We start from the raw sequence: 137555 nt of genomic DNA on the forward strand, positions 1-137555 counted from the left end.
CTGTCATGAAGAAGCAGAAGTCTTCCTCCAAAGGACAGATGTAGCCCAAGTAGCAACAGTGGATTTCCTGAGGAAAACAATACAGTGTTCGCATTGACCTGTTGTACAGATTTAATCTCCATTGCCTTTTAGTACCTTCACTTAGATAGCAATATCAAAAATTGCCATTTGAAGCAAGAATTGCAATACTGATAACCCTGTGCAAGGCAAAGCATTTTGTGTTTGTTGACAAAACCTTGAAAACTGAAAGTAAATAATTTGTTTGCCTTAGTCCATGTGCTTGTAAACCTCTGCTTTACTAAAATGCAAAAAAAAAAAAAAAAGTACTGAGTCAGCACAGCAAATTTGGTGGCATATGGCAAGTTGCTGAGTCTCAGAAGGCTGAAATTCATCAATGTTCCTGAAGCATCAAAAGAAAATTCTGAATACCTCTACTCCTAACCTTCATCATGTGGAATTAAGGCATCACTTTTCTGCCACGGTAGCCTGGCTGTTGGACCTATTGCTGCTGTCTGCAGGCTCCATAAAAAAAACAGTAGGAAATGAGCAGTCTGTGCCAACTTTTGTGTTTCAGAGCAGGGTACAGTGACTGGTTTGGGCCCTGTTGTCATTACACACTAGTGGGGAAAAAATGCTGACAAAAAAGGTAGTTTGACAGGAGGCAGTTTTAGGCATGGACAGGCATTCTGTGTAAGCTGGACAGAGGCAAGACTCACACATGAACAGAAACTCTTCTTTTACTGTATCCAGGTTTCCCTTCAACACTTGTATGAATAATTCACAAAGCCATGAATGTTAAATTGGAAAAAAATCTATTCTGTTTAGTTTCTTGAAGAACCACCTCCTCTGCCTGGGACAGCAGGGAGGAAACATGCCTGTTAACCTGACAGCCTTCTCCCACTAATAGAGCTTCTGGCAAAGTCCTATCCTGAATGTACTGCAGTTCATCCTTTGCACAAATCCTGCACTCCCATCAACTGTTAATTGCAAAAACTGTTGACTTTAAAAAAAACCAAAAACAACCAACCACACAAAAAAACAACCAACCAACAAAAAACAACAAACAAAACAAAAAGCCACCAAAAACCCCATCAAACAGCTAGGTCTTCTTGCCAAGTGGCCTTTGTCTTCTATAAAGATACAGCTGTTATAAACCACTGATCACCTGTTTAATGAAAAAAATAGTTTCAAATTAATTCCATCAGCAGGTTTTCTTTGTTTGCTCTGTAGCCTACAAGAACATAACATTTCTCTGCCTCACTTTTACCAGTGAGCCTATTTTCTTAAGAGAGGAGGACTTTTTTCTTTGAAGCACCAGTACCATACTTACAGCATGGGTAAGACAGCATGATTCTACTGAAGACATGGGAAGAGTGCTTGTTTTAACAATTTTCCATGCTTTCTTTTTTTTGAAGGCCTATTTTACGTACAAAAGCTACACGTAGTCATGCTTTCTAGTGGAGTATATTCCTGTAAAAAGTGCAAACTATGAGAAAGAAACATCACATAAGACTATATCAGAGTTCATAAACTTGGAAGAAAACATTTTCATATATTCTTATTTCTCAGTTTATTTCACAAAGTACAATACATACAAAGAAAAAACTTCCGTTGAAATTATATGCTTCAAGTTTATCTAAACCAGGTGTTCCAAATGGATTAAAAAATTTTCGTTTGTTTTAACTTTCTGAGAAGTTATCAAACTTCTAATTTTTTGTTCTGTAAGCACTAATAATAATGTATTTTTATGTCTGTAGTAAGAATACATTTACATTTATTGTCATGCAATAAATATACATGGCTGTGTAATATAATGCATTATTTTAACAGGGGGGGTGGATTGAATCAAACACTGAGGAAAAGCACGTATAAAATTTTCATCAGTCTTACCACAATGCTTTTCTGAATGATTTCTTTTTACATTCCTTTGCTATACTGATTGTATCCCACTTAATTATCAGAGCCTAATGAGTTTTGGCAGTATGGAGCATGGTTGTAGACTTGGTTTCCAGGATGAGGGAAATATTGTTATACCGACTTCAGGAGGAGAGCCTTATGTGGCAGTCACACTTTCCCTTTGCTAAGTCATTGCACGTGTTACTGGCTTCTGGTAGGTCAGATCTAATAAAAAGTAGCTTTTCATTTGTCTCCTGTCACTGGAGCCAGGCAGCTTCAGAATATCAAACAGTATCATCTCATTTAAATACCTGTATTTTATTGGAAATAAATAGGGTCAGGGTAGTTATCCTAGAAGTCCCTTTTATCTTCTGCCATTGAGAAATGGCAGGTAGCCAGCAAACCACTCAGGGGAGTTCTGCACTCTCTCGTCTGTCTTCTGGCTACAGGCGTGTCATGGTTTCTCTCTACCACTGTATTTGCTGTAACTCACTGTAAAAATTGATACCCTTTATATGAGAAGTCAAATATTTTCCACTCATTTTGTATCTGGAAACCTAAGTGGAATTTTACCTACTGCTGTCGGGGACCTCTAATTCTTATTACACTGAAAATAAATACAAGTAGCCTGGCTTCTACCTACCCTCTAGGCCTAGCACTGTGTATTGATGGAGCTGCAGCCTCATGCATCATCTCCAGAAAGGATGAGGGCTCAAGCAGGGTGCACTTCATAAACACAGCACCTGGGTGTGCCCCACCTCAAAATATAGAACTTCCAGAATTTTGAAACTTAGGTTTCTACTACTTCAGCACTGCAGATACAATTAAAACCCTATTAAAAGCCCCAATCTTACTTTCTTCTTAGAAGAGGGAAAAGGCAAAGGACACCTAAGATAGACATTTACAGCATGTCCTTGTTTGAGCCAGGATTAAGCCACTTTTCCTTTCACTGATTTTTTTTTCCTTCAGTAAGCTTTCTTTTAACTAGTAGCAGAGTGTTCCAACTAAGACTGATAACAGTGGAATGTTTTTCTAACTGCTGAGTCTTTAAGGTCACACCTTCATTCTGCCGGCTCAGACACTGTGGGGAGATCTATGACCCCCCATAGGAGGCTGAATTAGTCAGACAGCAAAATTGGCCAGAGATATTCCATTCCATGTATCTACGTAAGCTCAGAGGAAGGTCAGAGATCACAGAAGACAACTTCCTTCCTTTTTTTTTCTTCCCTTCTCTCCCATCCATGGCCGGCATCCGGGGAGGACTCTGTCCATCCATCACCGTCGACCCCCAGGCTCAAGCTCTCCTGACCCTCATCACTCTCTGCTTTCTCCAGAAGCAGTCTGGAATTTTTCAGGACTGTCTGCAGCTCAGGGGAGTGCTGTGGGAGTTCCTGGGGGTGGGGGGAGGTGAGAGGCTTTTGCACCTATCTGAACATATTTGTATATAATTGTATGTATTTTCTCATATCATTAGTGTTAAATTAAAGCTGTGCAGTTTAGTTTTCAATCCAGCAAAGTCTCTCTCTTTTTTTTCTCTCTCCTTCCCTGCCTGGGTGGGAGAGGATCAAGAGCCTGAGTCAAATGGTGACACAGCAGCAAGCAGAAACAGAGGGGCTTTTAGCTGTAACAGCTAACAGGAAACACACTGCAGTGGAGATGACTGCAGGCCACAGAAACTGCACTGGTGTCCCACTCCCACACAGCCTTGAGTGTCTTGGAGATGCTTACACTGAGGTGAGAAACAAACTTTAATGCTGGAGGGGGGAAGGGGCAGGAGAGGGATCTTCTCTAATGCCATGGTCATATGAATAAATCCCAGAAACAAGTGTTCAGCATCCAGTGCTTTTCATTTGGATACCCTAAGCACAGGTTTTCTTGTCATTTGGCCTCCCATCTATAGCAGGATTTTACCATTTGGAGCATAACAGCTGAGATTCCCTGTTATTCTTGGAAACAGGACCTTGAGACCTTTCTAGCAAGGAGTACACTTGCACATTTTTCAGCAAGACATCTCAGTGCTTGTTCCTGCAAGCTATTAAATATGCTGGCCTTTATACAACAACTTATTTAAGTGCATAGTTAAAGCTTGACTCTGTAGCAGTAGAGGAGCATCAGAAGGCAATTCAGCAATGATCTGGCCTTCATCACCATAAAAGCATCTACACTCAACTGACCAAATCACCTAGAAACCTTCACTGCCGAGTTAATGTGGAATGGGTTTTGTGAGAATCTGAGTGTTTCTATGCATCACAGAAGGAGATGCAGACACCATCTTCAGAGCAAAAACGCTACAGACAAACCAGCAGATATGCAAGAATCCGCAGCATCAACACAAAGGGCATGACACAAGGATGCCACCTCCTTTTGCTGTTCACCACGATCTGAGGCCTGGCAGCCTGCCTTGGTACTGCACGTGGAGAGGAGAAACAGTGAAGAAAAGATACACCTGTATTACTGCAGAACTTCATGATCTCTTTAATGACTTAAACTTCCATTATAACATAATTACCACTTAAAATGCTATTGTACTTTTCTGTTCATGCCAGTATTTTAAGGAAAGACAAAACATGCTGATGTCCAGTAAACTGACTGGGTTTTTTTTTTTATTTTTTTTTTTTCTTAAGTGTTATTAAGGCTTGTACTTCCCAAAAGAGCATCAATAAGTTCTAGCCCTCATAGCAGTGTTAGATACACATACAGCGCTGCCACCTCCTGGTCCCACAGCAAGAGAGACCTGTCTCTGTTCGACAGCTGAAGCAGACTGTGCAGGACAGACTGTGCACTCACCAGATTCCCTTGGCACACGTACAATGCAAAGGGCAAGGGTGCAACGTGCAAAGAATAACTTAAAAGCCCAAATGTGTAAGGCAGCATCTAGACAGAAGTCAGCCTCAGCTCAAATACAACACATGTATTATTTGTATTGCTATTTTCATTTCTAATCCTTTTTAGGTGCATTTTATAAAAGTATATTAATAAAACACAAGACAAACAGCAGTTAATTGAAGTGTGACACAGTTTATTTTATTGAATGTGTATACATACTTACATCTTCTGCAAAGTTACAAATTATATGGGTAAAGGAGTCTGCCCATAGCCATATATGATAAGCATTTTTTTAAAAAAATCTGTTCTACAATTGATATGCACAGTATTTAATGTATAAACAAATGAATGTCTGTGGTGTAAAATAAGCTCTTTAAGAGATGTCTGTATGAATTTAAAAGGCAGTATTTAATAGCTATCCCATGTAAAAAGAAATATACCTTTCTATATTATCTAATAACCTGTTCCTTAAAAGTCAGATACGCAAAGATATAGTATTTTCCCCAATGTTATTCTATTCAATATCCACCATGTAGATATTAAATGTTTCACCACATGCATCTTTCGTATTGTCAGTACAAATACCGAGGGATATCAACTGATGTCAATAATCTGTAATTGCACACAAATCATGACTACTGATTAGTAAAGCAATTATCATTTTAAAAGAGTTCAAAAGAGCTCAATATACTGTAAAATTAGAAATCAGCCAATACCAAAGCCATTATGTAGAACATCATTGATTGGGTGTACTAAATGCTAGCCTTGATGACAATTGATCATGATGAACCCTGCTCACAAAGGAATCTGTACACTAATTGAGGAGCCATTGTTAAATAGAATAATAAATATAGGAGGAGGAGGGGAGAACAGAAATGGCTACAAAGCTAAGGTCCTTCCAATCTGTACAGCAACAATAAAAAAGCAAAGCTCTGGGAGAGTCCCTGTCTCTGCTATATGTCCTCTAACTTCTAAACCTACTTTTCCAAAACAAAATTAACCTTTGAATCCCCTCACGGGTCATCCCCGCAATCTGTGCCACAGCTGGGAAACACACTCAAAAGACCCTGAGCAACAGGTATTTCACCTCAGCACAAACATTTCCAAAAGCAGATGCTGCAGAGAAGCTAGAAAACCCAGAGGTTCCCTCCATAACACATCTATGACCTATTTCCATTGGCCTGCCTTGAAATCAGGCCTCAAACTGTGCACATAACCAAAATATATTCCTTGGAGTGCCTTGAGACTAAAAAAACACCACTACCAAAACACCAGGTGAAGAGCTGCCCAGGCTGCTTTCCTTCTGTCCAGGGCAGGCTGCACTGGAAGTTTGAGTAAAACACCAGATCTTCAAATTCAGCACCAGCTGCTCACTGTTCTCACTACAGCTCAAGGAAACACATGCTGGTAGAAAACAAGTTCAGAACATCTCCCTTTTTACTCTGAAAACACATTTTCTTCTGAAAGTGCCCACAATCCCACATGAGGAGTAAAGAGTACCAAGGTACTGAAGAAACTCATCCCAGCAAACCCAAGTGTCTACTGTCTTCAGGAGCATCCCAGGCTTGATGCCTCTACTGAATTTTAACATAAGTAAAATCTCAGAGGTTAGACCCATACCTGATTTTGAAGCAACTAAAGGACAGAAGTATTTCTAATTTAGGTTTGTCCCTGGGAAGATAAGACCTGGGGAAACCCCACACAGCAGAGGCCACTAAAACTTAGAACAAGCACTTTGCTGGTAAGTACACCATGGCCGAGAATAAAAGATCTGGTGTCTGGAGTATGCAGGGTTATTTCTATGTTTTTATTTCGTCTGCATTTCCAGGAAGTTATAACAGGGTCCTTCATCAGAGTTCAGGGCAAGAGCATGAAATGAAACGTTGAGAAGGCTGTGCAAGGCAGAGATGACACCACTAGATGGCAGCCTTCGCACACGTCTCATAGTTGGCGGCTGCGCTGTTACTGGAACATCTTAAAAAAGCAGCGAGTCAGGAGAAAAAGAGGTGTCTCCCAGAAACAGCTTACTGCAGTCCGGAGCAAGCCGTCCTCTGCCACAGTAGGAGAGCCCGAAGTAACTTTCCTCTGTACACATACTGCCAGTAGTCTCCCTAACTGGGTCACTAAGAGCTTTTTAAAAGGGCAGCTTCTACTATTACTTATCCATGACACCAAAATTTGGACTGACTGATCCACCAATTCATATACCCGTAGAAACTCAACCCAGAGATGATATGCCAGGCCACAGAAGAGGAGAGCTCAGTTCTGTGCTACTTCTGTGTCATGCAGCCTCAGGGCACTTACCCCATTAGCCCCTGCCTTGAATACTAGTTTTCTACACTCTCCAGGGCTAGGTAGTGTTGTCTCTGCGCACACTTTCTGCAAGGTGTATTTGTGCTCACCACAACGGGACCTCCATCTCCACTGAGGCCTCAGTCAATGAACTGCTGTCATGTAAACCTTATTAACTGCCCTGCAACTTGGGCAAAATAACACCTATTCATGTGTGCTTCAGTAGCAAAGTTCGGATCATGAAAGAAGCCAGATTCTTCCACGTGTGAGCTACTTAACAGGAAAGCAAATATTTCATACCAAAAAAATGGAAGTTATTTCCATCTCAGACTCCTTAAGTGTGCATACTCTATTTCTGGAGAGTGGGCTTGTCAGAGAGCAAATCAGTAGCCTTCACATCAAACAGTAACACAAGCAGGTGGTTGCCCAGAAATAATTACAACAGAAAATGAGGTGACGTCACAGGTTTGCTTTAATTTGTATAATACAAACCAGCACATAAAGGGATACAGCAAAAGCAGAAGACAGTATAATCAGGCTAACAACAGTTTTAAAAACTGTTTTTAGTGAACCTAAGTAGTTTTATTGCATATTCTTCTCACTCAGAGAATTTTACAAGTATATTGTAAGTCTTCCTATTACTAAAATGATATCCCTATTGAATACTTTATGGTTTCCCTGCTGTGACATATACAAAATATATTACAGAAACAGAAAATATGTCAGTTGTGGCATTAAAAAATTGTCCATTTTCTGGTGGAGACAAGTCACAGAAAAATTAAATTAAATAAATATAATTTAACAAACATTTCCCACAGATCCATTTTCTGTTACTATCTGGCAATATTTCTTCTGTTGTTCTTCCTTGAAAGACTCTTTCACTTTCTTCCTTTTCAGTCCCCCATCCCTGAAAGATACAGAAAAGAAACATCCTTGAGCTCACTTCAGGGTCTAGGCAGAAAACACAACAATATTTAGCCTATGTAGTCAAAGCAGTTTTCACTCTTTATGTGGGATTTTGCAATACAATGCTCAATGATCTGTACTGCCAAAACTTGCCACAAACACAATGCCTTTCCTTCAATTCATAATTTAGCAGGCAAATATTTTATTTTCACCAAATACTGCCTGGGGGCTAGAGACACCTGTCAGTTCCATTTCTCTTAGTCTATTTATTCTAGTACAACTGTTGAAGGAATAAAGTATTTTCTAACTCAGAGTCAGTAAGGGTGATGGACTACAGCTCAAGCAAAGGAAATCTGGAAGTTTTAAAATATTCCAGGCTAACATTTCAGAGTACAAAACACCCAAATATGTTTAAAATGCAACCTCAACGTTTTTGCTTCTTACCAAGGAAGCACAGACATTCCTGCTTGAGCAGCAATGACAGCTTTGACTCTGTTGGCAAAGTGAACAGGGTCTTCTTCTTCCTGAAAACAAAAACAAAAACAAAACACAAAAAACTTATAAATTATTTGCTTTACAACTTCAACATTTTCTTCACATCTCCCTTAAAGAGATATTTTTTTCAGAGAGCAGGCACTTGGGTTTATGCCAGGCCCACAAGCTAAATGTGACCTGCAGGACAGATCCAGTGAGTCATGGGGAATAACACCTGGTTTGCCACCACTTGGTGCTGAAAAAAACTAAGTGAGAAGCTCTGTGGTTTCTGGGGTGATCTCCAACATCATACAGTATGAGGTCACCAGTCCGTCCTGAGCAGGAGATGCAACTGCTCCCAGTACTTCAGTACCAGTCTGAAGCCAGGAACACACCAACAGGATCACCTTGGAGGACGTGGGGTGCCTTGAATAGGGTTGGGGCCTAGTGCATTCAGGATCAATGAATTATTGTGAGTTCACAGGAGTCAGCATGTCCGAACTGCAGAGAAGTGAAGATACAGGCACTACAGGAGCTTCCCTACCAAGACTAGGGTTGAGCAGAGACCAGGGTTGGCAGTACCAAACTATGTCAAGGCCTTTGCTCCAGCAATGTCCACTTTATGGACATCAGGTCAGTATTCAGAGGCAGCAGGTTAAAAGGCTGTGTGGTAAAGCTGCTGGGCAAAGGATTAGCTGGATATTACACACAGATGAGAAACAAAGAGGTGGGAGGAAGCTGTGCAGATAGAGGTAGAGGAGGGACACAGAAGGCAGAAGCACCCCAGTATGGAGTGAAGAGAAGGCCTGACTCAATGCATCACTTCTGAAGTAAAAAAGGGAGGTCTGTGCTAGGCTGAGAGGCAGGAATCCTTCAGCATAAAACCACATTTTAACATCTCATCACCGGGACCAGGAAAGCAAGACAGTTGCATAAAAGTAAAGAAGCTGTTTGGAAGCAACACGGAGCATAGCGCAGACATGTCTGAATATCCACAAGAGGATTTTTTACTTGAAGATAACTAACCCATGTAAATCCATGCTCACTTAATTTTGAGACTACAGTGTTGCTTTCTGGCCTTTGTTCATTAAGTTGTCAATAGAGATTTACAACATAACACCAACACACCGTGTGTAGTAATGCAGACATCCTCCCAGACATTTTACAAGCATTTTCAAAACATATGAAAACATAAGTACCTCTTTGACCATTGGAGGCAGGTACCACACGTTACAGACAATAGCCCAGCTAGTAATGACATTAAAAATGTAAGTGATCATGGAATGCTTTGTGCTGTTCCAGAACGCATCTGCAAAGCGGGGATCATACTGGAAGACAAGAAGAGTAAGTGAAAGGGCATGATCTGCTTACCTTAGTTTAAATCATATAAGCTGCCCTTTTTTAGCCCTGAAGCCACAGTTCAACTTTAAGTCAGGGGCAAATCTAATAATACCTCCTAAAAGCAGCAGTACATTCAGAGTAAATCTCCACATTTCAATATTTATTATGAGTTTACAACAGTTAACCTTTATGAGCAATGCAGGACCCCAAACTGACAGACACATTGAAACACATCACAACTAGAACCAGATAGATCCACTCAAAATGTAAGACTTGCCATCTACAGATATGCTAACTGCAAAGGATTCCTTGAAAATGCTCATACCACTTTTAACAATTCCCATAAGATTAGGCAACATTATAGTTCCAAAAAAAGCAACTAACATATCTAGAGCTAGGGTGACTTGGCTAAAGCTAATCAGAAGGTCTTGAAGTGCCAAATGCCTTTGTCCCCAGAGCACAAAAAAAACTAAGAGCCCTATGACAGAAAAAACAGGCAGAACACAGCATAGAAATTGCAACTGTGCTTTTCAGGTTGCTTCCAACCAGTTGTAAAGATATTAATGTTACTCAGTGTAACATTTCCCACATTCCATTGTACTGCAAGACATTGCACGCCATGAAAAGATTCCATTTTCTGAGGGCTTGTTTAGTATCTTGTTCACACAGAGCAAAACCCTTTGTAAGGCTTACACATGAACAGCTTCTCTGACATGAAAAGTTTCTGCAAATAATCCATGTTTGAAAAACTGCAGATACATTACCTTGATGGCTACTGGATGGATGGTCCCTCCTACCTCAAAACTTCCCTTTTTAAACATCATTACTGATGTGTTGTTTATACAGGTACCTGGCCAGAATTAAAACAGATTAAGAGTTTAATCCACTGTAAAATAAGTATTAGCAAATGAATCCTAAACAGTCTTAAGGAGACTTAAGCTGCTAAAGAAGAAAGCAAGCTTTAGTTGTGAAATAATCCAAGACCCTGTTCTCTTGTATTATGCTGTACACTAAAGCAAACAGACTGTCATAAAACTGTTGAAAAATATTAGAAGCTGACTTTCAGCACCTCACAAGAGCCAATTAATTCTACAGACCGAAAACAAACACCTCACTTGTAAAGACTGGGTATAATAAACTGTACTCACTGGCAAGAAGTGAGAAGAGCAATAAAATCAATATAGTTGTTTCCTACCTTCTGGGAAAATTAAAATGGGTAATTTGGCCTTATCTGCAATGTGTTCTCTAATTCTGTGGAGAGAAAATAAAATTTCAGTGTATACTTCATTTACATAGAAGACTCATATTTTGTCAAGAATTTAAACACCCATTACCTCTTGCATAGGACAAAAAAAGCCCTAGCCCAACTGCCTGTTGTCCATCAGTTGCCTCAGCCAGCATGTGCTAGTTTCAAGCCTCTTGCTAATTGCAAAAGTAGGTTTTCTACAAAACTGTGTACAGCTTTATTTCACCATTTTAACTCAATTAACAAGAAGCCAGAGAATGGTGGTACTTGATTAACAAGAAGCCAGAGAATGGTGGTACTTGGAGCATATAAAAATCACTTCATGTTTATCTTTTACAGGGTCCAGCTATAAACACAGTCAAGCTCTTCTTTTGACTGAAATATATTCTATATTTCAAGTTTCCATGCCTTCTAGGTTCATAACATCCGTTTTACATGCATCTAATGATTCTCTGCATCTAGTTAAGATATAGGTCTCTCTTTTACCACATTTGCTGCATCACTTAAAACCAAATGTATTACTACCAAGCAGATTACTGACACACAAAATCTGTTGTTTTCCAAGACACCTGTCTTTCCTATGACTCAAGAGCATGCAGTTCTTCTCCAGTCTGCATTAAAAAAAAAAACCCAAAACATCAGATACCAAAAAAAGAAAAGAAAAAGGCAGAACAGTCCAGCACAGAGGGACCTTTCCTATTTTTCTAGGGACAAACTGCCATCGATATTTACTTAACATTAGCTGTGTTGCACCTTATTTCACGAAGACTTAGGATGGCTAAGAACAGTCTCTGTTCTGAAAATGTAAGAACTGCCATAATGAGACAATCCTGTTCACATCCTTAAATCCAACATGCTGTCTCTGCCACAAATCAATACTGCAGGTCTGGAAAGCAGTATACACATTAAGGAAACAAAACATACTATACTTCTCCAAGATGTTCCTCCAGCTTCTAGCAGCGAGGTAGTACCTTGCTAATTATTATTTATCCCTCCTCACCCCCCATCAGTCTCCCATTATCCTGTATTCAGAGCAAATATATCCAGCTTCAATGCTCAGAGATGATAAAAAATGTACCAAGGAAAGGGATGATCTGGGAAGCAGATCACAGAATCACAGAATATTAGGGGTTGGGAGGGACCTTCAAAGACCAACCCCCCTGCCAGAGCAGTAAAGAAGTTCTTCCTCATGTTGAGGTGGAACTTCCTATGCTCAAGTTTGAATCCATTGCCCCTTATCCGATCACAGGGCACAAGTGAAAAGAGCTTGTCCCTGCCTTCTTGATGTCCAGCCCCCATGTATTTATAGACATTAATTAGATCCCCCCTCAGTCTTCTCCTCCCTAGACTGAAAAGCCCCAGGTCTCTCAGCCTTTCCTCGTAAGGCAGGTGTTCCAGTCCCTTAATCATGCTTGTAGCCTCCATTGGACCCTCTCAAGTAGATCCCTGATCCTCCTTGAACTGGGGTGCCCAGAACTGCACACAATACTCCAGGTGAGGTCTCACTATGGCTGAGTAGAGGGGGAGGAGAACCTCCCTCAATCTGCTGGAGACACTCCTCTTAATGCACCCCAAGATACTATTGGCCTTCTTGGCCACAAGGGCACGTTGTTGTCCTATGGATAAACTGTTGTCTACCAGGACTCCAAGGTTCTTCTCCACAGAGCTGCTCTCTAGCAGATCACCTCCTGGCCTGTACTGGTGCATTTTGTTGTTCCTTCCCAGGTGCAGGACTCTGTCAGGTGTGCTGACAGAACTTAGGTGTCTGTCTTGATGACTCAAATCATCAGCCTCAAAACTGAATGAACCAGCTTCTGCCTGTGGCAGACAGAGCAATAGTGGCAATGTGGAAATTCCCAGAAGCTACAGGTCAAATGATCAGAACTTCAGTAGATGATTGCCTACACCTGCACCTTCACTGATGAAGCAGTTCCAAACCTTATACTGATGACAACCTACAGCTGCTCACCAAAGAGAGATGCAGGGTAAGAACAATCTCAGTTCACACTTCACAATTACTCGACCTGATGGGACAATTAAGCAAACACCTTACTACCTTACTTTGTCCTCACCAGAAGACGGTCTTTCATTTCTGAGCGTTCAAACAAAACATGCTGACTGGTTTGCGTGCATAACTTTTGAATTAGTCCCAGAAACCCTCCATGTGCCTGGCCAACCTGCAAACCCAAAAGAAACTGGTTACTAATGCAAACACCCAGACACTTAATGATAACATTCTGAACACAGATGTATTAGTTTCTAAGCTGATTCACAAATGATACCAGTCCTCTCAGTCAGAGGTGTGCACACACCTGCCTATGTCTTATTTTGCAGTCCTGAACACAAGTTTGAATACTAAGTCCCGCTCTTTCTACCACTAAGTTTATCCTGTTACCCAACACTACATCTACAGATATCTCAACATTACCTATATTTACCAGCTCTCTTGTTCATACCAAGGAATAGCATCCATCACTGGCCAGGATCAGAACATCTAATGGAGATGTGTGGTTGGCTACACAGATGCCTCCTTTCTGTGGTCTGTTTTCCCTGCAGTGACAACCATTAAAGTAATTACTTATTGTTTATTCTCCAGACTACAGGCATCATCAGGTGACCCATTCTCCTGGTTTGAGCCAGGATGAAGTTCTCCGGCATCCAGGGAGGTTTCCGTCCATGGATGAAAGAGAAGGGAAGAAGAAGGTGGTCTACTGTGATCTCTGACCTTCCTCTGAGCTTACGTAGATATTTGGAATAGAATATCTCTGGCCAGTTTTGCTGTCTAACTCAGCCTCCTATGGGGGGTCATAGATCTCCCCATAGTGTCTGAGCCAGCAGAGTGAAGGTGCAACTTTGAAGACCCAGCAGTTAGAAAAACATTCCACCATTATCAGTCTTAGTTGGAACAGTCTGCTACTAGTTAAAAGAAAGCTTACTGAAGGGGGAAAAAAAAAAAAAAAAAAATCAGTAAAAGGAAAAGTGGCTTCATCCTGGCTCAAACCAGGACATCCATGCAGCAAGCATGCATCTACACCTGCGACTCAGTGACAAAGGCATTTTAGGCATACAGCACTTCTGCAGATCCATAGAAAGCAGAAGAACACAAAACATTTTAAAATACTAATATTACTATGATATGCATTAAAATTTATGTCAGTACAACACAGCAGATAACTCGTCTTTCCTTGTTCTTTCAAGAGTCTTTTCACATACCAGTAGTTTTGGCATTTCCCAGAAGTGGTTTCCTTTTAGCTAAAGAAAAATGTCTTCATTGGAGTAGGCATTTTAGCTGCATCATTACCTTTTATAGAGATATACATCAAAGGCTACTTGGACACTAAAACTCTAAAAGTAAAGGCACTAGAGCATTATTTTGATTGTTTTCTAAAGCAGAAAATGAAAAGTATTTCAGAAGACTCCATTAGATAAATCTTCACCACTAAGCAAGATATTACAAAAACTTACTGAAAATACCATTGACAACTTACTTTAGGAGAGATTGTGAATAATTAGTTACCAAACAAATTGGCTAATAGAACAGTCAAACATTTTATGGCCATACTCTTGCATGCAACTCTAAGATGTTCATGGCAAACATTGAGAAAAATACATTTAATCAAGAACATGGTGTTACTCCATCTTTGCATACCTTGCCAAAACACAACAGAAAACACAAAAGGGCACACAAACATCTTGACAGAGCCTAGATGGTCTAAACAGCTTCTTGGCTCACATTGCACCATCATAGAATATCTGTACAGCAATGAAGTAAGAAACCTGCTCTGAAACTTGAGACATTAGGTATTGTAAGAAATCAACATCAAACCGAGGAGAGCAGGACAGCACCACTCACCTGTTGTGGAAATGAACAGGACCACTCACACATCGGATCGCTAAAGTGGCACAAAGCATCTGAATCTGGTTGCTCAGAAAACATTTAACCCTAAAATAAATGAAGCCACACAAACATTTCCAGTTCTGTGCAGTCACTCATAAAACAATGTAATGTAAACTCCCCAAATTATTCCCAATAGCTGTTATTACAAAGACCATATTAAGATGACTCAATTGCATTAACAATGCCACACAGGAAGAACTTATTTGATACCAAAGATATTCTTGGTCCATTATTCTACTGTAATCTGTTCTAAACCCACCAGATTCAAAGCAGAGAATAGTCAGGGGTTTGATTTATAAATTTTCTCTGGAATTCATTAATATAAAAATATTTAACTAGCGAATCACATTCCAGGCTTTTTTTGCACAGACAGGACATAACTGTCTCACAGTTTCAGTAAGGACTTACTCAGGACAGATTATTTACTTGCCCTATTCTGACTCATATAGAACATACTATATATATTTTCTACTTGAAGGACATACTTCCACCATCTATCTGGCTTACATGGCATGCCCACTTTCAGATGCAATTTCCATACTCTCTCTCATAGTGGTCTATACATTTACAGCAGAGGGATCTTGATCCTCCAGACTCAAGCAGATCTTTATTCCAACACATTAAGTCAAATCCTCAAAGAAACAAAAAAGGAATTGAAAGAGCAGTCAGCAGAAACCTACCTGCCATTTGGAAACTGTCCCACTACTGTAGAGGCCAATACCAGCAAAAGGATGTCAAAAACAGCCAAGACGATACTAGAAAGCAAAATAATCTTAATTAAATGCTAAAAAGCAAAACTGGAAGAACAAGCAAGAAAATGCTTTTATTGTACCCTTTGCTTTTATGCACCCTTTGATCCATTTCACAATGCTTCCCTCCACCATTAATAACATCTAACTAGCAATACAAACAAACCAGTTAGGGCCAACAGGATTATATGAGAATGTTTTCACTCAATTAATCCTGCACGCCTTGATCTGAAGCTACCACATGATAATAAGGAAGTCATCATGTTCAAAGAAAACAGTGAGCAGTAGCTGGTGTTCTTTAATCCAGGGGAGATTTCTCAGTGCAAAACGGGACCTAGCATTTCATTTTTAAAAACCTATCCAGAAATCTATGTATGTATTTCCACCCCAAGCAGTAAGCTACCATGTAATCATTAAAATTAAACCTAATTCGTTACTAATAGCTGAGCAAAACCTAAACATATCTAAGTTAACAGACAGGCATATGCAGCTTAAGATGACAACAATTATGTAGAATAAGAAATTTTAAAAGCATATTATTTCCTGTCTGTTGTATAAAGGAATATGGAAAACTGATTCCAGCAAATTATAGTTGGCTCACCGAAAGGGCAACAGGAGACAATACCGAATTAGGATCCCAGTGATCCACACAACAGTCAGTTGCCAGCTGACATAGTGCAAGTTAGCATTTGTTCTGCTGAGAAGATTCCAGGACACAAGCTCCTCAGAGGAGAATCGTTGGGTGACTTCATCTTCTGCAACTGCCTCACACCCCTTCTTGGAGAAGTACATAACATCAGCAAGGTTGAAGCATCCTTGGTGCTGGCCAGCAATCTCCTCTTCCATGGAGGTTTCCTGTCTCTGGATAATCCCTGCATGAGGAGATGAGCCTTCCTTCCACACAGAGGAATTGTCAATATGGATTCCAAAAAGAGTGAATACACATGCTTTTTAGAAATAGCTGTCCTCCTATTCCAAGCACCATAACTGCATTGTTACACCTCATTTAGATACTGGCATTTAGTTCTACTGATAACTTCTCTAATCCTATGCCATGTAACACTACTAAATTTTTGAAAAAAGGAGAAAAGCAGTCAGAGCAAGCTGCAAATAAAAACTTGAGCACAACATCTACTTCATTGTCATTCAACAAATATATACAAACACCTAGAAATGTCAAGATTGCAGACCCCTCCTGGTGCCTTGACTGAAATTCAGACAATGTTTACATAGTAGTTGTTCTTGCTGCTGTTGGCTAGTTTTGCTTTTTCCCAGCTGTAACAAACCTTCCTTTGGTAATTTTTCTCAAGGCCTTCTCTCTTCCCCCATTCCTTCTGCATTAAGAATCACTTCATTACCAATAAATTTTGAAGAGTCTAGATTTTTTCCCAAAGGTATACACAGTGCAACGCAAATTCATTTTGTGGGAACAATGACATGTGGGAACATGTTCACACTACGTATCTGTGAAATTATGCCTCATAGGCCAGCCACACAGCAAGTCTCAGTGGTGTTTGCAGAGGTCACTCTGAGACCAGATTCTTATTTGGCTTGTTACAGTGACCAAAATTGCATTGATTCATGCTAGCTAACAGTTGGCTTTGTCTTTTTTTGTTTCTTTCTTTCTTTCTTGGGGTGGGGGATATTGAATTACATTAAATATATGTTATTCAAAATACATTTAATTTATCTTAAGCAATATATTGCCCTCAATCAGAATCACAAAAGTTTCCTCCAGCTGCTCTTCTGTATCCAGGAAATCATCAGACCTGAAATTCATTAACTGACAAACAAAAGAATCTATTTGAATTATGACTAAAAATAGCCATACAAGTAAAAAGAATATTATGAGAACTTAACCCAGTCCACTTTGAGTAAAAAAAAAGAAAGGAAAAATAGCTTGGAAGGAAAAAAAAAAAAAACAAAAAAACCACCACCACAACAAAAACCCCACGAACAAAAAAAACCCACACACCCCTACTCTCTCACATATTTTATCCCTGTGTCTAGAGAAGAGTGCAAATTGTAATTGTGATTCCTGGTATAGTGTAGCTCTTTTATTTGAGAAAACCTGGCATTTTGCATGCTAGGAGTTAGAAGCAAGAGAGAATCCACAGAGAGCAACGTCAAGGGCAAAGAATACTAATTTCTCCCAAGCTTGTAAAGAGAGAGCTGATGGAGTCAGAAAGTACAACACATTGATGAAAATGGGGACAGCTTCCCAAACACTTATCAGCAATGTCCTTCTACCCACATCTTTTATTCATAAAACTCATTCACAGATTATCTTACTTAAAACATACTTAAGGTCTCTTCTGTTGGTTTGTAACTTCAGCAGTTACTTGCCCAGCAAATTCCATTCGGCCATTCCAGTTTTCTTACTTAACATCAGATGCAATAGATATTTCAGTTTACTCTCTTATAAGAAACTTAATTATTTGCCTTTTTAGAAAACTAATAGTGCTGTATCACCTTCATTCAGGGATCTTACCAGTAGAGATTAGACTTTCAAGTGCCAGTGTCTTCTGCTTTTTTACTCCCTCCTCAATCTGCAGGGTGGCCCACTGTTCCCAAAACAAGAAAGACAGACATTGATGGTTTTCATTTTGTCTTTTCCAGGTATCCTGTAGTCACCTTAGGTGAACAGTCTGAGCCTCTTTTATTGAAGCCAGGCCTCAGATTTTCATTATTCAAATTCAGCCTGAATGCTGTCCTGCATGCCTCCTGTTTCATTCATTACATAGATTACCTTTTGCCATTTTCAGGAAAAACAGTTTTGGCATGAACTTCTTTTCAGGACACAGGCAGTCATTTGGTTGGTTGTTTTTTGTTTTTTTTTTTTTTTTCTGGGGCCTTTTGTTGCTTTGTCTTTGTTTCGTTGTTTTTCTTAAAACAAACCTTAAACCTCCCACAAATTACTGAGCTACTTAAGAGACTTTGTGAGATGCATAGGTCCAAAACTCTCTCTTCCCTAGCAAGCTTCAGTCAACATAATGATACAAAAATACTACCACTGACATTAGAGACATGCTGGAAAATATGTATCTAAAATGGATTTTAAAGAATAAAAGAGATTACCTCAGCTTGAGGGCATTCATACAGTTTTTGTTAAAAGAAGACAGAGGAGGGATTATTCAATATCCATCGTATTTTGAGAGTAGTAGTGTTGGTAATGAGCTTTCATCCTTCCCTGTCTTTACCTTTTTGAGCTCAACCAAGTTTCTTCTCCCTGTGAAGAGCAGCACAAACTCCTCCATTGACAAAATCAAATATATGTCTAATTTTTGAAGTTTTTATGCTTTTTAATGTTTTAATCATACCTCTATAGATATATAAATGGCAGCTCTTGCAAGGACTTACTTTCTGTATCTACATCAAGATATCTGTCCTAATGAAGGACACCAGATGCTTGTGTTCAGGCTCTACTCATTATTAAGGAATCAATGACCCAATCAGCTTGTGTTGTCACCTGCTATTAAGGCTTTCCACCTACAACAGGTAAGGATACATCCTTCTTCATGACAAACTCTTGCTAAAGTTTATTTCTCTCTTACTGACACATGCAGCCATTGAAGTCACCACAAAGCCTGATCTCAAATAATCTTCACATTACATGTTGCATGTGCCAACAGCTTCTTGCCATCCTTCAGTTTTGTGTGCTATCAGCTTCTTCTATAGCTATTGAAGTTTAAATCAATTATAAAAAAGAGACACTTTATCACATTGTAATTAGGATATTTTAGTTACCCTTAGTTTATTTTTTTTAACAGCCATCTTAAAAGGAAAAAAAAAGAGAAAGAAGAATGGGCAGTGTTGTAATATTTTAAACTCCATGCAAATCATCTGTTATAACATCATGGAAAAAAAAAAATTACCTTCTCTATACTTTCCAGTTATTCCCTAGTAAAGGTAAACTGGTACATCATCTGTTTCTCTTGCAATACATGGAGAGTCATTCAGAAGTGGAGAGACAGAGGATACCATGAAAACAGCAGCATACACACAGAGATATTAAAAAATATATGGCACAGGAAAAAGAACGTTGCAAAAGAGAGTAAAGGCAGGCATATGGCAAACTTAGCCTCTTTAGAATGAGGTCCTCACCCCTTCTCCAACATCCCTTAGGGTAGTTGTATGGCATGAAGATGGAAAAGAAAGAAAAAATCACCTAGCTTAACAAATAAAGCCCTTTGCCTTACTCTCCACTTTTCTGTCTACCACCCTTATCTCATTCATCATGGTCCTAGATGAACATGTGCCTGCCAGTTGGCAAGCACTGCCAGAAATGTGCTTGCTGGTACTGTCTTGAAGAATTTGGAATACCTCAAGGTTTTTGAATCCCAGGTAGAAAAACAGTGATAATCACTGCCCAAGGTGATTCACAAAAATGTGTTAACTGATTCAAATGAGCAAGGCAAGTCAAAGCCAAACAAAAATTTATAAAGTTGACTAGTAAAGCTAGAAAGGTTATTATATACTGTATCATAGCATAGATAAACAGTGAGACAAAGGTGGCAGCCCATAACTAAATGGTCAGCCAAAGCCAAAAAGGTGAGGGCAGCTTTCAGTAGGTTACACAAGACTTACCAGATTGGAAAAGAGCTAAGACTGTGATAAAGGTCTACACATTCTGGACTGGCACAGAGCAGGTGTGTAAGGCACAGTAATACATTTTCTCTTCTAATACAAGGACTGGGGAGCATTACATGAAAATGTTGAGCAGGGTGTATGAGCATGAAGAAGGTAATTCCACAAAATATCATTAAGACATGGAGGTCAGTGTTCAGGACATATGGACAGAGATCAACTGAAATAGGAGCAGTTACAAAAAAATCTAGATGAACACCATGGCAGACAAAACTCTCCTAACTCATCAATCAGCATGGGAGGCTGAAACACCAAGTAGCTGGGAGGGTATTCGTGGCAATACAACCATACAGTCACCTAGCTCTTAAGCTTTTAATCAAGCAACTGAGTTGACACCTGTCAAAGCCAGGCTGCCTGCCTGGGTCAAACACTGGACTGACCCAGCAGAGAAGTTCCTATGTTCTTCCACATTCAATAGCATTTGTATCTTAAATTTATTTTTAAAATATGAAACAAGACTTTGTGGTCATGTTTGTTTTGTACAATATTGAGACAAGGCAGTCATGCTGGTTTCTGTTGCAAAACAGTAATGAAAGGATGTCGTAAATACTGTACAAAAACACAGACGTTGCAACTAACACAATTTAAGTGTTAAATTGAGCAACTTCATTCCTAAATTTGCTAACCAAATGAGAACTCAGGTGCTGTGCTTTCCTCCCTCGTATTTTTTAAGTGATGAGGACACAACCAGTCCAAACATTCAGCAGGTGATCCCATCTGGAATACGGAAAACTTGACAACTTAGCTCCAACACTCCATTTTCTTGAGACTTCCTATAATTACGTTCTTCTTAGGGTGCCTAACACTTTATTATATTATGTTCTTCAAAATACATGAAAAGCTATACAACATGGAATGTTAATTTTATAAGATCTCACTACTTCTGCTTTTTCCTCCCTTTTCCTTTTCAATACAGCTTGGTGTGTTCAGTACTCAATTTTTCTGTATGCAATAATTTTTTTTGCATCTTTTCCTCTACATTCCCATCTTTTACTACCTCATCTCCCAAACCCTTTTTCTGATCACTCATTACACTCCTTTTTTTCAGTTCTCTGCTTGCCTTTGTTCTCATGTGTGACAAAGGCCTTGGGGCAATTACTCCATGTGAAGTCTCCCAGTACAATTACAAAGAGAAGGTCAGTAGGCTCTTAGTGTAAGCTAAAATCACCATAAAAGATCAAGCATTTATGACATTTACATCCAATAGTCCTTTCTGTCTGGCCTCATTTCCCCTTTCACATTCCAAACAAGAATCCAGGTCAAATGATCTGCATGTTATATTGCATGTGTGAAAGGATGTGCAAGCAGTGACACTTCACAACTGGATGGTGAAAAGCACTCACAAGTTTCCTGGCTGCTCTAGTGAGGCAGATGTGTGGGCCCACCTCTCAAGCATGTCAAGGTCCCTCTGGATGGCATCCCTTCCCTCCAGCTTGTAGGCCACATCACACACTTTGGTGTCGTCAGCAAACTTGCTGAGGGTGCACTTGATCCCACATGTCCATGTCACAAAGACAACACTAGTCCCAGTACCAATCCCTGAGGAACTCCACTTATCACTGTTCTCCATCCAGACATCAGGCCGTTGATCACAACTCTGAGTGTGACCATCCAGCCAACTCCTTATCCACTGAGTGGTTCATCCATCAAATCCATATCCTTCCAGTTTTGAGACCAGGACGTCATGCGAGACAGAGTCAAAGGCTTTGCACAAGTCCAGGTAGATTATGTTAGTTGCTCTTTCCTTGTCCACCAGCACTGTGACCCCATCATAAAAGGCCCCCAAATTAGTCAGACATGATCTGCCCTTGGTGAAGCCATGTTGGTTACCACCAACCACCTCCACATTCTACATGTGCTATACCAGAGCCTTCAGGAGGATCTGCTCCATGATTCTGCCAGGCACAGAGGTGAAACTGACTGGCCTGTAAGCTCCCTGCATCTTCTTTCCTTCCCTTTTTGAAAATGGGAGTTATATTTCCCTTTTCCAGTAAGTGGGAACTTCACCAGACTGCCATGGCTTTTCAAATGTAATGGAAAGCAGTGTTGCAACTTCATCTGTCAGCTTCTTTAGGAGCCACAGATGAACCTTGTCAGGTCCCATGGGCTTGTGCACTTTCAGGTTCTTTAGATGGTCTCAAACCTGCTCTTCTCCTACAGTGGGGGGATCTTCCTTATTCCAGTCCCTGCCTTTGCATTCTGTGACATGGACAGTATGGCCACAGACCTTACTGGGGAAGACTGAGGCAAAAAAGTCATTCAGTACCTCAGCCTTCTCCATATTCTGTGTGATGAGGTCTCCAGTTTCCTTCTGGAAAGGGCCCACATTTCCCCTATTCTGCCTCTTATCACTGATGTACCTGTAGAAACCCTTCTTATTAATCTTGATGTCCCTGGCAAAGTTTAACTCTGTCTGGACTTTAGCTTTCCTAACTTGACCTCTGGCTTCTTGGACAACTTCTTTGTATTTCTGCCAGGCTACCTGTTCCTGCTTCCACTCTCTGAAGACTTTTTTTTTTTTTTTTAATTAAGAGTGTTCAGGAGCTCTTTGTTCATCCATGCAGGTCTCCTGGCATTCCTGCCCACCTTCCTCTCTCTTGGGATTAATTGCTCCTGGGATCAGAGGAGGTAATCTTTGAATATTAATATATAAATATTGTAAGGATAAATGAATGGTAATAATAGTAATTGTGGGCTAACAGTGGATAAATTACTGTCTTGTAGATCTTTTACTATTATATTATATATTATTATTATAATATATATAAAAAACCCAACAAAACATGAAAACAAAGAAACCCAAAAATCCACAAACAAAAACAAGCACCCCCAAATTTTCAAACCTCAAATCTTGCTTTTGTAAAAATGTTCGTTTTGTTTCTAAAAAACAAGTGTCTAGATTCCTTAATGGAAAAGCAGGAAAGGGTATGAATTATTTCCATACATAGATGGCATCTTGCTCATTTGTTCTAGTCACTGTTCACACTGATAAAACACTTCAGTGAAGTCAAGAAATCAAAACTACTTATCTCATCATATGCCACCCTTACTCATTGCCTAGTAATAGAGCTGCCAACTTGGGCTTTATCCTAAAACCCCTAAAGCTTCCAGCAAATTCAGCAAGGGCTACATATCTGCTTTCTTTGAAAACACAACTTTGAAAAAATATATTTTGACTTTAAAGTCCTCGATTTCAGATTCTACTCTTATTTTTCACAAAATGACAAAACAGAGGATAAGAAAATGTTTTTCCTCTGCCTCCCATTTGTATAGTCACTTAAAGATATAAGAAGCAAACAAAGTGTTCTCAGGTGAGAAGATGTCTATTAATTTTGCTGCTTTGCATAACAGACTAAATCAAACGCAACACAATAACAAATCCACTCATAACACTCAAGGTTGGATTTTTAGTGAAACATCAACCGGTTGTTTGGTACTTCCTAGACCTCTGATATTCCTGCAATTCTAGTCAGTAGTGTGCTAACATGACTAAGCATCTGCTCTTAGCATTTTCAGTGTAGCTACCCAGTAAGGCATCCTATTTCACCATTCAGGCTAGCAACAAGGACCAAGGTTGGTCTTTGTGCACCACCCCATTAGCAAGATCTTGGGTAGATAATGTCAGAGCTAGAAACACATCAACACTTCTCTAGGCTATCAATGTCAAGTTTCTCATTTTTTGAACCAAGGGCACATATAAGCCTGCTTTAAAATTAACTGTATGCAAAGCAGCAATTTCAGCCACATTCTGGTAAATGAGTCCCAGGACTTGCAGAAGACACCCAGCAATTGCAAGGACAAGCTTTAACCAGTGCTTCCCAGCCCTACCTTTACATCTGAAAAACCAACTGGATCACAGAAAAACAAAAGGGAATCTAACACTCCCTCCACCCTCTCTCCCTCCCATTTCCCACCAAGGTAGTTCTTTTTAGTCTTTTGGCACAATGAGAAGCATGTGAACAATCCTTCAAAGAAAACAGTTGAAATTTATCATAAAGTGAAAACAGAGGAAACTCCTTTTTTGCACATAGGACAGGTAGGGAATAACTTCCAACTAAAGAACAAAACAAACCAGCCTCAACTGTAATTAATGTAGTCATGCCCTTCCTGTTATTAGCTGCTGCAACAATGGGGAATTAAGCATAAAAGGCTGTATCTGATCACAAAACAATTAACTTAATTACTTTTTTTAAAATAAATCCTCCACATTCTGAACCTAAAACTGTCATGCTCATAACCTGTTATGAAAACTGTGAAAAGAGAAACATTTTAGGTGTTTTCCAAAGAGAATTGCCTTCCTAATTTAAGCACACACTGAGTGGGTCAAACATCCTTCGAAGCTGGGAAATGCACAGGGAAAATAAATACAGAAGTTATTTTAACATATGCCAACTGCAGCAGCAAAGCTCTCCAAAGACCTCCTCAGGGTGGTGTTTGACATGAGAGCACTTGATGAAATCAATTCTACATACAAGTGTCATGAGCCTCTTATTCAGTACCAGTAAGAATATAATTATCATACCACTGGTTCATTAAAAAAGGTATTATATATAAAAGCCAACATTACATATTGCCACTGCAGGCAGTCATTTTCCATTGACATCATTATCTGAAAACAAGTAACCCCTAAAGTTTGCAGCCCCATCTACTATGCTAAATGATGTTCAGAACAGCTGAAGACAAGCCCTGCCCAAGAGCTCTTAATCAGTATTAAAAAAAAAACAAGGCAATTATAAGACAGAATTGGAAATGGGCAATTCCATTAACTGTATCACATTGTTACAGACATGTTTTACTGAATAAATAGATGGCTCTAACAGCTTAATAATAATCACAATATTAGTAATAAATTTTCTGTCACAAGAAGAAAGTATATTAATGAAAAGAAGTTTTATGCCAGAAGGACAAAGTGAATCCACTGGAAAACAGAAATGCTCACTGGTCAGTATGATGAATTCACAACACCTGCTCTTGGCCACTGATGGATATGAAGTCAGTCTTGAAAAATCAAATGCAATTCTGGCTTATTAAAAGCTCCAGAAAATTTTAGTGATATCACCAGAATCAGGATCTTAGCCATGACTTGTTAATCTCTAAAAAAAATTAGACTTTTAGAAGGTTGCATGGATTTCTCAAGACTCATACAACAGAACTTGTGACTGCTAGATTTCTCAAGTTTATAAGTGGAAGAAGCAAACACATACAGTCAGTATTACCTAGAACAGCTCTCATTAATACCATGTAAGTAAAATAACACATAAAACCATTCAAACATATGTATATCTAAAATACATGTTATTTTTACTTATCAACTCCCATAAACTCATATCTTTTTATTAATATTTGACTTGTCATGAGTATAGCATGAAGCATTCTAACGATCTTGAACTAGAAGCAATATATCATGGAATCTCTACTTTAACTCAAGAAAACCTCAAACTAGTACCAGATTATAATCCAGCACATAACTAAAGACAATCATTCAAAGAAATATAATGTAAATTAAGGTTCCAATCAGCACATCCAAGTTCATGGAATTCTTTCTGCTGACTTTCATGACATCTATAACAAAAGTACAAATCGTGGTTTATTATTAAATGTCTTGTAGCAAACACACCTTTTAAACACAATTCCCAACTTACCTCGAACAATTTTACTACAATTTTCACATAGAAATGAGAAATCCCCAATGACACTCTAAACATTGAAGGCAACAAAACTAACACAAAAAACAAAATCATCCAGATAAAGAAAATTTTGTCCTTGGCAAGGCCATAGCCTTCTCTCTTTTCTTCCATGCTTGCTCCTTCAAAATGCCAACCCGCTGCCTTTCTGATAATATGTGCTCATCTGTAGCAGAGAATCTAGCAAGCTTCAGGAGACAGAGGTAAATAAGAATCACACATTCTAAGAGGCAAAACTACTAGGAGAAGGCTGCTGCACTCTGAAACCTGGTGCCACAGAAGCCCTCAATAATAATGTAATTTCTACCCCTTGCCCCGCCCTAACTCCACCCACTTTTTTAATTGATAAGCATTTACTCATCAGATACATACAGGAAAGAAAAAACATTATAAGTAATAATTTATGTTAGGTAATAAGATACTGTCAATGAGTAAACTTGTCAATGTACCAATAAATTACAATACAAAACCTAGCAGGTGTGGTTTTGAGACTGCTTAAAATCTTCTCTTCTAAAACTCATTTAATACACATGAAGCACTTCTCCAATTGACATTTGCTCATATTAGTGACTTACTTGTTCAGCCATTCTATTTCATGGTGAAATGACTGCTTAATAAGCATTTAGGGCCCAGCTTCCAAGACAGCGATCTACAAGTCCACAAAAGATCCTTCCTTGGCATATAATTTCATTAGCATGTTTCTCTAAAGCTGGGGCTGTCCTTTTAAAATATCCCCATCCCCATGTACTGTTGCTTGGTTTGTGTCGTGGAGCAACCCTGGTACACACAAGCTTTATTTCCTTAGAAATTAAAGCAGGCCCAAAGATCCTCTGTACTACAGTACTCTCCAGTCAGTAACAGAAGTACATGTATCAGAGTAGGCTGCACCACCACAAAGTCCTCCCATTTACACCATGTACACAGGCACCAATAAGCAGGCTCTCGACATGTTACAACCTCATGTGATACCACAACATGCTTCATGTGCCATATAATGAGTCAAGTAGCTTTTGTATATGCAGATTTACTGCTTAATGCTATCCCTCACGTCTTTGTAACTACATTGCATCTTCTTTACCTGCTTTACTTTCTCTGCCCTTGCTGACCTCTTTCTGAGCCTTCTACAAGGCTGGTTTGTTTTTCAGTAGTTTCTGTCTTCCAGTGCTCTTTCTCTCGATGGCAACCTCAAGCCCTTCACTCTTTATTACACTGCTGCTGCCAGGCACACCATTACCATTACCTGCCTTACCAAAAAGGCTCTAGTTCTAGGCTTCCCTAGGAACAATGTTTCATCCTTTGTAAAACAGCTTTGCTCACCCACTTCTATTTAGCCACCACTCCTTGAATGCTTATTTCTGATCTCTTGTTCAAGTCACTTGAGGAACTACTAACACATGCTTTATAGGATGGCATGCAGAAGAGAGCTGGATGGGCAGGCATCAGTTCTCCAGATTAGTTACCTTCAGCCTTGGGATCAGTATGCATATCACCTGAGCGCTAAAAACTTTGTGGGTGGGAGGGTGGGGTCAGTTTCTGGGACCTGATTGGAGCAAATACAGGTCAGTCAAATTAAGTATTGATAGCATACTAGGAAGTAACAGGAAGGTGTGGTGACTCTCTTAATGGATGCCTCAGCAATAAGACTAAACACAGAAAAGGGATTGTTTCTTAAAAGAAGAGAGTTTCCTCTCCTGAACAAGGCAGAATTATTTTCCATCCTGTGAGATCTTAGAAATTGTACTGCCTGTTTTAATCTTCCAAAGTCATATTCTCCACTGCACCAGAAGCACAGACAGATGCTCTAATTCTTCTCTACCACCTTCTAAAGAAACAGAGAGCAAGCAAATTCCTCCATCATACTGAATGATGGGACTGCAGCTCCTTGTCATCTATAATTTTTCCTGGCCAAACACTTAGTCCAAGACATGAAGTTTTCTGGGGGTTGCTGCAACAGCTATCACAGGAATATCCCCTGAAAAAGCAGAACAGGTTTGGAGGGGGAACAAATAAATCTTTGGTAGTCTATTACTTTTTACCCAACTTGTCATATTTGCCACACAGCATAAGACAATTACTACACCCATTCCACTCACTTTGCTCTGTACACACAGCACTGCAACAACCCACTACAGTGAAAACATCACCTTGAATTCATGGGGCAGCCTGGGAGCCCCATTCCCTTGCAGGATTGTGCAAGGGGAAGCCATAGGGATGGCACTCCCACATACAGTGAAAGAAGACGAAGAGTTGCTAGTAGCTTCTCTACTGAGGTGTTCAAACTCTATAACCCAAAAGCACCAAAAGATCCATATGGCCAGGTCTCCTCTTATCTTTATTCATTGCTTTATGCACTTTGTACCTCCTGAAATAACGCAAAACATTTCAGTGTTCTTATTGTTCTATTGCAAAACTCTCTGTTCATTTGGACGAATGAAATCTGGTTTAGAAGAAAGGGGTGCTGGTGACACAGCAGGAATTCAAAAGCAAAAAAATTAACAATTCTCAAATTGTTGGACTAGATGATCTTTCGAGGTCCCTTCCAACCCCTATGATTCTATGATACGAGCAAGCATAAGAATTTAACTTGAAACAATTAAGATATTCATGGTGTCCTAGGGAAATGACAAGGAGTGGGTGCCAGCTGCCTACTCTTGGCTCTCAATCCTTGAGGTCATTCTACCAATTTCTTATTATTAGGCAATGTTTTGCAATTGTCTGAGGGAACAGGAATTATGACCCATTTATTTTTTCACTGCAAGGAGAAGCAAAGCACTGACCTCTGCCTATCTGTAGCACCTTATATGGGAGGGTTAAATTAGGTATAAACAGCCTTTTCCTGCATAGGAGTAGCTATACAGCAGTCATCTTTCAAACAGGTGCATATGCACTGTGAACAGATAAAAACTGCAAAAGGAGATAACAGCTTTCAAGGAGCACCACCGTGGTTTTGCTTTCCCTCTGATATGTTACCTACTGCAGACTTTGACTGGAAAAAACACTTGGTGTGGCCTCTAAAGAAAAGGAATCACTCAGAAATTTTGGGAAATGCTCGATCCGGGTATGCTTCCTTCCTGTATGATACTAACTATTCCAGTGACTCCAAAAGATGCCTGGAGGAATGTCATAGAGGAGAGTTTGCAGCCCATACCAGCCTGCCTTTCTTGTAACGTCTTTCTTATCGGACTACCAGAACATCATGTGTCCCTAGCAGATACTGTTCCAAATGAGCACTGACACATCAGCTTCGGCCAGATGGTGCTTCAGATGTTGAAGTAATACATTCCCTACAGGTCAACAAAAAGATATTTCTACCTGACGAAAATAACAGCCAGCTCCATGACAATCATGGTCAATCTGTTATCAGTTGATTTTTTTACAGCAAACCTTTTTTTTTTTCCCCAGTAAATATACGGGGTATATTATTTACCTGTTTTCAGCTGCAAATTTAATCTAAATCTGAATTAAATATTAATTAATTAGTTAAATTATTATTAATTGGATAAATTAATTAAATCTAAAGCTGCTTACATCTAGAAGTACACTAGCACTGTCATTAGGAACATGAAGGTGTTACTATTGCTAAAATTGTCTCTCTGACTCCAGTTGTAGGGCTCCCTAGTATTTGTATGCAAATTTTGTCATTCTACAAAGACAGCAAAGCAGACAGATCTACTTAAAATAGCCCTGTAATTTGGTGACACAAAGTGATGCCAAAAGGCCAGAATAACCTTAAAAATCACCTATTGCATGGTAAGCAATGTCAGGTGCAATATTTATTTATGGTAATCTGCATTGCAAAATGCATACTAGCTCCTTCCCATTAATTTCGTCAATCATTCTGTATCATCTGGAGACTCGTCACTCCCTTATTCAGAGATCTACATAATACAAGAGTGTGTTGAGAAATAAGGTTTTAGCTGGTCCCTCACTGTGGCAACAGGTAAGAATCACAACAATTTTCCTCTCCTAAACATTGGCAACACTGAAATATATTTTAAATAATACTTACGGAATTTCATTTAAGTGTGAATTTGCCAGAACTAACCATTCTCCTTCTAAATCTTGCCAACGAGTTTTAAGTAAAAAGAAATTGCAATAAAAAGGTTAATTTTATATGAAACCTAAAAATACCAGAGTGACACCCCAAAATCTGGAAACACCTTCAAAAGACCACATGAGCATACATCCTGTTTCAACAGTCAGGAAATGAATGTCTACGGCTAAGAATTTGCTTACCTGTAGTCCTGGTGAGAGACAAGATGAATGAAGCATTTGCTTTCCTCAAGTTAAGGGGAAAAAAATCTGCGGCCTTTCAGCCAGATCTTTGATCATATTTCAAAGAACACTGTCACTTTTAAATCTCCTTTCCTGTATTTTTTTTCTAGAGCTTTATTCTGGCTGATATCAAGTCAGAAACACCTGCTAGAATGTGGAAAAAAATATGTTACTACAAATAATAAAAAGAAGTAAAATGTGACTACTGAAAAAGGACAAAACATACATTCGGTAAACTCAGTCTGTATCTTAGGAAGGAGTGGTACGACTTACTGCTGTCAGATCCTTGTTTAGCATTATTATTTCATTGCTTCCCTATCACAATGTATTAGGTTATCAACTCAGAAGATTCTCACCATGATCCTAACAGTACAGTGCACCTCCAATCATACTCAGAACTGCATGTCCTGTTCCAAAAGATACAACCTGATCATCAGTAGGAGCTCAGCCAGCACCATGCCTTTTCATATTGCGGGCTGGCGTGACACAATCCTCCCACTCCAAAGACATTAATCCAGCCTGTTCTACCCACACTCCCAGTTGGATTACATGGGCCAGACAGCTTTGTTTAAATGGTGGTGTGATGCTTTACTAAATCTCTTAGTACAGATTAATAAGGCGCTTCCAGGAGCACATATCCTGACTTTCTGCCTGTGATGTCAAAAGAAAAGGGTTATGAATTACAAAGGTTCCCAATTTAACAGGCTTGTGTGATTAACAGAGAGTATCAGGCCTTGGCCATGTTAACTCCTTGGAAAGTGCCTAGTCTTGAACAAAGACAGCACAGGGAATCCAAAGATAAGAAAGCTGTAAATTTCTGCTTAGTGCTTTTACCTTTGTCAACATAGAAGTATGTGCATGATTTTGAAATGAAGTAACGATAAAAGTGCATCCTATACTAGCCTTAGGTGATTCTAACACTTAAATTACATACCAACTTCTGAATAGAAAGCCTGCTTATCAGGTGACCTCCTGAAATATTTTAAACACGCGCTTAGATGCAAATATATAGTTAGGAGTGTTGAAGGAATCATCACTAACCAATCACGTATTTTGTGTATTTTTCTCCTTTGTTGCTCTTTGGTAGGAAAGACCCTATTTGTCTCCTGAAAGGTGTGCTAGCCGTACCAATGATTGCCTGGCACCCTTTTATGCACAGAACCGGAATAAAGCAAGTATCTCGACTTTGTGTGTCAGACTTCTTTTTTCCACACGGGGTGAAGAACCCCAGTTTGGGACAACAGCTGGAGCTCTGTCAGGTCCCGCAGCTTGCAGGCAGGGGGCTGGCAGGCATCGCTCAGGCCGGGACACCTCCAGCCCCTTCTGCTGCGCCTGCAGCCCTTCCCTGCAGGAGCCACGCGTCACTCCAGCCCGGGACTGAACCGCGTTGCTTCAACTTGAGGGTAAAACAAAACAGGTATTTAGACCTAAGCATCCGAAAGGGCCGTTTCCGCAGTGCGCCTCGCCGGGCAGAGGCGGGAAAGGGCCGGGAGAGCGAGGGAGGCCGGCAGCGCCCGCCGATGAGCCGGGGCCTGTCGCTCGCAGCCCGGGAGGCCGTGAGGGCGGCTCCGCAGGCCCGTGTCCCGCGGCCGCCGCTGCCGCCGCTGCCCGAGCCCGCCCGCCTCCTCCTGGCTGCCCCTGCGCTGCCTCAGGCCCCCCGGCCCGGCCCGGCCCGGCCCGGCCCGGCCCTGCCCTGCCGCCGGCAGCCGCTGGGGGCTCCCGCCGCCGCCGCGCAGCCCGCCATTGTCGGGGGCATGGAAGGCGAGAGCACGTCTGCCCTGCTCTCAGGCTTCGTCTTCGGTGCGCTCGCCTTCCAGCACCTCAGCACCGACTCGGACACGGTGGGTGCCGGGGGTCCCGCCGCCGAGCGGCGCGGCGGCGGAGCGGGGCTGGGAGCAGGGCGGAGGGGCGGCCGCCGGGCGGACGCGCTGCCCCGCCGGGCAGGGCCCCGCCGGCACCGGGCCCGGTGCCTGCGCTGCCGCCGCTCGGCCGTGCGCCCTGCCCCCTCCCCGCCGCACCCCGCTGCCGGGGGCTGGCTCTGCGCGCCCGCTCCTGCCGGGAAGCGGCGGGGTTTCCCTGTGCGGGCCGGGGGAGCGGGCAGGCGAGCGCCCGGCGGGGCAGCAGCAGCGCCGGGTCTGCCGGGGCCGAGCGAGATGCTGGACAGGGCTGGCCGGGCCTTGGAGGGGATGGCCGGGACTCACAGACTGTTCGCCTGTGAGTGAAAACATCAGGAATGGGAAGCAGCCGAGAGCACGTCCCATCCTTTTTTTCTTTTTTTCCCCCCTTAATTACGGGCAAGTTTTGAAAAATGAGTGAGAATTTACTTTGTTTTTTGAAAAAAACCCAGTTCAAGTGGACAGCTTTTTTCCCCCTCTGCTGAAGGAAGAATTTCCACTGTTAGCATTAGGCAGAAGTCCTGTTCAGTGAATGCTACTGTTAATGTGAACTCTTTTTTCTCTCCTCCTATAAAGGAAGGTTTTCTGCTTGGAGATGTGAAAGGTGAAGCCAAGAACAGCATTACTGACTCTCAAATGGATGATGTTGAAGTTGTTTACACAATTGGTTAGTCTGTCCACATTTTTAATACCATGCTTGATTTTAGGCAACATACAACTGCTTACAGCTTTGAGTGAGGGCAGTCAGCACCTCACAGCAAGATCAAAGCTGCTAGATCCTGAGGTCCATGTTGACCTTAAAAACCCCACACGGAAGGGTTATTTTGTAACATTTTAATTGCTAAAAAAATTACCATTTTACTGTACAAAATGTAATAATTTAACAGAAATAATACTATTAATACTTATTTCCTTGAATAGATCCGCCTTGCTAAGTATCTTGCCACATGAAATGTAATTCAGGGTTGCTTCTTTGCCTTGGCCACATCACAGACTCCCTTGGACTACTGTTGCCCTGGAAAAACTCAGCCTATTTCACAGATCTGAACTGTAATGTCTTAACATCTGTTATCTATTTTGGAGCTTACAAAATACTGTGTATGAAGGGTGCAGACTACTTACATATTTCATTGAGCAGATGCCAGATGTATTTTTCTTTAAATGGAGTGGATTTACATTTTATGCCAGCCGTTAACAAAAACGTACATGCACAAACATTTAGCTCCATTCCTTGAAAATGCAGTTATACAAGAAGAAAGAGAACAAGGTCATATAGTATGTACCTTCTTTCCCATCTTCTTGAAAATGTGGTGGAGAGAAATTGCATCCCATTTTCGGGTTTTACTCTGAGATACAATTAAGGTATAACACTTTCCTCCACTGAGTCTCACAGCTGAACCAAAACTGAGGGGAATTTTTTGTGGTGGCATTGATCAAGGTAACCAGAGTCTCATAATCACCTTCTCATAGGCAGAGTAAGTTGCTCCAAAGTTTGAGAGGTGTTTTTTTTCAGTTCTGAAAATGAAAGGACTGGAGAATTTTTCACTTGACAAAACAAAAAAATGCATAAAAAATAATTAATGTAAGTGGTTCCCTTTACATTTTAAAAATTAACTAGAGTATTTAAAAAATATTTCTTAAGCTTCTTTATTTAGATGTTAATGCATTTGTTTTAAGATATTATATAGAATTCTTTCTTGGTTCTTCTACCAGTTACATTAGCATGCAGAAGAATATACATCTTGAACTAATGAACCCAGAGTAATACTGCCTTCTCTTTCCAGATATACAGAAGCATATTCCATGCTACCAGTTGTTCAGGTAAGGATCCTCAGTAAACAGAAAGTTGCAAGTTAAAATTAACCCTAACTTGAACTCTTCAAGAGTTAAACTTGTATTACATTACTGAGAAAATCATCTGGCTGTAACTACAGTAGCCTTATAAACCCTTGGAATTACAGATGCAAAATACCTTATTAATATTTGGGTTCTTCATGCCCTTTTTTGGTGTTTTTCTGTGCATATAGAAACAGAGATGCGGCATACTGCACCTTCTGGTGAGCTATGGTACCATATAAACTATAGAATAATGTCAACATACTGAAAAAAAAAAGCATTGCATGTTGACCCCATGGCAGGAGTAGTTCCAAGGACTAGTATTTAGAATTCCCTCATAGATGGGAACAAAGCTGTGCAAGTTTACATCCTGTAAGGGGAGAATCACAACAAATTTCCTTCTCAAATATTTCTGAAAATTAATACATCCAGATGTTATTAGAAAGGCATTTAATATCAAATTGAAGGCATCTTACTGTTAAGGGAGTAGCTACTTGAGCACACATGCCCTATCCTAGGAGTTGCACACACCATCTTGAGTCTTTCCTGCTAGGACCTCAGTCCCTTCACAGCACGTGACTCCAGTGAGCCAACAGGTGCCCCTTTTGACTTGTTTCACATACACATTTTCACTCGCAAGTGCTTCTCTTGCCCTCAGGTTCGACCCTACGTTTACTGAAGCAGAGTGTCTGGTACAAAGTCTTATAAAGTAACTAAGTGGTACAGCAGTACCAACAGTTTGAGTTGGGTGCCTCCACAGAGGGACCCTGAACAAAGGAATCCGTAGTCAATTATACCTTTTCCCACCCCTCACATGACAGATCGTGCCAACAGTAATACTTGCTCTGGGGTCTTCCTATTCTTAATTGGGTCCCTTCATTGTCTCTAGGTGGGCTGTTTTTCTCATCTCTAGGGTTGCAGTTTCCTGCTGATAGTAATAGCTTAATTATCTTCTGGATTGAACCGTCTCTGGGGCCTCCTTTTACTTGACTAGGTAAAAGCTCAACATAAGTTCAGCATATCTAAGTGAAACTTCACAGTTTGTGTCTAAGGCTTCATGAAGTTTAGCCGCTGATGCTAAGCAAGCTATTAATGCTAACAATTACTAACATTACTATTTTGTAGCTGAGAGAACATAGATGCTACTTTTGTGTCCCAGTAGCACTGATGCCAGAACAGCATCTGGGCTGTACAAGACCACCTACATAGCTGTTTGAGTAATGAAATTAACTGCACTGTCCTAGCAGAGAAGCTGTGTCAGCATATCTTTAGGCTTAGCCAGGGTGGGGGGGAAGTAAAGTGAGATGATTGCCAAACTGCTAGGGAATAATTATTTTTACAGTAGCATTTTTTTTTCCCTCTAATTGTCCTAATTTTCTTCTAGCTTTTATAACTCTGCAGGAGAACTGAATGAACCTGCCCTGAAGAAAATACTCTCAGGCTGTAAAAAGGTATTTTATTTTCAAACCTAAAACATCCCAAAGAGCTTGCTCAGATTTTGCAGGCTCTTCTGGATATCTCTTGTATCAATTTTTTTTTTCTCCTCTTTTTAAAAATCTTGTATCTAGTGCCTCATAGTGCTGGTCAAGGCAGCTGCATCATCTTTTCCCCCTGAAAGAACAGTCTAGGTTATTTTTGACTAGCATTTGCCTATATATATCACAGCTTTGTTTGTTCAAATATTTCAAAGGAATTCTTCTGCTTTCTATCTTAAGATCAGTTGAGGTCATCTCACTCAAGTGGTAAAGCACCACTTGACCAAAAAAATGTACAGGCTTCTCCAAAGAATAAAGTTTCACAAGAGGAAAGTTGAGGCCAGAAGAGACAAAATGGCAAAATAGCAGCACCAGGTTTGCAGAGTTTCAGCCTGGGCACAAGCTCAGAAAACAGGCCAGTTCAACACATGGTTTTGAAGGAGAAAAAGAGGTTGTCACACTGGAATTAGGCTTAGATGCTTTAAAGGGTTTCAAGTTAACTAACTGATGGCGTATGTACACATCACCAGACAATTCAGATTTGTGACTTTCTACAGAATCCTCTACCTTGCTTTAATATGGCACACAGGGACAGCATGATTCAATAATAATAATGAATTTTCTTCTGCCTGCAGAGTGTAATAGGATGGTACAAATTCAGACGTAACACAGACCAGACCATGACCTTCCGGGAAAGACTTCTTCATAAGAATTTACAGTCACACCTGTCGAACCAGGGACTTGTGTTCCTTTTATTAACATCTAGTGTGATGACAGAAAGTTGTTCTACTTACAGACTGGAACATGCCTTACATCGGCCACAAGAAGGGTAATTGGTTCATTCTCTAGTTCTAATAAAGCAGTAGCATAGCATGGGCTATAACTTGAAACAGGTGGGGTTTTTTTTCCTTCATTGCAGCTGAATTATTGTTAACACCATGTATTCTACCCTTGAAAATTACACCTTAAATAAGATTATTTCTTATGTTGCTAAAGCCCAGTTGCAATCTTACCCTGGAGTTGTTCAAGGATTTGCCTTTATAACTATCTGCAGTGCCAGTGTGAACTGCCAGATGCTGTCAGTTAATTTATGCACATAAGCTGTTCTTGATCAATTTGGTTTTGTGTATATGATTTCAACTATGCATGGTGTTCATCTTCACATATTGAAATATTTAAATGGATGGTAACTTTTGGTTGTCTTCAGAGACATGCTGCCAATAGGCTAGGCTTAGCAAGCAAGTATTGGGTGGCTTGTCCTCAGGTGGGGGGGCAGAAACCTAGAGGCATTGCTTAGAGTCTTACTGCTCTTGCAGTTTGCCTTTAGCCACAAGTAGTCATCTACATGTGCTGTAATCCACTTGGCAAGAACTAACTGTACCATAAACCACCATCTGGGATGCTTAATGCTCAAGAACATTTAACTATCAAAGACAGGCCTTTGGATGTAAGTAAGTAATGTTTTCATACTTCTGCTTTTTAAGTCTCTTCCAGAAAGTTCCTTTGGTGGTTACCAACTTGGGTATGGCAGAACAGCAAGGTTACAGAACAGTGTCTGGTTCCTGTGTATCTTCTGGTTTTGTGAGAGCAGTACAACAACACAGGTACAATAGATGCCATATTCAAATGCTACAGCCATTCTCTGCTCACTTGTTGACCTGTTCCCTGCAATTATTTACCTTTCCAAGGTACTTAGAAATTAGTTCATTCCCGTACTTCGCCATGAGAACAGGTATCTGTCTCGATATAGGCATGTAGTGTTGAAGCTTGTAATGCTTCTGTATTCATTATAGCTCCCACTATATAAGCACTGGGATTATTGCAATTACACGATTATAATTGTGGTCCACAGGTCAGAATTCTTCTATGAAGATGGATCCTTACAGGAGGTTCATAAGATAAATGAGATGTATGCCACCTTGCAGGAGGAACTGAAGGTAAGTCCAGCAGACCTGTTGATGCAGTTACTTTCAGCAGTACAAAACTAGGTCAAGCAATGGATACAGTCTTGCACTAAATGAGGAACAAAGCTGTGTCTTTGAAGAACATTGTGAAAGGTTAAGGAGTTCCATTTGTAGCTGTACACCAGGTTCTCAAAGTTGAAGACTTAAGTTTCCATTTCATCAAAAGTACAGATAAAACCTAAAGTTTGCTAATAAATTCTTGTATGAGGATTAATTCAAAGGAGTACTATCTGTAGTTTTTTAGATCTTTGTTTAGATGGGAACAAATAAAACATCTTGTACCTTATTCAACACAAGGTTTCTCTCTAAAATCCACTGCAAGCTTATTACTTAAGCCTTTTACTACTTAAGTGTTTAACTTAAATCCTAAGTAACTTTAAGGATTTTGCAGCAAGGTTAAAAGTCTGCTTCAGTGAATGCTGTCAATTCCTTCAAATGCTTTTTTCCTTGCAGAAAATATGCTCTACAGTAGAAGTCACGGAACGATCTGTAGAGCAGCTCTTAGCAGAGGTGAGCCAATTAAAAGAAGAAATAAAGAGGAAAAAGCAACCAAGTTCTTCAGGTAAGTTAGTGTAATGCCAGTCTTAGCAAGGCTTCCAAAGTTGAATCAATTGGTAGAAGCACAAAACTTCTGAACTTGAGGAAGCCAAAACAGTAGTGGTACAAGTGTGCAAGAGGGACTGCAACTCTTGTGTTTTTTCTTTTTTTAGGAGAAGACAGGGATTACCCAGGACAGCCAAAGGAGAATATTCTCCTTTGCCAGGCTCTGCAAACATTCTTCCCCAATTCTGGACTTCAGACATGTATTGTTTCCTTTGAAGGCCAACAGATATCCAAGAACTGCTGTCACACTGACCATAATATTAATGTCATGGACAAACTGACTCTCATGGTAGAGGAAAGAGACTTAACTGAAGCTGAAACAAGACACCTAACCAAGCGTAAAGTCAGAGGGACCACAACAGGATCAAAGTCATTCAAGAAATCCAGATCGCTGCAGCTTCACCAAAAATCACTTCAAGACCAAGAGGACAGTGACCAGGAAAGGAAACTTACACTGAGTAGCACTGAAACAGATGAGGATGTGTTTGAAAAAAATAGAGACACAAATGAATACCCACACTCTCCTACTTTCTGATCTATTAGTGATTGGTCCAAATGTCTTTGCACCAAAAGCTACTGTCAGCATATTCAAATGACGTATCGCTTTATAGCACTGCAGGGATGAAATTTAACACGGTGTGTTTTTACAAAATATACATGGTTGGTTTTGGTTTTTTTTCTCTCCAGTGCATTAATCCTGTTTGGCAGAGACAAGTCCAGATAACATTCCCTCATTTTGCCTTCCAGAGTTAGATCTGTATTCTCTCAGGTTTTAAAGACTATGCAGAGTAATAGTACTTTAAGCTGCTGTTAAAGAAGCAGTACTACTCTTCCCTCAGCAGAAGCTGAGGCAATGAGCATCAAATGAACCCAGGTAACATGTTTAACAGAATTATATGTCTACATAAATTGTCACAATTTAAATACTTTATCCTTAGGTATCCAGTACTTGTTTATTTCCCCTGCCCCCCACACACCCCACCCTTCCAATCCAGCAAGGGAAAAAACAGCCACCTGGACTTTGGCAAGACCTGTGAGCAGAGGACGTGGTCCATACAGCTGCCAAGTTCTATTACCGCTTTCCTCTTTCATTCTCCCTTTCAAACAATACATTTTAGAGACTTGACAGTTCATAGAAAAGCAACTGACATTCACCCTTCCATTACCGATGCATTATTCTAACTAGCCACATTTCCAGTAAACAAGTATGTACACACGAGAAGTAGTTTTATTGGTTTTTTTTCTTTACAGTGTATTACTCTGGATACTTGATACTACATATCTTAGGGTCTGTGAGGAATGCTGGGTTCTTGTACATAACTGGCATAAATCCTGTAAAAAGAGAAGATGGAGGTTTTAACAGAAAAATTTGTTTGATTTACGAAACTCAAAAGCACAGTCAGACTTACCCAATACATGAGCTCTTTTAATGGCTTTTGTAATTTCCTTCTGCTTCTTGTTGCACAAGCCTAAAGAGATTAATAATTTTTCAGTCTCTTAAATCAACAGTAACCAAAACTAGTCGAAAAGGTTATTACTGACAATTCCCTCCAGCTTTGTGTAAGTCTTCCTAGAAAATGGCATGGGTACTTAAACACAAAATGCATATCATGAGGGATATTTTCATTCCTTGATGAAGGCTACTAAGTCAGAGGAACACTACTACAAAATGTATAGAGTTGGTAGTAGTTACTTTTGGAAAGACAGCTGATACACAGTTACTTAAGACTCACAAAAACATTAATTTAAATTAACCAGTAAATAATTTAATTCTTCACATACCTGTTATATGCCTGCCATAAATGCAGCCAGTATACGGAGAAACAAACTGGGAAAGAAGCTACTTAAAATGAAGAAATCCAAAGTCAGTTTAAAAACTTTTTTTAGAAAGGTTTAGTTTATTTTACTGCTTGCATTCTGGTTTTCATTTTTCAATCTCTTTTTACAAAACTCAGTTCTACCTGGGGACGAGAAAAAGGATAGCTGGGAGCTAGACAGTATTTTATATGCCACATTTAAGCTACATTGACTGGAATTAGAACTGAGCACTCTATTTGGTAAATAACAAAGTTGTAACACCTGCACATAGGACTAATAAATTGAACAGTTGATCCCAACTACATTATTTCACCCTCATCTGCACACATTCTCAAATTTTAAACCCATTCTCATAAGAATTATTTTTTCATTTTTTTAATCCTGTGGCCTTCCACACATTTTAAAATAGTAAAACTATTACCTTCATCTAAGGACAAAAGTTATCAAACTCACCTGCACATTCTTGTAGTCTACATTTATTCCACATAAGATGCATCTTTTAGGAGGCTCTTTATAGGGGTCATCCATTTGTATGGGCTGAAATTAAAGAGAATTATTGACATGCATAAGCTTCACAATGTTTATTAGCTTTGTCCATTGTGTAAAAAACAAGCCTTGAAACCAAGATGTATGTATAGAATCATAGAACTATATTTAGTGCATCAATGAAGTTTTCCAATAACTTTACTTCATTACCACACTGCTCAGTACCTAGCAATCTAAACTTCCCATGGCTACACAGCCTTTAATATGTTAAAATAACAAAAATGTAACAAGTTAATTAAAGCAATCAGTAAGTTGGTGCTTATGCCTTACTGAAAAGGCAGCATCTACATAAGCTGCTAGTAAGGTAGTTCTGGTAAGTCACAAGAGACTTTTTAAAAAATAGTTTCAAAGCAAAGGTCTGGAGGGAGCTACTGCCTAATCACACACTGCAATGGTTAGGGAGATTCCCAAGTATCTCCTTAAACTTCAGAACACACCCAGCACTAAATCCCTGCAAGACACGAGTCAAAGAAGACATTTAATTTTCGCAGACATAGGTAGGATTTGGGCAGAAAAATAGTATTTTTTACCCGCTTTTGCTGGTACCAGACAACACATTTTTAGGACTTAACAACCACGCCTAGTGCGTTCTCTTAAAGTCATCTTCTCAGCCGTGCACAGGACATCAGGCAGCGCCGCCACAGGCTGCGCTCCACGTTCCCGCTGCCGAGGCAGCTGGATTCCGTGGCCACACTTCGGCGTCGGCCTGTCCACCAGCGGGTGCCGCCCCCCGGCGCGCTCGGGGCCTGAACTCGGGTGTCGAGCGGCCCGAGCTGGAGAGGCCGGAGCGCAGCCGCTCCGGACACCGCGGGAGCCGCGGCCCGAAGGCGGGCAGGGCCTGCGCCGCCCGCGCGGGGCCTCACCTGGTCGGAGCGCCCGGGCAGCCGCTCGTGCTGCCGGCGGCGCGGCCGCCCCCACAGCGCCGCTGGAAGGGAAAGAGCCACAGGATTAACGGCGGGAGAGCCCGGGCGCGCCGACGCGCCGCACAGCCCCGCGGGCACCGCCACCCGCGGGCCCTGAAGGGAACGCACCGGGCAGCAGCCGCCGCCAGGGCCTGCCCGCCGCCAGGGCCCGCGCCGCCATGCCGCCCCGCCCGCCGTCACTTCCTCTGCGTCACTTCCTGCGGCCCCGGGGCGGGGACTGGCGGCCGTTCCACCGGCCCCGGCGGCGGGAAGTGACGTCGCGATGGCCGCTGCGTCCCCCCGCGGCGGCTGGGCCGCCCCGCCCCGCCCCGCCCCGCGCCGGCCCCGCTCCCTGGGCGGAGACCCGCACCTCGCTGACCCCCCCGGCACCCGCAGCGCCCCGGCCCGCCGGTGATGGCCGAGCCCGGCCCGGCGGTGCGGAGGAAGAGCCGCGCCGGCTCCGCCCGCAAGCGGAGCCGAGCCCCGGTGCCGCCGAGCGCCGTCTGCTCGCCGGTGCCTCGCAGGAGGCAGAGCTGTGGTAGCGAGGGAGCCCCGCCGGAGCGCGCGGTACGGCCCTGGGTCTGGGCAGCGGGGCGCCAGGCGGCCTGGCCGGACCCCGCCTGCGGGACCGCGGTCCGGGAGGGCCTTGTTTCGTGTGAGGCGGGGCGCTTTGCTTTACGCTGACCTGAAAAAGAAAAAACAGGGCTCGTCGCTGCCAGGTGGCTGCGTCTGCTCGTAGGTTGAGCTCCACAGAGTTGAAGGACGCCTTCCTTTAGGAGCCAGGCTAGGTTTTGCATGTGATGCGTGTGCTGTGCGCGTTGTGCTGTCTGCTGTGTCGCTACTTTGTCGCTACTTTGGAGTGTAAATACTCGTTTTTATGTTTTTACAGTGTAGCAACGATAGTGAAGAAGATATGTTTGGTGACTATGACAGCTTCTTTGGAAATGACTCTTTGCTAGCAGAAGTTGATGATATGGAGCACAAATGCCTGCAGAATAAAAACATGGATATTGAAGCCGCTGGAGTCACCACACTTGGGAATCTTCAGTCAGAAATTCACCAGGAAAAACAAGACAGTTTTTCTACTTCAGAAAATATGGTCGTCCTTAAAACTGATGAAGAGGATGCTTTCCAGATCAATGAAAATGACCCCATGGACAGCAATCAAGCTCTGACTGAAACTCTATTAGATGACTTGCCATCATCACAACTTTTGTATTTTGAGAAAATGGATGAACTGTCTCGTGGTCCTAGAATATCTCCAGTCTCAGAGAGGAGGAATAAATGTATAAGTTCTTCCTCAGATGAAATCAGGAGTCTGTCATCTGTTTGTCCTGATGGTGAACAAAAGAACAGACCTACCGACATTTCCTCAGACTCCAAGTGTGGTTTATTTAAAGCAGAGAGTCTTAAAGATCATCTGAAAAGTGCAATGACTGGAAATGCCAAAGCCCAGTTTCTGCAGGTCTCTAAGACCAAGCAGCTTAAAGAAGCTGTTTTATCTGAAGAGATTTGTGTTGCTAGGAAAACTATTGAATCTTCTTCTGTGGATATAGGCCCTTTTTATGGATTACCTAGCAAAGTTAAAGATCTATTAAGACAATTTCGAGGGATTGAAACACTTTACGGTAAGGTAACTAATGTTTGTTGGGAAAAAACCCACACTTGCTGGTGAAGTGTTGTCTGTTTTACCCATTACACTGTAGAGATATTTAAGCTAAGGTAACATTTAATGTAAACCGTGTTGGAAAGTGTTTGGTTTGTTTTTTATTTTGTTTTTTTTTTTTTGGCGGGTGAGAAAGATTGATATAGTTTGTGGAATACTTGGGAGGCTTGATCACTTCTATTGGTTTATTGATGACTCTCAAAGGCTAGTTTTAAAGTATTTTATATGAAACTTAAGCATTTTGATATTGATTAAGGAGCCCCTAGTGGCTGCTAGTAATTATTTTTTAATTTTGCAGAATGGCAGCATGATTGCTTAATGTTAGAATCTCTACAGCAAAGAAAGAATTTAATATACTCGTTGCCAACCAGTGGCGGAAAAACTCTTGTAGCTGAAATAATAATTCTTCAAGAATTACTCTGCAGGCAGAAAGATGTTCTGATGATCCTGCCGTATGTTGCCATCGTTCAAGAAAAGGTCTGGATATGGCGTTTCTGATACCGCTTATCTTTTCTGATATGCCTTGTTACTTGCCTGTTTTTTAACACTAATTTTAGCAAACTCCATGATTTCCGTAAATACATGGTGGGAAGTGAGTGACTTCTCCCCCTAATGCTGCTCTGAGGGTCAGTAATTCTGTAGTAAAACAAAATTAAATTATGAGGGGAAGATGCTAAGCTGTAAAGTGTGCTGAATTTTGAAAACAGTAGTTTTTGAAAGAATAGCTTTTTCCAATGTTCTGTATATTTCTGCAGTCTTATATTTGTACTGCTCACCTTGCTAAAGAGATGGTCTTTCAATAAAAACGAATGTTTTTTTGTATAAAGAAAAAGTTAATTTTAGAGAACAGATGCAACCCAAGCTTGACAATGTTTGTAAAAACGTCAGTTTTTCGATTTTAAGAGATAGCCATAGCTAGAATGTTTTCATTAATTAAAACAAGTTTGTTGTGGTGTGGGTTGGTTGTATTCATGTCGAGTTCTTGAGGCAGTTGTGAAATCCAAAATGAGCACAAGTTGTTCTCTAATTCTTTTTTTTTTTTTAATTTTTTTTTTCCAGGTTAGGGGTTTATCGAGTTTTGGGATAGAATTGGGTTTCCTGATTGAAGAATATGCAGGAAGTAAAGGAAGATTTCCACCAATCAAAAGGAGACTAAAAAAGTCTCTTTATATTGCTACTATAGAAAAAGGACATGCTCTAGTAAATTCCTTAATTGAAACAGAAAGAATTGATGACCTCGGTCTGGTTGTAGTAGATGAGGTATGTTACAAGATTTACGCAGATTTAAAGCATGTTGGTTTTTATGCGACACAATTATTAGCAAAGATGAGGTGTTTGATTACTTGGTATTCCTTTGAGTGTTTATCATTACATTAATATTACTTAACTAAGTTTTTCCGCATTGGTACGTAATTCTATAGTACGGAAAGTTGCTTTTCTTTAACGGAAGCATTTTTCCTGTATCAGGACAATAGATTTTATATTGACAGGTGTACTGCGTAGGTGATTAATTGCTTAGTAACTACTTGTCAGTTAGGCAGCTCCAATGGATTAGAAAATAAATCAATCACTTTATTCATATGGAATGTGATTGAACTCCAGAACTGAAGTTCTAAATGTGCAGCCATGAGACTTTGTGTCTGTATTAATAATGACTAAATTAACATAAGTAAGAAAAATATTAAGTAATATATGGCTCTGAGAATTGCCCCTTACTCTGCTTTTTAGTGCTGTGGCTGAGTTGTGCTACTAAGGTTTGGCTGTTGGATTTAATCGCATGTGTAACATCTCACAAGGACATTTAATTCACGGAATGCTTCAGGCTGACTGACCTTTAATACAGTAGCTTCTAAACAGAAGACAGCTACTTCTTCTGGTGATAGATGGCTGCTAAAAAAAATCTCTTATATGAACTTCCACTGTATGTGTTGCTTAAAACATGGTTTGTTTAGAATTGCCCTAGGCTGATGAATACAAACATCTGCAGACACTGTTTACTGTCAGGAGTTACCGTTTGTGTCAGTTATAGTCTAGTTAAATGGAAGGTAAATCTCCCTTTGTTTTCTCATGTGTCTGTTTTTCCATCATTCTTAAATGCGGTTTCAGTGAGGCTGTATTTCTGGAAGGAGCTTAGCAGTCAGAATTTTCAAGAGCAAGATCTTGAGGAAGTCCAACAGATACATTCCTCTCATTATTTGTTTAGGACTGCATTTATTTATTTGTTTAACTCAGTTAATGTTCTTGCATTTTGCTTTTCCTTTCTTTGCACAGTTGCATATGCTTGGCGAGGGAAGCCGTGGAGCTACGCTGGAAATTACACTTGCGAAAATTCTTTACACTAGTAGTAAGTCATGGGTGCAGTTAATGTTACTAAAATGCTATAGTGATGGCATCTCCAGAGAGAAATCATACTTTTGCTTGGTGGATTTGTGGTGTTCTGGCTACTTTTGAAAAACATCACGTGACCGTGCGTTAGTGTTTACTCAAGTATTTGTCAGTTGACCCTGTAATGCTGGGCTGGATGTTTCTGAAGCTTTTTTTACAGGTCCTCTCTGAGAAATCCTGAGTATTGTCAAATGTCTTCCATTTCTTTGTAGGAGCCCCTTAGCCATTCCAATTAAATGCTTCTATAGGGAAGGATTCCTTTTTTATGTTTACATCTTAGGTAACATAGATTACCTACAACCCATTTCAAACCTGGTACTTTGGCATTTAAAAAGACTAATGATGAAGAAGCAGGCTTATGAACATAACACTGAGCAGAAGTCTAAAAAATTGTGAACATGCCACTAACTCCATCTCAACTTCCGAATTGCAGAAAACACACAAGTCATTGGAATGAGTGCAACTTTAAATAATGTCGGAGAGCTGCAGAAGTTCCTGCGAGCAGAGTACTATACTAATAATTTTAGACCGGTCTGTATACAAAATATCATAAACTAGTAAAGAAGATACTTGGCTTTAAAGTCATAGCACATCTGTTTAGAGTCATAGTACAGCTTTTGTGCTTTATTTCACTGTGTAATGTGGTATAATGCCTTCTACTGCTGGCAATTGTACCAATGCAATAAATAGCATTGTAGACTTGTAAAACCACAAATGCCAGTACCTTTATATGTTGTGTTAAACCACTTGTGTGCTTTTAACTGGATGAATTTCTAAATTACAGCTGCTGTAATAATTCATTACAGTTCATTTGATAGAACTAGAATCTGGACTACTGGTGCTTGACTGCTATCATGACAATTGTTTATGGATACAGCATTTGTCATTATTTGTTATAATTAGTTTCTCAGGGCAAATAATGAAAGCAAGTAACTTTTTTTTAAATCTTGATGGGCTGGAATGTGCTTGTGTGCATGCAAGTATGTATCCAAAATGTGATGCATAAAAAAACATTAGCTGTACATGAGAAATAGCTTGATCTTTAGAAAATACTTGGTAATTTAACTGAAGTTTCTGTTTATGGCTTATCTCTCTCTAGGTAGAATTAAAGGAATACATAAAGATAAGAGACACCATTTATGCAGTTGACAACAAAGCAGAAAAAGGCTTTACTTTTTCACGCCTGCTTAATTTCAAGGTAAAGCCAAAGTGCTTATAGTTTCTTTGAACTATAGTTATTAAATGTATTGTTTTACACTGATTTGTTTACAGAGCTTTTACCAAAGCAATTACTTAAACGTGGTAGCTCATTTGTAATACCTATGGGAAAGAAAAATGTATTTTTGGGGGAGGAAAAAGGCCTTTGAAATGCTGAGCACTCAACTTGATTTTCACTCCTTTATGGCTCTTTAAAAAAAGGTTTCTTCAGTATTTTGATGTATGAAGAGCAATGAGTTTGAGTATTCGAAATATATGATGCCTTATGTTTTTGGGTAGATTTTCCCAATAGTTGGTCATTCTTAGAGGATACTAAAATAAGACCTTTTTTTGCTTTAGCTTATTACTGCCTTTTGTAGGGAGTCTTTTCAGCCTTTAAAAGTAAAGTGTGTGCTGTGCTAGACTGTGAGCACAAGAAACATCACCCTGGTCTTGCTAAAAGAATTTAAAGTATTCAGAGGAAAAAGCGAATTATTTGATTCTTAAATCCATGCATCCCTCAGTTCAAGCTAGATGTGTTAATAAACTCTTTCACTTGAGGTTTTGGGATGAAAGACATATCCTATGTCTTCTTGGAATTATGTCACATTAAAGTAAATTATATTATTCTACTAAAGGTTGAGAACAAATCTTGAGTACTCAGTTTGTGACTTAATTTCTAAATTTAAATGTTTGACAATCTGTGTTTATGACAGTATTCTAGTAATCTGGAGAAAGCAGATCCTGACCACATCATTGCGCTTGTTACTGAGGTTATTCCTAAATATTCCTGCCTAATCTTTTGTCCCACTAAAAAGAACTGTGAAAATGTGGCTTCAATGGTCTGCAAGTACCTCAAGACGTAAGTTTCTGTCATTATATTTTAGAATTGGAGTAATTGGTCAGAATTTAGGATTTATCTTCACTAGTTTGTAATTGATTTACCCTGGTGATCAGAAGTAGATACTTTGAATATGGAGTCATATAAAGTTGCTAACTGCATAAATGATAGCAAACTGCTCAAGGTCCATTAAACAAATGTTTTACCAAAAAAAGAAGCTAATTATTTGAACAAACTAGCTGAAAAAATGGTTACTTGAGGACAAATTATAAAGGATAAGGAAAACCATATTGAATTACTCAACCTTGCATCCCTCTGGCACTGCTCTCTGCAAGCTTAGAAAACATTTTCTCTATAGCCTGTTACGTGTCTCTGTTCCATACCTACTTTGCAAATGTAAGTTGTGAAAACTAAACCAGACTTTGTTAATGTATAAAAGAAACTTAAGACTTACATTTGGTTTCATTTAAATGTAATTTGATCAACTCACAATGGTCTAGCACAGTTATATTTTATGTAGGAAGAAATTGTGTTAACACAAACCAAAACCCTCTCTTGCTGTAAAAATGGAAACCATTTTTTATGTACCTGTGATCTTCACTACTTGCAAATACTGCCCCTGTTTCCTTTCTTTGGTGCAGTTGATATCCACACCCAGTAAATATTTGATCCCTTCTGCATTTGTGCTTACAAACAAGAAAAGAGTTCTGTTGCAACTTAACTGGTCTCCTGTGTTTTGTTATTTTAAAGTTACTGGAAAGAACAAATTCTCCAACCTAGATGTTAGAGGAAAGGATAATGAACAGAAACAGCAAGCATGTCTCTTGATTTTTATTTTTTTTTAAGTAGTTAGCAATTGATCAAAGTAATAAGATATTTTTTTTCTTGTCTAAGAGAATTTAAAGCTCTCAGGCAGAAAGAGAAACAAGATCTCATCAAGAACCTAAAGAGTATTGGAAACGGAAGTGTCTGTCCTGTTCTGAAGCAAACAATCCCTTTTGGTGTTGCTTATCACCATAGTGGCCTTACAAATGATGAAAGAAAAAGTATAGAGGAAGCATATTCTACAGGTGTCCTGTGTCTTCTTGCTTGCACAGCTACTTTAGCTGCTGGAGTCAACCTGCCAGCTAGAAGGTTAGTAACTGAAACAGATTTCATTGTTGCATTGATTTTTGCTTTGTAAAAAAAAATTACTAGGTTGGAAATATTGGCACTATTTAAAGTATGTTTCTGCTTTTACTAGCGAATGGGAAGCGTAAGGAATTTTGTGTTCAAGTAGGGAGACAAGACTGCAAAGCTTTAGATACGAGACCTGAATCAGTAGCAAGTCCTTCAGAATGCATAGCTGAAGAGCATTAATCTACCTGGATTAAGGAAATTTTAATAAATTGAGAAAATGCTTCGGTATTTTATTAATGTTCTCCAGAAGAATGGTGGTTTGTTTAGATATTCTCCTAAGACCAGTGCTTGAGTTGTGAAATAAGGCCTTTCTGAGGAGACACAGTTTGAATGTGTTTTAATACAAAATAGGTTATCTTTTCTTATATGAGTGCTGATGATACAGCTGCTGTGCTCCGTATGACCATAGGCTGTTTGCTAAGAGTCCAGTTTTGTGTGCATGTATGTTGGAATAGTGCATCTGAGGGGAGAATAAGTGTGTTTTTTCTAGCATAACTGGGTTACGGTCAGTGCTGTTGTGTAGTAGGTTTTATTTATATCTCGGTAATTTTCACTCTTAAACTCAGGCCTTTGAGTAGATGTAAAGACTAGTTCCAAAGGTTCTGCAAAACTTAAGAAACATGGCTTATCATTCAATAAACTTTAAATTTTTAAATGTTTTCCTGGATGATTGACATATCTGTTCAAACAAGAGCATTTGATTTTTATTAGTTGCTAAGCAAGGGACATAAAAAAGAATGCATTTGTAAAATTTTATTGCTGCTTTAGTAATTTCAATATAAAGCATAACTTATGAAAGACTTCTTTACAGGGTTATTTTAAGAGCTCCTTATGTTGCTAATGACTTCCTGAAGAAGAACCAGTATAAACAAATGATTGGCAGAGCTGGTCGAGCTGGTATTGACAATGCTGGAGAAAGTATTCTCATAGTGCAAGAAAAAGACAAACACTTGGTAATTTTTACAAAGCTGTTGGTTAATTTATATTGTTGAATAAAGCTGGTGGGATGAAGAGGAGGAGCTGAGCTGCCTAGGTTAATTTTTGTTCCACTTCTTAACATTGCAAGTATTTGACTTATGTAATAATACTTACAAACTTCCTTTCTGTTTTGTTTCCATATGTGAACAAAAAACGCTAGATCTGTAAACTTTCTTTATGAGCTGAATCATGCATATCGGTATTTTGAAAAGTGTAAAACTAATGCATAAGTATTTTGCTTGAGCTTAATATATTTCTTGTTCTTTCTAGGTTCAGGATTTAGTTAACAGTCCTTTGGAGAACTGTTACAGCAATCTTCTCCTGGAGTTGACCAAGGGAATGCAGAGTCTGTTGTTATCTTTGGTTGGACTGAAGGTATCAGTTACCTCTTCTCAGTGAGTAATTTTAGTGCTTGGGAATGCAAAAAAAAAATGTATCTGCTAATTCTATAGAAAAAAATCCAGACTTTTAAAACAGATTTGCTGCAAGTTCAGAACACCTTCTAATCAGGTAACAAGGACAAAGATTGGATTTGTCTTTTTATTTAACTCGGCTAGCAAGTAAACATGGAACATGACAATTTCCTTACATGTAAAAGTCAAAATTGTACCTACCTATGACATATTACAGTATTAATAGTATTTCCATTTCTGATAATTGATTAAAAATAAAAATTAACAGGATGCAGTAGCTAGAATAATAGAACAGATGGAAAGCAGTCCCATCAGATCGATCATAGACTGTCTGTCATTCTATTTGTTGTCATGTATATCTACACAAAAACATTTACAGGGTATCAAGCTGCTTCTATATTCAGTGATTTTTTTTTCATATAGCTTAGGAAATGTGTTATGTGAAACAACACCTTTAAAGATGCTAATTGCTTGCAAACCTGATGCAGATAGCAGTTACCCATGAGGAAGTCAACAATTTTATGTGCAGTACATTGCTGGGTGTTCAGCAGCAGCTGCTGTCTAAAGAGAAGAGCCTCTCAGATATAATTAAAGATGGGCTAGAAAACCTAATAGAAAAAGGACTTCTGAAAGGAAGAATATTTGAGAAGGACCACAATTCCAAATGTACTTTAACGATCACACCATTGGGTAAAGCTACATATAAAGGTAAGACTTTTTCTCTAGTTCTTACTGTAAATTTCATTTCAAGGAACCATCTCATTTCAGCCTTATCTCAGTTCACTGTGGTTTCCCATCTTCAGTCTGAAGTTGTAGAGAGTCAGTTCTGATTACTAATTTATGTTCTGGGCTGAAAATGGGAAGGAACAAGTGTTGTATGACTGAACATAATGGGAAAGAAATGTAATAATATTGGTCATAATGGGAGTAAAACCAGAACTGTATGCCCCCAAAAATTATTCAAAGATCTTATTGTAATCAAAATGGCTCATGACCTTGTTTTATAATTCATTGTTATAAAAAGGTAATGCAAACAGAGGGATTTCTTTACCTGGAGGGAAGCTTAGGAGGGGTAGGAAGCATACAACATGTAGACCAATTGTAATAAAGAAGAAAGGGTATCAGGAAGTTCTCTTTTCCTGTCATAGCTTAAAGATAGAGGGTATAGGATGCAATTGGAATAGGACAAATCTCTGAAAAATTCCTTCAATCTATGAGGTTGTTCCAGGACTTCATGAAAGCCAAGGCAATTCACAAACACTCCAAAACCACCCACAGAATGGACATACATGGCAGTAGGTGACTGTACTTCCTTCACTGCTCATGTTAGGTTACAGTGATTATCGAGGGTACAGTTATTTCTCTTCAATTTAGATGACATAATATGCTTTTGTGGAAGGAAATACTGACTCTGTGTTAAAATCTATTACACTTGACTGTATGCCTGTTTAAAATTGCAATATGTTGTGTGCTTATTATAGGGTCTATAGACTTGGCATACTGCAATCTTCTTTACAGAGAACTGAAGAAAGGTTTGGCAGGGCTGATTCTTGAGAGCAATCTCCATCTTCTGTATCTGGCAACTCCATATGATATGACTTCTAGCTGCAATCCAGATTGGATGATATACTTGAGACAGGTGAGAATTTACTAGCAAACATACATTGAGGGCATTTAGTATTCCAGTTTATTAAACTTCAGGGAAGTTTATACACGTCGCAAACGTAGATTGTGGGGTAATGATTTTATTAAAGTTGAGATATGCTATTTTATTTTCAGCCACAGCACATAGGTGCTGTCCTGTATTGCGTAAAAACCTGAGTTCTCTTTTGCATCTGTAATAATATTTGACCCTATCTGGGAGAAACAGTGGCATGAAGCACATCTCTTGATCTGCCAGTACTCCAAATCCTGACTCTAACCTTGGTTCTAGCCTATTGGCAGCACTGAACAGGTAAATTAAGTTTTGGTAGGGGGATTTAGGTTATGATTGGACCTGATGATCTTCAAGATCCCTTCCAACCAGGATGATTCTATGAGTCTGGTTAATCTTGAACGAGATTTTCCTATAAACTAGTTTTATGTAACCACATCATTGTAGTCTTGCCAGAAAATCACCATTTAAGTTTACCTTCTGGTGCTCACTCATTACATCTGCTGTTTAGGGAGTAAAATCCAGCAGAGGATGTTAAGTCTTAATCCTAATTTGATGTCTGAATCTAATGCTTTAACTCCAGCTGTGATTTCAGCTATGCCACTGTGATGAGTATCTTCCCACAGACTGCTATGGCAGCTGTAGCAGCACAGCCCTTTTCCTAGTTTTGCACACTCTGTCAGATCTACCCATAATTCATAGAACTGTAGAATCATTTTGTTTGGAAAAAACTTTAAAGATCACAAAGGCCAGCTGTTAACCTAACACTGCCAAGTTCAAAACTGCTCCCTTTTCTGTAACATCCTGGGTAGTTGGGGTGACACTAAAATTGATTTAACTTTGATAAAATATGTCGTTCAGAAATGGGCAGTTATAGGTAATTCAAAGAAGTAGGCAAAAAAGCTGCAGATCTGAATGTCGAGTGACTAAGCACTAAATAGAGATACTGAAAAAACATGGTTTCACTTTGAGCAATAGACTTGTGTTTTCTGTAACATTAAAGGACTAAATATCTGGAAATTCTTTTCAAAACCATCCTGCAGTCTGCAGAGCAATCTTTAAGCTTGGAGAACAGCCTCTGATCACCATTTGGGGAAGATGTCAAATCCAGGAAATACTTTAATGTTGATGACACTTCTTGGAAGAAATATTTGAGTATTTTGAAGTGACTTGGCTCTCTAGAAGTTTTAACCTGTTCATCTTGAATCTTAAGTATCACAGTAGATTTTTTTATCAAGGGATGTGAGAAAAGTGATGCTGTGTGTAGCTTAACACTAGAGTATCCTATACATTTATCAAAATAAAACTTTGTATGTATTCACATCCAAAGTTTATCAGCAGAACACACATTTATTTCCAAACTAGTGGCATTCAAGATGAAAGAATGAAAGCTTGTCATTCACAGAGGAAAAGGGAAAGCAAATCTGTTTGCAGGTGGTATTGGTATTATACAAATTTGATGGGTTTTGGTTTTTGATATATTTTTGGGTTTTTTTGTTTACTTTTGGTTGTTTTTTTTACAGCTAAATAGAGCATATTCACATTGTCTGCAGCTCTTCTGATTTGTAGCGCTTGTAACAAATTGTAAATAAATAGTCTTGACTGTAATCAATCTTATTTTAGTTCAACCAGCTAAGTGCAGCAGAGCAAAAAGTAGCAGATATTGTGGGAGTACCTGAAAGCTTTATTACAAAAAAGGCTTCTGGTCAAGCCATCAGAAAGGTAGGCTGGAGATTTTTCATACCTAAGATAACAGTTTAGTAATTTCTTTTGAATATTTACAAATTATAGGTTATTCTTCTGCTAGTGTTCTTTATTACTGTTCTATTTAGTAAGATTCTTTTAACCTTATTGGCTGCGTTTCTTCATGTTGTTCATTGTCTCTTGGTATATTATAGACATGCTTTAGAGATGTGAAGGAGTACAAATTAAAATAATTTCCTTGTAGCACTAACAGAACATGTTGAATATGATATTTGCTCTAAATTCTGACTTCCTTTCTTCCTAGAACGTGGACAGTGCTGTGGTAAACAGACTCTACCTGACGTTTGTCCTTTACACTCTCCTGAAGGAGACGAATATATGGAGCGTTTCCGAGAAATTTAATATGTCCCGAGGATACGTGCAAAATCTCCTCAATTCTGCTGCCTCATTTGCCTCCTGTGTTCTACATTTCTGTGAGGTACCATGTTAAATGAATTCCAATGAATCATTTGGGACTGGTTTTGAGAAATCTGGAGTCCTGTTCTCTGAAGTTAGAACTGAATACGGGTGTTATATTTCACCTTTCCTGTGCAAAACTGTTTTGTTTTTTTTTCAGCTTTCCTGTTAAAAAAATATTCTTCCTATTCAGAAAAGCGTGTTCATAGAGTGATATTTTTTAAATTAAAAATAAGCTTTATGCACTGATAATGCAAAAATATACAAACTGTTCAGGGCATTGATCAACATGAGCGCTGTTAGTGAAATAATTGACAATTTTACCTTTCTCTTGGAAAAAAAAGGCCACCTGGTTGTAGAATGTCATCTCAGGAAAACAGCTAAGTTGCTTGTATTCTTGGTTTTTTCCCCTCTATTGAAATAATGTGTTGTTTATCCTTCAGAACTACCCCAACTTTGGGATGTTCAACTTAAGAATAGTTACTGAATGCCACCCTGCAACTAGCTGAAAAGAGAACCAGAAATAGTGCTTCCCATGTTTAAAAGCTAAATATATGCCTGTTGCTGTAGCAGAGCTCTTATCAGTCATACTCTCCAAATACAGTACTTAGGATTTGACTTTTAATGATCTTTATCCTTGCAGGAATTGGAAGAATTTTGGGTTTATAAAGCTTTGCTGACAGAACTTACCAAGCAGTTGACATACTGTGTTAAGACAGAACTCATTCCTCTGATGGAAGTAGCAGGGGTTCTAGAGGTTAGTAAACCTGGCTTTGTGAAATTTTTCGGTGTAAACTTGTATGCTAAATGTTACTGTGTCTTTCAGGTATACCTGGAAGACCAAGCTAGTTTTTTTATTGAGAATTTGGCATAGTCCAGATATTCCACAACAGCCCTGGAGGCTGGTAGAAAAATGGTCCGTGGATGAAATTTGAGCTGGAGCGAACAATGTTTTTCTTCTGGCTGCTACCAGAGCAACAGTGAAAATACTGTATTTGGACAATAATTTAGCTGTATACTCATGTGTGGAAAACACAGTCCCGGTTTCTCTTGTGTTAAGGATTCTTCAGTTCATGGAAGTAAAGAGAAATAAGAACTTACATACTTAGATAAAAGATCCTCACATGTTTATATGAAGTCCTGTTGGAAACTTAAGTCTTTTACAGCCACTTGCAGTGCTGCATGTATTTTAAATGAGAAACTTAAACGGTCTCTGAATTGAAGACTCCTATTAAAGTAGAAAAATCTTTTGGGGTTTCAGTGCAAGGTTATAGGTAAACACTGTACCTCTTTGCAAAACAATCTGATTTGCCTGTCTAGTCTATTGCAGAGTCAGTTTGTCAGCAAACCACTGACTGTAGTGGCACAAAGGTTTCATTCTGAGATGCTGAACAATGATGAAGACTTAGAGCCTAATGGCTTTTTTTTTTTGTATATATCAAATTTTCTGAATTGGATGCAAAAGGTATATAGTTTTTTTTCATTACTTGGTCCATATGGGAGCATTTCTGTCTAAGGACAAAAGCAGCCTCAACAGCATGATTCCACTGAAGCTGTATTTTTAAAATGTTTTTTCAAAATTATTGTTATCACCAAGGTATTTCTGCACAGGAGTTAAAACCATACTGACAGTTTATATTTGTAGCGGGTAGACTGTCATCTTGAACAGGTGTGATTTTCTTAGATTTCTGTGGAAGAAATTGTAAAATCAATTTTAAGGTTACTGTAGCAAAAGAGAAAATTTTATTCTGCATATTTGCTTGCACACCTTTCAAAGAGCAATATATAGCCTTTTCATGAGATTTAAGTTATTAGTGGGGAGAGTCTATGTTATCAGTCATACTGTGCATACAGCAGCCAAATAGAGCACAGGAAATATTTGCTGGTGATTAGTGGTTATTTGTAGTTAATTTAGTTAATATTTTTAGTACTTCACATCAATGAACATGTACAGACCTCTATTGCCATGGGAGAAGATAATACATTGTAAGCCTATTATAAGCAGTTGAATGATAATACTCCATCAAATAAATGTCTTTCTGTTCCTTGTTGTCTTTAAGAAGCAGGGAAAAAAAAATGTTTGGAGATGTTGTTTATAGAGTGGATGTTTCATAACTCAAGATACTAAAGCCTTGCCTATGCTAAATTATCCTTTACTACTAGTGTAGAAATGCATTTTAATTTAATCTTTGTAAAGTTCCAGCAGTATTTCTTTTGTAAAATAAATGTTTATCCAGATACTCCCTGTTAACCAAATACTGCTTGGCTGCCCTATATACCACCAGGATCAAGCCAAGTTAAGAGAAGCAGATAATCACACCCCCTTAAACTGGTGGTAATCCAGAGAATCTCTTCTGTGATATGTCTCCTGTGTATATGAGTTCACAGCCATGACTTCACACAAAAATACAGACATAAGAAAGCTTCTGTGATTCTAAAGAAAAAATGTTAATAAGCTTGAAACCAGAAAGCAGTGGTTTTTTGTGGAATTTTGTGTTCTGTTCTATGAAAGTTCTGTGGGGAAAAAAAAGTGGGTAAAATCAGCCCTCATTTCACTTTAACATCTCTAAAGAATGCGAAACAGTCATTCCTGTTGGTGACAGTGAATGCAGAAAACATGATGACAAAAGAGGGTGGCAGAGTCAGTATTATCTAGGCTCAGAGGTAATAATGAGGAATCGATTCCTAAGAGCTGGGCAGGATAGTGTGGGGAGGTAACTCTTAGAGGTAAAGCTGTATTTTTTGCTAGTAAAGATTCTTGGTGAGTCTTCCTGTTTTTAGAAAGATAAATCAAAGAGAATTGGATTAACGTGCAAAGATGAAATGTTTGAGGTTGGTGCAGAGACTGGCACTTAATGGCAATTTCTGTTACCTATTCTAATAATCTAACACAATTTTGGACTTGCAGGCACGAGCAAAACAGCTTTATAATGCAGGATACAAAACTTTAGCACACTTGGCTAATGCAGATCCAGAAATTCTGGTCAAGATGATTGAGCACTTGTCAAGACGTCAAGCCAAACAAATTGTTTCATCTGCAAAGGTAAGTTAGAAACAAAGTTAAAAAAACCTGCCTCAGAACTTCAATGTGTCAAAAGTGGATATTTGCATGACATTAAAAGTGAAGGTTCAGTTTACTAGTAAAGGCATCAGTGCATATTTCTGATCCAAATACTGTTCTGTATTAGGGATATATTGAAATACTTTCTTGACAGTATAATATGTACAAGATGGTTAAGAGTAATGAATTGTGCAATTATTGACCTTCATGCTCCTGAATGACAGGCAAGCTTCTCCTAAAAGAACCTGTTATATACAGAATAGTGGAAAGTTGTGCTCTTTCTCGGAGAGCGAGCAAAAGGCAAAAATGTTTGACAGTTTTTCTGATGAAATGCAGGAATTAAATGACTACCTTGATCTCTCCATGCTGAATTATAGCTGAAATTGCGATATTCTGCCAATACCTCAGGACTTACCTTACAGTAATTCTAGTGGCAGTTGTGATAAGAGGATTTTCAGGACAGTAGAAAAGGATACCAACAAGGTATATGGTTAACCTCGCCTATTAGGCTGCTTTTGTCATGCTCTGTTATTCTTTCCAATTGCTTTTCGAGTATACATCATGAGGAGGGCCTTCACTTATTATCTGCCTCTAAGGCATACTTAGTGCCTCAGACACAGATAAATAATCCAAGGAAAAAGATCCATAAAAAACATTGAGTTGTGCCTGCAAAAAATACAGGATGTATTTTATTTATCAAGAGGTACTATTTTCTCTCCTCAATCTGCATTAATCATCTGCAGTTGCAAAGGCATCAGCTTAGTGTTTGATTCTGCTAAAATAACAAGCTTTTGGTCAAGTAAGAGAATGCCCAGAAGAAATTAATAGGTGGCTGGTGTAGAAATCATGCAGTCAATAACAAAGTCTTCATTTGTATGTTCTTGGCACTTTTACTCTACAACTCTGGTGTTTGGGTGCCTATCAGGTCATGGCCATTGAATGTTGTTGCAGGCTCCATACTGCCTTTTTTTAAAAATTATTTTGCTGCTGTGTGAGCCAAAATAAAGGCATTTTTTGTAGATTACTCATTTATATTAGTGTCAAGCCCAGCAATCTAGCTTACTGTCATGCTTAGATATTAAACTGATGGTGTTTTATCCAACTGGAAAGTTAGGGGAGTGCTTGCATGTGTTGTGCTACTCATGCTACTGGTGGACTGTTAAACTCCAGCTGCCAGCAAGGAACAGTTCAGCTTGTTAGGTCCCACCTGGAATGCTGTGTTCAGTTCTGGTCCCTTCTATCCAAAAAAGATGAGGGCAGGCTGGAGAGGGTCCAGAGAAGGGCCACAAAGAGGATCAAGGGGCTGGGAAGCCTGCCACATGAGGAAAGGCTGGGACAACAGGGCTGGGTCAGCCTTGAGAAAAGAAGGCTTAGGGGAGACTTTATTGCCATGTTCCAGTACTTAGAATGGCTACCAAGAAGATGGAGACTCCCTTTTTACAAGGAGTCACATGGAAAGATATGAGGAAGTGGGTGCATGGGAAGATACTGAATGGACATCAGAATAAAATTTTTCACAATGAGAAGAGTCAGACATAGGGAAGTGGTGGAATCCCCAACACTTTTAAGTGGACACTTTTAAGACTCAGCTTGACAAGGTGCTGGGCCATCTCATCTAAACTGTGTTCCTACTTAGAAAGGTTGGACCAGATGATCCTTGATGTCCCTTCCAGCCTGGCATTCTATGATTCTATGAACTTAAAAATGTTTATTCCAACATGTCAAATAAATGTGTATGGTTAAGAATGCTCTAGTTAACAGTTCTAGACAAAACTGATTATATTCTGTTAAATCTTATGTAATATGTGATGGCAGAACTGATAAAACCAGCAGTGTGCTGTATGTTTTTTTGTGTTAGTGTTTTTCATATGGGTGTATGTTAAACAGTAAAAAATGTTGGTAGTAGTACTTGTGGAAATGTTAGCACTTTGAGGCAAAAATTCTGTGATGCTGTGAGCAGCAAGGAGAAGTTTGTTTTACAGACTAGCTGCATGTTTAGAAAGGAACACTGGTGTTTTAAGTTGTCTAACAGTCATAGCTAATGCTTCTATTTGTTTCCTAATATTTTTTTCTGTCCTAGATGCTGCTGAGTGAAAAAGCTGAGGCTTTACAAGAAGAAGTTGAAGAACTGTTAAGGGTGCCTACAGATATCCCAGGTACCTACTGACCAATTGTCATGAAGAAAAATCATGAATCAAAAAACTGAGGTTTTTAAATTTTTAACTTTCCTGTGTAAAGCTGCTGTAATTATAATAAATATTTATTATGTCTTTTGTATTCCTCAATTTTGTGTGAGTTGTGAGTTCAGAATGTTTCTTGGAAAGTTGACTTCATTTTATGGTTTGACTATGAACCTCTTGAGCAAGAGACTAGAATCAAAAGATGTGATCCTAATTCATTCCTGTTTTTAGTTATAGTCCTAGGAGTGCTTTGAGGCCTGGACTGGCTGGCTGGTGTGTACTTCTGCTTGGAGCTTTGGTTACTAACTGACTTTATGGCTTTACATTGGACACACATGCATGAGTGAGTTACTCCAAAATTCCTGCTTGCAGGAATGTCTATACTCTAGGTTTAGATGATGGAAAGAAATAGAGTTGCAATTCATAACAAAGAAGTTGTCCCAAGGCTGTGTAACAAATTGTAAATTAAGCCTTTTTTGAGCCTTGTTAAAAGATGTACATAACAAATTTGTATTCAGTCTCTGTCAATTCCCCAAGAGAAGATTATTTCAGGATGTTTATATTGCAGTCTTCCAAACAGAAAGTTTACATTTTTTGAATGTTATTCAATTTCTTGCTTAAATGTGAAGACTGATGAGAAGGAGGACTTGAAGAACTGATTTTTGAGAAGCCATATTAAGTTCATGATTGACGTGGGCAAATGTCAATCATACTAGTTAGGATTTTTAAAGGTATCTGAGCCATTTTCATTCCAGTAAAAAGTTAGACATTATGAAAACAGGTTTGAAGATGCCTGAAACTTCTGTCTTCTTCAGTTGTGATACAGTGAACTCCTTTTCAAAGCTGGTATGTAGTACATACAATGTTAAAGCGCTGCACATTAAGAAAGACTTGAAAGCTGTGGCAGACTGCTGGGTTAAATTGTGGTAGTCAGCGTGCTGACACTGAAATATGGCATTTCCATATGTAATCAGGTGTTCCTTTGTAAAGGCAAAGCAAGGCAAACTTAGTTAAACTGTTTTCTTTTTTACTTTGGTTAATTGTACTGAGACTCAAGAGAAACAGGGATTTTAACATCCAGTGAGGTGGTTAGATGTTGAACACCTGACTGAAGGGGTTATGGTGAAAAACTGATGAAAAGGCTATTATTTTACTGTTCATTTTGTTGTTGCATTAGAGAAGTCATAGGTAGCAACTGAATACAATCTTTATAAGCCATCATTTAGCAGAAACATGCCTCTAAGACCATAATTATGATACTTTGTTGTGGCTTACAAAGTTTGGTTATGTTTGAGTACGTTTAGTATTAGACCAGTTAAAGAATTTTAAAACAGCTCTTTTTAGAGGCAAAATTACTAATTTCCACTGCTAGATTCAGTGCCCACAGGGGCATCCAGTTACTGTGCCTAGGGCATAGAGGGTTTTAGAAACATTAGAGCATGTTAAAGTTGTCTGTAACAAGAAGGTAAAATTAGCTCTTAAATACTGACGCAATATTTGCCATGACTTGAGATTACTTAGTCTGTCTCTTAATGCCTTGCCCTTTTTAATTGAGATACATTTTTGAGTGAATGGTAGATAATATTAAATTATCTAATGGTTTATTTGTGTTCTTTTCAAAAGACAGATGATGCTCACTGCAGCATAAATGTGAGTACATCTCTACGTGTTTGACGTAGCATGTGTGTAGGAAAATTTTAGTGATGCCTTTAAGGCCTAAACAGATGCTCAAAGATTGATTTGTGCTTGATGTTATTCTCTGGAGTCTGAAACAATCTTCCTCAGATTTGAGGTGAGGGCTGGGGGGAACAACTACAAAAAATCAAGGCAAATTACTATAAAATTACTCTTTGTACTAAGTTATTGCAATAACTGATGTTGTGGAAATAATCCATTAATTACTTACAGGAGTAGTTAATGAGCTGTTATCTGCTGTCAGAATACTTTCCATGATATTTGTACTTCTATGCTAATTTTTGAAAGTGTGCTTTTTAATTTTTATTTTGTGTCAGGGAGCAGCAGGAAAAAAATATTTCTGGCAGCTGTCCATTTTTGGGTTGCTAACTGCCCACCCACAGTTGTACATCACCAGAACAGCCAGCACTGTTGCAAAATCAGGTTTCGATGTCATGTTTGTTTAGGAGTGAAGTCAGGTATTCCCTACAGAGACCCTTTGGCAGTGGTGGCAAAAGCTGGTTTGAAACAGGTTAGTGGTTTCAGGTCTGCTTGAAGCTGATCTGGAAGGAAAATAAGGTTGACATTTGTCATCTCTGCTGCTCTGTTTATAGAAGCTGTGCTTTGCCAGATGCATGAGTACATTCCCCCCAGGCTTTCTCCATGACCTTTGATAACATCAGAAGTGAAATTCATGAAACTGCAGGGATTTGCACTAAAATTTGTCCATATGTAGCCTGTCTTATTTTTCTGAAATCAAACTTCCAAGCAAGGCAGTACACATATTTCACAGGGCTTTTTCTTTCTGCAGAATCTATTAATGTATGATTAAATGCTCTTCACATAAAGCTTTCTTACCTGGGCTTTTCCCCTGGGTGGAGATGGGAAGGGGGGGGAAGTACACAACAGCTGCTGGTCACAGTATTTTTGTGCTGCTGGATGCTGTTGAGGTGTTTCAGTCTAAAGCACAGTACTGAGCTCGTAAAATGCAGCATAATGATGTGCAGGTGCCAGAAGAGGTATGCGTTGGTTTGGTGAATGTCTGTTAGGAGTGGTTGTGCTATATGTGCTTAGTTTGAGGTAGGGGGGGTTCAGGGCATTTTGGAAGGCAAAGATTCTTACTTGCTTCAATGGGACATTTATATCCTAAAGCCTATGTTGAAGGGAGAAAAGCAATGGCAATTAGCTTATTTATATGAAATAACAATAGATGCTTCCAAGCCAAAGCAGGTCATAAAAATATGCTCCATAGGACATTTCTGCCAATTTATTAATAACTGACAGTAAACTGGGTGTAAGTCTCCTTAGGTTGCAGCTAGTGCAGAGTAAGTGATCTGACCAAAAAACTTGGTGTATTTTTCTTTATGCCTATTCACTTTACAATTTGTCCATATAGAGCAGTTCTTGTGTTGAGCAATTCCCTTCCTTCCTCTGAGTCCATAATTCTATACTTTCAGAAATCCCTGTACAAAACACTGAAAACTGAATCTCTGGAAGGACTGGTAAGAGGGTCAGGCTTAGGTTAACGTTTAGCTGTTAATTTTCATTGTGTGAATGAGACCTATTGTGTTCCTGTGTTCTGGAAAGCTGCTTCCACACGAGCTAGTCCTGCCTGGACAGCTCTCACTTTGTCTTTCCTTTTAAAGCTTCATTTCATGTCATTCAGCGTGGTGGCCTAGCACTGAATAGCGGGTGTAAAGAAAGTCAAAGATTCTTACTTAAGTTTGATGTTTTGATTGGGTGAGAGACCAAAAGTTTGATGTTTTGATTGGGTGAGAGACCAAATGATTTTTGCAGTGCTTTGTTCTGGGGTGCTGGAGCTCAGCAGCTCCTGCAGTACCTGAATTTGTCAGCTGCAGACTCAATGGAAAGTAAGCCTTTTACCACTATCTGTGTAGCTGTGTGCACTTTGAAGAGAACTGCTAAAAACTAGACCTAAAGTGTCATTTCCATCTCTGAATAAACAGAGCATGTGCCATCCTGAAGTCTCGTATCCTACTGGGTTCAGGAGTAAACACCGGTGGGAGTGCTGAGAGCTAGCTGTGTGTTGTGTCAGGACAAGGTCTGGCTGGGGCAGGGAGTGAGGATTGCTTACAAAAACACCTTGATCGGCACCTCTCTGTGTTTTTACAGTTTCTAGGCTTTCTTGGTGTCAACTTTGTTTTAGTTTCATCTTCATGAAGCTTCTTATATAGAAACACAGATTAGTTCTACTCTGACAGAGTTCAGTTCGGTTCATCCGCCCAAGCACTGCTATGTCACAATTAGTTGCCCTGTGTATGGATCACTCTTCCCTTCTGAATCCCCTATACACACACACATGTATATACATGTATGTATATATAAATATATATAGGTGCTTTACCCATGCATCAGTTCTTGGTTCTTGCCTGGGAACATCACTGGAGTCACTGTTAGTGATAGTGTGATGCTTCCACTGTTGGACAGTTGAAATTCCCAGTTTTATTTTTTGTTTTTCCTAGTTGGCACAGTGTGTCCACTAATGGCATTGCTGGCATGGGAGAAGCAGAACTGCTTGATAGGACCTGTGTGACCAAAGCATTTGAATACCACAAGGCAGGGGCTTGTGTTTTTGTGGATTGAAGAAGCGGGATGGGGTGCTGGTACGGAGCTGGCTTCAAACACCACACAGCTGGGTTTAAGCCTAGTCCTGGTTCTGACACCCTCTTGTAGCTCACAGGGCATCGCTCAAATTCAGCCTTAATTTCCAAATACCTCTGTATTGTTCTCCCTTGCTTCACAATATTTAAAAATGGGTATAACACAATATGAAAAAATGCCCAAGCAGAAGTTACCAATTCCCATTTAATACCCTTAGCTTTTCCAGGTGGTACTGCTGGAAGGCATTCTTCTCCAGCTACAAAGTTTTGCAGGCTCCTTTGCATAACATATTAGACTTTTCGTATCTGCATCTGCACGCAGCAATTGAATAAAAAATGTAGCACTGACCCTTTGTGCATCTGTCATAAGAAATACAGTGCATTGGCAAGCACCTTCTCTAAAGAAGCACATGGAGGATATTAAGGGGTAAATAGTGAATTCCAGTAGGAAAAAAACATCACACATGGGCTGCATCTTGCCTAATGGCTATTAACATTTCCTGTACTCGTAGTAATGACCTCAGCTCAGTCACACACTGAGCTGCATTCTTAAATCCTTAGTTCACTCGTGGGGCTGGGTAGTTTGTGCAGCACTCCAGTCATCTACTGATGGACAAATTATTGCTCTAGCAGATAGTCACCCCAGCCCTTCTGTGGGTGTAGGCAGGGGTGGTGCACCCCTGCAAAAGGAAGCGCTACCGTGACTAAGATGGTGAGACAGTCAGAAGCCTCACGTTTCCTTTCTGGCAGAGCCATGGATGTGTTTATCAAAAACAGGGTTAGTTTGGTCTAGTTCTCGTTCTGGCAGAGAGTTTCTTAATCGTACAAAAATGTAGAGCAAGCAGGAACAGGCAGGGCCAGGCAGGCGAACGCCTGAACTGCACTGACTAGTGGCCCCAGTGCAGTGAGCATGGGAAGCGCTGCACCCAAGGAAGGCCACGGGAAAGGGCTGGGCAATTTGCAGTGTGTGCAGTGTGTTAGGAAAGCAAAGCTAGGAAGAGATGTTTCGGGAGAAAACTGATGCAGGTGGGAAATATAATGGTGAAGTTAAGTGTAATTGTTTAAAAACTCTGCAGATATTTCAATAGTGTGAATATAAAGCAGCACCCGCCCGTGGCTGCAGCCGGCTGGTCCCTGCCAGGGCTCGCTGGCAAGGCTGGCTGTGGCCGAGCAAGGGGTTTGGCTCAGGCTGGACTCTGCGGGGAGCAGACGGCGGGGCAGTCCCCGAGTGTGCTTGAATGCTTCTTGTAACAGCATTTCCAAGTTGCATGTTGGCTGCAGCTAACAAGTGCCTTTGTTGCAAGTGTCGCGGCGTGGGGCAGGTGGGTTTCAGCCTGACGGGCAGGCTTGCCAAGTGGCACTTGTCACAGGTGCACCGCGGGCTGCTGCGACTCGGTTTCCCGTAGAGGAGGCCAGTGGCTGGGATGTCAGGCTGACATCTCGCCTCTGCAACAGCAGCGGTAGCAGCGTTCGGTGTTCAGTGATTTTCCAGCCTGTTGTTTTTTGTACGCTGCTGCCCAGGGTTGCTCAGGCAAGGCGGAAAGCTGTATAAATTGGCTGGCCAGCAAAGTGCTGCCGTAGTGGAAAGGTCCGAGCAGGCGAGGAACCAGCTTTGAAACCCGGGTTCATTTTGTCATGTTTGAGGCTGCCGGGAGGGTAATCCTGGGCTTAAGGCGTCTCAACGCTGGTTGGAGACCCCGCGGAGCGGCTGAGGCCGAAGGAGCAGAACTGCACTTCAAGGCTGCTCTTGCAACCCGAAGCTCCCTCCCTGGGTAAGGGGGGGGGGGGGTCTCGACGCTGGCTGCTCACGAACCGCCCCGTCCTTCCCTCGGGGAGCGGAGCGCTGCGCCCCCGCCCCCGGGCCCGGCCCGCCCTGCGCGGGTGCTGCCGGCGGCGCGGCAGGCCGGGCGAGGAGGATGCTGCCGCTGCTGCCGCTGCTGCTACCGCTGCTGCTACCGCCGCTGCTGGCGGAGGGGCGGCGGGCCGCCGTGCTCAGGCTGGGGCTGCGGGGTAGACCCCTTGGGGAGGTGAGCCCGGCTTTCCTTTCTCTCACCCTGGACGCTAGCCTGGCCCAGAACCCGCGATATATCGCCTTGGTCAGGTGAGCCGCCACCCGCCCTCCCTCTTGGTTTTGCACAAAACAAGAAGAACCCCGGGGTGAGAGGGGTTCCCGGAGCGGGGGGAGATGTCTCCGGCAGGCAGAGGGGTCCGCAGCCGCGGGACGAGGGGCCCGGGAAGCCGGCAAAGGTGCTGCTGCCCTGTATGCTCTGGAGGGGCAGAGGGACAGGGAAACCCCATCCCCGCAGCCGGCGGGGGACGACTGCTGGATCCCCTCTGCTTCGGGATTCAGTAATTTCATTCCTCCCGGGCAGCAAGGCGGTACCTGCCGTGGGTGCGAGCTGTGCCGCCTCGCTTGTGCTGGGGGAAGGAGCAGCAGGGCTGGGTGGGAGGGCAGGAGCCCCGCAGCTCGGGCGGCACTCGCTGGAGACAGCACCGGGGTAAACTTAGGAGAGGAGCTGCTTTGCGCACAGAAATAAAGACGGGAGCTGCCGAGCAGAGGGGTTACGCCTCGTGGGGCTGGGGGCTGCAAGCCGCGCTGCTCCGGGACATAAAAATAACCCGATTCCTCGGGCAGCTTTGCAAACACTTGTGAGGTATTATCAGCATTGAGTCACATAAACGCTGAGGAAGGTCTGTCGTCATCAAAACTGAATCGAGAGATCCTAAAAATGAAGCTGTTTCCCCCCTTTGGGGAACACTGAGCAGCTCTTCACTGCCTAGTCCTTTTTGGCTCTGACTTCTCTCTTTTCTTCCCCACTTTTGCTCTATTTCTTTATTTTCTTTTTTTTTTTTTTCACACTTCCTTTTTATTCTACCTTTTTTTTTTTTGAAGCTGTCATAATTATTTATTTTTTATCTGTCCAATCATATTTATCAGCCCCATGGTAATTCTCCAGTCCTGATTTTTCTCCTTCCACTGCTCTTAATCTTTTCCTCCTCACCGAGGTGGGGAGAAAGTTGACACCAGTTTTATTGCAAAGTGTTCAGGTCTCCAACCTCCAGCTCTGACTGCACACCTTGGAGTTCAGTCTAGGGCCAGCGCCACTGCCTCAAGGATCAGGAAGTATTTGGTGGCCTTTAATCTGCTGTATGTCACCATCAAGCAGATAGTGCTTCTGTGCTTGGCACCCTCCCATGTCTCATGGTTTCTGCCAGCAAAGGCTGGGTCTCAATGCTGCACATCCAGCATGGCCTGTGCATGAGGCAGAGCTTATGTTATGTTATAAACCTGCTTCACTGAAGCTAACACGTGTCCCAACATGGACTCTTAGTCTCTCTTGGGTATAAAAGCAATCACTTTGGCTGTTGATGGAAGCTGGGACTGATGGTGTAAAGTCAGTTTTACATACATCTTCTCACAGGACTTGTATGTTAGTTTTTGTATAGACAAAGCAAAAAAAAATCTAGGGGAGAAGGATGCTTAGGACCAAAAAAACACATTTTGAAGTATTACCTTACTTTGCTCACAGGACTTGACTCCCTCTCTGTGTGTTCCCTTGGGCACATCTCTCCCTTGCTGCCTCACTGAAACTATCCTGGGCCTCTTGGCCAGCATGGTCTCTGTAGCAGAGTGCTGGAGCACAGGTCCAGTGAGTGGTCAGGAGTGCCCTGAGGCTGCTGGATAGCCCCAGGTCATCTACTGCAGCGTGTCTCTCTGAGCACTTGCTTTCTTTAGCCTATACACTGAAGCCAGAGTCTGCATTAATATAGTGTTTCTTCTGTTTCTTAACATCCTTTCCTCAGCAATGCCAAACTGCGTGCCCTAGCAACAGCCCTGTCCCCAGGGTTCCTGAGGTTTGGCGGCACCATGACAGATTTTCTCATCTTTGACCCCAACAAGGAATCTACTTCAGAAGAAAAAACTCTCTGGGAATTTGAGACACAGCAAGGTAAAATGGGAATCAACGTGGTAGACTTGCAAACATCCTGGTTTTAGGAGGTGGCTTTGATGCAAGCTGGGGAAGCCACAAGGGCATGGCGGCAGCTCTGGGTGTCCTCCACAGGGTCAGCATTGCTCTCCTCCATGGAGAGAAGATCCATGGACCTTCATCACAGTCCGTGGCAAGAGCTGTACGAGCCATGGGAAAGAGAGGAATGGCACAGGGGGACTCATGTCCATGCCAGCATCTGCTGGAACATTCCCTTTGCCACCTCGTGCTTCCCGCAGCAGCCTTAGGAGCTCCCCCACTGCCTGGGAGGCAGCCAAGGTCAGCTCAAAAGTTGTGGTTTCATTTTGAAAATTAAGCAATGGGTGGAAGAAATAGTCGGATGAAAACAGTTTTCTCTGTCTTGGCCAGAGCTAGGCTGGGGTTGCAGCCTTGCTGTCCTGTTGCGTCAACAGGGCAGGTGCAAACCCATCAGAACACTGCCAGCTGCTTGAGCTTGGTGCTGTTGCATGAGGTTTCCCACTGCACTAAAGTCCATTACCTCGTTAAACTTAGCACATAAACCCTTCTAGAGATGTTAAAGATTAAAAACTTCCCATCTGTTCCTGTGGTGCATAGCACAACAGTGGAGTTATACACCACTGTACAACTGGTGATGTTTGGTTTTGAAGTCAAGTGATACTTTTCTCCATGTGCCACTTTGCTGAGTGGCCACCTTCTCTCTGGGTAACTGTGGCTCCAACTCATGCCTTCCTCTCTGGTTATGGAAGGCTTGTTCCTGGTTTGTATGATGGGAATAAAACATGAGCTCTGAAGAAAAAGTCTCTTGTGACACCGCTGGCATTGTTGTTGGAGCCACACGGGGCAGTCAGCCCTCTCCCCTGCACCAGATGGGCAGGGCAGGAAGCACTGCCCCATATCTGCCCACAGCAAGGCAGGCATGAATCCTGCCATGCTGTTGCACCCTGGGGTGCCTTATCTGCTCCTCAGGCACCACAGCACATGCTTTGGCAGCTCCCTGGAAGGACGGTTTCCGGATGCTGCTCCGGCTAAAATAGTTTGTTGGGATATGACTATCATGATGACCACCTCCAGAAGCACAGCACAATCTTCCTCCACCCCTCCATCTCCATCACCTTACACTGGAAATTTTAAATATATATTATATATACATAGATGCATCAAGACAGCCCTCTTTTTCTATGTAGTTAACATTGTGAAAGTAGGGGTGTGTTTCACAGATGTGCACAACTGGCTCTCAGCCTAGCACCAAGCCGTTGTGCTTCCTCCTGAGGGTTGCAGCCCTTTGCCTGCTGGGCCCTGGCCGTGAAGGCGGAGACTTAGTTGCTATCAACCTTCTTCCTCCCTACAGAGGCTTGTGGCTTGAGGCCTGCATTTGCTGCTGTTGAGAAGGTTCTGCTGGCCCAGTGGCCCAGCCAGGAGAAGCTGATTCTTGCCGAGTATAACCGGAAAAAGCACAAAAACACCACTATTACAAGTAAGACTTCAATGGAGTTTTCTGCTAGGGTTTATAACCAGGGGGTTGCAAATCTCTGCCCCACAGTAAAAGGATCGTAGCTTGTTAGGAGCTGAAACCACTGAAAATTAATATTTTTTTTAAGTGGGTGAAATGTTTCTAAGAAATTTTTTTCTACCTTCTGCCTCCTCATTAAATACGTATTCAGTTGCTGCAGGAGTTGTGAGGATCTCAACCCCTTGCAGGATTGGGTGTAGTAAGGTCTGGGTTGTTTTGTCTGTCTAGGAGAGCTTGGCACATCTGCAGCACCAGGCTAAATAAATACAGGCAGTAAAGATTGTTGCTTGGCCAAAGCAACTAGCACACTGTAGCCCTGAGATAACATCCTCCCTTTTCTCCTCTGTGCAGGGAATACACTGGATATTCTCTACAGCTTTGCAAACTGTTCAGGGTTTCATCTGATATTTGGGCTTAATGCCTTGCTGCGGAAAGATGGCTTGCAGTGGGACAGCTCAAATGCCCAGGTGCTGCTGGACTACTGTGCCTCGCAGGGTTACAACATCTCCTGGGAGCTTGGGAATGGTAAGTGTGAGGCCTGCTTGTGGGCCAGGCCAGCAGTCACCTGGAAAGGTACCACTGCAGGGTAAGGCTGGTAATTTTTGATGTTTAGGATGACAGCCCATAAAGGCAAGGTGATACTTTATTGGGAAATATTAAGGTCTTAATTTGCAAGGAGGGGTTTCACAGAAGGCCCAACAAATGAGCAAATTGAGATTATTTTGGTGTGCCTACCAAGGCTCCGAGATGAGGTTAGCCCACAAGGTGCAGTGTGTCACCTATGGAGACTGGCTGGGACAGAGCACACTGCATCACCCAGGCTTACAGTTTCATGCTTGTCTCCTTCAAATTTTTCAAGCATATCATGCCAGATCACACGAAGCCACGGGGGGTTGTTAACTCCTCACAGGGAACAAGCTGCTGTGCCCCAAAACTAAAGCAAGGTCCTGATGTGTGCATGTGTTCCCCAGAGCCCAATAGCTTCAGGAAGAAATCCGGCATCTACATCGATGGCTTCCAGCTGGGGCAAGATTTTGTTCACTTACGGGAACTTCTGAGTAGCTACACCCTCTACCGGCACGCGCAGCTCTACGGTCCTGACGTGGGGCAGCCCCGAAAGCACACGCAGAGCCTGCTGAGAAGGTAGGGTGTGGGACCCAGACAGCCATCCCCAGGGTGGGCTGCTGTGGCTAGCAGTGGCTCATTGCACCCAGATGCAGGGGACACGAGGAGGTATCTAGGTGGGATTTTAAGGATTTTCTGCTCCAAACCAATAGCAAGGATTTACAAATGGATACATCCAGTCTACTTGAAAACTAATGTCCTGTATTTTTGCTCAAATTAGAAATGAGGATTTTTTTTTTCTTGACTGGGGATAACTGAAATCTTACCTATATCCATTAGTCCAATGCTTAAATACTCAGCCAGCTGAAGCTAAGACACTAGCAGTACTTCAGTGATCAACTTTCAATTGAGCACTGGCTCTAGTGCTGTGTTAACAAAGGCTTTTCACCCTAGACATCTCCATGGCCACACTGCGGTTCACTATCACTGCTGCCTGTCAGGGAGAGGGGAGGGCTGGGGCGCCAACTACCTATCACCAGTACCTGCTAACCCCCCACTCTCCACCGCACCCCCTCTGGTTGCAGCTTCCTGAAGTCGGGAGGGAAGGTGATCAACTCAATCACGTGGCACCAGTAAGTACTGTTTGGATACCATTATCACTCTACTTATCACCTGTTTTCTTTAGAAAGCATGGATCTGAACATCTCAATAGGGATGAGGGGGTGAAATACCCCTTTCAGCAGTTTCTCGGGTACCTCTCAGCAAACTTTTCTAGCTCAGAATAAGAGATGAATTGAGGGAGTTCATTACAGAAATGCAGATCTCCAAACAGCCTACTTGGTGCAGAGACCCAAACGCAGTGGGGCTTTTTAATATAGGCACAGCAGTGGGTAATGCAACAGTGTGCAATATGGTAATTTCACTCACTAAGTATGTGCACTGAGAAAACCAGAAACAGAACACAGAGAAAAAAAATGGCACAGCAGCTTATTTTCTCAGAAGAGCACGGGGAAGTAGGTCACGGCTCTCCCCAGCACGAGGAGTTTCTGCAGAAGTTGACCCTTTTTTTGCATATGCTGAGTTTCAACATGTACCAGAAGCTAATGAGATCTGAGTGGCAGTCCTTGTTGTCTCAAAGCTCCAATCTGCCAACCCTTTCAAATAAAATGCACTTTCCCATGGGAAGAACACGGTGTTGTCTAAAAGCAAAAGAAGGTAGTTTAGACCTACTCAGCAGAGATGCAGCTGCTGAACTTGTGCAAGTTTTTTCACATAAAGTTTTAAACAACCCATGGGTGGCTGGGCTTTGAAACCGAGTCAGTACCCTTGACATTGGTGCTCTCCTTGGCATTAGGAGGGCTAAATCTGCTTGAGCAGAAACTTTGCTCCCTGAAAGCAAATTCAGGGAGTCACTGATGACCTTGCTGGCAAATGCACTCAACTCCTTGTAAAAAATGCAGCAGAAGCCTTGTTAGCTGATGTGTTACATGCTGCCTTTTTTTCTCTATTTATGTGTGTTTGCTATAAGTGAAAAGCCCTGCAGGTCTGGCTGACCCTTACCCATGGAGAAGTGCCAGCAGTTCCTACTGCTCCTGTACCTTTGCTCCCTGAGTCAGTTCTGGCTGTGTATGGGCAACTTGCCCTCAGATCCCACCCACAGTGCAAACAGCACTGGCACAGTCCCAGCCCTTCACTCTTGTGCCAGGGCTTGGGGACACAGTTTTAAAGTGCTCAGGTGAGCAGTGGGGTAAGTTGGCCTCAGGGCACCTGCCATGAACTTCACAGGTCTGAAAGTGATTTCCTTGGGATTTCCTTCTGGAGTTGAATTCAGCACGGTGACGTGCAGCAGTCAGGTAACAGTGGGAGAAGATGCATATGCTTGTATATATGTATACATATACGACTTATCTATGTATTTAGAGCTGCTAACAAGGTATAAAATGTGTCTTCTCCCCTTCCTGGACTGTTCTTGCCCTGTGGTTCCTTTTGCTTTAAATGGCTGTGCATTATTTTCTTTGCTAATTTAGGATTATCAGGTTTTAGCTTCCTCTTGTGGCTGGAAGACTTCAGCTACATCTGGCAGGACTGAGTGATAGTGTGATGAAATGCAAAAACCACAGGGATCCCCATTTCCCTTTCTTTATTCAGAGAAACTGAACATAAAAGCTCTTCTGCTTATGGTGGAGGGCAGCCTTCATCCTGTAGGTATGCCTCCATCTCATTGCCCTCCACATGGCCAGAATACTCCAACAGAGAGAGAGAAGCTGGGAGCTGATATTTTTAATATGTAACTTAAAACAGTAAAGCAAATAATCACATAGGAGTGTCAGACTCCTTGGTAATAGAGGGTTTAGAGAAACTGGCTCTTACTCAGGGGTGTTTTCTTCATTCTAAATGAGTATTTGCAAAAAACCCTCTACTACTTCTGTTAGTCAAAAATTTCTGTGATATCCTGCCTCAATTGAGGTAATGATACCTGATAGTCTCTTAAATACAAACAATGTACTTACACATTTGAGGGGGGGAAAAAAAAAAAAAAAAAGAGGAAATAACAGAAAAATAGTGCAGTGGATAAATGTATCAAACAACAGAGTGTTTTGGGTGGTGTTTTGTACCAGTTGTCATATTTTTCCTTAATTTTGGCTGTGGGTTTGTTGTTGTTTTTTTTTTTCATTTCCAGTTACTATGTGAATGGACGAAGTGCAACGAGGGAGGATTTCTTGAGCTCCGAAGTGCTGGATAGCTTTGCCACAGCTGTACATGAAGTCCTGGAGGTGCCTTGTCCTGTTTGACCATTCTCATATTCAGTTTCCAGGGGGCTAGCAGAGAATATAGAATAAAATAGGATTTATCACTAGCAGTAAATAGGGATCCTCAAAGCTCAGGTGCTGCTGTCATTGTAAACTAAAAATAAAAATTAACAAAACTAATAATAGATGAGCTCAAATAGTTTGCCATGCTGCAAGTGTGCTGTCAGATACATCACAAACCTACAACATTCTCATTTATTGATGTAGTCATTACTCAGGGATGTAATTTATGGTCATATCCTCTCTGCCCGTCCCTCTGATTTCTTTGTATTTTGAGAACAATATAATTTAGAGTATAACCCCACTCAGCACAAGAAGACTTATAGGACCTGGTTTTTGGTTACGTTTGACTCATTCTACATGCATAGACATGATTTTTTTAAGGGGGCAGGGAATAAATCTGCTTCTAGTTCTTTTGATCAAAATTTCTGTGACATCTCACCACAGCTGGTGTTATCCCTTAAATGTGTAAACATTGTATGTAGACACTTGGCTAAAGCACACCATGTTGATTGCCCATTATTTCAGTAACCAAAAAAACTAAACTGTTGTCTCTGTCTCTTCTTCCCTGTGTCATCCCGGCCAGATTGTTGGTGGGACTGTGCCCAATAAGAAAGTCTGGCTAGGAGAGACAAGTTCTGCCTACGGAGGGGGAGCTCCCAGGCTGTCCAACACTTACGTTGCTGGCTTTATGTGAGTACCATGTCACATGTGTGGGGAAATTACACATTTTACCAGCTGCAGGGGGTTGCGTTCATGCCCCACTGGAGGAACATCTTCCTTGGGCTTCTCAAGGAGCGCAGGCTATGGTTGGGTTGAAGGTCATAACCATCCCACTGCTCTCTGTGTGCTTCCCCTGTGCCTGAGGTTTTATGTAGGCCCAGGTAATAGCAGATTCCTCCAGGAAATGAGGGATGAGAAGTGTGAGAAAGTTGTATTTCTGACCTTGAATCTGCAATGCTAACTTTGTCCTTATATGAAGATGGAAAGTCATTCACCAGATGGGTGTCCTTTTCTGATGTCATCCTTCAACCACCATGAAATTACTAACCAAAGGGAAATTTAGTCATGAAAAGAATTTTCTCCAAGGACTCAATTTTCAGCATTTCATTGATATAATAGAATTCAGACTTTTCTTAGCCCTTTGATCAGTTTGTAGATTCAGGAAGAAAAAATTGCGTGGGAATGTGGGGTTCACACTTTGAAAATCAACAATATTTTTTCCCCTCCTAAAAGGCATTACGATATTTTCATCAGGGCCTGGTGGGTCAGCAAGTCAAAGTCTGGTAATGGCAAACAACCTTGTTGCTGGCAGTGATGATTTCAGCCTTTGGGGTAACAGTGCACAGTTGAGGTAAACAATTTAATTTGCATGTTGTTTGTCTCATTTTTTTGGCAGGTGGTTGGACAAGCTCGGGCTCTCAGCCCAGCAGGGGATTGATGTGGTGATGAGACAGGTTTTCTTTGGGTCAGGGTCCTATCACCTGGTGGATGTCAACTTTGAACCTTTGCCGGTATGTATACAGCCCCACCAACATCATCTGAATGCTGCATGTATTTCTGCACAGGCAGTGCTGGATGGGGAGGTACAAGTCAGCTATTTTAACAACACAAGATAGTGACAGATTTTGTAGGATAGTCGCAGTTATCCTTGCACCTCAGTTAGCTCATGTTTCCATATGGGTTCATGTGTTATATACATAGATACTATATATTCACTGTAACTGCAGGTGTGCAGCTAGTCTTCAGCACAGCAGAGACTGATTTCTGGGACATGATGCTCTGATTTGGATGCAGAAACTTCTGAAGTTTGTAAGTCTTTTCTGGAGGGACTGTTTTGGTTTGAGTACTCCTCAGCTGAGTGATGAATGGCTTTTAAACCAACATTATGTGAGGTATTATATCCTTAGTGAAAACAAAACAAATCTGACATCAAGACTCAAACACTTCTTTGCTCATGCACATGTTTAGCCTTAAGAAGTGGCTGAAGGATAATTACATGAAAAAAAATACATTCAGGATAGCTTGATTTATTAGGAGATACCAATCCGCTGTGATGAAACATCATTATTTGAACTATATGTTATTCTGGCATGTACAGCATGTTTCTTTGTTCTAGTAGCACTTCTGTTGGGGTAAGAGGAGGACATCTTTCATTTTAGCTTTCCTCTTATTTTTCTGCTTCCAAGTTGTGATTTCCACAGGCTCATAGAGACCATCCGAGACAAAACCCAGCATATGGGGATTTTCTGTCCTGCCTGTTCAGCTGGTCCCTGTGCCAGGGGCTGCATTGCCAGGCTTGTTGCTTTGGGCTTTTTATTCTCTAATTTCAAATAGATTTAATCTGGAATGAAAGGATCTGCTTTGTTCCTTACCTAGAGGCAGTACAGATGCTAAGCAAGCTCAAAATGCTTTAGAGGCAGAGAAAACCAAGCCCAGATCCATCAGTTTTAGCCTGGAAATGAAGCAGCACAGCAGTGTCAGAAGCCTGCATCTCCTTGCAGAGGGGCTGAGCACGCAGGCTGATAGGAAAAGTCACTTCCCGGGCTTGTGGTGAGTCAGAAGAACAACACAACAGTTTTCCTTCTAGGAAAACCTCAAAGACATCTCCCAGATAAGCTGGGAGAAGGTCTCAAACCCGCCAGCTGGCGTACATCCTCACATGGGGCTGCACTTGAAGAAACTGTGCCTGCCTGTGGCCTCCTAGTGTCAAAACACCTCTGTGCAAACCATGCACTCTCTTTGGTACAGTCACAGAATTCATAGAGAAAAAGCAGTGGTCAAGACGCAAGAAAAAGCAGACCTGGAAAAAATGAGTCTTCAGTAGGCATTGCCCTGCTCTCAGGTATCATCCTGGCATGCCAGGGGATTTACTCTTGACCAGCATTCATAAACTAATCCTGAGACATGTTCAAAAGCACAATGTTAGCAAAAGGCATAAAAGTTGCTGGGGGCTTCTTCCTGATGTTGCATCTGTGGACTGGGCACAAGCTTTCCTGCAGAAAGGGCAGCTTGTTCCCCATGGGTTCAGCCCTGAGGTGCTCTGTATCCTGCAGAAGGGGCTTCCAAAATGCAGTCTCCCCAGAGAAAGAGTTCCAAAATTTGCATATGGAGGGGAAGATTACTCTAAGGTACCTTTTATATGTAGCTACTCTGTGGCTTGGAGGCAAGGTTTTGTCTTTAGCTTGTGGAAATTTAAATTGATATGATGAAAAACTTGGTAAAGCAAAAAATTACAGGGAAAAACCACTGAAATCACCAGCAAAATCAACATTTTTCCAGGTGTGCACCTAGCAGGTGTACAGGTGCTTACATGTGGGTTTTTATGCCTCCTAGGACTACTGGCTCTCACTGCTCTACAAGAAGTTGGTGGGTACCAAGGTGCTGCAGGTCAGCCTGGAAGGAGCTGACAAGAGGAAGCTCCGCGTCTACCTCCACTGCACAAACACCCTCCAGTAAGCTTCCAGAAGGGGTGAAATATCCAGAAACGGAGCCCACAGCCACCCCCAGACCAACAAAAGTAGTTTGGGACAGTGCAAGGATGTATGTTATTTCTGTGACACCTCTTTCTCACCTGATCCCCACCATGACCTTCTCTTGCCTTACAGTCCAAAGTACAGAGAAGGGGACGTGACACTGTTTGCCTTAAACCTCTACAACGTTACCCAACATTTGCAGCTACCAAATTACTTATCCAGCAAGCATGTGGATCAGTACCTCTTACTGCCTCATGGCAAAGAGAATATACTTTCCAGGTAAGCATGCAATTCCTCCTGTCTCTGTAGAAAGGATTGTGAGTAAAGTTAGATGGCCTCTAAAACCTCACCTTCACAGGGTAGCGGGGCAAAGGTATGAGGACATTTGTTTGATGTTAATCAGGAAGCTTTTCCCAGCATGCTTCAGGGCTCTGGACTAACTGCTAAAGTTCTTTTCCTTTTGCACAAACACAGATATATTGCTTTCCCAAGTGCTGGCTCCTAATTGACAGCAACGTGTTCAGGCTCTGTATGGTTCCTTTGTTGTTAATGTTAACGCATCAGCACAGGAAGGATCTGCTCTGTGGACTTAGAAGATACCCTAATATTTGCAGGAGAAAAAAACAATTCAAATTTGTACTGTAACAAAGCCTGTTCTGCTGTTAACCTCACTAGGAGAGTAAGAAACATGTTCTTTTCCACTTGTTTGTGCTAGGACTCTAAAGGAGTCCTTGCAGAGGGAGTGCAGCACATGTAAACACTCAACAAAGTTTAGTTTGGCCTTGGGCTAAGTTTATATTTACACTCAGGTCCAGAGCTGGATGTGCTCAATGGCACAGCTGCCCAAACAGTCTCTCTGTCCCTCCCCAGGTCTATTGAGCTGAATGGCCGTGTGCTGCGGATGGTGGATGACAAAACGCTGCCAGAGCTCACAGAAAAACCCCTTGGTCCTGGCAGTGTACTCGGCCTTCCAGCCTTCTCTTATGGCTTTTATGTTATCAAAAATGCCAAAGCTATTGCTTGCATTTAAATGGCTAATACACATGCACAGGGTAAATGGAAACCACCTGGCCAGCAGGGAAGTTTAATCCTAGAAAGTCATGTTTCTACTGTGAGATTTAATTCTAGCAAGGGATGCAAATGTGGCAGTGGTATGATCTGTGGGCTGGGGAAGATACATGGTCCTTTTGGGTGATTTGTACATGCAAGATGCTTTTTAAGCTCCTGGGAGAATTAGCCAGGCAGAGCAAGTCCAGGCAGGGGCTGCTTTTGCTCTTGGTCCAGCCTGGGTCACTGCGCTGAAGCACAAGGCCGTTCTACACACCACAGAGGGAACTGCATGGACTTCTGATGGTGTGCTTGGAGCTCTGCCGGCCGGGAACTGCAGCCTCCCCTCTCCTCGATTCTGCAAGCACAGCTCTTAAAGCAGGTCCTTCAAACACTTGCCTTGAGAAAGAACAAGCAGAGTTTTTATTTTAGCTGTACAGCTGTGACTTTGTCTGCACTATGTGTTAAGCTTGAGGAGGGGTTGTGCTTGGTTGCTGAGGACATCTCGGGGCAAAAAGTGGGGACACGCAAAGCAAACCGAAGCCGGGGTGCCTACAGGGGAAAACGTTTTGCCGAGAAACAAGGTCCCTCCGTGGGATTTGGGGCAGCACCGCACGTTTTTCCCCAGCTAGGCGAGTTCGGTCACAAGATGGAGCTGTGGCCACATGCTTTTCAACGGTGAGTTTTTGGCACGTGAATTGCAGGCTGTTCTGCAGGGTGATCTCCCTCTGCCCTCACACACTCCATCCCCGGGAAGGAAGGAAAGGAGCCCACCAGCACCCCAGCAGATGCTCGGTGTCAGGGGGCAGCACAGCGAGGGCTCGCAGCTCTTCACCCTTCCCCACCCTGCACCGTCCAGATGGAAAGGACTTCCCTGAACAGATCTGCAGGGCAAGCACTGCTTTACACTCCCTAACTCACTCAGGTCACTCCTGTCCTCGAGGAATCGGGAGAGTAAAGAGATTGAGCAAACCCCTCAACCATCAGAGAGACACAGGTGGCCACAGAGCATCCTGGGGACAAACCTGCCTGGCCAGGCTGACATCCCTCCCACTGGGGAAACAGCCGTTTTTACCAAAAATCTGTGTTAGCAGTGGCTTTTGTCCCCAGCCGTGCCCCCCTTCCCGCTGCACACCGCGCTGCAGTCGGGTGTGCCTGGGCCACGTTCCTCTGGCACACGTGCAGCTCACTGTCCCCGAGGGTACCTGTGGCCTCTCGAGTCTTTTATTTGCATCTGTTTTTCCTGAAGACACATATATATCCCCTGCCACTGCCAGTGCCTTATGACATTGTGAGCACAGCAGGGGAAAACACCACCACGCCACTGTATTTCCCTTTTTTAACCTTTAAAAGGGTGCTGCCAGCTACACGGGGTTTTAATGCAGGGCAGGGACCCTTTTTAATGGATCTTTAAAAACAGATATACTTTTACTGCTGTGATGAAAAATTGCACAATAAAAGTTTATATTTAAGTTCATTGTGTCAAGGGAATGTTTGCATCCACCGTGCAGATGCATTCTGTGAAGGGTTATGTATCAGGGAGTAATACAGATCAGAAATGAGAATAAGGAAGGCTAAGTTTGTTCACATTGTCCAAGCTCAATAAAAGGAGTAACAAGAGCATAAAATGGAGTATTAAGTCTTACACATGGTCAACATAAAGTTAGTAACATTATTGTTATTACACTATAAATTACAAATAAGACACCAAGGTCATTGTTTGCCTGGTATCTTCTTTTTAGAACTTTTCTAACAGTTTTGTTTATTACCATGCTCGTGACTTCTATATTCAAAGGTTTTAATTAAAGTGATTTATACCAGCTTTTGGCAGTCTTCACAGAACCACAGAATCATCACGGTTGGAAAAGGCCTCTATGATCTCCGAGTTCAACCATCTTCCTTCTTTTAAGATTCTTTTTCGGCATTCTGACACGGGGAAACTCCCTGCATTTACTTTGCTTGCACATTATCTGCACTGTGTGTGATTCCCAGTAAGAGCACCCGAGGAAATAAGAACTAGAGAAAGCCTACCTAGGTCAGTGTGTTTCAGCTGCAGCTCCGCAGCCTTCCAGCTCACCCCCAGGCACCACACGCGGCGGATGCTCAGCATGCAGGGCCCGCTGGGCGGGGCGCGGCGGTGCCTGGGTCCGCAGCTGCTGCCTGTGCCGCCGCACAACCCGGCTGTTCACCTGGCAGGGCGGCCAGAGGTAGGATTCACACCTCGCAGAAGCGCCTCCAACTTAATAAGCTCTACAGGTGACATCCCACAGATGACTCATCTTCGCAAAGCGTTGCACGCTGAGCTGCTACCGTGACCCCTGTGCGAGCAAAGCGGGCGGGAGAGCAGCGCGGGGAGCGAGGCGGGCACAGCCCGCGCCGGCCGCGGCCCTGCCTGTGGCAGCGGCTCCTGCCTCGGAGCTCCTGGTCTCAAGGGTCTTCTCTGTGTGAATGCTCTACACCTCGGGTCTTGCCTTTGAACGTCGGTATCAATACGTATCTACACACAGTCACTAATCTGAGACCGGGAACCGTTACTGCGTCTCACCCGTGTTCCAGTTTACTTTTGCGTTTTTTACTCTGGAGCTTGTTTTGCTCACCCAGGACTTACTGTAAATAAGCTCCCGGAAGGTGCAGTAAGTGACATCATGACACCGTACTCCAGGGGATCCATGAACGTGTGCGAGAAGAACGAAAACCCCGACCCGGGCCCCGGGAGCGGCGCTGACACCGCCCCGCGAGGGGCGCGCTGCGCGTGCGCGGCGCCGCGTGCGCGGCCGCGCCGGCAGCGGGGCGGCAAGATGGCGGCGCTGCTGGCGCGGCTCAGCCGGGCCTGCCCCGGGCCCCGCGCCGCCCGCCTGCCCCGCGCCCCGGCCCCGCCGCTGCCCCCCGCCCCGGCCCCGGCCCCGGCCCCGCCGCGGCCGCTCAGCTTCTCGGCGGCAGAGCTGGTGCGCGCTGCCCCGGGCCCGGTGCAGCCCTACCTGCGCCTCATGCGGCTGCACCAGCCCGCCGGTGAGCGCGCGGGGCGAGGCCGGGGCCGGGGCCGGGGCCGGGCGGGCGGGCTGGGGGCCCTGCGCCCTGCCCCGCGGCTCGCTCCCTCACGCCGCCGGCGGGTCTTGTCTTCCCCCAGGGACGTGGCTGCTGTACCTGCCGTGCAGCTGGAGCATCGGGCTGGCGGCCGGGCCGGGCTGCCTGCCGGACTGGCAGATGCTGTCGCTGTTCGGCGTGGGAGCCGTCCTGATGCGCGGGGCCGGCTGCACCATCAATGACATGTGGGACCGGGACTACGACAAAAAGGTAGAGGAGCCCCCGCTGCCCTGCAGAGGCCCAGGGAAGTGAACTGCAGGTTAATTGACCAAGTAGGTGTCCGTCCGTCTCCAGCAGCACCAGTGCTTCCCTGCTGACTTCAGGCCTAGGGTCGGGTGCACAAGTTCCTCCACGGTTCTGTCTGAGATGTGCGTGTGCGATTGATTTGTGCACGTTTCCTCCTAGAGTAGTAGAGACAGTTTTGTGTAACTCTTCTCTTTCTAGGACTGTAGTAAGTCTTTGTCAGATAAAACGGATATTGTTTTCACCTGTGGGTAGTACTTGAACACGTTTATTTCTCAACTTTGTTTTGCATTGCAGAACAAAAATAAATAATTTTTTTATTTTTTTTTTTTGCTACCCTTGCTAGTTACAATCCATCCAAGAAACAATTTTTATTTTTAAAAAAAAATTCTTGGGACCAGGGTTTCCTGGAGTATTGTTGATTTCTTCATGAGAATGGCTGTTAAGAGTATCATGCCCAGACCTGAGCTAATCCTCTTATGTTATGTCGTATTTTTAATCTCCCTTTTGTTCAGAAGAGGAAAATAAGCAAAAAGCAGTGCCCAGTGTCAGCTGCTGAAATATGTCCAGGTGCAGGCATAGAGGGGAGTGTGCTGGTGATGTGTCACTGCTTTTCCTGCTTTCTGTTCATGTATTGTTCCTTTGGCTTGGATTTTGGATCTCAGTGGTGGCAAGAGACAAGATAATGAGCCAATCTGATTTGTGAAGTTCTTCTTACAGCACTTTTGTATTTGTGCTGTTGGGAAGGCAATGAATCAGTACAGGTTTTGTGGAAGCTTTGGATGGTTTAGAATTGTTTAGAATTAGAAATTAGAAAATTAGAATTGTTTAGAATTAGAAATCAGAATTAGAAAGGTTTAGATTTTGTAAACAACTACATATGCTACTATATTTGACGGGGTAGGGGTCTGATAATTCATTTGTTCATTAACATGATGTGATTGGATGTAAAGTTTTAAAAATACGCATTGCAGCTCACTCTTACATACCTTAAAAGGATATCTCCAAAATAAGTGTGAGAGAGGCCGAGTCAATACCAGGATGTTGGCTTGTGTTTGAGGTTTTAGATTTATGTTATTGATTATTTGGTAAATGTTTCCTTTAAATGAAATTCCTACATTTGGTTACAATGTGCAGTGGAATCGGTCACAAATATATTAAGTGCATGTTTAAACTGCAAAAGCAGCATTTGATATTTAACATAATCTGATTGGGGGGTAGAAAAAAATAAGAGTTTAAGTTCACATTATTAAAGCATATGCCAAACACTATACATACATAATGTTCTGTAAAAAGTTGGCTTCTGAACCTCTCTGAATAGACTTTACCCCATTTTTATCAACAGGCAAAACTTTTGTCCTTTTTTCCTTCTGACAGTGGTCACCTTTGGCAAGTAACTCAACCATACATTTCAGTTTAGCTTTTCCCTGATACTTGTTTCTTTCTTCAGTTTGCCTGCTATGATTTCTTGTTCCAGACAGTTTCTACACTCCATTGTGTCACAGAAAGGATTGTCCTTTCACAGTTATTAACAATGGTTATGTGTGCTAGAGGAGCCCTGCATCTTTATGATATTTTACATGGCAATCACTTTCAAGCATTTAATCACGGAAGTGCTACTCAAATTTGGGATAGTTAGCTCACAACTGTTAAAATCTGATATATTTTTTTTTCCTATATGAGATGTCTACAGTGTTTCTCATTGCACACAAGTGGCATTTTATTTCTGCTCTAGTTTTTCAAACTTGCATGCTTCTACTATAAGCACTGTTGCTTAGAAATACAGCTCATGTCCAAGATGATGTACTAGGTTTGTATTCTTGAAGGAACCCCATCTCATACATTCTGTGATCTATTTCTGTTTATATTGCTGCTTATATGCCAATGGTGTGACTTTTGTTTTCAAGATAAGTTGGAATGTGTTCTGTTGGATTTGGTATTAACATTATTCTTTCCATGTTTAGGTTGTGAGAACAGCAAGTAGGCCCTTGGCAGCTGGAGATATATCCACTTTTCAGTCCTTCATTTTTCTTGGGGGACAGCTTAGCTTGGCGCTTTGTGTGCTTCTGTGTCTGAATTACTATAGGTGATGTATAAGTTGGGTTTTTTTGTTTTGTTTTGTTTGTTGTTTTGTTTTGTTTTTTAAATTTGATTCTGCATCCAGATTTAAACACAGAGTTTTTCATCAGAAAAGGTGTTAGGGGCAGAGGGAGGAGGTTATTAGTTGTGTAATTGTATTTGAAAGTAAAAGAATTAATTCAGTACTGTGTACAGCTCCTGTAATGCTGTGCTATATATTGTGATCTTCAGACTGGCAAGTAATAAACATCTTTATACTTTTTACAGTATTGTTCTGGGAGCAGCCTCCTTGTCTCTTGTGATCACCTACCCTCTGATGAAGAGAATAACGTATTGGCCACAGTTAGTTTTGGGTGAGCTGGAAATTATTTTACTATTTTTTTCTTCAGGTGTGGTTTTTGGGGTGTTTTACAAATCAGTAATTGAACTTCAGCAATCTGTTTCTTTATAACTTTATAAGAAAAAAAATAATACCTTATAAACAAAGTTCTGCTGTCCCACAAGCTTCTGCACTCTTTTATAGTCAGTTATACCAACATGTTAAACTGACATCTAAGTGTTTTAACTTTAGACTTGTTGTTTGAGTATACTGTAATTTAATTCTATATGTGTAATTTAGATTACTCCATTACTCCTGGCAATCTTGTAACTATTTTCTCTTTTTTTTCCCCTCTCTTTGTGTTTTTAGGACTTACATTTAATTGGGGAGCTCTTCTTGGCTGGTCTGCCATCAAAGGGTCATGTGAATGGTCTGTTTGTTTGCCCTTGTACTTAGCTGGAGTGATGTGGACTCTGGTATATGATACCATTTATGCACATCAGGTAGAATAACAGTGGGAAATGTTAGATACCTGTGTATGTTTTTGTGTTTATTTTACAACTTTGTTGTTAAACAGTAGTACCAACCTGTTGCAGTTCTTCAGCATCCGCTGAGCTAAGACAGCACCAAAGAAACCCCAGCCCTTGCACCTTTTATTACTGTTTGCAAATGTTGTACATATCAGCTGGAAGGCTGGAAGTTTAATGCATTTTGTGTGCTTACACATTTGCATTGCATAAATAACTTTGATGTCCATATTAGCTGTTGGTTGCTAAAACAGTCCTTAAGGACCAACCTAATTTAAATTTTAGTGTGGGGACCTACAGGTGCACTTAAATTGGGTTCCTAATAAGCACTGGAATCTTAAGCAAGGCCCCCCCTTCTTATCTTCCTTATGAAGTGGCAGCTGGAGTGTGGATTTTTTGCCAATTATCCTTTCATTCTAGGATAAGAGGGATGACATCATTATCGGTGTAAAGTCAACAGCATTACAGTTCAAGGAGGATACGAAACAGTGGCTCAGTGGCTTCAGCCTGGCAATGCTCCTGAGTTTGTGCATCACAGGAATTAACTGTAACCAGACGTTCCCATATTACTCAGCTGTGGCTGCCATAGGGGCTCATCTAGCACACCAGGTTTGATGGATTTATTTGTACTTTTTTATGTGAAAGTTCTTGATAAGAAATAAGAGTGCTTTTGAAACTCTATTAATTCCCCAACAGCCAACAAAACCCTGAAAAACAAGTCCTGTAAAGAGAACCAAAGTCTTCTGGTTTCTTTCTGAGTGATTATTCTAATGTTAGTTCTTTCTAAACATTCTCATGCTTATCATCTTCAAGATTTCTGAACATGTGCTTAACTAACTGGGTTCAGAAAGCTAACATAAGGGGTAGGTTTTCCTTAACTCATTGAATTTGTGATGAGGTACTTGCATTTCTGAAGGTGTATCTTGTGGCTTGGCTGCTGTTGGGTTTTACTTGTCTGTTCAGTGTTTTCCGTTTTCTGTGCTTGAGGGTCTGACAGATTTTCAAGGGTGTAAAAAACATCATGTCGTAGAAGCTTCTGGACAATGTTTCAAATTATTTGATCAAAACACAGCCCTATCACCTCTGTACAAGCTGTTCCATATGGGGTTAGGATGGCAGGCCAGACTGTATGTACACACGAAGCAAAATTTTATTATAAATTACAATAATTAGGCAACTGGGCTAAAGGACATAAATCAGAATACCCTCTACACTCTAGTCAACAGTGTAACTGCTCTAGCAACTACTTGTTACTGACATTCACTACATCTAGAACAATAACCAACACAATATTTTAAAGCAATAGTTTAAAGCTGGCTTCATTATGAAATAGGGATTGATGTTACTTACCCTCCGCGACGACCGTGGGGTAGCTCCCTTTCTCTCAGCCTCTGGGCAGTAACTGTTTGAGGGGCGTCCCCACTCGGGTGGTGGAAATCAAACACACCCCATGGGGAAAGTGTGCAAGAATCCCACCCAGTCAAGAATGGGACTGTGCTTTTATAGAATAAAGTGATTGACTGTCAGTCATCCGCTGCCAAGCCAAGCCTCCTCTCCTTTCTCAGGGCTCTTTCTAGCTTAGCAAAAGATTTTTTTATCACATACAAACACTGTCTCTTTCTTTATCAGTTTTCTGATTTTCTCTCTGTGTCTGGGCCCAGCTGCTCCAGAGTGTCTTCCAACACCAAGGTACAGCATGGCCTGGACCAGCTTATCTGGTAGTTGTTTTTCACCAGAGAGCACACAGAATAGAGCAGATGTCGAGTCCTTTTCCCACAGAGGCCCACTGAGGCAGAGCATCCTGCTACACTCCACCCCCATGACTGCAGTCAATCATCTTTACCTCATGAAGTGGTAATGCAGGTACCTCTTGCCTCCATGCTATAAAAGTGTCCCTTATATATGTGTATATTGTCGTCAAATCAAGTAAGATAAGAAACATCAATTCCTATGCATCATTAAAAAACAATGTTGAGGTGGGGTCAGTTGTGCTAAGCCTCAGTTTATGCACCCTACCTTTAAACATCCAGTTATTATTAAAGCCAGACATAGTTATACCCATTTTAGCAATACTATGATAGGGTTTAATATTAAGTTCAAAGTCTCAGTAACAGTTGGTGACCATCCAGACCAGGTTTCCCACCACTGATCTTCTCCCTGCTTCTTCACTCATTCCAGACCACGGTGTATTTTCTCTGCATCATGATGCACAGTAACAAGGTTTTTCTGACCTTCCTTTTTCATTTGTTGTATCAGTTCTTGTAAATGAGGATGTTTCAGCAGTCTTTGAGCCAAAGCGATGTCCATTCCAATAGGTGTTGATGACCTGGTGTTGCTGGAGGTGTTGCACATTGCTGCTTTTATATTCTGGTACACGTTTGAGAGTATGGAGTAGTTGAAGTCATATCCTAATATACAGGTGAAATTACAAATACATGCATTTGAGTGGTTATCAAGTTTCTTGTTATCTGTTGTCAAATCACTACAAAAGGTTCTTAAGCATATACATACTTTCCCAATATACACTAAGACTGACTTGGGATGAGTATCAGAGTACATTTCAGAATAACAAAAACTCTGCTCAGTTTCTCAACAGAGGCTGGGCTTTTAAAGTACTGCTTTCACATATAAATCCATGTTGTTCTTTCACAATGCAAGCATCAGCATCAATTGTTTGTCAGTCATCCCTGTGATTGTTTTTGAAAGCCCATACTGGATGTTCTTGTGTATATGTGTGTTATTACTGTCGATTCCTAATGCCACAATAGGATAGATAGTATATACAATCACATGGCATATGATCAAATGGTTACTGTGGATGCAGAGATGTTATTGCTGTCTTGATTGCATTTAAAATGAATAAGCTGCCACCACAAATGAAATTTCTTTTCAAAAGATGTAGAGTGATCCTTTCTCATTTCCCTAGGTCAAAGCTCATTTTATCCTCTGATTATTGCATCAGCAGTAGATTTCACCCATAACTGAACTTGGATAAAGATTAGTGCTAATGATATGTTACTTTGAGCAATTCCCAAAGCATCAGCTAATTGTTGGTGATCAGCACTGTGAATTTTCCTAAATCAGAAAAAAGGATTGAAGCTAGCCATTGTTTGTTCCTAAAGCTATTAAAGAAGATCTCAAAGGTTGATCCATAGCACTGAAGTACTTCACTACCACACTTTGTTAGTAAGTGTTTCTGCATCAAAAATGTTTAATATGCTTAGTCCTGTTCCAAATATGCCTGTTTTATCTTTTTTTTTTTTTTAATGGGATAGTGTTCTCTGGTGTCACTGGGAAGACCATCTGGTATAAGGTGTACATAAGAAAGGTGAACAAAGAATCACAGAATGATAGGATGGCTATGGTTGGAAGGGCCTTAAGGATCATCCAGTTCCAACGCCCCCTGCCATCGGCAGGGACATCTCCCACCAGACTAGGTTGCTCCAAGCCCCATCCAGCCTGGCCTTGAACACTTCCAGGGATGGGGCATCCACAACTTCCCTGGGCAAATTGTTCCAGTGTCTCACGACCCTCATAGTGAAGAATTTCTTCCTGCTGTCTAACCTGACTCTAACCTTTTCCAGTTTAAAGCCATTCACCCTTGTCCTGTCACTACATGCCCATGTAAAAAGTCCCTCCCCAGCTTTCCTGTAAGGCCCCCTTTAGGTGCTAGAAGGCTGCTATAAGGTCTCCCTGGAGCCTTCTCTTCTCCAGGCTGAACAGCCCCAACTCTTTCAACTTGTCTTCACAGGAGAGGTGCTCCAGTCCTCATCATCTTTCTGGCCCTTCTCTGGACTTGCTCCAACAGCTCCATGTCCTTCTTGTGTTGGAGGATTCAGAGCTAGACACAGTACTCCAGTGGGGTCTCACAAGAGCAGAGGGACAGAGTGACCACCCTGGACCTGCTGGCCACACTTCTTTTGATGCTGCCCAGGACATGGTTGGCTTTCTGGGCTGCAGGTGCACATTGATGGCTCATGTTGAGCTTCTTGTCAACCAGCAGGCCCATGTCCTTCTTCTCAGGGCTGTTCTCAAACCATTCCCCCCCAGCCTGTTTTTGTGCTTGGAATTGCCCCGACCCAGGTGCAGGACCTTGCACTTGGCCTTGTTGAGCTTCATGAGGTTGGCATGGGCCCACTTCCGAAGCCTGTCCAGCTTCCTCTGGATGGCCTCCCTTCCCTCCAGCATGTCGACCACACCTAGGCTCCTCTCTGAGAAGGAGTTTGGAAAGCAAGTGGGTCCAGTCTGAATCTCCCTGGGTTGCTCTACCCAGGTCGTGACAGGGGTGCTGTAAGAGAAAGTAGAGACTTGTCTCGGCAGGGAGAGTCCGAACAGGTTACCCCATTAAAAAAGAAGGAAAAATCACATATGTTTGTAAGTTAGTAGTTTTTATTGATTTTTCTGTTATGTTCATTTGATCCATCATTCCTGAAACACATACCTACCATTTGTGTATAGTCAGTTTTTGTGCAATTCCAGCTGGAGGAGCGTTGCCTTCCTTAATATTGACTAACAGGTTAAAAGGTCCTTGAATTTGTATGGATTGGTGATGTTGAATTTTCTCTGCTTGCTTAAGAGCTCACATCAGAGATTGCAGACCTTTTTCCCAATCAGTGTATCTTTTCTCAGTATCCTTTAATCCTGTAGAACTGAATCCTAGTGGCCATTTGGATCCATGAGGGCCTTTCTGAAACATATTGCAGTAAGTCCCATGTTTGGCAAAGCCCCATTCAACTGCCAAAGAATCATGGAGGTAGACAGACCCAAGTGAGTGAAAAGTTTTTAATTCCTCTATTAGTGTTTGCAGGGCCTGTTCATGGATATTAAGCCAATTCCAGGTCTTTTTTTTCTTAAATAGTGAATATAATGGTCTGGCTATTATAGAAAACCCAGGAACATTATTTCTCCAGTATCCCAGGATACCCATGATCTGTTGAAGCTGCTTTTTTGTAGTAGGAGTCAAGATAGTATGTAACTTTGTAATCATATCATCTGGAATTACAGCCTGGCCAGCAGCCCACCAAGTTCCCAAGAATTTTAGCTCCTTGGCTAGGAGTGCCTTGGCACCTGGCAGAAGGTACTTCTTTATTCCTTCGTAATTTTATTTGTGCCATACTGCTTCTGCTGTTTCTCTTACTACGTTTTCTTCTCCACCCCTATTAGCACATCATCAATGTATTGATAGATTTGTTCCTCTTCTGGAATTTTGACCTGTTCAAGGCATTCAGCCAGTGGTGCATTATGTGCAACTGTAGGTGAATATTTATATCCCTCTGGTAAACAATTAAAAATATACTGCACTCCCTCCCAGGTAAATGCACATTTGGGTTTATCTTCTTCCTGAAGTGGAATCATAAAGAACATATCCTTGATGTCTAAATGTGCCATCCATTTGTGGATGGCTGCTTGCAGGGTGTCAGTCAGTGGGCCTGTATTGGCTCTTGAGGTGCCAGTAATGAATTGTCAGCCCACAGCTCCTGTCTGGTTTTCGTCCTGGCCAAACGGGAATTATATGAAGAGTGTGTCATAAACGTAATAACCCTTTGTTCTAAATCCTCAATCGCTTTGCTTATTCCATCTATGACTGCAGGATGAGTGGGGTACTGTTTAACATTAGTCACAGTGGATGTGGGTAAGATGGGAGGTACTTTTAAAAGGCTAATTTCCCAGTTCCTCTGAGAAAGTTTACTATTTAGAGGGTTTGCACACCTGAATGACCAGATACTTCCATCAGGTAATTGCCAAATTTTTCCCTGATGGATATCATACCCCAAGATATTTTCCTTAAGTTCTGCTATTGCAGAAGTATCTGGGGTCATGATTTTTTTCCCCAGGAAGGGTCAGCAGTGTCACAGATAATACTTTTCCCATTAAATGCTGTTAATTTGACTCTTTTTAAGATTTATATTTAAATTTTGATAATCTGTTGGGGTGATTATTGATATCTCTGCTCCCATGTCAATTTTAGAGGTTGTTGTTTAGGTCCTACTGGTAAATAAATATGACGCCCTCCTTCATTAGACTGCCAAGTGAGGAGGCCCAGAGTTCGCCCAGCATCTACTGGTTTTTTTCCTTTATTTTCAAAAGGAATTGAATTGCATCTCTCCTTCAGGGAGTCCTCCTTTTCCCTGTTCCCTCCTTGTTTTACTGCTTTCACTATATCTGCTATAATTGCAGTGGGCTGTCCCTTTAAGGCTGCACTGTGAATGCCTAAGGCTACTTGCAGTTCTCCACAGTTCATCTTGTTGCTCTTGTGAATGAAAAGGCTCTGATTTCTTCTTGTCTTTCATCACAGGGAGATTAGATTTAAAGGTTCTCACCCGAGTCTCGGAAGGTCTCTGCCTTTCACATTTTGAGCTTTTGTTGGGGGGCCTAGTTGGATCTTTGGGATCCAACCAGCCCATGTCTCTTACATGATTTAATATATCGTGCAAGATTTCTTCCCAAGTGGGGATTGGCTGTCTTGGGGCTTGGAGATCTTGGAGTGCCTCATTATGAGCCAGATCTCTACTAATCTCATCCCGGCGCCCTGCTAAGTATGTTTTCAGTACTGTTGGGGCCCCCCTCAGGAGAGGTCTTAACATATTAGGATTTACTTCAGCAAAAATTGGGATGTCTACATCTGCACGGTCATGCATTGCCTGCAAGCAGGCTGCTTTTCTAACAGCACTGGCTAATTCATTAGGTGACTGGATAGGTATGCAAGCTGGTTCTCCTCTTTCCATGATATCTATCCCCCCTGCCCAATAGGCAACCCGACTGGTTATAGAATGGGGGCGGCTGTTGGGTTCAGGTCCGAGACTTAATAATACTGCTGGACCCCAATACCCATCAGCCTCATTGCTATCTAGCAGTATTCTGTCTCCTCCTGTGAGGCTCACTCTCCACAAATACTCAGTTTCTGACTCTCCTGCTTTTCGTCCGTACTTCTCCTGTAAATTTGACAATCGCAGGGGGTCCCAGGAAGCAGTTTTAACTATACTTCTCTGGCCTCCTTCAAATCCTTCTGATACCTTGGTTTTAGTTATGGGTTTCAGTTTTAGTTCAGGAATTTCCTCCTCTGTGGGAGCTGAATGTTCAGTTGTTTCTTCCTCATCACCATTATTTTCATCATTACTTTCATTAGAGCTTTCCCAAATACCACAGTCCCAATCCTCTGCTGATAATATTATTTTTTTTATTTTATTAACATCCAGAGGATTAGGGGTTTTTAGTAGTATTTGTTCTAATTTCTCTTCCAAAAGTCTACCTTTCTCTCTGGATTCTTTCAAGTCTTGTTCTAATAGCTCATTTTGCAACATTAGGGACAGTTCTGCTTGTTTGTATTCCTTTATTTCATTATTCAAATCATTATTTGTTTTTAGAATTTGTTCTCTCCATTGCCATGCAGCTTTTAAACACTGCCCTAACACATGGCAAATAATACCTTTTCCTTTTGTATTTTTTAACGATCCCCTGTTTTTATCTATTTTAGCTTGAATATTCTCCCAGTCACACCAATTGGCTGCTGACCAAGAGTCTTCAGATTCAATATTTATACCATGCCTCCGTAGATACTCTGTTAAACCCTTTACTTGTTTTTCAAAACTGTCTGCCATCACTGTCTGCTCCCCTGCTCGCTGTGCCAATTGTCCCAAATGGGGTTAGGATGGCAGGCCAGACTGTATGTACACACGAAGCAAAATTTTATTATAAATTACAATAATTAGGCAACTGGGCTAAAGGACATAAATCAGAATACCCTCTACACTCTAGTCAACAGTGTAACTGCTCTAGCAACTACTTGTTACTGACATTCACTACATCTAGAACAATAACCAACACAATATTTTAAAGCAATAGTTTAAAGCTGGCTTCATTATGAAATAGGGATTGATGTTACTTACCCTCCGCGACGACCGTGGGGTAGCTCCCTTTCTCTCAGCCTCTGGGCAGTAACTGTTTGAGGGGCGTCCCCACTCGGGTGGTGGAAATCAAACACACCCCATGGGGAAAGTGTGCAAGAATCCCACCCAGTCAAGAATGGGACTGTGCTTTTATAGAATAAAGTGATTGACTGTCAGTCATCCGCTGCCAAGCCAAGCCTCCTCTCCTTTCTCAGGGCTCTTTCTAGCTTAGCAAAAGATTTTTTTATCACATACAAACACTGTCTCTTTCTTTATCAGTTTTCTGATTTTCTCTCTGTGTCTGGGCCCAGCTGCTCCAGAGTGTCTTCCAACACCAAGGTACAGCATGGCCTGGACCAGCTTATCTGGTAGTTGTTTTTCACCAGAGAGCACACAGAATAGAGCAGATGTCGAGTCCTTTTCCCACAGAGGCCCACTGAGGCAGAGCATCCTGCTACACAGCCTTAATGGCAGGGGAACAGGGTTTTTCAGAGAAGATTTCACTTCTTTTATTCCATTTTTACTTCTTCAAAGGCTGAATTGCACGTTTTGAGGTTTTGGAGGGTTTTTTTTCTAATAATCCTTTCACTTGTTTTGCTTAACTTGTCTTGTCATCCTTCTCAAGACTTATCCAAGCTTTGTTTCCATGAATATTTTTCAGTAAGTTTGCCCTTGCGGCACTGCGTGGGTTTTTTTTTTGCTTTTTGTTGAGACTCAACAGCATACAGCTGCCAAGCTGAGCAAGCCTTGCTGCTACCTGTTGTTGCAGGCATCTTGATACTTTTTTTGCAAGCCCTAACAAGGAGTGACTGGACTAAACCTATGAACCTTCCTATGCATTCCAGTTAGCATGGCTCACTTTTGGCTTTCCAGTCCCTTGTCTGTGCTGAAACGTGGAGCAAGACCTTGCAGCAGAAATTTAAAGAAGCAGGCAGGTTTTGGTGGTTTTGTTTTTATTTAAAGTTCCCATTGAAGAATTAGGTGGCTACCTACTGAGTAAAATCTCAAAAAGACTTATTTACATGCCCAGATTTGTTTACATTTTTAAATATCAAACTATGGTATCCTGGCTATTAATACAGTCCTTCATTGAGAGGGTCCAGGAATTGTGTTTACATGTGATCCTTGAATTTTCTGATGTGTGTTGAAAAAATCTGTCAAGTAAACATAGATGCCAGTTCTGAAAAAAATCCTTTGTAAGCACAGAATATTCCTGTTTATTGTGGAGGTAAGGGTAGACTTCGGAACTGGCGATTCAGTTTTTGAAGACCTTTTTGTGTGTCTTTGTGGTGTGTCAAGTATTTATGAGTCCATAGAATAATAATGCTAGAATATTATACTGTGATTTTGCAGATTTACACTTTGGACATAGACAAACCTGAAGACTGCTGGAAGAAATTTGCTTCAAATCGTACTGTAGGAGTTCTGCTCTTCACAGGGATTGTGTTTGGAAATCTGTGGAAACGAGAAGACTCAAAAAATGTAGAAGAGCCTGTAGAAAACAGGTAGTTGAAATTACTGTAAATACTGATGTTTTAGTCCAGCTAAAATATAAGTACTGTAAGAAGGAACACTTTTAAACATAACTGTATCTGCTTTATACTGTTTATTTCTAAAAGCTGGTGAAAACATTCTTGTTTCTAAAAGCATACAAATGACATTATCCTACAGTGCAAGTTTTGATTATCCTTAAAGGACTTTAGCCTCCATAAAAGCTTCAACAAGTGAAGCTACTCTGCTAGTCCTTTGTAGTACAAGGAAACTTCTGTCAAGCTGTGAAGACTGTGAGCCCAGAATTTTATATGAAAGCGATGTCTCTTAGTGAAAGCATGTGGGAAATGCAGAGTGAGTTCAGGATGTAAATAAAATCTCTACATGTTTGGTGTTCTGATGTATTGCATAAATACTTTTTAGTATGAATTGTAGCTTGTTGTGTGAAAGAATTGCAGTAACTATTTTCATCTTGAGATGTCCAGAAGCAATCAGGACTTCATGAGTATGTGAGGCCCAGAATAAGAAGTCAAAAGAGAAGTACTTAAAATTATCTTTTTTTCTTGCTGTGGTTGCTGGCAATGTTTCCTCTTCACGTGAAAAGAACAGGCTTCTGCAAAGTTGCCTGCACAAAGTGAGCTGAGCTCGTTTATCAAGAATTATTTCAACACAGACTACTGACAAAACATGACCAGAAGGGCCCAGAGCTATTGTCAGGTGTGCATGACTGGTGGTTGATCCTGAGCTACAAATTCATCATGCAAAGTGATCCTCATTTTTTTCATTTTTATTTTTTAGTTCTATTCGTTTTGATTTATGCCTATTTGTAGTCTTACAGGAAAAACTTGCTTATAGGAGGATGGCTAAAAACAATAAAAATAGCAACTACAGGCTAACAATTACATACCTCCAAACCTTTCATGTTTTCTACTGATTAATGCTCTCTCAGTTACATGATTTGCATGGCAAATTTTATTTGACTTATGGTGTTCAAGAGCTTGTACGGCATATTCTGGAATTAATTTCTGTGGAAGGAGCAACAGACACACCTTTTCTGGGAAAATGATACTATGCGGTTTACCTGAGTTTGCACACTGGCAGGCAAGGCAGGCATGCCTCTCTCCACAGGTGGCTTTGCCTGTACATGCATGTGGGGCTCGGTGGCTTGGTGATGCAGTGTTTCCCTAACTCATTATGGTATTCCAACAACCTTTCCTGATGTCTGCTCTGTACCTTGAGTGGTGGGGCCCAACTGTGCATGCAGTCGCACCGAAAGTAAGGCTATGTACTGCTCTAGCTCTGAAGATGGTTATCATATTTTAAGGTTATTTAAACCAATATGTCCAAAAGCCACTGCAGTCCATAGCCATGCATTCAGAGTTTGCTAACTAGTTTTGCATTACTACTGATGGTGATCAAGCAAAGAAGTTCCTGTTGCAGTGAAATGAGAAACCATATAATAAATCAGTGGCTTTGGTCACAGAAGATCCTTTTTGGAGCTGAAACAGGCTTCTGTGGGTTCTGAACACTTCTTTTTAACATACACCTTATAAAGTTTTCTTCTTCCACTATTTAAACAAATTATGGCAAATATATTTCGAGCAAATTAGTAAGAGTAGATTTTTCAGCCTGACTGCATCTAAGATAGAAATACGTGAAAATGTTAGGAAGGGTAACAGCTTTTAGGGCCCCTTTGGTCCTTACACAGAAGTTGTTCTTAGATAGGATTTATAATTTGGGAGTGGAGGAAGTAGTAAGTTGGAGAAAAGCGGTTTAAAAATTAAGAATAATAATTTTCTGAGCAGTTATGTGACAAAGCTGCATTTTGTAGAGGGAGAATAGGGTCCAACTTCATGTCCAACTTTGGTTATAAGGCATTGCCAGTTAAGAAAAGTCTTGTGATGTAATTAGTATGGATCAGATTCTTAATACTTCTAATATTACACCTTAGAGACGTTGTGGCAAAAGTTATTAATCTGTTTTTAACACACACTTAAGGACACATAAGGTTGTCCTTATGTAGCTTAAATTCGGGAAAAACTCACATTTTTTAGTGCTTTTAAACTTCCTGGTGTCCTTTGTCCAATGACAACTTGTCACAAGCAAGAGTTTGTCTCATAATGAGAGGAAGCAGAAGGTGTAGCTAATAGAATAAAAATTGAAGTTTCAAAACGGTTCTTGTGTCTTAAACTTTTGTGGGGGTTTTCTGACTTCATCTCAAAATGCATTTTACAAAGATAAGCCATATAGCTGTATTTTAGGTTCATTGACTGGAGAATTAAGAAGGATTTAGGTTCTAGACTATAATAGTGAATGTGTTATTTGCATGAGCATTTTATGATTAAAACACAGAAATAAGAAATAACTTTTTTAAGTGCAAAAGAGACAAAGGCTGAACTACTTCCTGGCTAAAACCCTGTTTGTATCTGCTGGTAGGTATTGGTGTACATCTCCTTCCATTCCCAAGCTATTCTATTCCAACTCTTTACAGGGACACTCTCCACTGCATTTAGACACAGTGTGTTAGAAAAACCTCAAATATACCCATCTCTAAGCACCAGCTTCATTATTAGCTGGTGTGCTCTTGCACAAATAAACAGTGTCCTCTGGAAGTTCCTTCTCCAGCGTCAAATGTTGCATTTCTCTATCTTTTTCCAATGTTCCTCCACAGTAGTTGAGATAAAAAATGCTTTTGGAGGAAGCAGGAAGGTCAAATGTACTTTGCAAATGCAAACATGAAACACTGGCAGTTGCTCAGTTGCCTTTGTGTGCTTCTTTTGTTCTTTGCAGAAAGTTCTATCAAAGCAACACCAGCTCTTTTCAGGAGTATCCATAGGTATGTAAGCGTGCTGATTCCTGCAGGGATATGGAGAGGGGTTGCCATGGCATTGGCACTTGTCATGGTGCGGCTGGACGCTGGATCTTTGACTCAGAAGCCTGCTTGGGAGAGTGGCACATGGGAGCTTTCACACTCACCTTTGCCAGGAGGAGGGACTCATGATTTTGCTATTTGTGTATTTCTTGTTAAATATGATACCATTAATGTAAGGAGGCCAGCTTTTTCCCTGTGTCTAATTTCAGGAAAGTATGTGCTGCAGGCTTCCAGCTCAGGAACTGTGGTGTGCAAACAGAAGGGCTGGAGGCTGTGGGACAGCCAGCAGGGAGTCACCTGGTCAGGCATAGCATGAGCCACTGATAGCAGAATGTGGAGTGAACAGGTGATTCGATTTAAAGTCAGGAAGGCATGTCAGCTTGTGGAAAGATCAGCACATCCTGTGAGCTGAAGTCGCCAAAAAACCAGCTGAAATCTAAGGTAACCAACCCATCACCTGTACCAGCACAGCATTATGAGTAGCCAGTGGTCATGAAAGGCACTGAAAGCGGAACTGTTGTGATGAAAGGCTGGTGGGGAATTGTATTTTGTGGGTGCTGCTTTGTTTTTATCTTTTGGCAAAAGCCAGGAAAGGGCCATTAATTTGTTTCTGAATGTATCATGGTGCAAATAGAAGGAGAGAAGATCTATTTAAGCTTCAAAACAAAGCTGACAGGAAAAAATGTGGATGTTAACCAGCTGTGTAAAATTAATGTGAAGTTTTGGTACTTGAAGGCTGCTTGCATACTAGAGAGGTGAGTTTCCTGCAGTGCCTCCCTATAATTTGTGACAGGTGAAAGGCCAGAGCAAATTTTAACACAGTACATGCTATATATAGCACCAGAATTATAAAGGAAATTGTAAAACACCTCTTTAGTTTCACATCACTTTTTCTGGATGGTTGTGTTTTTTAAACACCACCCCCTATCCCCAGCCAGGCAGCTGTGCTGCAGATGTGGTTTTGTCTGAGCTAAGCAGGTAGAGGTCTAATACAATTAATTTAAAAATCAAAACCAACAACAAAGAAGTGTTGAAAATGCTAAGTTCAAAACCTTTAAAAATGCAGCTTTAATTTCTGGATGAGTGAGCAGAAATCTCTGCCATAATGGAAAAAAAGCGAGAACCAAAACCAATCCGTGAATGTTTACACCAGCAGAATGCAATTCTTCCAAACTGCAGAGCTTCTTGGCTAAGGCAGGTAGAGTAACAAGGATAAATACCTAATTGCTAAGGTTTATGGGAGGCCAAGCTAATTTTATGGTACTGATATGAGGACCTAGAGTGAGGGTCTTTAGGACCCTGAGGGATATGGGGAGCAGAAGATGGTTAGTATTCTCTCCCATTTCCTCTCATACTCTACAAAAGCCAGGAGGCCCAGAAACCTGTCCCCTTTTCCTGCTCTATTCTTCCTTGCTGCTGCTGCACTTGGAGATCTTTGAGAGAGGCTCCTGCTTTTCCATCAGCTCACCATGTGCTCTGCAGGATCTGAATCTGTCAGGTGCCGGGAAAAGCCATGGACCCCTCTCCCAAGTTAGGCCTGCTGCAAGGGACCCTCAAGCACCTATCTCTGTCATCATCGAGATTAGGTTTGGTATATATTAGTATATTCTTGTATGTATTGTTCCTCATCCCATGTGTTACTCCCCTTTTCCAGTTCCAGTAAACCTGTTCCAGTTTTAATTTCCAACCTTTAAGTCTCTTTTCCTTATTCCCCTTTTATCTTCCTGTGTGAGGGTGGAGGGGGGTAATAGAGAGCAGTTTTGTTCTCTGGTTTTTGGTTCGTCCTGACCATTAAACCTAGACAGTAATATAAAATACATGTCTTCAATTGTACAAAAGAAAGAACCAAACCTGTAACAAGCTGTGAGGGCAGAGGTGGGATGAAGCAACTGCATGCTTATTCCATAGTACCTTGTTTTTTTTCTTGGACTGGCATTAAAGTATTGTTCAGCTCTGAATGGAAATAAAGTTATTTATCTTCAATATACTTTTCAACTTAACCCAGCAGGCAACAGCACATGCATAGCATGAGGGGTATGTTTTGAGGAGAAACTACAACAGTGTTAAGTGGCTTCTTAATAGGAAGATCTGTGTGCATTTTGTGTTGGCTGCCATGCTGTAGCATGGCCAAAAATGCATCAGACAGATTTTCCAGCTTTATCAGAAGCATTTTCCCGCAAATGCTGTCATGCTATTAACCACTTTTCCAGGAAATCGATAAATGCAAGTGAAAGTTCTTGAAATAAAAATTAAGGAAATACAGAGTACACCATAATGTGTTTTTTGCTTAGTGTTGGCACAATGCTTTTTTTCCTCTCCCTCCACTTCTGCATGCATGACATCAGGCAGTGGATCCAGCAGTGCACTAAATGAGAGATGTGACAGGTTACTGGAGAAGGTGTGGCACTAATCTTATCTGTCAGACAGAGGGGCTGGGAGGTCTCCTGCCACCTTCCTCCTTTGGGGGAAGACCCAGGGCAGAAAGGCAAGGCTCTGTAAGCACAGGTTGTCCGTGAAGCTGATGAGACTGAGGTTGCTCTCGGTGGGGTGAAGGACAGGCTGAAGGTGTGGTCTTGCAGTGCACAGCTCCTCTTCCAGGTGACAGGTGATTAATACCAGGTTGCTCCATCCCAAGCAGGGCTTTGGTATCTGCAGATTCATCTCTTGTTAGGTCTTTATCTGGTGAGGGTGCTTTCTACAGCTGTCCCACCATTAGAGCAACTCAGGGAGCAGTCACCTGTTTTTTCTCTTATGCTAGGTAGGATGGTGAGAGTGCCTTCTCAGTTCTTCCCATGTCTCTGAACCCAGTTGTGAGGGGCTGTTCCGCCAGGGGTCCTCTGAGATCTTGGGACATCCATACAAGGAATGTTGGTGCTATGGAGCTGGTGCAAAGGCAGCGACTGTTTTATCTGCTGTCATCAGGTCTTGTTCAAGAAATCAGTGGCAATGCAGGGGAGGACCAGAAAGTTACCTTCAAGAGTTGGAGCTACTCAGTGCTGATGTAGTTACACCAAAGTCAGAAGGTACCTCAGAAAACTGGAGGTTAAATGCATGGGGAGCTACCATGAGAGGCTATCAGGGTGAGTGGGTTCGGTGCCAGGATAAGTCATGCAGAAGAAACCCCATTGTACAAAAGAGGCATCATGTGCATATGGAGAAGAGAAACAAGACTGCCATCAAACTGAAGGTGAGCAAAGCTCTCCTCTGAAGAGGACTTGTGTGCATGCAGCAGGTGCAGAGCTGCATAGGTTTCCCCACTTGCACAATTCCTCTACCAGTCCAGCTGGCTTGCCTTCTCCAGTCTGTCTTACAAAGTATCTTAGTTATTAAGTAGTAAATGCCCTTTTAAATCATCAGTACAACTTAATTACGAATTAATATCAATACATTTAAAAAGTACTTGTCACATGTCAAATTCTGTTGCAAAGCATGTTGGATGTCATTCTGCCAGTTACTTGGTTAAAGTTAGATTAACATCACAGAATCACAATAGTCATGGTTAGAAAGGGCCTCTGAGATCACCAAGTCCAACCAAAAAAAAAACCACCCCAAAACAACCAAAACCACACAGCTCCACAAAACCACACTTCCTGCATCACGTGTGGCTGTTAACTCAGCTGAGGCTCAAGCACTGAGCTAATACACTGTTCTTGTATGCTGGCAGCATCGTGGCAACAGCTGGCAGGTTGACATAAAACTCCTGGCAGGCCACAGAAATGGCACAGAGCACACATCCAAGCTGGAAGGTAGACATGGGTCAGCTTACCCAAAAAAGCCCCGAAGAGCAGCCAGACTGCTGAGGTTTCCCCACTTTCCACTGCCATCTGGGGATGGGGTCAGGGACAGGAGGACCTGCACTTGCACCCACTGATAGTTCTGCTTGTAAAGGAGTGAGTTGGTGAATGTGTGACCTAGGGAATTAATGAAGCAGCAGATTACAAAACCAATGAGTTGGTTGTTACAAGGGGGTTTATTTTACTGTTGATTTTAACCTTAGTTGTTTTTTACCTTGTGAGCTCCTGAGATGAAGTTTGATTCCCAGAGGGTGTTGTCCTGTAAATCTGAGTGACCCAGAAAAAGAGTGGCACTGCCAAAAGGATGGTGAGAAATAACAAAAAACAAGAGCAAGAAGCAGAAGTTCAGCCAGGCTGTGTGAAGCATCTTATGATAAACTTTTGCCCCAGCCAGCATGCAACCACAGGTGGATGTGAAACCATTCTCCTACTGCTTTCCTTTGGGTCTGACTCGCTGTGGTCATGTGCTACTGCAAAGTAGGTGACACCCTTAACCCCAGCTGTGAGCTCCCCACTGTGCACCTCATGTTTGGGTATTTGCAGCATGAGGGGTTTAAGCAGGTGGCAATGCATCTCCCTAGCCATTACCCTAGCCCCATTTTCTGTCTGATCAGCCAGCCAAATGGACCTGCACCACCATGTGCAGTGTCCCTGGTATTGGAAGCATGAGAGACACGCAGGCATGGGCAGGGAACAGCTCTCATGCCAGCTGCAGTGGTTTTGGTTTTGGTGAGATGTGAACCTGACCCTTAGGTGTTTTTCTAAGGACTGTGAAAATTTCTTTTATTCTTTCCAACCGGAAGAAGGCTTTAGAGATTTAGTTTTGTTAGTACATTTCCCTTCTTCTTAGCTATTGAGACATTTTGGTCTTTGCTGTCTCACTGTGGCTAAGAGAGGCATGCTTTGCAGCCGACTGCCCATCTTCCCACAATGCCACTTCATGGGCCTGGAGAAGCCACATGGGAGGGGGACAGTGGCTGCCAGCTATCAGCAGAGCCCAAGTCAGGTCCCGTGGTCAGAAATCACCAGAAACCACTGCAGCTGCAATGGGAGGCAGTGGGAGCTTTTGGCCTGCGCTGAGCAAGAATGATGTTCTTGTGAGTTTCAGGAGTTTTGTGTTTTGATTTAATTGGTGAAATTTTGTCAGTGTTTTTTTGTCTGACTTAAATGCTGGGTGAAGGGAACAAGCTCAGGTTGGTAATTATGGTGATATTTTCTCAGGGTGACAAAGGGCAGTTATACTTCAATGCACTAGGGTTGCAGGTAAACATAGGCTGCTTTTCTGCTGAAGAAAAGTATTTGCAGGGCCTGGTTGCTCAGTGAGTGTCACCCCAGCTCTGAACAAAGGACAAACTGCTAAAATCCCTAAAATGCTGCTGATGAGTTTTGGGCTTTCTTTAAATGTGTATCTCCCATACCAACCGTACATTTCAGCTCCTATTTCCTTCCCTCCCCAGCAGACTCCTAGGCTACCTGCATGAGCCTAGTCTATGATATTAGAGATCTCCTCTTCTAGAAATCAACTGCTGAACTACAGCTTTTTGCAAACCTCAATCCCCATAGCATCTTGCAATGTTTTTGAAAAAAAAAAACAAACCAACCAAACAAAACCCACATGTACTATCCAGCCAGGAGTTAGCCAGGCAGGCATGTGTGACATTCGGTGCTTGTCTCGAACAATCCAAGAGATAAATAGTATATTCAGTTACTTGTGGTGTCTGGTGTTTGTCTCGATACATCCAAGACATAAGCAGTGTTTAACAAAGAAACGTCTCACCAACCCACCAAACCGGTTTTACTCAACTGATAATGGCAAGACCCCCTGTGATGTGGCAAATGCAGAAGGCGAACCCGGAGAGTTTGGTGTGGAACGTGCTGAGACTGTAGATAGAAGAGGCAAACAATTGGTGCCACAGCTAGCACTGAGCAAGGACATCCGGCAATAACCAGACCTTGAATTAATAAAGAGGCTCAGAGAGTGTTTTCATGTAAATCACCGACCTGGCAGAAAAGGCTTACAAATAACTGGACCAAAGAAATACAGGAGGTGATGAATTTTCCCTGCAAACGTGGAACAGTGATTGGGTAACCGCTGTAGCTCATCCCAGGAATTAACTATATAAAGGAGAAGAGCACCGGTCTCAAGACGCCTGCTAAGATCGGACCACCACCTCCCTTCTGTGAGACCAACGGGACGCCACGGAGCTCTGGGTGGTGACTTTCCTTTAACTCTTGATTTCCTCTCCTGACCTTTCTCTTTTGTAGTAGTTTAGGGTTAGTTATCGCCATCTATTACAAGCTTATAACAAATACATAGTTAAAACTCTTACCAGATGATCTGCACCTAAATAAAAATCTATTTGTGCACCCGATATTGTATTATCCTTGTTTTGTCCTGGCGGGATTGCAAAGAATCTCCACGTATCCGACTATCGGATCGTGACATCACATCATAAAGCAGAGACAGCCACAGTTAAAACTTTGGAGCTGTTGCAAGCCAAGCGGAGGGTTTCAGGACACAGCTCCCTGTCACCTGAGCAGCACTGATGGTAAAAAGGCTCCGTTTAAGGCACTGTAAATACCAGCCTGTTTCACAAAGCCCGTAATTTGCAGTTTAACCTCAACTTCCCCTTCCCTAGTGTGAGAAACGTCTGTCGTGCCAATGAACAGGCCCACACAGATCCTTCAGCGAAGCACAGTTTATTTACATTCTTGCAAGAACGGGTGACCTAAGCAAGTAGGCACACCCATAGGAAGGTGAATAACGGTTTATATTCCCTATTCCCGACGCAAAGTTCCCTCCCCTGTTTCCCCACTGGCTGGGTACTCCAGGGTTTACAGCCTATCTGACACTTCAAATTATCCTATAAGTTTCCCGCCCCTGTTTACACATTCCATTCTAGCAGTTTACTTTTTACCTTTTAAGGTCAAATTTTGACCTTTCTTGCCCCCTTGGCTGTCTTCCCAATTAACAATCTACTGGTGTCATCCTGCCCTGAGGAGCAACATAGAAGTAGCTTTGTTTGGCCTTATCTTGGGCCATAAATCCTTCTCTGTGTTCAGATCCCCCAGATGGAGCCCAATTAAGTCCCTCAATTTCTTGGGCCATAAACCACTCCAGGTGTCATTGGAATGTGTAGATATCTCACTTATCTCAAGCAAACTATTATATTCCTAACACTATATATCTCAAACAAACTATATATTCCTAACACTAAAATATATATATATATATGTGCTCAAACAAACTATATATTCCTAACACTAGAATATATATATATATATATATATATATACACATGAACCAAACCCAACACTACATTTCTAACAGTAGAATGCAAAATCAACACTACATTTCATTTCTAACACCAGTTCTTGTCAATTGCGAGACAAAAGGGGAACATGCCATCAACACTTCTGGGATGTTTTGAATTTGCTTGGCTCCGGGCAACCAGCCATCCAGGCCCACCCTGTGCTCTCTGCATGCTCTGTTTCAAGTTGAAAAACAGAATCCTCTTTCCTGGTATCACAACTTCTCTACAGAATGTCAGAAGTGAACTTGAAACTGTCAGTGACTTGCACAGGGTGTGAGCAATTAAATATTTGGGGCACGTTAGTGAATAAATAGTTAATATTAGTATCTCATAGAGGGAAATGGATGTGTATGGCAAGGACAATAGCTGGGCTACATGGCTTGTGACAAGCACTTCGGGAATCAGCCTAATTTTTATAGAAAGCCTCCATGTGGTGTGTATTATGGAATTCAGAAATGAAAACCCAAATGCATCCCTACGAAGAAGCAGGGAGCACACTTGCTGCAGATACAGGAGACATTTAATAGCGAAGGTACCGTTGAGTCCTGCTGCTTCCTTATCTGGGCCTGAATGAAAGTAGAGGACAGTGCTGACCCACAGGGAGCCACCCCTGATGCAGATGGTTTAGCTGTTGCTGGCTTTGACTGCTTTGCTCCTTGCGTCTGTGGGATGGGGCAGGGGCTGTCCTGGGTGCCACAAGGACGTTTCAGCCACCCAGGAGCCTCTGCCACAGTCCCTGTTTGCCTCCACAAGCCTGGCTGTGAAAGCAGTCGGATCTGCACAACCTCTTTGTCTGAAGGCTTTTCCTTGAGGAAAGAGAAAGCTCAGAGTGAAGCACCCGGAGTTGCTCTTCATTTAGTCTGGTCTGGGATCCAAAAAGTATGCTTTTTCTTTGGAGAAAAATGTGGGAAAATGTATCCCAACAACTGCACATAATTCAGAGCTGTTCTTGCCCAGACAACCACCACATGTACACAGAGGTAAGAGAACAAGACAATATAGATGCAACTGTTTTCTTATAAGATTAATAAAATTCTATAATTTAATTCTGGGAAAAGGGAAAAAAAGTATGTCATAATCTGTGCCTCTGTTAAGCAGGTAGCCGTACCCACAGGGCACAGCTCCAAACCACCCCCACCAGTTACCTCCCACCCTTGTACTTGCTCAGTACTGGCTGCCAATGAGAGCCTCCAAGAGTTACAAAGTTTAGTTTCAGCTTCCCGAGAACCTCTCTGCAGGGGCCCCCGGACAGCAGTGAAGCCTCACAGAAGCTGGTCACCAGAAGGTTGGTTCTCTTAAAGTGTGGGAATAGTAAAAAGTTGTTAGCTTGGGAAGAGTGGGATAATAGTGCAAAAGTAGATTTTTTTTTTTTCCTGTTCAGCACATAATTTTAAATCCAAATATATTGCAAATCCTACTTGAGAAAGGGGGGAGGCTTTTTAAAAGCTATGCACAGAAGCTGGATCTGTTAATGTCTCCATGAGACGTTCCTTTCCTGCTTTCTCCTGCTACCAGAATTGTGTAGCTGCATTAGAGGAATATGGCTGGTACTTTGCTGTCTTTTTAAATTGGGCTCTCTCTTGTCTACATGGACAAAAAGACTAAAATACCTGTTAGCAAGGCTGCTTAGCTATGTACGTTTTACGGCAGGCTCTGAGGATGTGCTGGATGTAGCTGCTGTTCTGCCAGAAGCTTGCATGTCAGTAGCTTTTATATGTTGTTGCCTGTCTCCCTGTGTAGTTGCTGTCCTTTTCACTGGAGTGTTCTCTTGGTGTCAGGAGCTTTAATGTTGCAATTTCTTAATGTTTGCAGCTAAGAAAGTAAATGAATAATCATAGAATCCTTGAATGTTTGGGTGCAAAGGGACCTTAAAGATCATCTAGTTCCAACCTCTCTGCCATAGGCAGGGATGTCTCCCACCAGACATAATACCTGTACACAGAATACTGTGCATTTCTAAAAGAGAACAGAGAGGTGCCCCACGTGTCGGCAGTGCTGCTGTGCGCGGGGAGAGGGAAGTGCTGGGAGGCAATGCATGCTCAGGTTCCCTCTGGACACATCCCTGATACTGCTTCTGGCTGCAGTCACGCCGGGCTGGAAGGTGAAGCTAAGAGTGGGGTTTCTGGAGGAGCGTGCATGCATTGCCCCACAGCGTGGAGAGGGAGGGTGCCCTCCCTCCCTCCTTCTCCTCCAGCATCTGCTGCTTATTTCAGTTTCTGTTCTGGCTTCTGACTTCAGGAGCTGCGGGGGAGGAGCCTGACCACCCAGCAGCCTGGTTCTGCCTTGCCGAGCTGCTATTCCTATGCAGAAAAGAAAACCCGCTCCAAGTTTCCAATTTGTAGCAGAAAGTCTCCACCAATACGCAGGAGGCTTATGTCTTTCTTTTTCATAGCTAGAAGAACTTGGCATCAGCACAAAACTTTTAATTGTTCTCTGACAATGTTTTGTGGTTTCTTTTACTTGGCTGGGAGAATAGAAGCACAAAGATTTTGGGTTTGTTTTTAGACCTGAGGCTTCCTGGTTTTCAAAGTTTACTTGCTTAACTGCAGGAAGGCAAGGATTTGGGTTCAGACTTGGGGCACAGCGTTGAGTTTCTGCCTTTCTGGTTCTCTATGACAAGAAACCAGAGGTAATAGTTTTCTCCACTATCTCTCTTGTGTGGAACCTGGCTTCCTTGCAAGGAAATGTGAGACCACGCCTGCTTCCCGCATGCTTTGTATCCATGAGAAAGCAATCTAGGGTAAAATATGCCGAGCTTAATAGCCGTAATGCCTGCCTTTAACCCAGGTTGACTGCCCAGCACTGCTTGGCACAAGGAAGTTGGTGAACTGTGTCTAAGCACCAGCGAAGCCAGTGTTTAGAATAGGGTGGTGTGGGAAGGAACATAAATGACCTCGTGCTATTTTGAAAGCTGGATAAAATGGCAGAAAATGCAAAAACCTTGAAAAGAGACAAATACAGGTAAGATATGGTTACACTTTGTCACCTCCAGTGACAAAGTGGCAGTAAGGGAGATGGGCAAAAGGCTGCGTGCTGAAGGGCAATGGCAACCAGCTCAACTGGGGGATCAGACTGCCCACATTTTTTGCACTAACTGTCCCATTTCCCTTCCATCTCTTTTAGAAGAGCAACTAGGAATGGCTGTCCCATCTGTTGTGACCATCCAGCCTCAGTATGGCATGCTGGCATCCACTGCCTCGAGGAACCTCTGGCAGACAGGGCTGATGGACTGCTGCACTGACTGCAGTGTCTGTGAGTGCCTCGGGCAGTCCTGTTTCTCAGCCGTCAGCAGTGATGTGCTGCGGTTTGTCCCACGCCCCCGCGGGACACTTTTCTCGTTGGGAGCCTGGTCCTCCCAGTTCCTCCTCCAATGCTGGCAGGACCAGGCGGGCAGGCAGAGCCTCACCCACCTCTGTGTTTCTCCCTCTGCCAGGCTGCTGCGGGTTGTTCTGCTTCCTCTGCCTCACCTGCGAAGTGGCTGGGGACATGAATGAGTGCTGCTTGTGCGGGAGCAGCGTGGCCATGAGGACCCTGTACCGCACCAGATACAACATCTCGGTCAGTGGTTAACCCTCCCCCTCACCCAGTCAGTAGTTAACCCTCCCCCTCACCGTGCTGAAACGTGAAGTGCTCCTGAGGCCTTTTTCTGTGCACACTAGGGATGAGCAAGGTGTGGCAATGCTCTCTGCTCACCCTTTTTTTCACTTGTATATCCTGCATGATGCTGAGAGCACAGGAGTTGGGATGTGCTCAGCCATGCTGATGCCTGGGCTAGTGTTCAACAGTGCACGTTGATTGGACACAGTTACTTCCCAGCAGCCTTTACAGAAGTCATGTGTCATGCCTTCAGCTGCCACCGACCACAGCAGCTGGCAAAGACTTGGCTGCTTCCCTGTGCCACCCCCAGTCCTTGAAAGATGGGAAAGTTCTGATGGCCCGAGTCCAGTTTGCCCAAATTATCTTTTTCTGTGTGTGTTTTCCCCCAGTTTTAACTCCAAAGCCAAAAGGTAAGTAGCTATCTGCAGCCTGCAGAAAGGGCTCCCTTCTTCCTTTCTGTAGTGTTGAAGGTTCCCTAGCCGCTGTTTTTAATGCCTACTACTAGGGATGCTAAAGCCAGCCTGATAACAAAGCACACACCATGTGGAACATAATTAACATTTTCCTGTCCAAAATATGTTTTTTTTGGGATGCCTATATCTCTATAACCAGTTTCTTCCTAACAGGGGTCCATTTGCTCTGACTACTGTATCACCCTCTGGTGCCCTGTGTGCTCCGTTTGCCAAATTAAGAGAGACATCAATCGGAGGAGGGAGCTGGGCATATTCTGGTAAGCCGGGCATGAATCTGGTTTTAAAGCTGCAGTTGAATGTGGGCAAGCAGTTTCCTGGAGTCTCTCCTGCCAACACCTGACATAAGACACAGGGTTGCTGCAGTGGGGAAATGGCCGTGGACAAGTGACAAGAATGACCTGTCCTGCAGCAAAATGTTACTGGGAACCTCATGCAGGACAGAGGGGGGAGGAGTGGACACACACATGGTGTGGTGAGACACAGCCCTAGTCCCTGACCCCACTCTCCCATCCTATTGCAGATGCTGCCCTCTTTACTGAGTCCCACAGAGCCGCGGCAGGCACTGCTGCCCTGGCTGTTGGGAAACGCACCAAAAAGCTGGGCCTTTGCCTTGGATTACAATTGACTCCTTCTTTCTTGAGAAACGTTATGAATAAACAGCATTTTACCTTCTTGCCTATGTGTGTGTCACTATTGCATTGCCTGAGAGTACCCATCCATCTGTCTCAGCAGCACAAACCTTGTAAAGGGCAGGTAGGGGTTCTGTCAATGCTGTGGGGTGGGTCTGTGTTGTGGTACTTCCACCTGCCTAAACCCCAGGTGGCCCAGACAATCCTGTGGACGGTCCCTGGAAATACAGAAAACTGGATTTTTAGCCTAGGAGAGGTAAAGACCAGGAATGGGGAGAAGGGGAGAAAAGAAATACCATGATGCCACCTCATCCAGCACAGTGTGGTATGATTTCATAGCTGTACCTCGAGGCAGCACCTGTGTCACCCAGTGGAGTTACGGTCAGTTCTTGCTTAGGCTTAATGAAGGAAAGGTGCTGTGCCTCCAGTGGCATATGGCTTAAGGCAGCGCAGGAGCCTGAATGCAAACTGTCCTTTTCTGAAAACCCCTGCTGAAAGTGGTGTGTCCCATCGGAACTCTGGGCCTGCAGGATGCTGGGGTGGGGAAAGGCAAGGTGGGGCAGCAGGAGCCTGTCAGAAGCAGCAGAAAGCTTGCTCTTCATCAGGGAAGGTGCAGTTTTGCGAAATAGCACCTAAGGTGGCATCTGGTCTGTTAGAGGGAGCAGAGGTCGTTACCAGGTAACACCCACAGCATATAAAGGGTGAGAACCAGGAAAAAGACGTGTCCTGGGACAAGGGCAGCTCTGCAGGTATGTATGACTTGGCTTTGCGTTGGCAAGAGCTGCGGTGCGAAACTGGGACCTGCTAGAGGTCGAAGTGGTATTGCTGGGAAGGGGAAGCAGCGGAAACAGGTGAGGTTTTCTACCTGGAAAACTGCTTCAGAGCTAAGCCAGAGCGTGCCAAGTGCTGCTGAGGGCCATCTCGACAGAAGTGGGCAGCAGAGATAAAAGGATGGCAGCTTTTGTACTGTATTGTTCATTTGTTCCAATGGTGCTGGTGGTGCCATGGAGCTGTAGGTTTGGGAGCACCTAGGGTGATGTGCTGGGTGTGCTGTACCCAGGCCACCTGTCCAGAAAGGAGCACAGAAGGGAGGATTCTCCAGGCTGCTGCCTGCTCTGTACCACAGCCTCCGTACACGCAGGGGTGTGGTGCACTCGTCCTCAGGGAGAGCAAAGGAAAAAAGCCCCTGGTCTGGCCTGCCTGGAAAGAGCACAGTGTGTATGTGGCCGTGAGCACTGCTCAGCTCATTTTCACTGTGGGCTGCTATTAATTTGGCGGTGGGGGAGCACCTCCTTTGGCATGGGAGGCTGGTGGGGTCCTGCCCCTAATCCCTCCTGTTGCTGCACATGCTCCTGTGCTGTCCCTGTCTGGGAGCCCGCGCTGTCCCTGCATGGAGCCACATGCTGTCCCTGCACGGTATCCCTGCTACATAGCCCATCTTTAGTCCGTCCCCTCATGTGGTTCCTGCTTCTTTTTAAATCATCCCATGTCTAGGCTCCCCACAGGGGCTCCTGCTTTTGCATGCCATGAGGTGGCAGGAATTCCTTGGGGCCTAGTGCATGAACAAGCATGGCCAGGGCAGGGGGTGTCTAGCGAGGGCTGATGGGTGCTGTGGCCTCTGTTACACCCATTGCTGGTGAGGTTGCCTGCACTTGCTCCAGAGGCCTCTGCCAGCAGCCAGGTGACTTGTGCCAGAGAGAGCACAGCAGCATTTTTATAATCAACAGCCCTGTTCAGTAGCAGCAGGAAAACACCCTTGTATTTTAACCCTCAGCGGAGGCTGGTGACTGAAGCAATCCCACGAGTTGTCACTGCCCTTCAAGGCAGCTTGTCACCTAATAGGATCAGATACCAAAGAGGGTTAGCCCAGCCACACTGCTGTTACCTGCAGAAAGCTGGAAAAAGTCATATGCAAATAACATGGAGACTTTCTACAAGCCTTCTTCCCTCTTACAGCATAATTCATCATCCCTTTTCCTCTCCATGTACTACCCTGGAACAGGCAAAGGTTGGCCATATGACAACAGGCTGTGTCTGACAGCAGAGATGTGCTCATGCCAGTTGGGGTGCTGCAGGAGCTGCCAATAGTGACAATAGTGACTACAAATGCAGTGTCACAGCCTCTATCTCTCTGGTGTCAGCCATGGGTAATGCACTCAATGGCATCATCTGAGTGTTGGGCACAGTAATATATTTATTCCACTGTATTCCCTGGAGACTTGCCTTTAATACTTAAATTCTGTGTAGATGTGTCATTATAATGTGAAAACCATCCAATTCCCTTTATAGTGTTTTAACAGAATTTACAGGGATTAATACCATCATCCCTTGCTGCAAAATGTAAATGTTTCTCCTGTTTTTGCTCCTCACAGTGTGCCAAAACTCTGCTGCTCCCTTGTCACACAAGGGCAGGGAGGGGAGGGCTGCTTGGTGGGCATCCCCAGCCGTCACCCAGGCAGACAGGACAAAGGCATCAAAGCTGGGCAGGGGCAGGCAGGACACAAAGTGTCCAAAGATGTTCTGTGAAACACCTATAATGCCCACTGCAGAAACACCTGTGGGCTGTGCAGGGACGAGAAGGCTGGAGAGGAACTCCCCTGGGAGCTGCACTGGGACTCCTCCCAGGAAAAGGAGCAGCAGCCCAGTTACAGGGTGCAAAGCTCAGACTGCTTCCCCGTTGATGATTTCTTTGCTGGGGATGTGTGGCTGTGCATTGAAAGCAGGAGAGAGTCCTTGTAGCTGAAAGAGCATGGGACCCTCGCATCTCATCCATTCCCATGCTGCTTAGCAGAGCAGTGCAGAGCTTGGGCACAGGGCAGGGAGTGTGCCTGCATGGGACTTCCTATGGGAACATCCTGTTTATTTTCCTTTTCCTTTTTTTAAAATAAAGCTTCAAAGCTGAAGTGAGAATTGCAGAGGGTGGTACCTTGCAGGGGGTGGCAGGAAGGGAAGGGATGGCACATGGAGGTGGAGATGGAGGTGCAGGTGGAGTCCTTATATGAGTCAGATGAGTTTGAGGATGGTGCTGCAGAGCAGGAGCTCTGCTGCTCTTGAAGGCTGCAGCCCCTCACTGGGGAAGGATGGGCAGGAGCAGGGCTTCAGAGGCCATCGTGGCCCAGGGAACCATGGAAGAGGAGATGAGGATGAGGCACTGGCACGGACAGGCAGGTGGAAGAGGGGTGGGAACTGGTGATTGGGCTTAGGGTGAAGGAAAGGGACAAGGAAAACCCACTGCCTTGAAACCTGCTAAGAAAGCAGACGAAGAAGGAAAGGAAAGGGAGAAGCAAACAGGCTGAGATGCTGAAGGAACAAAGCAAAGATTAAGGAGACTCGCAGAGCTTGGGAAAGCCAGGGCCAAGCTGTAGTAGCTTTGGGACACTGGAAATATTAAAAAAAACCAAAAAACAAAAAACCCAAACCAAACAAAAACCACCACCACCACAAAAAAAAACCACACCAAAAACAAACAAACAAACAAAACAAAACAAAACCAACCACCAAAATTAGCATTTTAAGCAGATAATGATGAAAGATGAACTGAGGATCAGAAGACAGGATTGAAGGGTTGAAGCACTGAGGCTCTGAAGCAGAAGGACCTCTGTTTTTAAAGAGGCCTTTTAGCTGAATAGGCAGGGGGACGAGGTGCTGCTGTTTTATGGGAGGGCTCTGCTGCAAACGACAGCAGCAGCTCCTGGCAGAGCTGTGCCCCTACTTTGTTGTGGGAGGGGTAGTATCCTGGCAGACGGGACCTCTCAGAGACCTGTGCTGCCCTCTCCATCTTCAAATGCAGCAGCCTGAGCAAGAAAACCCTGAGGCATTTTTCTCTGATGGGCTTTTCTTCCAGACCACAAACTGCCTGGAGGGACTCAACCCCACACCAGCAATGGCCTCTCACTGTGTGGTCACAGTCCAGCCCCAGTTTTGGACTGCCCTGCCGGTAGGCCAGTGGCAGACAGGGATGATGGACTGCTGCTCCGACTGCAGCGTGTGTGAGTATTTATGTACCCCTTGTTCCTGGTGTTGGCTCACAAAGTGTTTTCTGGCATTGCCCCGCTCCTTCTGTAGCATCGACCCTGCTGCAAAGCCCACTTCTGTGGGTACCAGCAGCAGAGCAGCTCTTGCCTGAAGTTAAGAGCCACAGCTCCCACAGCCACATCCCCAGCCAGCTTCTCCCCCGTCCTCCTTCTTTGCACCCCTCAGCCAAGTCTGTGTCTCGCTGTCCCACAGGTCTTTGCGGAACCTTCTGCTTCTTCTGCCTCTCCTGCCAGGTGGCTGGGGACATGAATGAGTGCTGCTTGTGTGGCTCCAGCGTGGCCATGAGGACACTCTAGCGCACCAGATACAACATCCCGGTCGGTGACAGACCACGAGGCCTGCTCTGCTGGCAGCAACACCCACAAACTGGGGGCTGGGCTGCAGGCTTGGGGCAGGAGAAAGGGGTGCCCAAGGGGAAGAGCATCAGCAGGGAGTTGCATGGGCAGCCCTGCAGGCAGGGAGCCAGGGGCACATCTGCATCCTTGCCATGAGCTGGGGGTAATCCCGTTGCAGACTGCCTCATCCCAGTCCTTGCCATGTGCTGTGGGGCTGGCGATGAGCTGCCCCGGGGTGTTGACCATGAAAAGCAGGAGAACTTAGAATCTGACATGGGAAGGGGTTGTTCATACAATGTCCCTTGCTCCGCAGGGCTCCATTCTGGCTGACTACCTGTCCACTGTGTGCCTCCCCATGTGCTCACCCTGCCAGCTGAAAAGAGACATCAATTGGAGGAAGGAGCAGGGCATATTCTGGTAAGCTGGGCATGCACATGCACAGACACATGATGTGGTGAGGCACAGCCCTGCTCCCTGACACACCTCTCCTATCCATTGCAGATACTGCTGTACTTACAGAACTCTGTGAAGCTGCCTTGGGTAGGAGTTGCTGCTGCCCTGGCCTTTGGGAAATGCACCACGGCAGGTTTGCCTTGATTGTGGTTGATTCCCCCTTCCCTGGATCAGAAATAAACAGCAGAATTTGCCTTCCTGTCCACGTGTTACCTATTTCTCTGTGTCCTGCAGCACCAGAAGATAGTATTGTACTTTCTTGCTACTGTGCAGGCATAGCAATACTGACATTATGAGATAAAGGAAACTTGCTGTTGTGAACCCACACTGGGATGAGACCAAACCACAACATTCATGAGAAGGTAAGATAAAAAAAAAAAACAAAGCAAAAGCTAAGCCTGCTACAGACAGCTCAGCTTCTTTTCTATGGACACCCTGCTCTTGGGGAGGCCCAAGAGCATGGAACCCACCCTTATTTCTGCCTGGACCGTCCCCAGCACTAAGACACAGAAGGAGACAGCAGAAGAGTGATGGTTATGGTGTGGGGATCACAGTCCCACTCAGCTTTCTCCACACAAACCTTGCTAGGAGTGCAAAGCATGGGAGTTGCTTCTCCATGGGGTGAGAACCTTGCAGCTGCAGGTGTGAGTGCTGGGTATAATACACTATGGTGGAAGAGTCAGAACAATCTGCACCTTGCCAGGACTTGAGGGTCAGTGGTTTATCCATTACCTGGCAAAGAACACAGAAGAGGAAACTCTGGGGCTGGTGTTGCTCTGCAGCCACCGAGAGCTGGCTCAAGTTGGTTTCAGCTTTGTTGCTTTTAAAAGAAAAAAGTTCTTTTTGCCCAGAGTGGGCAGTAGGCTGGAGCTGCACAGGGTGTTTCTGTCCTGGCACCTTCAAACCAGAAGTGGCTTTTATTAAAAAATACCTTTTCCCTAGCCCCCTGTTTTCACCACTGTAACTCCTGTTGCATTTTACACAGTGCCTGCAGCACCACTGCACCCTTGTCATGAAGAGGCGGGTGTACCCTGCTGACAGTGCATACACAAGTGTTTGCACACACAGAATTCAGGTGCACAGAGAAGTAGAAGGCCTATCATCTGGTCCTTACTTGGGAGAAGAGACCAACCCCCACCTCCCTTCAGCCTCCTTTCAGGTAGTTGTAGAGAGCAGTCTCCCTTCAGCCTTCTCCAAACTAAACAGTCCCAGTTCTCTCCAGCCTCTCCTCACAGCACTTGTTCTCTAGGCCCTTCACCATCTCAGTTGCTCTTCTCTGGACTCACTCCAGCACCTCAATGTCCCTCTCGTAGTGAGAGGCACAGAGCACAGTATTTGAGGTGCGCCCTCACCAGTGCTGAGTACAGGGGCATTTAATTTTGGAAAATGAATCAAAGTTAATTTCTGTTGTGTGGAAGTGCTCACAAGCTTCTCCTTAATCTGGGAATGGAAGATTCTTTGACATCTTCATCTATTATCTACCATGCTCTGCCACTCAGGAATCTGAAGCCCAAACCTACTCGGTGGCACCATGTCCCTACTGGCCCCTGTAACAGAAGATGGCAGCAGAACTTACAGTGGTATCTGTACTTGTAAAGCCAAACAGATTTCAGTGTAAGTAATATTAAGCCCCCAAATTTGTCCCTTCTTTATTTCTTAATAACTCTGCATTAATTTATGTGTCATTTGTATGGTTATATTGGCCCTCTTATGCTTCTTTTCACCTTTGGCTTTTTTTCAGAACATACAGTTCACACAAGGGAAGCTAACATGACACAAACACATTCCTTCTGATGGCTGTTGGCTGTATGTAGCAACGAAAAGCCCTTTCATTCTAGTCTATTTACCTGTCAGTGAGATTTGAACATTTTCCAAGGCACATAACAGGGACTGATCTTAGCCTCACTCTAACGCAGTTACTGGCAAGAACTCCAGCTTTGGCTCTGCTACTTGACTTTGTGTGTATCAATGCTGATTTAACCAGCTTGAAGGTCAGGCACTTTTGGGACAGATATGATAAAGAACTCAGGTGCCACTAAGGCACTTAAAATCTGTGAACATTTTAAATAGTAAGACACCACTGGTCACTAAAAACAGTGGGATCTGCAGAGCTGAGATGTTTTGGGAAAATAACCTGTCCATAATTTTGACAAGCCCAGATGTTCTGGTGATTTAATGGTGTTGCACCCCATGGGGATTTAGGGACTCCACAGTGTACCTTGTGAATGCCTTTGGTCTCTAATCCAGTGAGGTGAGTAGTCATATAGTAAAATGGTGTGCAGGCTTCTCCCTTAATCATGCATCAGGGGTGTAATTTGCAACGATCTCGGGACGGAGTATTTTCTAAGTAACCTCTAAGAGGCCTTTAAAACCCGCCAGGCAGGTAGGCAATCAAAGGCGCTGAGGGCAGCCCGGAGCATGTGTTTCTGCCTCAGTTCCACTAGAGTGCAGTTTTGCCACAGCCAAAGCTAAGAACAGCTAAAACCAAGGGTGCAGCAAGCAAATTCTCTCAGCATGCGCTTTATCTCACTGAGATTCAGATGCAAGCTCTGTTACTTGGTTGCTTACAAATCCATATTCAGTTTTTGAGCAGAACTAATACTAAAGGCTAAGAAGTCAAGACTTTATAGTCATCTTCTTTTCTTCTTTATAGATTCAAATCAGAGATTTTGATGGTACTCTGAAATGCAAGTTAAGCATTGATCATATTAGAACTAGACAAATGCCTAATGTTTGGCATATCCTTTGTTGTACTTTTTAAAATTATCTTGCTGAATCAGAATCTCCTTTAATATAAAATACGGAAGTGGCAGGAAATTTGCCAAAACATGGTAAGACATGCTCAGCATTTGAGATTGCACTGAACAGTAAATTATGTTGATCCTTTAATACAGAAAGCACAGCTGAGTTAGTGTATTGTGTACCAGCACAGTAAGCTCAGATAAAATTCCAAAATTATATTGAACTTCTGAACTTTCTGCAAAGGAAGAAAACAAGAAGTGGTAAGTTCTGATACTTTGTTAAAGAGATGGTTGCTTCTAAGCATAGAGTTTTTTGGTATTTCCAAATACTGAATCATGAATTAGTTTAGTGCTTTTGGCATCTGCCAAAAAACTTTGCCTTCCCTCCTCCAAGCAGTTTCAACAGGAGTATTTTTACCCTTGGGAAACTTTCACTGAAACCTGCTGATTTGTGTACTGTTTACAGCATTACTGCACTGTTTACAGCACTGCTAAATGTGTGCTGCATACCATGGTGATAAAGTGATTAGATTTCCCCTCTGAAAAATACATTTTATAACCTGGCCTCCTGTGGCCTGCTTCATACCACAGTGAAAGTCACAGAGTCTCCCTCCCTGCAGCATGGACCTAGCCCTCCTGCATCTGTTCTTATGTCCTTTTTATAGATATCACTAAATACTTATGACAAGTTCCAGAGCAGCAGACCTGGACAGAAATTCTCTGTATAGAAAGCTTGTACAGGAAACTCAGCTAATAACCAGGCAAGTCCCTTACCCTCAGACCAGGAAGCAGACCAGGAAAAAATTCAAACTCTCAGCTGTGGGAATGAATGACTGGTCAAACCACACAGGGTAAATGTGAATTAAGGCTGGCTAATAAGAAACATTAGTTCATCTAAGGTGAGTAATGAGGTTTCAAATCATTTCACCTAGGCCGGTCAGGATATTCAAATAGCTGTAACAAACACTGAAATAATTATAGTGTTTTAAAAAATTTCTGTTAAGTATTAAAAATTATGAAAGTGCTTGTAGGGATGTCAAGGAAATTGTTTTTCAACTGCTTCTACTGGAGACCATTAGCTTTGTGTTAGTATGAGCCACACTTCTGAAGGAATTTTGCTCCAAGCAGACTTTCAAGAACTGGAAAGCATTTGAAAGCATTTTAATTGTCCTCACTTCCATCATTGCCTTCTGATTATTTATGTTACCCTCTGATGACTTAGGTTGCCTTCTGGTAGATTGTGATCACAACTGTCTTTGTCCAACAGAGTGAGTATCTGCCAATTGAATCAGAACCAGTGAAAGCAAAACCTGCTTCTATAATAAATAGTAGCTTTCCTTATGCCTCCTAACAATGTTTTGGCCTCACGAAGGCAGGACTTGTGATTGTGACATTCATGGTACCCCAGACATATTACTGCTGGGTTTAGTTTGTGTTCCTAATTAAAGCTGGAATGGCTCATGGCTCACTGCATCTTTCCATCACATGAAGCCTCTTGACATTATTTATGCAACTGCTAAGTGACACAGAAACACATCTGGGGGAGAAGCAGAGAGGAACAAATGGCTCAAGAAAGGTCAGGGCAATACCACATGGCTGCTTGGCTGCTTCTGAGGAATGCAAATTGAAATTCTGCTCCTCTTGAACACCTCTCTGTTCTTTGTTAGCAAAATGAGTATATGGGTTATGACATCACAGGCTTAATTTTCCTTGTATTGCTTTGGAGGGCCACAAATGCACACAAAGCAATAAAGCAGAAATGTGAATGTTCTCTTAAAGCTGCCAGCAATTGGCTGTCACTCAGACAATACCATTTCTCTTTGTGCTTTATGTGCAGACACTCTCAGATTATGGCAAGATGCTTAAACATATTCTGCATGTTTCAGGAACATCTGTTGGCCTATCAGAATGGGAGAACCCCATCAGAAATGCCACTAATACATGTTCATATTAAAAGTCCAGGTATGTAGCAGGAGCTCAGCATTGTCTTGAAGCTAAGGGTTTTTTTTTTTGTCATGGTATACCAGACTGAAATCTAGCATGCAGGAAAGGTCTATAGACTGATCAGTGGTACAGAACAAGTTTTGTAAGAGGAGTAAAGTAATGGATGAGCAGGTTCAAAGCAAACGTAAGGAAATGCTTTCTCATGTAACATGCAGCTAATCTGTGGAACCTGTCACCATAGGATGGTGTGGATGCTGAAAGCTTACAAAGGTTCAAAAAGAGACTGAATAAATTCTGGAAAAATAGAAAAATCACCGGAGAGTGCTAATCCCCATCACCACATCCCGTTCAAAGGGCCTTATGTCTTGGATTACTGTAAGCTTCAGTGTACCTGGAAAATATCACTTTGATCTTGCTTTGGTCTTATCCTCATACATAGACATCTGCTACTGGCCGCTCTCCAAAACAATCAAAAAACAAGTAGAACTTTTGCATTACAGAGAGCAAGAAATTTCACAGATGCTTGTTCTGCAGTTAGATCCTTAAAATTAAACAAACACTCCTGCCACTTAGCATGGTTTACGTACAGTCAATCAGGAAGTTTTCATATAAACTACAAAGATTACCAAATAACAGGCTCAGGCTGATTTCTTTATTTCAGCATAACGTGCTGTTTCCTTTGAAATCAAACACAGTAAATATGAAATTTTTGCTTTATATTTTATGTACTCACAAAATATTGCAGTGACACAGGAGTTTTCCAATTTGCAGAAAAATTCCACTCTAAATATCCTCCCTGCCCTGAAGGGCTTCTAGCCTTTAACTATTTAGCTCTCCAGATCTGGGGCTCTTACATATGTAGGCATTTTTGTTCTAAGTTGTTATCAAGCAAACAGAGGCTGTGACAAAAGAGCTTAATTTTTCAAGAAGCCCATCATGAAAATCTAGATCAAGAAAAAAAACCTATTCTAAGTCTCTCCAGCTAATGCTAGAAACACAATGAAATAAGGCTTTGAAGGGCAAAATGAGAGCATAAAAGAAAATGAGGAGAGTGAAGAGAAGGAAGAGAGTTTAGATGAGATTAGAGGTGCATTAAAAAAACCCAGAAAACCAACACATTAGACACATTAAAAATCATACCATGAAGAAAAGGCCAATAGCCTTGCTGGTAGACTGATGGTTTTGCAGGGCAGAGGTGGGATTATGTTACACTTCATAGCCTGACTTGACCTAGGCTGACTGACAGTCTTTCTTTTCAATTTCCCAACCATTAAGGATTTAATTTGGTTCCTACTGCCTCTGTTGTCCCTGAGTGTTCATCTCTTTCTATTTAGAAAAATGCCTTATATCCTGCAAGGGCATAATGAAAACTCTGTGTGCAATTTTGATTTAAACACAAAGCAATCCAGATTCTGGGTCCATCTCCTTTTCATTTCTAATCTGCACAATAAGTGCATCATTTTTAGAAATGAACTGATTTTGCCATCCACATTCTTTGCAAGACGTGAAATAGTTTTGAGTTGTTGAATATAATGTGTCTTAGGTGTGGCAGAAAATATGTACTGTGTGAACCAAATGAAGTTTGAAAATACTTTGGTCAAGATGTTTTGCTCTATATGTTATGCTTTGTTGACTTGCAAAGGTTCCAAGTCAGAAGAGGGCTTAAATTTTGCTGAAATGTCCTTGCAATAATTTAGCTCCTAGATGATGTTTGTAGTTTAGCAAGAGCTGCATAAGGCTAACACTGAGCCCAAAGAAGTTTAAACTGTTTAGTGAGACCTTTCAAAGGCAATCTTTCTGTTAAAAGGCATTAAGGTTTCATGAAACTAGGTGCTTCCTCGTATCAGCTGATATCCACGGATTTATGTCAAGGCTTGAGAATCCAAACAAGAAAAGCAAAGCATTGGAATGTATTTGTGGATTTAAATGCTTCCCTTTTTGTTGTGAAACACAAACACAAGATTTCAGATAAACAGCTAGCCTCTGCCATAATAATCTGACATGAAATACTCAATTTTAAGCTGATATGCACTGTAAAAAAATCAACCCCAAACATGCAGAACAAGCAAACAGTAGTGCCTTAATATGAAAACAAGGGAAAAATGGTGCAGGGATTTTCCAAATCATTTATCTTTGCTGTAGCCCTTCTCTGAATCATCTCAACAAAATTAACACTGACTTTAGTGAAGCAGGCCCCTCGGTTAGTGCTGAACAGCTATAACCCCTGCTGCACACATGAGCACACACTGCCAGTTACCTTTGGCCTGAGCGATGGCACACGCAGCTTGGGTCCTCCAGCAGGACTTGTTAGTGCATGTAGTTGTCAGAGTCTTCATCTCCTAGCCTGACAGTCTAGCTTGATTCTTAGAAAGCTACAGGAGAGAAAAACAGTCCCCAAGCTGTGAATGAAGTTGAATGGCTAACTGGTATCACCAGGATTTGTTTAATGATTTTGAGCAGACGTGCTGGGGTAGGACTTATGGGAGCAAGCCACTTCATACTTTTGAAGATGGTGCGGCAGTGGTTTTTAGGATTTCCCATCCTAGGGAGTTGGTAATGCAATGCTCTCAGCTGACTGCCGTAGGCATGGGGTCCCTTCAGCCCTTTTTCTGGTAGTTTACACTGCCTTAAAAGTCATAAAATGTGCATGTATTATAGCAATACCCAGAAGGAAGAACCCTCTGCACGAAATACAGTGGAAATTAAGCAAAACTTGCTTTGGTGCCAGTAGCAATTCCTTTGATGATAAAGCCATTTGTGTTTTGCGAGCAATAAAACCTCATTGCATTCCCTCCTCCTTCTTTTCTCTCCAGCTTGCATGCACTTGCAATTAACTGCAGGGAAACGACTTGTTTCTTCCTACTAAGGTCTCCCTCTCACTCTGTTCTGGGGGAAGCACAGAATTAGTTTTTGCTTTGTTTTCAGATCTGCCACCCTATTCTCCATCTGACTAGCACCATGCAAACTCCAGAAGATGCACAGGCATTCAGAGTTTCTGCCAAAATCAAGGCCCTTTCTCCCACAGTTAAACTCCACCTTCCTTGACTAGGAAAGCTATTGGGTCTGCTGGCCCAGCTGAGAAATATTCCTAGGGAGGGACTTTTTAAAAGGGCATGTAGCGAGAGAAAATAGGTAATGGCTTAAAACTTGAAGAAGGTAGAGTTAGGTTAGACATTAAGAGGAAATTCTTCACTCTGAAGGTGGTGAGACACTGGAACAGGTTGCTCAGGGAGGTTGTGGATGCCCCATCCCTGGAAGTGTTCAAGGTCAGGTTGGGTGGGGCTTGGAGTAACCTGATCTAGTGGGAGGTGTCCCTGCCCATGGCAAGGGGGTTGGAACTAGATGATCTTTAAGGTGCCTTCCAACCCAAATCATTCTATGATTCTGTGATGATTTATCCTGATGTGTGGAACCAATAAGTAGTGATACAGTTGCCCTACTCCCAAGCTGGTGTCTGCTCTCTCAGACAGGAACTCTGACTCTAAAAGATTCAGATACTCTGTGTTATAAAACCATTTCTAGATACCATGTCCCTGGTATGGAGAGCATTTGTTTGTTGACTCTTCACACAAGCTTCTGAAAGAACTTACAGTACAGGTCTTCTGTCTGGCTGAATGCTTTGCAGTGTGATTAGACTTCTTCAGAACTGCTCTGATCACTGCTGTGATCTGACGTGTCACCGAGGGTAAAGCTTGGCAGGGCACAGTAGACATGTCTTCTACTCTGCTGTAGAGAGGAGAGGGGGGACTTGGAAAAGATACTTAATTTAAACCCATCTGTATGGTAAGTACCTTTTCCATAAAGTGCCTTGACATCTCCCCATGGGAAGAACCAGGTATTAGTATTATTAAATAAGGTTTAAAGCCTTTGGCTCTTTCTTGTTTCCAGTTGCTTGAGCAGTAATATGTTCATCTGATGGAAAACTCACCTATGGTTTTCCCTGCATGAAACTTATATTAAGTTCTCCTTGGTGGATTCATAAAACATTCCTCATAATTCCATTTATTTCAAACCATTTTGCTTCTCTGAATAGCACAGTACCTCATAAAGAAATTTCCTTTCATTCACAACCATTTGCATTTTATTTGTGCCTCAGAGGAAGAACAATCCAAGCTGATTACAATCCACTGACACCGTACATAATGAAAAATTAATTGCATCAATCTTTTTGCTGTGGCGATCTTAACAACTCATTTTGAACCGGTCATTTCTCCACCTGCTCACCGAGGCCCCGGCAGCTGAAGCAAGCTCATCTCTGACACTGACTGAATACCAATGAAGCTAAGGTCACCTAAATGTCAAGTGAGTGGGAGAACAGCACCCAGCAAAAGATGTCAGCATTCTGGACCAGCAGCAATCAGTATGTGACAGAAACCAAGTAAGTAGCTGGATCACTCATCTTAGTTGAACGCACTTAGTTGAACACACGGATGCACGCAGAAGAAAAGTTGTAAGGGGAAGAAAGGATGTGCCTAAATCAGAACAGCAAACAAAGGTTGTTCTGGCTCCCTTTATCAGAGCCATCACTTGGCAAGCACTGATGGTGCTTGTAAATCAAGATTTGCATGCAGGCTCCACTGCTAGTGGTTTATGCTACCAGGTAAAGCACTCTTGCAGAATCCATATTTATCAAGAGGTGGTTTCTGCTTTCTACAATCAAAGCTGCTAAAATACAAACAAAAAGTAACCATTAAAAATCAATACTTTACAAAGCAAAAAAAAAAGAGAGGTAAGGGGGCAGGAAATGATACCTGCTGTCTGCATCAATAACCCTGCAAGGGAGTAATTTTCATCCCATGCCTGCACTGAAAATGTTCTTCAGGTGCAATTCAGTGCAAGGCACATCTAAAGGCATTTTATGTGCAGGGAAAGTTTGAGTGTTCTGTTTTGAACTGTGAAAAATTACCGGAACTGGCAAAATAATATGACTGCCTGATATTGGTTGAAGTGGCTTGAATTTTCCAAATTTTGGATTATGACTTCATCAGAGCCCTCTGACAGGTTGAGGGGATGTGTGAATTTCAGCCATCCTTTAGAGAGTTTAGTCCTCATCCACAGAGCTGCCTGAGGAAGTGCTTGTATTTATATTTCACCACATTTTCAGATTGCTTTAGGACAAGAAGAGTCCCATATATCTCAAGTCAGGTTTTCTTTTTCTGCCTAGGTGTAGGCATGTTCTCCAAAGTAAAAAACCTGTGCTTTTGAAGGACAATATTTTATCTATGGGAGATCAAGCATAACACATAGGAACTTTTTTTAAAAAAACAGAACACAACATTATTGAAGAAAGGCTGTAGCTTTCTATGTAGCAGAAGATTTTAAATAGATATTTTAAAAAATAATGCTAATAATTACTTTTCATTTTCCTCTAGAAAGTGCTTGCTACAGTTTGATAATGGATGGAAGAAACTGCTGGTGTGCACATTTGTGACTGAGCAGCATTTAATAAGGTAATATGTTAATTTTCTAGGTGTCAAGAATTAGGAGTTTATGCCAGGTCAAATTTTTCACACAGCACAGTGAAGAACTCTGTAAGCAAGTGCTGTTGTATTTAGGGTGCTTGTGAAACATCTAGTCCTGCAGGAATGAGAGGAAACCCTCTGTGTTGTGGAGATGCAGCCTTCTATAACAGAAATGGCAGGTCTCATTTAACCTGCACCTCAGTATTCCAAAACCAAAACCAAAACCAACATAAAGCTGCTGGCTGTAAACAAAATGTGGCCATATCTGGTGCACAAGCTCAGTCTTCCATCCTTTTCCTACTACAAAGTGTACTGTAGCATTTCAGTAATATGAATAAAAACTAATTTTCCTTCATCTGCCAAGGCAGTGGTAGGATATTGTGTTTGTAGTGGAGATAAAAAACAAGTGTCAAGCTCTATTAAACTTTGGCCTAGACTTTTTTGCTTCTTCCCAAAACCAAATAGTAAATATTGACTGAAGTAAGTTTCTCAATATTTATCTTGAGAGGAAAATAAATCTTTCTGTTGGCAAAACTATAAAGGAAATTTTATTAGGGAGAGAGATTACTCAAATGGCAAATTTCCAATAATAATCCTGATGCCTCTAAGCAAACAAAGGACATTAAAAGGGAATAACCAGGGAGGGAATATCCAAAACTGACTCCCAGAGGCAACTGGATGTTAAGGTGGGACAGGTGCCCAAAAACCAGACCCTTCTGCTTTTAGATGCGGTGCCATTTTCAGAGGTATCCCTTGAACTTCCCATTCAGAAGGTGACAATGCACTCATGTGAGAAGAGAGACAGGAACTGCATAGTTTGGGCACCTTCTGCCCAGCCAGGACAGAGGAGATGCCTTGGGTGCAGGGTATGATGCCACTCACCCCTAGCAGATATTTACCTCTTAGGGGTAATGCGAGGAAAGATATGCTGGGAGTCCATGGGCTTGTGAAGGGAAGGGCAAGTGGGGAAGGCAGAACTTAATGTGGGCAGTGAAAGGCATTTACTTGTCAGCCCAGAGAGATCAAAGAAGGACAAAGAGGTGTGGGGCAGGAATAAAAATAGATACACAGTCTGCACAGCTCTAACTGGAGAGAAAGCAACTGTCCTTGAGCAGCCAGTGAGACACAAGCCGGTGCTGGGGACGTGGCCCCTCTCCCTGTGTTGGCAGCAGGGAACAGAGCAGGCCTCGTGGTGGAGAGACAAGAGCTGGAGCTGCCTGGCCTAGCACTCTAGGGACAGTCAGCAGGAGGTTCAGAAGACTGTACAGAAACCTTAATTTCAGCTCTTGTGTTCCTGTCTTCTATGTAGCTCTGCTCTTTCCCTCTTTGCTCATGCACAAAGGCTTAGTGCACTGATACAGGTAGGGGGAAGGTCTTAGTCTGCCCTGAATTTGCTGACCCTTGGCTGGAGGAGTAAGTTGCTGCACTGAACTAGATGCAGATAGTGCCTTGTGCTTACTGAGGTTGGGCCAGGAATTTGCTACCACGTTTTTTGAGAGTGCACCCCAGAATAGAACAAGTTCTCCTCTTTCTTTCACCCTCTCACTGGAAAATCCCATTACTTTCAGTGGTATAGATTGGCTTCTCCTTCCTCCCTACTCCACCCCTTGTGCATGGAGGGGAAAAAAAGGACTGTCTTGAGACCAATAAATGAAGAGTTCTGCCAAAATGATTTAATACTGACTGTATAAAGTGTCAATTATTAAATGTTCTATGCCCAGTGATAAGGAAAGGAGGAGATGGATTACCAGTTCAGTGACACATTGCAAAATATGCTTAGCTGAGATGAATGCCCCAATTGTCAGGTTAGAAATTACTTCATTAGATAAGAGCATGTGGAAAGGTGCAAAACAATCCTGCATGGGGCAGGAAGTTATTTGCATAAAACAACTTCTACTAATTATTTTAACAAGCTGACTCTAAACTATGAGCCTTCAATTATTTCCTGTTGACATTCAGGAAACTGCTTCAGTTACCAAGATGATTTGAGAGGCTCCAAAAGCAATGTTGTAACCTGCTGTGTTTTCAGCACAAAAAAGTAAGCTTCTGATCCCTCGAGATAGTGCTCAATGAAGTACGTGCATCTGGGAGAAGCAGTTGTAAGAGGGTAACAATTTCCTTAAGAAGTATTTTGCCTTTGGAAATTTTCTTCACTGTTTATATGAGCCTGAAAGATTAGATGGATTAATGGTATGTTTGGTGCCAGCTTTTGAGGGTTGAAAAAAAATGCATGTCAAAAACCAACATGTGGCCACCATCCTAAGATGTTAAGATGCACTGGATAGCCAGTGTCCCTCGTTCTCTGTGTCATCATGAGAATGATGACAGTGGGATGAAAGCCTCTTGGTGCCTGAATGCCAAACAGACTATATGCATGCATATGTCTTAGTACTTGTGAGTGCCAGTGTGAGTCCCTTTCCCTTCCTATAAGGTCTCTCAATGACCCTTCTCATGTAGTTGCTACAATGTTGCAACATTACTTCTCCTACCTCTTAGGCATGTGTTTGTGCGTGTGTGCTGTACAGGTGATGTAAAAAGTCTGCAGCTGTAACTCAGCTCAGTATTAGGAGCTAGGAGATGCTGGCTGGAGGCATCTGAAAGGAGAGGCTTTGCGTCTTAAGAAATCTGGTCCCCCTGCCTTCTTTCTGCAGTAGTTGTTAGGAAAGGCAGCTGAGATGACCTGTTCTCCCTGTATGCTTCTGGTTTCCTCATTGTCTCCATCATTTTAGCCCAGTTTCCTCTCCTAGATACACTGACTTTCCAAAGTGCTTCCATTTATCAAACTCAGTATCCTAAGGATATCCAGATGCAGGAGCAATGCCTCTGAGATTGTGTTCATTTCTAAAAAAGAAAAGGAAGCAACGTGATCCAACTCTTTGTCCTTGTGCCATTGCTACTCTGCATAAAACAGATTGAACTGGCAGGATCTGCATAAATTGCTACCAGAGAGAGGACACAAGAGCAGATAGAAGTAAAAGCACATAGCAAAATGAGAATGAATATTATAGTAAATGAAGTACCAACTGAAGGGGAGGGGCTTTCAAAACCAATGTTTTACAAGGAAATGCAATGCTAACACTGCATACTGTACAGAAGAGTTGCCTTAAGGCTATGTTCTGCCATGGCAGCATTTATCTCTGTGAGTGAGCAGAGAGAAAGGACAACTGCCAAGTGGAATAGACACAAGTGAGTTATTTTGTCTTTCTGTACTAGCAGTGATAAGTGGTGGAAGGAAGATCCATCATCACTCTCCCCATTGCTCTCCAAGATTGAAGCTGTTTTATGCAGCAGCTGGAGGGGATGGAAGATGCTTGGAAAAGTGATCATGCAAGGTCCTAACAGCTAAAGGTTGTAAGGATTTTCCCCAAATGGAGGAAATTGTTGAAGTGCACAGCCAGAAGTCCAGGAAGTTCCAGAGTGCTTATCCTCTTATGTAGGTGCCAAATACAGTGCTGAAAAGTAAAACTACAAGTTTTCCATCTGTCAAAGTACCATTTGGGTTCAGCACCATGAGTTGAGTATCATAAAACTCAAGAAGATTATTTTGATTTCTGGTATTCTTAAAAAGCAATTGCAAGTCTTTTCAGGTCCAACACTGGATGCCTCAAGTACCTTAGATGAACGTCCAGCAAGGGATACCTTATAAGTTTAAAATAAATAAATAATTAAAAATGCCTTATTCCATAATCATGCTTTCTTCTATCTTTTCTTCCCTTCTGTCCTCTTGTAGGTAGACACATCCCTTGTATTTTGAAGCTTTTTCATCAGTCTGAATACTTAATCTCTGTAATGTAAAAGTAATATTGTTATAATACCTTCACACACTTAACTGTGGTGTCATCTGTGAGTTCTCAGCAAAGTGGCCCAAGTCAATGTGACTTAAGCTGTACCAGAGGATAGCAAGAATCTAACAGAGAATGAAAACATTGTTTTGTAACAGAAGAGTGAGGATGGTGGTAGGAATATTGTGCAGAAAAGCTCTGGGGAATTGTTTCATGCCATGCTTGTAGATCGAGGGCTTTAATAAAATAAAAAGACCAAAGAGAAGACTGTGTGCACTCTGATGATGGATGAATGTGCCTGCTTGGGTACTTCTGGGATGGATTAAGCTGTTAAAAAAGCATTCAACATTGGCTAAAGAACTGTAATATATGTGAAATTCCACAGTTAATGCATCATTAAATAATTTGCTGCAACTGATTTATGGGTGCAATATACTACAATGTGTCAAACCATGTGGGATAATAAATGGTATCACAAAAATATACTATTGAAACTTTTGTTCTAATCAGTCTTTTGAGTTTTAGTAGAACATAGTTCTCCAGAATGGAATTGTCCTATTGATCCTGACAGTAATAGGTAAAAGCTTCATGCTACGTATATTTTAAGGCTTTCTTATAGCAATCTGGGTTGTGGTCCAGTGAATCAAGCACTGGACTGTGACTTGTGGGACCCACACTCTGGTCCTTGCTCTGTCATTGAAACTCTAAGCTGCTGACCTATCTCCTTCCAGGCTGAGCACTGTAATGCTCACTTTGAGATCTGTGCTTCCTCTTTCCATGGGCATAATCCACAATTCCATCACCTGCTTGCATATAATGGGTGCATAGGGGCAAGGACTTGAGAAGGGGAGATAACCATTGAGCTATGAATCAAACATTCATAGGGCTTGGTTGACTTACTACTTCTCTGGGACATCTTCCCATCCCCCACTTTCACTGCTTGGAAGAGGAATGCTTGTTCCTTTTCTTCCAAAAGGAAATATTTTCTTTTGAACTATGTTCAGGGGAAAAAAGCAACACACAGCCCACCCCATTAGTGTTCCTATGCAGTGCTTAAATTCTTTACAGAAGATGTGAATGGGGATCAGTTCAGCTCTGATCTTGCCCAAAATGTTCTTCCTTTGTCCTTCTGCCCTCCACTTGCCAGGATGTGCCTAACCCCAGGGTTACAGCATCTTGCTAAGCAACATTCACAGTCAGTCTTACTGAAGGAATATTCTTATTTCTAGAAAATAAAGGTTCACTGGGTCAGGTAAGGAGAAAAGTATTTTGACCTTGGCAGACTGATGGTAGCACATTCAATTGGAGGAGGTCCTCTCTCCTAGTCCCTGTAGGAGTAGAGAAGTCCCTTATGGGACCAACACAAAGAGTCCTGATGCTGGCTGGTGCATGTAGATACTATGATAATACTGATGGATGAACTAATGGTAATTAATAATGTACTTAATTATTTTAACCCCTTTAGTCTTTTGTACAGCACTGTTTCCAAACAAGACAGATTTTTACATCTTTCTAAATTATTAAGCAGGTATTTTTGCCAGCTACATTTCATCCTACTGGAGATAATGCTAAGACTCAAATAATTGCTAAGACTCTATGGTTCAAACTGTGTGACTGGTCATGCTGTCATTAAGATCGGTATTCTTTCACATTTTGTCAGAGACCAGAGTGCACCAATGTGCACTAATTACCCTGAGAGACCTCAACGAGGTCCTCCACCCTGTTTTGAGATGGAGGTGTAGCTCTTTTACCATTTGAGTTGTTAAAAAACTTCTGTCTAGAAGTAAAGAGGTCTTACTATCTAAGGGCAAGATTTCCAAACACATCAGAGTTGCATAGCACCCACATCCCTTTGAGAGCTGATGGAAAGGGTACTAGTAGAAGACAGTATTCCACTGGGGAAGGGGGGCTGGGCCCTAAAAAAGCTAGGTTTGGCCAGACTGAACATGGCAGCACCCCTTTCAAAAGATCTATGCTCTACTAAAGTTGATGGGGACACTCCCCTGAATTACAATGGAACCAAGACGTACCAGGCACCCCAGTGAATCCTAATGCACACAGGACTGCTAGCAAATTTTTATAAAATGAGACCAATGCTCTGCCAGTGCAAATCAGCTACTCTTGCTGAAATTTGTGGCCTCAATTGCAGTAATCGGTATAGTATGATCAACTTACAGGGAGGTAAACTACTTCACTATGTATTCCAACTGAGAATCTATCCTAGAGTATGTGCTGACTCACTTCCCTATTTGACAGCAAATGTTTCCAAAATGAAATACTAACCTAAGCACCACCACCTTCTCTATAATATCTGTTTTTACTGTATCACGTGCCTGGCAAAATACAACTAGTGCAAGACAAGGCAAACTACTACTAAGGTGGAGATTCTGCTAAAGGAGTCACTTTCAAGCCTTGAAAATACACTAACTCTGAGAAAACAGGCACTTGCAAAGAACTTTGGTGAATTATGGCCCATTGTCAGAAATGTTGCAGCTAATTAGCAGCCAGTTTCCAGAGAGAAGAAACTCTGACATGATGGAATGGCTGTTTGTAGAGTCTCAGCCCATAGGTGTTTTGATGCTGGCACAGTTATTGATGTGACTTCTAAATGAAATTAATTTAAAGAGGGAGACACAGCACAGGGGTTCTAAGTGAATTAATTTTCAGTAGCTCGTGTCTGTTTGGCATTTGCTTACTGACCACTGATTTTTCAATTATAGCATTTTTGGGAGGTGTACTTACGGTATAACACAAGATTTTATGTCCCTTCATCTGCTGTAAGTCACTGATTACTACTATGAGTATTCTGTGAGTTGTGGTAAGAGTTGGAGGTCTTGGTCATTGCCTTTTAGAGCATAGAAGAATTTCTGTTTCTGTCCCAAAGTATTTCCACTGGGTGGACCACAGCTTTCTTGATGTGTAGTGAGTTATCTCACTGACTCCAAAAAGCATCAGGAGATTCATTGCTTATGTACAGCCACCCTCAGCATATCTCCTGTTGGGTCTCAATGAGTAAAGGTTGCCCAAATGATTCCTATAGCTCCTTGAGATTCCGCTTTTAATTGTGGAATTCTGATGCACCTTCCAGAGAACAAGAAAATAAATTATGGAACTTGATATGAATCTTGATGATGAAGCTATCCAGCGCAGAATGAATTGCCTGCACCCATCTGAACACCACTTGTGTGAGGTAAAAACATTTAAGTGATATATTAAATATCACCGTTATAGTTGCATGAATGATCAAATAAAAAATGTTAGTATTGCTACATAGCTTGGTAAATCTTCCAGTCTTCCCAGTGTACAGTCATGTCAGCAAAGACCTCTTTCTTTGCTTTCAGTTTATAATTCCTATTTCATCCTTCAGAGAGTTATGTGCAGACATGGCAGCCTTCCTCTGTTAAACACTCCTTTGGTATTCTCCATGCTGGATGTGAAACAAACTAATGAAGCAAAAGGCCATTAGCTTCTCATATGTAAGCAGAATGAGGAGAATTGTTCCTTTCTTCTGGTACAGTTTGCCTCATCAGAGGTGCTTTTGAAGAAACAATTTTGTATTCTTTCATGTTTCAGATGATTTTTCTTCATCCAGGTCAGTCTGCACAGAAGGAGAAAATTGGAAATTAATTATTGCCACCTGTGTTCCTTTGAAGCTTGTTTCTGCAAATATTGTTAGAGCCTGGATTCCATCCCTGTAATTTAAATGAACAATTGCCACTTTACTGACCCCATTTTCTTGTAGCTATTTCAGGAATTAGAGCAGTTAGCAAAGGCCTTGCTGGCAATAGCACCTGATAGTGCATGGAAGAACGATTACGGGGTTCATTTTCTGTCTGTTCTCAAACAGTAACTGTGTTTAAAGGGGAAAGACCTTCCTCAAATGTATTCAGATTGTCCCTGCTCGGCTTAATGGCTCATGTGCAGGCCTGAGGCTCAGAAAACCTGAGTTCCTATGTTTGCTGCTGGTGTCTCTGTGCCTCTACTTTGCCAGGTAGTGCAGTCAGTAATGTTTTCTTTTGTGCAGCATCATGAAACCTCCCATAGGACCAGAAATACTCTATCTGGAAGAAAGCAGCTACCTCTAATCCATATCTGGCCCATGGCAGACCTTTTACAGTTGTTTCAGATGGTCAACAGACAGATGGTACTGCAGCCTGAGGCTTGGCTCCCAGAGTAGGAGCTGGAGCGTGGCTCCTTGAGCCTGCGTACCATGTGGGCTACCAGCACATAAGAACCTGGAAGTATTCCATGCTGGTCGGGACCTACAAGGCCAAAATCTGCCTGCCACTGGATGCAACACCATCCTAGCAGACTGCTGTATGCACACTGAGCTTGCTGTGGTTGTGTGCTGTGTCTGGGTGCCTGCCCTCCAGGCCTGACTGACTGTAAAGGTGGTAGGAATGGGGACTTTCTCTGCTGTACTGCAGTGAAGGAACAGATTGCAGAATGGCTAAAAACACAGGAAGCCACACATTCAGTCCTGTAGCCAGAAAATCTGTGCCTTTCCAGGACCTTGTAGGAGGTGTTAAATCAATGGCAGCGCAGCGCTGCTTTATTTTCCTCTTGCATGGAACAAGACATGCATAGTAAGCTTTTTGTCAAAAAGAATAAAATTAAAGGTACACAGCAATGTGTACCTTTGTGTTGTGCTGTAAAATCACGGCAATGATTTTATCATGGTGAGGGGGAAGTGCTTAGTGAACACCTATGAAGCGTCTTGGAGGAACTGAAATAAGGGTCTGAAACCCTAATGGGGACTGTATTCTTGCATACTTGTAACAGAGGGCTGCACAAATTTTCTGTGGTACCCAGTCCCAGGAATCTCTCAGCTTCCTTTTAGTATGTTGTAGGGCCCAGAGGTGAACAGGATTGTGCCATGCCATGTTCTCCCAGAACAGCTAACTGCACCTTCATAGCATGGGAAGTAACTTGTTTTATACAGGCATTGCCTTGGCTGTGCAAAGCTGTCACCTGAATTTTCCCTACTGGCAACCTGTAGGACATTGGGAACTGAGCCTACCTCCCTGGTTAGCTCTTCCTCTTGTGATTGCTCTCACCAGCTCCTGTCTGCTATGGGGAGTTGAAACAGGCTTTCAGACTTGCTCAGACTCTTAGATTTCTGGCCTGAGATTTCTCTGTGCTGAGTTTAATCAGTTTAGTGGGAGATAAACTTGTGGAAAGCACCTTCCAAAGCACTCTTCCAACAGTGTGTGAGTTCCCCCTGCATCTGAACAAGCATAACAGATACAAACAAAATGCCTACATGTAATAATGAGTTTTGATTTCAATACATTTTCCCTTGAAAGAGGACAAATGTTTCTTTATGGAACAATCTCCCACTGAAGGAAGTAAAATTTAGCCACTTGCCCACCTCATAAATATTAATTTGTGCTTAATAAGTCTTTTTTTTTGGTGCTGGTAATCTGAAATTGTGCTACAAATGTCTGGTCTGTCAAAGCCTCCTTATTAATTATAAGTAAATGTGACTCCTCATCTTTTTAAGGAAATAATAGTTTAATCTCAGGACTGTCACTTTTCATTGGGAATGATGAAGCTTGACAGCAGTGTCAAACAGCTTATCACAGCTGATACTTCAAGGCTCTCAGGTTTGGTTAATTGGCAAAACAATAAAATAAGAAGATCATCAGCAGCCAAGTGAGAAACTCCATCTGTGTTTTTCCCATTCATAGGAGTCCAGACGATTTTCTTGAAGAATTACTAATTTGGGGGAGTGAATATAACTCAGTGGTTTACTGAGAGCCCTGCTTCTGGAAGATAATTAAATGCAGACTGATTTTTTAAATTAGTGTGCACATAAATGCAGTTTTTCAGAAATGCACTCAGAACTGGGGTGAGATTTTCAGCAAAATTTGCTTCCTACAAAGAATATCAACTGGCAGATCAGCAAAGATCCTCAGCACACACCTGGTGCCATTTTGGGAACCATGGCTGAATGTAATGGAGTCTTGAAAACATGGTCCAAAACAGGGAGGATTTGGGGCTGATTTTCTCACACTGGCTTTCTTTGCAAATCCAGCCAAGTATGTCAGTTAGAGCTGCAGGAACTTGCTTGCTGCCAAACCTGGTGTCAGGCTTTGGCAGTGAAGGTGTTTTTGAAATTTGGCCCTATGATCTTGGTTGAATCTGCCTTTCCAAGCTCTCTGGGGATATGTCTATAAAATATTCTCGAAATATCTGCGAGTCACTCTGTCACTTGCTCCAAACTGAAAATAAGCTCTCTGAACAATGTTAACATGGCCCCACTGGGCTTCTGCTGACTAGCTTGTGTGCTCTCCCTCTCATGGAGGCTTATTAGCTCAATACCATGCTGTCAGCTCACATCTGTTGGCAAAATGTTGTGTAGACAGCCATTGTCTAAGCAACAGCCTCCCCAGACTTCTGAACCCAGCTGTTTTCCCCAGATGCTCATCTCCAGCATTAGACTTTTTATTTTCTCTTCCCTGGAGGTGGAACCTTAACAGGTTTCCCATTGCTAAACCAGAGGCTACCAGAGGCAAAACAGATCTTTTGTGACCGTTTCCTAGTACTCGCTGGGGTTCTCATGTGTGGAAACACCCGCCTGATCTTCTTGAAAACAGATAAACTTTGGTTTATGAAGCTTGAGCTGAAAAGATTTTTTAAAAGCTAGCTGGCATGGTTAGTTTCATCTAATCTGACACTTCCTCAAAGGCAAAATAAAGTAGCTTTCCTCCCTTCAATACAACCAATGTGCTGTTGAGAAGAACTGAATAACTTCTGATTCTTGCTAGGGCCTGAAAGCCTCCATGAGCCAGATTATATCCCCATTTCTGTGTGTCCCTGGATCCACCTTACATTTGAACTGTGAAAGCACGGATCACATGATTCTACTTATAAAGTAAGTTCAGCATCAGAACCAGCTTACAGTACAGTGCTGAGAGAGGAGCACCAGAACACAATGTGTGTATCAAAAACAAACCTGTTGTATAAAAATTATAAGGGCAAGAGGAATTGCTTTGGCAATAGATTCTATCAGAAGTCCCCAGATATGAATAGCCTTTTAGGAGTTGGTGTTTCAGGAGTGCACTCATTGCATCTAAAAAGCAGCTGAAGGACTAAAAAGCATATAAAGATTCACTTGAAAAGCAGCCCTTCTTTAATAATGAAGAAAAAAAGCACCACTACACATCAACTGGGTAGCTTGATAGGTCATCCTTAAACATACTTTTGGAGAGCAGAGGCACTGTGCTGGTATTCGCTGGCACCACTGCTGTGGTTTGTGTTCTCTTCCTCATTTCTCAGTGGCTGACATCCATCCCTGTGGATGTTTTTGTTGTCATGCAGAGCAGCTCTGGATTTCTGGTACCATTTTGCCAGTAGGAGTTTTTGGAGAATCAAAGGAAGTTCAGTTCTGTTACTATGTGCTGGAAAGCAACATTGACATTTCAGGCTATTGTGGTGCTACAGTGCTTCTCTCACTGGAAAATATCTGCATCACAGGATTTGCCATGAACTGTTTGACCATGCCAGCCTTCTTTTCTTCAGTGTACAAGTTATAGATATTGCCTGTTTAAATGAAGAGCAGATGAGCAGCAGGCAGCCCTGCTGTGCACTAATAGGACCTAATTGCCTTAACCAGCCTTGCCTGGTACTCCTACCCACTGGCTTGGTCCATGCCTCCAGCAGCTCCATTTAAGCTCAGAGTTTGCAGGCTATGCCTGGGTGATGCTGTGGATGTATTTGTCTTTAGTCCTGTCTTTGGACTTGTCTTTTGCTGCTCCTGTCTAGATTCTCCAAAAGGACCACAGGACTGATTTGTGACCTTGCCTTGCCTGCTGTAGGACCTTGCTGCCAGCTCCAAGCTCTGCCCACCCTGTTTGGGTGCTGTGGGGCTGCTCCCTGGTTGGTAAGGTCACTGCTCTTCCTGTGCTGTGGTCATCCTTGGCTCTTGGCTCTTGTTGCTCTCTATCACCTGGCTTTTCCTATTAAAAAAACCCCAACAATCAAGAGCAAGTAGAGCTAGAAAACTCCAGACCTGGCTATACACATCCTGGACAAATGCAGGGTGTGCAGTGTTGCTCAGAGATTATTAATTTTATGACTGTAGGCTCTAGAGGCTCCTGTCACTTTAGTAGCATGAGGAACTGCCAGTGGGAATGCCATGAAGCTCCCCTGTCTCAGGAGATGTTGTGGAGGTTTAGGGTGTGGAGAGGGAGACTGGGGAGTAATTTATCAGTGCCAGAAAGATAGTGACACTTTCTGTGCAAGATGAAGAGTTACAGTTCAGTTCTCCAGGGACCTTGTATTTTTCCTCATTAATCATGGCAGTTGGGGTATATGCAAGGCACCTCAACAATTTTATCATGTAGTTAATTTACAGGGTTACTGCTTCGTTACCATATCTCTTTAGCTAGAAGATACCTGTGGAATAAATAGGTGACTGTAGCGTCAGCATAAATACACCATAATGAAACCAGCAGATATGCAATGATGTGAATCCATAATGGGCAAATATATGAAGAGAAACTTTGATGTTGAAAGAAAGGATTGTGCAACTTTAGGATTTTACTGTCCTGTCAGCTTTGCTGTGTAAAACACACCTGCTAATGCTCTGCTGATATAATTTCAGGTAGGGGAATAGCCATGTGTATCAAGCATGATTTTTACTTGTTTCAGTCTGAGAAAGACAGAAAGGTATTGAACAAAATATGCTATGTAAACAACTGAACCTGTGGTTGTTCTTGCTTGATGTAGCAAAGTATTACTGTCTCGCCCAGCACAGAACAAGTCTATTTAGCAACCCCTGCACACTGTTTTCTCATTGTCATTCAGAGCAAACCAGTCTCAGAGCATATTTGTTCTATTTCATTGCCAGGTGCCAGCATAGAAATCAGAATTTTGGTGGCTTCTACCATTTATTTTCTTCTCCTTTTTAAAATGCTATTTATCAAAGGCAATTCTAGGCACATATGTTCATCTTCTGAGATAGGAGAGGGAAATGATTCTCAATTTTAAATTTAAATGTAGATAGCTTTCCAAGGGTGGAGGGGGTGGTGGAAAGGGGAAAGAAGAAAACAATTTTTCTACAGTAGAGAAAATCAACCATTGCCTTATCTGGCTATTAAAGTTTTTAAAAAGCTTTCTGGGTACCACTTGAAGGCATACAGTAGAGTTTTAAGGTCACAGGGACACAGGACCAAGCTTACGTTCTTTAGTGTCCTGTCTTCCACAGCACTTACTATCAAATGCTCCTACAGACAGAGACTGTCCCTTCCCACCCATCTCCATTCTCCCACTTCTCCCTTGTATTTAGATATTGGTATTAGTAAGTGAAAAAATTAATTCTGGTCAGAGTCTATGCAGAAGTGAGATGGGTTCAGGGACTGAATTTGGTGCTGGAGGCTAAGCCAGGAGAACAGCAAGGTCCTATTTCCCTCTGTGGAAATGTAAAAAGTCTCATTGCCTGTGACAAGCTGTATGGCCATAGCTGTCCTGTGTCTCCACAGCCCCTGAGGGGTGATTTTATTTCCCTAATCTTAATTCAAAAATCTTTCAGCTCTGCTAGTTATAGATAAAACTATTGTCTGGTTTCTCTTCCTACCCAACACCATCTGACTTTGCTTCGCTTTCCTGGGATGCACCAAAATCCAAACTAAAGAATGTTTCCCCAAAATATGTAAAAGGTGTGTATGCAGCCTTTGAAAATGTGTCAGCCTCCACCTTCAAACAACATGCTTTCAAAGCTGCCCTGGGAAATGGCTGAGATGGGCCTCTCTTGGGAACTTAGACTAACTCTTCTGCTGTCCCTAGCCATGAGGAACACAATTTCTGACCAGCACTCATGGTGTTTACAGGAAGCCTTTTGGATCCATGTGATGATTCTGTTCTTTAAACTCTCAACAGGTGAGCAAGCAACATGAGAAGGATATCACTGGGATATTCTTCATAATTTTCAGCAATCAATGTAGTCTATGTCCTCTGTTTATATTAATAACCCTTTGCAATCTTCACACTGAAACCTGTTTTCTTCCTGGGAGCATTTCCCTGCATCACCCATACATAAGCTCCTGGTTAATGGAGGGCTGCTGGCAGGGAAATTTGCTGTATTTTTTTGTTGTTTTGTTTCTCTTTATTTCTTTATACCAGTAAAAGTCATGACACTCTCTATCTTGAACAAGTCTTCCTTCCTCTGGAATAGCCTCTTTACCTAGGGAAGAAGGCCCAGCACTGGCAAACAAGAGGAAAGAAGGAAAGTCATGATGGTGAGATGTTGGTTGTGTCTGCACGAAGGAGGAAAGGTGAGCCTTTTATGAATGTGTAGGACTTGGTATTGTACACAGAAGAGACCTTTCCCCCATTTAAATGTCTTTTATCCCATCTTCACCTTCATCTGCGGGATCAACCTAGAGATGAACACGTTTCTGTGCACGTTTGAACTGTGTTTGCAGCTTATTTCCCACCTGGCCCCATATCATAGGGGTAGATGCACATGCAGGCAGTGTTTGTCAACTTTGCCCCAGAGGTCATAAAATGTGTGAAATGGAATTTCTAGTCACTTTGCTGTGCTAGTATGTAGCCCACAAAATAGCAGGGAAATCAACCCACTGTCTTCTTCACAGTGCTATCCCAGCCAAGAATGCACAGCATCACTGCTCATTAGTCGTTGTCTTTCTGTGTCTTTGGGTTCCCTCTGTTCCCATCTGCCTGATGTTTCCAGTTTTTGCTTCTAGGTTGCATGTTTTTGGTGGAAGGAACCAATTAATCCTTCTGAGTGTTAATTCAGTGCTCTGTGGCATTTAAAAATATCTACTAGGATAGAAATAACAAGACTTTTGTGGTGAGGTCATTTCAGGAGGCAGTTATCTTTCTTTTCTAAATTTGAAGCCCCTCACCCTTATTTTGTTCCTTGGGCTGAAATTTTTGAAATGAATGAAGGATACAAACACAGGCTCTTAGATATAAAAATAAACGGAGGATGATCTGAACATCCAGAATCATAATGAGGCTTTGGAAATTTCTCTGCATGATCTGTGCATAGAAAATCAGATTTGTCATTCATCACAATCCTTTCACGCACCTGGAAAGGAAACAAAACTGAAGTGACTTTAAGCTCTGCTTGGTTTTTGCCCCATATGAACATGATATGAGAGGCTGCTTTTCTGTTCTGCCAGCAGAGAAAATGAATGGGTGGTCAGAGAGAACAATTTCCAGTGCATTAATGGCAAATTGAAAAAAATGCATCAAAACAGGAGGCTCCATGTCAGAAGCATCAATTCCCTTCACTCCCCATTTGGCTTGGGACAGCCTTTGATGGAAAGCATTGCACCAAAGTGAATGATAAGCAGGGTGAGGAGG

At 42.3% G+C, this 137555-nt stretch overlaps 8 protein-coding genes across 13 annotated transcripts; 6 read left to right on the forward strand and 2 right to left on the reverse strand.

The window, feature by feature from the left end:
- Nucleotides 1-7599: 7599 nt before the first annotated feature.
- On the reverse strand, nucleotides 7600-18258 carry LOC127384192 (glycerol-3-phosphate acyltransferase 3-like; the record flags this gene model as incomplete). Its single annotated transcript, XM_051618276.1, has 11 exons — nucleotides 7600-7921; nucleotides 8365-8444; nucleotides 9594-9722; nucleotides 10500-10585; nucleotides 10931-10986; nucleotides 13043-13158; nucleotides 13438-13531; nucleotides 14835-14924; nucleotides 15560-15634; nucleotides 16230-16500; nucleotides 18120-18258. Coding segments are annotated over 11 exons (1245 nt in total), but the record flags the coding sequence as incomplete, so codon positions are not given.
- Nucleotides 18259-31974: 13716 nt separating this feature from the next.
- On the forward strand, nucleotides 31975-39232 carry ABRAXAS1 (abraxas 1, BRCA1 A complex subunit). Of its 2 annotated transcripts, XM_051620111.1 has the most exons (9): nucleotides 31975-32075; nucleotides 32706-32796; nucleotides 33914-33950; nucleotides 35350-35416; nucleotides 36076-36269; nucleotides 36925-37044; nucleotides 37293-37377; nucleotides 37858-37966; nucleotides 38115-39232. In XM_051620111.1, the coding sequence occupies exons 1-9, from the start codon at nucleotides 31989-31991 to the stop codon at nucleotides 38540-38542; spliced, it is 1218 nt and encodes a 405-aa protein (XP_051476071.1). In that variant the 5' UTR covers nucleotides 31975-31988; the 3' UTR covers nucleotides 38543-39232. The 2 variants fall into 2 exon arrangements, with proteins under 2 accessions (XP_051476071.1, XP_051476072.1); XM_051620112.1 differs by lacking the exons at nucleotides 31975-32075; nucleotides 32706-32796 and adding an exon at nucleotides 34855-34959 and having other exon boundaries at nucleotides 32989-33950.
- Nucleotides 39218-41513, reverse strand: MRPS18C (mitochondrial ribosomal protein S18C). Its single transcript, XM_051620113.1, has 6 exons — nucleotides 41403-41513; nucleotides 41235-41296; nucleotides 40279-40362; nucleotides 39790-39847; nucleotides 39417-39476; nucleotides 39218-39339 (listed from the first exon to the last, which is right to left on the reverse strand). Exons 1-6 carry the CDS (start codon nucleotides 41452-41454, stop codon nucleotides 39263-39265), a joined length of 393 nt encoding a protein of 130 aa, XP_051476073.1. The 5' UTR covers nucleotides 41455-41513; the 3' UTR covers nucleotides 39218-39262.
- An 87-nt stretch (nucleotides 41514-41600) lies between these two features.
- HELQ (helicase, POLQ like) lies at nucleotides 41601-67174 on the forward strand. 3 transcript variants are annotated; one of them, XM_051620107.1, is made up of 19 exons: nucleotides 41601-41840; nucleotides 42163-42901; nucleotides 43238-43416; nucleotides 43999-44199; nucleotides 45211-45283; nucleotides 45758-45855; nucleotides 46424-46522; nucleotides 47238-47383; nucleotides 48257-48496; nucleotides 49353-49494; nucleotides 49790-49894; nucleotides 50421-50640; nucleotides 51414-51571; nucleotides 53210-53308; nucleotides 53595-53768; nucleotides 54390-54503; nucleotides 56655-56789; nucleotides 58888-58963; nucleotides 67087-67174. In XM_051620107.1, exons 1-19 carry the CDS (start codon nucleotides 41688-41690, stop codon nucleotides 67107-67109), a joined length of 3174 nt encoding a protein of 1057 aa, XP_051476067.1. In that variant the 5' UTR covers nucleotides 41601-41687; the 3' UTR covers nucleotides 67110-67174. The 3 variants fall into 3 exon arrangements, with proteins under 3 accessions (XP_051476067.1, XP_051476068.1, XP_051476069.1); XM_051620108.1 differs by lacking the exon at nucleotides 67087-67174 and having other exon boundaries at nucleotides 58888-59092; XM_051620109.1 differs by lacking the exons at nucleotides 41601-41840; nucleotides 42163-42901; nucleotides 43238-43416; nucleotides 45758-45855 and having other exon boundaries at nucleotides 44102-44199.
- On the forward strand, nucleotides 65199-78633 carry HPSE (heparanase). The gene is made up of 12 exons (XM_051620110.1): nucleotides 65199-65383; nucleotides 67087-67232; nucleotides 68602-68727; nucleotides 69115-69288; nucleotides 69735-69906; nucleotides 70413-70460; nucleotides 72509-72602; nucleotides 73225-73331; nucleotides 74038-74152; nucleotides 75975-76093; nucleotides 76247-76393; nucleotides 76985-78633. Exons 1-12 carry the CDS (start codon nucleotides 65199-65201, stop codon nucleotides 77142-77144), a joined length of 1593 nt encoding a protein of 530 aa, XP_051476070.1. The 3' UTR covers nucleotides 77145-78633.
- A 1305-nt stretch (nucleotides 78634-79938) lies between these two features.
- Nucleotides 79939-101828, forward strand: COQ2 (coenzyme Q2, polyprenyltransferase). Of its 2 annotated transcripts, XM_051617403.1 has the most exons (9): nucleotides 79939-80170; nucleotides 80289-80455; nucleotides 82453-82574; nucleotides 82835-82920; nucleotides 83256-83389; nucleotides 83834-84022; nucleotides 92653-92804; nucleotides 95581-95626; nucleotides 95872-101828. In XM_051617403.1, exons 1-8 carry the CDS (start codon nucleotides 79960-79962, stop codon nucleotides 95624-95626), a joined length of 1107 nt encoding a protein of 368 aa, XP_051473363.1. In that variant the 5' UTR covers nucleotides 79939-79959; the 3' UTR covers nucleotides 95872-101828. The 2 variants fall into 2 exon arrangements, with proteins under 2 accessions (XP_051473363.1, XP_051473362.1); XM_051617402.1 differs by having other exon boundaries at nucleotides 95581-101828.
- A 2111-nt stretch (nucleotides 101829-103939) lies between these two features.
- Nucleotides 103940-107519, forward strand: LOC127383987 (placenta-specific gene 8 protein-like). 2 transcript variants are annotated; one of them, XM_051617816.1, is made up of 5 exons: nucleotides 103940-104055; nucleotides 105894-106022; nucleotides 106204-106328; nucleotides 106994-107097; nucleotides 107361-107519. In XM_051617816.1, coding segments are annotated over exons 2-5 (345 nt in total). In that variant the 5' UTR covers nucleotides 103940-104055; nucleotides 105894-105907; the 3' UTR covers nucleotides 107362-107519. The 2 variants fall into 2 exon arrangements, with proteins under 2 accessions (XP_051473776.1, XP_051473775.1); XM_051617815.1 differs by lacking the exon at nucleotides 107361-107519 and having other exon boundaries at nucleotides 106994-107101.
- Nucleotides 107520-111352: 3833 nt separating this feature from the next.
- LOC127384355 (placenta-specific gene 8 protein-like) lies at nucleotides 111353-112260 on the forward strand. Its single transcript, XM_051618627.1, is given in 3 exon segments — nucleotides 111353-111458; nucleotides 111697-111821; nucleotides 112153-112260. Coding segments are annotated over 3 exon segments (339 nt in total).
- The last annotated feature ends 25295 nt before the right edge of the window (nucleotides 112261-137555 follow it).

The sequence above is a fragment of the Apus apus genome, chromosome 4 (genome assembly GCF_020740795.1).
Source record: "Apus apus isolate bApuApu2 chromosome 4, bApuApu2.pri.cur, whole genome shotgun sequence".
Taxonomy (NCBI): domain Eukaryota; kingdom Metazoa; phylum Chordata; class Aves; order Apodiformes; family Apodidae; genus Apus; species Apus apus.

Coding starts and splice junctions, on each gene's coding strand:
- ABRAXAS1 (XM_051620111.1), top strand. CDS start 31,989: ATGGAAGGCGAGAGCACGTCTGCCCTGCTCTCAGGCTTCGTCTTCGGT. Junction 36,270..36,924: donor TTACATCGGCCACAAGAAGG/GTAATTGGTTCA, acceptor CTGCTTTTTAAG/TCTCTTCCAGAAAGTTCCTT. Junction 37,378..37,857: donor CCTTGCAGGAGGAACTGAAG/GTAAGTCCAGCA, acceptor TTTTCCTTGCAG/AAAATATGCTCTACAGTAGA.
- HPSE (XM_051620110.1), top strand. CDS start 65,199: ATGCTGCCGCTGCTGCCGCTGCTGCTACCGCTGCTGCTACCGCCGCTG. Junction 76,094..76,246: donor CACTGCACAAACACCCTCCA/GTAAGCTTCCAG, acceptor CTTGCCTTACAG/TCCAAAGTACAGAGAAGGGG. Junction 76,394..76,984: donor AAAGAGAATATACTTTCCAG/GTAAGCATGCAA, acceptor GTCCCTCCCCAG/GTCTATTGAGCTGAATGGCC.
- MRPS18C (XM_051620113.1), bottom strand. CDS start 41,454: ATGGCGGCGCGGGCCCTGGCGGCGGGCAGGCCCTGGCGGCGGCTGCTG. Junction 39,477..39,789: donor TTATGGCAGGCATATAACAG/GTATGTGAAGAA, acceptor TAATCTCTTTAG/GCTTGTGCAACAAGAAGCAG. Junction 39,340..39,416: donor TAAAAGAGCTCATGTATTGG/GTAAGTCTGACT, acceptor CTCTTTTTACAG/GATTTATGCCAGTTATGTAC.
- LOC127383987 (XM_051617815.1), top strand. CDS start 105,908: ATGGCTGTCCCATCTGTTGTGACCATCCAGCCTCAGTATGGCATGCTG. Junction 106,023..106,203: donor CTGCACTGACTGCAGTGTCT/GTGAGTGCCTCG, acceptor TCCCTCTGCCAG/GCTGCTGCGGGTTGTTCTGC. Junction 106,329..106,993: donor GCACCAGATACAACATCTCG/GTCAGTGGTTAA, acceptor TCTTCCTAACAG/GGGTCCATTTGCTCTGACTA.
- HELQ (XM_051620107.1), top strand. CDS start 41,688: ATGGCCGAGCCCGGCCCGGCGGTGCGGAGGAAGAGCCGCGCCGGCTCC. Junction 44,200..45,210: donor GTCTGGTTGTAGTAGATGAG/GTATGTTACAAG, acceptor TTCTTTGCACAG/TTGCATATGCTTGGCGAGGG. Junction 49,495..49,789: donor AAGAAAAAGACAAACACTTG/GTAATTTTTACA, acceptor TGTTCTTTCTAG/GTTCAGGATTTAGTTAACAG.
- COQ2 (XM_051617402.1), top strand. CDS start 79,960: ATGGCGGCGCTGCTGGCGCGGCTCAGCCGGGCCTGCCCCGGGCCCCGC. Junction 82,575..82,834: donor CTGTGTCTGAATTACTATAG/GTGATGTATAAG, acceptor TACTTTTTACAG/TATTGTTCTGGGAGCAGCCT. Junction 92,805..95,580: donor GAAGAGCCTGTAGAAAACAG/GTAGTTGAAATT, acceptor TGTTCTTTGCAG/AAAGTTCTATCAAAGCAACA.